This window comes from Macaca thibetana, chromosome 8, assembly GCF_024542745.1.
Source record: "Macaca thibetana thibetana isolate TM-01 chromosome 8, ASM2454274v1, whole genome shotgun sequence".
Lineage (NCBI taxonomy): Eukaryota > Metazoa > Chordata > Mammalia > Primates > Cercopithecidae > Macaca > Macaca thibetana.
Genome location: NC_065585.1, coordinates 44,470,249 through 44,592,144, shown reverse-complemented (window position 1 = coordinate 44,592,144; position 121,896 = coordinate 44,470,249). Strand labels below are relative to the sequence as shown.

The window sequence follows — 121,896 nt, the reverse complement described above, 5'->3', positions numbered from 1 at the left end:
ATATTCTATATTTCAAAAAGATTATTCATGGAATTTTAATCAACAAATTTTATATTCACTAGAATTATTTTGTATTTATTATATAATTAGGTGTACACCCCAGTTAGAACATTAGAATATTGCACTTTTTCTAATTACACTATACAGATTCCTCTGATCATCTCCTTTATTGTGGTCTTAATTCTATACATAATTACATTAATTACCATGAGAGAAATGAAGCTAGATAAGGAAAAACCTTGTGAGAAAGTATACATAGTTTTAAAGCTAAGAGACTTATAAGGTATCTGATATCAGGTGCAGGGCCTTACTGCTTTCCAAATTAAAACATTCCAAATAGCATGTTGATTATCGAACTGCTTTCAGTACTCTAAGGACAGAATACAATCATAACAATGGTCAAGCAGAGAACGGGGCAGCCTTTTACTTTGACTACATCCATATTGGTAGGCTCAGACTGCTGTGAGGAAACAAATCAGTATTTCATCACCTCCTTGCTCTAAATCTGTGTGGATAGATCAGAGAAACCCAGGTTTCTTTTTCAGTGATTCCACTTCTTAGAGCCATATTTTCCTCCATTGAAGAGTCACATCTTTAGAAATTGACCCAAAATACATTTATGATATTTTATGAGACTTTCATTTATGTAAATCCAGAACACCTAAAAGACTTCATGAAGCCACATAAACATGTATTTTAGAGAAAAAATAGAATGAGCTTCATATGAGTTTATTTGAATTTGCCACTTGTCATTTATGAGACATTAAAAACAAACTCTATACGGTCATGACGAAGTGCAAAAATAAAATAAAAACTAACTCTATAACATGGTTCCTTTTTTTCTAATCTTGAGATTTCCATAGAGTGCTGTGGTATAATATCTTGATAAATACAGTCTATCTTAATGCCAAAACAATGGGAAGAGGTCAAATTTCCTCCATTGATGGTAGGTAGCCCACCTGAATCCCCAAGTTCTTTCACTGTCTTAAGATAGCCTCCAAGGATTTTTAAAACATGAGAGTTTTCTTCAGAGGTCTTCTTCCTTTATGTTCCCAAAAACGCAGTCATCTTTAGCTATCTTAATCTTGCTTTTTCTTGATAGAAAACTAGAATAGTCTTTCTGCTGTGAAGTAAACAGAGAGGTCAGAAATGTAAATGAAAGGAAATCATTTCCATAACAATAACAAAATCACAGACGTTAAAATAGTACTGAAAGGGCAACAGAAAGATTATATTTGTATAAGCAATGGTTATTTTAAACAGTTTTATTCTGTAGAAGCTTTATTTTGGGGTGACTGTAAAAACACTCGTTAGGGCTGAGAAGAGCGCCGCCTACTGGTTTGATGTGTCCTGAGCATCTTTTGGGGCCCTGTGATGTCACCCAGGTAACATTTAACTCTACCTGTCTTGCCTCTTTCCCCCTTAAAGCCATGCAACTTTCCATTTTTAACTTTGCCCAAAATCTTTAGTGCACATTCCACACAAACACAAACTTTAAAAAAGAGGCTGGGCGGCCGAGCACAGTGGTTCACGCCTGTAATCCCAGCACTTTGGGAGGCGAAGGCAGGCGGCAGGCGGATCACGAGGTCAGGAGATCAAGACCATCTTGGCCAACATGGTGAAACCCCGTCTCTACTAAAATACAAAAAAATTAGCTAGGCGTGGTGGCTGGCGCCTGTGGTCCCAGCTACTCAGAAGGCTGAGGCAGGGGAATTGCTTGAACCCTGGAGGCAGAGGTTTCAGTGAGCCGAGATTGTGCCACTGCACTCCAGCCTGGTGACAGAGTGACACTCCGTCTCAAGAAAAAAAAAAAAAAAAAAAAAAGAGTCCTGGCACAGTGGCTCACTCCTGTAATCCCAGCACTTTGGGAGGCTGAGGCGGTGGATCACTTGAGGCCAGGAGTTCAAGGCTAGCCTAGCCAACATGGTAAAACCCTGTCTCTACCAAAACTACAAAAACTAGCCGGACATGGTGGTGTGCGCCTCTAATCCCACCTACTCAAGAGGCTGAGCTTGAACCTGGGAGGCAGAGGTTGCAGTGAGCCGAGATCACACCACCACACTCCAGCCTGGGCGAGAGAGTGAGACTGTCTCACTTAAAAATATATATATATATATTACACTTAACACGTTTTAGAGGTTAGGGTTACCGCAAATCTTTAATGAGTAATTTGCCTTCGGTACTTAAGAAATCTCAAAGACAGGGTTATGGAAAGCGGAAAGTGAAAAAAAGCTGCAGAGCCCCTCAATGGGCAGGTGGGCTACAATATTTTTTTCTACGAGGGATTTGTTTTGATAGAGGGCCCTCACTCCCGAGTGGTTAAAGCAACAAACTAATTTTATTTGTTAAACAATGAATAAAGACTGCGTGGGTTCAAATACTGGCTCTGATGTTAACTGACTGTGTGACCTTGAGCAAGTGACTTAACCTTTCTGTGTTTCAGTTCTCTATGTGGATAACAACAGTGCTTTGGTTGTTTACTGGGATTAAAAGAGTTATACATAAAAAGTAATTATAGCAGTTCATGGCTCGGGATAAGGTCTATATAAGGGTTTGCAAAATAAATTAAAACTCAATATAGTTGGACATTAGGTCTCTTTCTGACCTGCTGGTCCTAGTCACAGCATGAGGTAGTTGGCCTGTATTAGAGTTACCACTCATCTGAGAGGACAGCTGAACTGATCACACTTGTGCTGAGTGTTATCTGTTGTTCTAGGACAGTGGCTCTCAAACTTGAACATGCATCAGGTTTGTCTGGTGGGCGTGTTAAAGAGATTGCTGCGGTCTTCCCCCAGAGCTGCCGATCCAGTAGGTTTGGGGCCTGAGAATTTGAATTTCTAATAAGATCCACGTGATACAGATGCTGTTGGTCCAGGGACCACACACTGAGAACTGGTGTTCTAGGATAATGGTTCCAAGTCTGGTTGTATAATAGGACCACTTGGGGAGCTTTTAAAAATTCCATTGCCCAGGCCCCTCAGACCAATTAATTCCCGATTTCTGAGGGTGGGACTCAAGTATTGGTTTTTAGAGGTCCCCAGGTGATTCCAATGTGCAGCCAAAGTTGAGAACCACAGCTCCATGCTGTCGGCATGCTGCTAAAATGGGTGCATTAAAATGATGAAGTGATTACCATCTGCATCTTACAGATAAAGAAATGGAAGTGCGGTGCAGTTAGGTTTTGGATCTGCCTAACGACACATAGCCAGTAAGCAGTAGAGTTCCTATCTCCTCTCTCTATCCAACCAGCCAGAAATGCTGTGATTATGAAGGAGAATGCTTTGCGTTTATGCTAGTTTATTTTTCCCTGACTGTATTCATTCAAGAAAGGACTTTATATACTTACATATTTATAAATACTGTACATATACACTAAGGATGCTTACATACACACCAGTCTCTGTGAAGGTGCTGGAGCAATAAGAAATCCCATTCAAATGCTACTTAGAAGTCACTTTTCTTTCATTCATCTACACTAGGATTTGGACTTAGAAAGGAAGAGTTAGTAAGAGCACAGTTAGTTAAGGGCACAGTTCCAGGGTCAGACTGCCTGCTTCCTTCCATCATTGATGGCTGTGCAACCTTGGCAAGTCACATAACCTCTCTGTGCCCTAATTTCCTCAACTTATTTACAGGGCTGTGAGGAATGTGTTAATTCACATAAAAGTGCTTAGAATACTGCCTGGCAATAATGAGTGCTCAAAAATGCCATTGATTGTGATTTTTTTCTTTTATTATCTGCACAGCAGACCTAAATGCTCAAAAAAGTATTTTATAAACTTAAAAGTTACTTTATACAGAGTATACTGCAGAAAACCTATGAGGCCAAAATATACTAGATATGTAACATATACAAACTAGAAAGAGAGTTGCCTCCAAAAAAATGCATGGGGTATACAAAAAAAATCACCAAGGAAATTCTGTGTTTCTCTTGGAAATTTTCTATGTAAAAATTCTTGGTAGTGCTATGGGGTGCTACAATAAAAATACTATATTTTTGTGATGGCCTTCCAATTGGCCCAATCTACATAGAGGAGCTTCTGAGAAACAGAATTCTGACTTATTATTGAAAGTGGGATGACTTTGGTTAAAGAGGAAGAAAGATCAGATTTATCAAAATTATAATATATCAATTACATAATTTTACTCACAGACCTGGCTTTGTTGAATGTGGTATTTTTCACTTTTGCTTTGTTCCGGAACTTCAATCTGCTAAATAGATTAGTGAAATGTCAGTCAGCTCCGCCCAGAGAAGCAAGCACACAAACAATCTATTTAACTAGCACACTTTCCCTTCCACGATAATCCTCTTAACATTCCCAAAGGCTGCCAGTCAACAGGTACACCTGCTTGTCATCTGTGCATTCCTCTTTCGTTTGTCAGGGTCTAAATGTTATAGAAATAAGAGTCCCAAAAAGTTAAGTAAAACTTAATGTTTCACATTAGTGGTTGCCTATGGATTTTGTGATTGAAGAAAGCTTTTAAAAGAACATCACACAAAATGAAACGTCCTTCTAAATCCTGAAATAATTCTTGGGGTTGCAATCCATATGCTGACTCAAAGCCCAGCAGGGCTTTGGTTAATCAAAAGGCACCATTAATCAAACGAAGAATCAAAGCGAAGTTCAAGACACTTGAATATACCTCATGTACATAAGGTAAACTCAATATACCAGCAGGAAACAGATGGTGCAATCTTGGGGTAATTGAGGAGTATGTTAGGAAGGAACCGTTTAACTATTTAATGGAGGTGTGGGCAGGATTACATTGAATCCATGAAGGGATATTGGGGCCCCCAGGGGCTAGCAATGAGGGGGATTTCCAGAAGATTCCCACCACCTCTAGGCCTGAAGGGGCGAGGGAGCACAGTGGCTGGAACCAGAGAGTAGCTGTAGCTATAAAGAGGAGAGATTGCCTGACGGGAGCTGTAGCCCTCAGTAGAGGGACATTCCAACCACAGAGACCCAGCAGGTTCCAACGTGGAGAAATAAACACCCACTGTCACTTTTCTCCCAGCCTCCAATCTCCTGCTGGGTTTCCCAATGAGTTATCCAGGAATGTCCAATCTTTTGGCTTTCCTGGACCACACTGGAAGAAGAGAATTGTCTTGGTCCCCACGTAACATAGCTAATGAGCTTTTTAAAAATCACAAAAAAACCTCAGTGTTTTAAGAAAGTTTATGAATTTGCATTAGGTCACATTCAGACCTGTCCTGGGCTGCATGCAGCCCACAGGCTGTGAGTTGGACAAGCTTGAGTTATCCCACTGAGGGTAAGGTTGCAGTACACAGTCTCTCAGGGCACAGAGCAGAGTGGGAGTGAATCTGGAAAGGCAGAGTGCCTGGCACACCTAGTAAACACCACCTAGCCAGGTTTTTTGGGGAAAGAGTACTTAGATTCTTCTTAATGGGAAAGAAAAGAACTGCTATTAAACAACTGTGCATTAGGTATGTAACTCAAACAGGGCACAGTATTTATTCACTCTACAATTGTCAACATCTCTGTACTAATTGCCATTCTCCTCCAACATAGTAGCTCTTTGACCCTGGATTCTCAGGTTTAGCCATCATATGGTACACACAGGCATTCATAAATGACAGAATGAAAGAGTGAATTAATTGTTTATTATTGCTTACTTCTCATGAGAATGTAGACTGAGACATTTCAAAATAAGTAGGCTAAATAACATGACACTGCAAAAAAGCATTCTTTTACCTATGGTTAACTTTGTTGTAAAATCAATTGCTTTAAGGAGGTATGCATAAGACTTCCTTTAGGTTAGTATTCTTAACGGAAATGTTCACATATTCAAGCCTATTTCAATTATTTTATTTTATTTTGAGACAGAGTCTTGCCGTGTTGCCCATGCTAGAATACAGTGGCACAATCTTGGCTCACTGCAACCTCCACCTCCTGGATTCAAACGATTCTCTTGCCTCAGCTTCCCAAGTAGCTGGGACTACAGGTACGCACCACCATGCCCATCTAATTTTTGTATTTTTGGTAGAGATGGGGTTTCACCATGTTGGCCAGGCTGGTCTCAAACTCCTGACCTCAAGTTATCCACCTGCCTCAGCCTCCCAAAGTGCTGGGATTACAGGTGCAAGTCACTGTGCCCAGCCTCAATATTTTTTTAAAAACTAGTTATTAAGTCTTGGTAAATGAGAAATTAACACTCTGATGTTTTATGTGTTTTGCTACTATTATTATTATTTTACAATGTTACCTTAGAGTTTGTAAAGAGTCTTGCAGCCATGAAATACAGAACTTGGAGGAAAATTCTCAGAATTTTCTCTCTCCTAGTTTCCTTCCCCTCCTGACCCCTATGTCAAAGTAAATAAAATAGAACCACTACAAATGTTAAGCAATTCCTGATATAATCAGCTTCCTTGACTTGTTGCAGTAAGACCTTCAATACTTTATATACTAGGGGGAACTAAAGCTGGGGAAACAAGCAAATCTTTTCTCATAATGCAGTATTCCCACACTTTCTTTTTAACCAATAGAATAGTTTCTGTTAATAACACAATCACTCATTTCTGCACAGTAATTTCCCCCTGATTCTCTAAAACTGTGTCCTCCTGCTATGCTCATACCATTATCCTGACTGCCATGCACAGTTTTTCCATTTTCTATATTGGACTAGCTCTTCAAAAGGCTAACATTCCTCAGATATCAGAGGCCACTGCCCTTGGTGTTTCCCCTCCTCACCATATAATAGAAACATTTTTTAAATTGCCAGTTGCCTTTTAAATAGTTTCACCTTGCCTAAAAGGAAAGAAGAATGGAGGGAAAAATACATCTGGTGATGGTAGTTGAGGATGGAGTGAGAGGTGAAAGGTAATCAGAAATCAGAAAGCCGTCTTGTTCTTTGCCATTTTTGAGGGAAACTAATTTTGAGATCAGATCTACTTTTAAGAAAATCAAAGGGAAAAATATACAAACTAGGTATATATTATTAGAAATATAAATTGTTTCTTGCCAGGCATGGTAGCTCATACCTGTAATCCCAGCACTTCAGGAGGCCAAGACAGGCTGAGCTCAAGCTCAGGAGTTTGACGCTAGCTTGGGCAACATAGTGAGACCCCTGTCTCTACCAAAAATACAAAATTAGCCAGGCATGGTGGTGTGTGACTATAGTACCAGCTACTTAGGAGACTGAGGTGGGGAGGATGGCTTTAACTTGGGAGGCGGAGGTTGCAGTGAGCTGAGATTGCACCCCTGCACTCGAGCCTGGAGACAGAGCCTGTCAGAAAAAAAAAAAAAAAAAGTCTTTTTAAGTCAGAAAATTATTCACCAGCATACTCCTGATGTGCATCTCATATATCCAGATTATGGTTCAATATGTAAAATAATAATAATGCACTTTCAGAAATTCCTTAGGAACACATCTATTGCATAAAATACATCAACTTTCATTTCTTGGTGTCTTTTGGAATTCTCTAAACGGCAGAGATTGTTGGTAGTTTACTCCATTATCCATTCTGCCCTTCTTCCTTAGTAATTACACCCAGTTTTATTTGAACAGACAACACACCCTGCTAAAAGACTACATTTACCAGACTCCCTTGCAGCTAGGCGTGGGCCTGTGATGTGACTATCTTCTGGCCAATGGTTGTAGGGGACATTCTGTGTGAGACTTCTGGAACTCCTCCTTGAAGAGAAGAAGTAAGCCCTGCTTCATATTTTCCTCATACTTGCTGCCTAGAATGTGGATGTAATGATGAGTGTTCTGGCAGCCATTTTGAGCATGAGGTGAAGGCCACACACAGAAGATGGCACAACAGAAAGGTTTGTGTTGATATTATGGAGCCACCATCCAGCCCTAGACTGCCTACCTCTGAACTTCTTTTAGATGAGAGAGAAACAAACTTTTATTGTGTCTAAGACACTTGTTTTGTCTTTTATTTTCTATTATATGCAGCAAAACCTAACTCTCACTAATATACTTTATTTTTAAATAAAGCACTCCTTTATAATTCTGCTCTAATTAAGAGCAGCAAATATTAAGGAAATTGATTCAAGCTTTTGTACAGGAGCATAGCTTTAAGAAGAATGTTACACTTTTTTTTTTCCTCTGGTTTATGGTTAATATTGCCTTTAAGGGCCAGGTACAGTGGCTCTTGTCTGTAATCTCAGCACTTTGGGAAGCCGAGGTGGGATGAGCTCAGGAGCTCAAGACCAGCCTGGGAAACATAGAGAGACCTTATCTCTACAAAAAAATAAATAAATAAAAATTAAAAATTAGCTGGGTGTGGTGGCATATGCCAGTGGTCCCAGCTACTTGGGAGGCCGAAGTAAGAGAATCACCTCAGTCTGGGAAGTTGAGGCTGCAGTGAGCCATGATTGCACCACTGCACTCCAGCCCAGGTGACAGAGCGAGGCCCTGTCTTTAAAAAAATTGTATATATATGTGTGTGTGTATATATATACACACACACATATATATACACACACACATATATAATTTAAGAACTTAATATATTTTTGTTGTGGCTGTATGTTTATATTATTCTTCAGTGCATTTGCTGGACCAAAATTTTAATGATGTCTTCATAAACAGAGCACAAGTTTTATCTTTGAAACATTACCTAAAGCTAACTAAGCTAAGTTAACAATACATTTCTTTTTTCCCTCATTTCTTCTTACTAGGATAAAACTAGCACTATTTAATCTGCTTCTGGGGACCATCTGCCTTATTTATGGGGCTCATTTGATTACAGTTCTCTTCCCTGCTTCAGATTCTTTAAGATGATCAAAATCTTGAACTCAGAACCTGCCCTGAAAAATACAGACTCTGTGTCCTAGTCCATACAAGCCTTCTACAAGTGCTATGTGTCAGTTTTGACTTGGTGTGTTTCCCTGGAAAACAAGGGAATGTCACCATGGTACATTTATATGGTTTCCTTGAGCCACAGAATGACTTCAATCGACTGTACTTGTGAGGGCGCCCAGAACTCAGGAAGAGTTCAAACACCGAACTGTCTGTTCTCTCTACCTTCCAGGTTCCATTCTACCCAGAGCTTCGTAAATAAAATTCAAGATTAAAATGCAAACTATCTTTACAAAATCCTCTTGGAAACCCAATTTTCAAAATGAAAGGTCTGAACTTTTCATTCCAAGAGCCAAAATAAGTAAAAAAATAAAGAGTTTCCAGAAATAAAACGTGTTAAATATTTAGATAAAGCAATACAAGGGTACTGACTAATGTGCTGATTTTGCTAACCTCAGAGATAAATTAGGGATTTCAACTCATGTGCAAACTTAAGGAACATAGTGTGGTTGTTTTTCTTGAAAACTTTAAATGGATTACTACTTTCTCCATTTTACTGAGTTAACTCTAGCTACTCATTGTACAAGTATTTCCTGAATCAAGTAGCTTACATTTTATTCATCCACATTTGAGAGCACTTCTCCCTTTTAATGAAGCTACTTCAGTTAATTACTTTTTTCTTTCTTCTTTTTTATACCTACAATAATCTCAGCCTAAGAGGGTCCATCCTGCCTGAGAGGTTGGATTTTATTATACTACTGTTTTAAAAAGAGTTTCCTTGATTCTTTTATTGCTTTCATTTACTACTCTCTAGTACATTTTGAATTGTTCGATCAACAAGAGGCAGTGAATTTATTTTCCTTGGAAAAGGTACGTTCAGTTCTAAAAGAAAGAGAAATAATTACAAAACACAACTATTTTCTTAGAAAAAAGCTGGAAAGTAAAGATCAATGTTAACTAAAGATGTTATCCACCCTCTTAGACTAAATTTAAATGAAAACATTAGAAAAGTTTCCCAGCCAGACGCGGTGACTCATGCCTGTAGTCCCAGCACTTTGGGAGGCTGAGATGGGTGAATCACGAGGTCAGGAGATCGAGACCATCCTGGCTAACAAGGTGAAGCCCCGTCTCTACTAAAAAAAAAAAATACAAAAAATTAGCCAGGAGTGGTGGAGGGCGCCTGTAGTCCCAGCTACTCAGGAGGCTGAGGCAGGAGAATGGCGTGACCCCTGGAGGCAGAGCTTGCAGTGACCAGAGATTGTGCCACTGCACTCACTCCAGCCTGGGCGACAGAGACTCTGTCTCAAAAAAAAAAAAGAAAGAAAAAGAAAAAAAGAAAAATTTCCCAATATTTTCTATTATATTTTAAAAAATTAATGTAATATTCTACAAAAGAATTAAGTTTATGAATGTCAACCAGGCATTGGTATTTCTTTCTTTCTTTCTTTTTTATTTTTTTAAGATGGAGTCTCACTCTGTCGCCCAGGCTGGAATGTAATGGTGTCACCTTGGCTCACTGCAACCCCTGCCTTCTGGGATCAAGCAATTCTCTTGCCTCAGCCTCCCCAGTAGCTGGGACTACAGGTGCACACCACCAAGCCCAACTAATTTTGTATATTTAGTGGAGACAGGGGTTCACCATGTTGGCCAGGCTGGTCTCGAACTCCTGACCTCAAGTGATCCCCCCCACTTCGGCCTCCTGAAGTGCTGGGATTACAGGCATGAGCCACCATGCCTGGCCCCAGGCATTGGTATTTCTAATCATTTAAAAAAAAAATTGTACTGTCTTGTTTGGGACATACTTGTATCATGATGATGACTAGGCAATTAAAACAGTTTAAAATCTAATATTTACACAGCCTTCTCACCAACCTTTTTGATGAGTTACTAAGCCTTTAATAAATAAATGTACACTAGAACAATAAAGTTTAATTTTATATTGAGAATAAAAAAGTAGCCTTGAGAGTTTATTTTACTCCTCCCAACTGTTAAAGGCATTTTCATTTGGCACAATGGAATTATCAAGAAGCTATGGATTCTTTCCAGAGACAAACTTATAATAAGATCATCCCCATTGTGTTAAGGACCCCCTCAAGACCCCGACTTGAAGATGTAGCTTCTATAATAAATCTGAAAGCCTCCATGTCAGAGAAGGCTGAAATAAAACAATACAAAGTCGAGGGTTAGAATTCTCAGTAACCCAAAGATGACTTCTCATTGGAAAAATGACTTTAATTCTAAAGACAGGCTTCCTTCTGCCCTGCCATTCTGAGCACTGAGCTACCAGTGGGAAGAGGAGCTCACTTCTGTGGTTTGGAGTCCTCCCTTTAGGACCAGACCTGCTGGCCCAGAGAGCTCATAAGTGTAGACTGGTCTGCAACTGTTGGCTGATGATGGGAACGTAAAGTGAAAAATATACACAGATGAGAGCACTCACCATTTCTGGATTCTTAGCAGCTAGCTTTACCATCTTTTCTGAGATCATCTTTTTCAAGCAGCTACTCAGCAAAAAAGCCTAAGAAATGCAGGAATAAAGAACTCTTGTAACTGAAGAAATCTTCACTCTCTTCCTTCCCTCCTCACACCACAAGGCAGATTTTGAGCTCTGCCCTCCAATAACACACATTCAAGAATTTAGATTTCTTCGTTAACTTCCAGAAGTTTTCTTAAGATCCAGTTAGGAAGTAACTATAAATTTTCTCAATTATGTGGATATATTTACAGCAAATATTTTAAAGAAATGAAAAATGTCCAGGATCTCACTATTAATATTTTTCCTCTTAAAACTCACCCCCTTGCATCCCATGTTTTCTATTATTTTGTAAGTAGATCATGTTTTTTGAGCAACAAACAATAAAAATGAATTATTATTGTTATAATGAGATGAACTGATGATGGTCAATCCTATATTTAATTCTAGACATTGTATACATAATTATTGAGAGACCTCTACTGAGCATAAATAGTAACTGGTTTGTTTGAAAGAACATATTAGCAACTTATTGCTTTTACTAAACTGAAAATAAAGGTTAGCTGTTTTTCAGCCGGGCGCGGTGGCTCAAGCCTGTAATCCCAGCACTTTGGGAGGCCGAGACGGGCGGATCACAAGGTCAGGAGATCGAGACCATCCTGGCTAACACAGTGAAACCCCGTCTCTACTAAAAAATACAAAAAAAACTAGCCGGGCGAGGTGGCGGGCGCCTGTAGTCCCAGCTACTCGGGAGGCTGAGGCAGGAGAATGGCGTAGACCCGGGAGGCGGAGCTTGCAGTGAGCTGAGATCCGGCCACTGCACTCAAGCCTGGGCGACAGAGCGAGACTCCGTCTCCAAAAAAAAAAAAAAAAAAAAAAAAAAAAAAAAAAAAAAGGTTAGCTGTTTTTCTTCACTTCACTTTCTTCTTTTTCTTTTTCTTTCTTTCTTTTTTTTTTTTTTTTTCTGAGACAGAGTCTTGCTCTGTCACCCAGGCTGGAGTGCTGTGGCTGCGATCTCGGCTCACTGCAGCCCCCGACTCCTGGGTTCAAGCGATTCTCCCACCTCAGCCTGCCACCATGCCCAGCTAATTTTTTTGTATTTTTAGTAGAGACAGGGTTTCACCATGTTGGCCAGGCTGGTCTCGAATTCCTGACCTCAAGTGATCCACCCGCCTCGGCCTCCCAAAGTGCTGGGATTACAGGGGTGAGCCACTGCGTCCGGCCTACTTTCTTATTTTTCTAGTATCTTTAATCACTCATGTTCTAGACTGATGGTCACCTCCACTATCCTTCATGGCTTAATCATCATTGGTGCCAAGACACTCACAGTTGTACATCTTGCTACACAAAAGCTGGGCTTCCTTATTCCAGGCTTTGCACTACTATGAGAAAAATTGAAGGTTCCCTATGATTTTCCCATTTGCTCCTTTCCCACTAATCCTTTTTCTCTCTTGTCCTGCTCTTGATTCTTGGCTTGCTGTTTTCTCCGTTGGCCCTACTAAGGTTTGGGAAAACTGTCAATGAATGTTGAGGCTATAAGACCTTAGCACAGTGTTGTGTTCAGGGATGGTCACTGTGTTGGAGGGGAGGATGGAAAGGAGAAGGGAGGAGACAGTGAGAGAAAGCACAGTCTGGGGTGGTAGCCAAGTAGAAAGTTCTTAGAGGGGACAACACGGAAAGCAGAATTAGAGGGAAAATGGGCTACATACAGCTCTCAGTGTCTTGCAAGGGTGTAGAGCATGATAGGAATTAATTTTATTTAAAAGGGGAAAAGAGGGAAGAAGAAGAAAGGACTGACATCAATTTTTAAAAGAATTAACAGATGTGGCATTTGTGCAAACATTTTGACTTCCTAGTTTTGCTAATAACTAGCCCTGTTTATATGTTCATATATGTAACCTATGCAAAACCAGATAATAAAATAAACAACAAAACCCTGAGCAAATGCACCTAGGTAGGATGTTTAATAGTGTCAGACCAATTCCATATTCCTATACAATGTACACAAGTACGTAGGCCAGGACTCTGCTATAAACCGTCAGGTTTGTTAAATATGAAAAGATTGAAAATGAATAAAAAATTTTAAAAAGACAAAGTAATAGGATTGAGTTGTTGTGGTTTTTGGTTTTTGTTTTTGTTTTTTTTTTTTTTTTTTGAGACTCAGTCTTGCTCTGTCACCCAGGCTGGACAGGCTGGTGCACAGTGGTGTAATCTTGGCTCACTGCAACCTTCGCCTCCCAGGTTCATGGGATTCTCCTGCCTTAACCTCCCGAGTAGCTGGGATTACAGGTGCCTGCCACCATGCCCGGATAATTTTTGTTCTTTTAGTAGAGATGGTGTTTCACCATATTGACCAGGCTGGTCTCGAGCTCCTGACCTCAAGCAATCTGCCCGCCTTGGCCTCCCAAAGTGCTGGGATTACAGGATGAACCACCGCTTCTGGCCAAGGATTCAGATTTCATTTAAAAGGTCTCAAAAAGATTTGGGCCCAAGCCCTCATTTGTATTTGCAAAGCACACAAGTCACATTTCCAATTTTGCAAAACTAGCCCTTGAGTAAGTACAACTATTATATATCCATAAAAATTATAACTTCTTAAAAAGTAGCCCTTGGGTGTACATCAATAAAACTCACACTCCAGGGGAAATAAGACCTTACTAGGAATCCTTTGAAAGAATGTTTATTGCACCTCTTTATGGTGGTTTAAACTCATTTGCTACTGACTAGATTTAAAAATCATAGTAAAATTTAACCACACTTAGCATTCTGAGGTTGGGAGGTAGTTTTACTACCCAAATCTCTCTGTGTCTCTCCAAGTGACTGACAATCTTGCCTCAGCAAACCAGTCTACCATTTCCCCAAAGATGTTTCATATTTAAGGTGAACCTAAGGACCCACTGCTTTAACCTAGAATTTCGGTTTAGTACTTCATGTTTTCAGAGGACTTTGATATAATGACTCAACTATACTAGAAGTAAAGAGTCGAAAGGGTTTCTGAACCAGAATGTTCCATGGAACTTAGCCTGATCACCAGAGACTCAGGTTGAATATGACATTGATGCAAAGAGTACTTTACTATTTTGATTCCATTTCAGAACATCTACAATTTTGGTTCCGATTTGAAATGACTTAATTTAGTAAAAAGGACTTTTCAATTGGATTTGGTGTTTAGATGTTCTCTTTTTTAGCATTTCTACTCCAATTTTAGTTAAAAACCTATGGTAGACGTGGATAGTTGGCTACCCAACAGCCATTGCCCCTTCTTTCCTAAGAGATCCTGATTTTGTTTGGGACAATAACATGCTCAGCCCCTGGCAATGGTTCATGCTTACTCTAAGCCAATCATAAAGCCTGTTTCTCTTTGCTAGATGTTTGGTTCCCAGACTCCCTTGCAGCTAGGAGTGGTCATAGGATCCAGTTCTGGCCATTGAAACACAACAGGAAGTCTACTGGAGGTTTCTGGGGTAAAACTTTTGCTTTCCAGATAAGAGAGATATGGGTTGAGCATCCCTAATCCAAAAGTCCAAAATGTGAAACTTTTTATGCCACTTACATGATGCCACAAGTGGGAAATTCCATACCTGACCTCCTGTGACTAGTAACAGTCAAAATCCAGGTGTACAGCACAGATTCTGTTACTGTTGTTTCACAGGTTTCACAGCTGATACAGGTATTCTGGTGGTGCTATTGTGCTGATTAGCTACCCTGAACACATAATTCTTCACTGTATTAATGTATGTCATATTTTCTACTGTCGATTATTCACATGGGAATAAGTATAAGAAATGGATTGCTTATCAGTAGCATATAAATTCAGAGTCGGGAATGATGGTGATGCCCAACAACCACAGATGGTCCACATGGGTGGCTGAGGTAGTGACGCCTTTGCTTTCTGATGGTTCAATGTCCACAAACTTTGTTCCATGCACAAATTTATTTAAAATATCATATAAAATTACCTTCAGGCTGTGTGTTTAAGGTGTATATGAAATATAATTGAATCATGTTTAAACTTGGGTCCCATCCTCAAGATATCTCATTCTATACAGTTATACATCACTTAATGATGATGGGGGTAAGTTCTGAGAAATGCATCATTAGGCAAGTTTGTCATTGTGCAAACAACATAGAGTGTAGTTACATAAACCTAGATCGTAGAGCCTGCTATTATATACCTAAGCTAGATGATAGAGCCTCCCTAGGCTATAAACCTGTGCAGCGTGCTACTGTACTGAATAAATACTGAGGCAATTGTAACACAGTGATAAGTATGTGTATCACTTAAACATTGAAAAGGTACTGCAGGAAAAAGGTGAAACATTAAAAAAAAACATAAAAAAGGTACAGTAAAAATACTATATTATAATCTATGGGACCACTGCCATATATACACACTGTCATTGACCAAAATGTTATGTACTACATGAATGTATATGCAAATATTTCAAGATAAAAAAAAAAATCTGCAGTTGGAAACAATTCTGGTCCTAAGCATTTGGGATAAGGGCTACTCAACCGGTGGCTTTTTATCTGCTTGGAAAAGCTCAAAAGAATAATATCATCTACCTTCAGTATTCTTATTAACTGAGATCATAAAAATCTATATTGCCTAAGTCAGGAGTTGGCAAACAAGGCCAGATCACTATCTGTTTCTATAAATAAAGTTTTATTGGAACATAACCAGACCCACTTGTTTATCTACTGTCTATGGCTGCTTTTAACAGAGTTGAGCAGTTGCAACAGAGACTGTATGGATCTCAAATCCTAAAATATTTACTATCTGGTCCTTTAAGAAAAAGTCTATGGACTCCTGCTCTAAGCCACTGTTGGTTGAATCTTCTATTACTTGGTAACTAAATTCATTTCTAACTGACACAAAGGCCATGGTGACTAGTAAAATAAAACAAAACCTAAAACAAAATAAAAGGTATTACAGTCCAAACGAGAGTACATAGAATACTCTAGTGTCCTGCTCTAGTTGGGTTAGGGTCATGTGCTTCGTCCACCCCAGCAAGCAAGACAGCATTTCAGCACAGAGGGTGTTCAAGGTCTGCCCTGAGAACTCACCTGTTTGGTGTAAATAACAAACCACTGCCAGCAACTATCCTCACTGTATTGAAATCTGAGCTCTAAGTTCTGGTTGAAAGTTCTCTGGGGCCCATCCATATCCAGCAGAGTTCCCTACAAAGGAAAATATTTTATATTCAATGTAAATTTAAATACCCATTAATTGGTCAGATGTAGTGGCTAACACCTGTAATCCCAGCTGAGGCAGGCAGATTGCCTGAGGTCAGGAGTTCGAGACCAGCCTGGCCAACATGGTGAAACCCCATCTCTACTAAAAATACAAAAATTGGCCAGGCATGGTGGCAGGTGCCTGTAATCCCAGCTACTCGGGAGGCTGAGGCAGGAGAATCACTTGAACTAGGGAGGCGGAGTTTGCAGTGAGCCAAGATCACGCCATTGCATTCCAGCCTGGGTGAAAAAAAAAAAAAAGAAAAGCTCATTAATGTGTTGGGCAAAATATCAAAATGAGGGAGACTGTCCCTATTTCCAAGAAGGTATCAGTCTATGGAGGAGCCATGAAAGTAAATCACCACAGTTTGATATGTTAATAGTTAAGTGTTAGGAAGGAAACACAGGTCTATGGAAGTAAATAGGAGGGGCACCTAACCCAGGCTAGGAGGGCAAAGGAAGGCTCCCTGGAAGGGCCATCTGAGCAGAGGTAGAAACTACCCAAGTTTGTTGTGGTGGTTTTATTTTGGTGGTGTGTAGGGGAGGTGAGAAGTGATTTTTGAAAGAGGAAATACTATAGTGAGTGCAAATGTCCTGAGGCATATTGGAGACACTGAAAGGGACCATGCGTGTCGCTGCAGCACAGGCTCCAAGGCATGGAGGGTGATATGAGAAGAGGCTTAGGACTAGATCCTGAAAGCCTGGTAGGCAACATCTGTGATTTTTGCTTTGCTACATCCATCATTCTTTTTCCTAGTAATGGAGTCTCAAATACCCTTGGGAAAACCATCCCTCTTCCACTGTTGGCTATCTATGTAGGACTGTCAGGGAATGAAAAGTCAGAGGGCGGCATATGACCCAATTTCAGGCCAACTGGACAAGTAATTCTCTCTGCTTCTCATGTTATTTCAGTCAGAGAGACCCAAATCGTAGGTGCTGATAGAGTTCCTATTTCTTAGAAAGCTTGAGCTCCTTTGGTTCTTAACTTTCTAAAACCTCTGCATCAGTTTTTCCTTTGAATCTGTAGGTTACTCCATATCCTTCCAACACATCCCGTTTTCCACTAGAGTCCAATGTGTTGGTTTCTATTGCTTGCCACCAAAGAGCCTTAACTCTTACAGGTTTTATAAGCTAAGAATCCCTTCCTGCAGATCATATGCAGTACAGAAAAAAGAAATAGGGAAAGAAAAAAGATATTTTTCCCCCAGGGGGCAACAGACATTATCCCAAGGGCGACAGCTTTTCCTTAAGAGGTTTTAGCCAGGTATGGTAGCTCATGCCTGTAATCCCAGCACTTTGGGAGGCTGAGGCAAGAGAATCTCTTGAGCCAGGAGTTCAAAACCAGCCTGGGCACCATAGCAAGACCTTGTCTCCAAAAACAGGAATTATATTTATATTTTAGAAATATTGGTCTGGCAGCATCAGTTAAAACATGAATTGGAGGCTGGGTGCAGCGGTTCATGCCTGTAATTCCAACAATTTGGGAGGCTGAGGCAGGCAGATCACTTGAGGTCAGGAGTTTGAGACCAGCCTGGCCAACATGGTGACACCCCATCTCTACTAAAAACACACCAAAAATTAGCTGGGTGTGGTGGCTGGTGCCTGTAATCCCAGCTACTCAGGAGGCTGAGGCAGGATAATCGCTTGATCCTGGGAGGTGAAGGTTGCAGTGAGCTGAGATTGTACCACTGCACTCCAGCCTGGGCAACAGAGTAAGACTCCATCTCCAAAACAACAACAACAACAACAACAACAACAACAAAAACATGAATTGGAAAACAGCTGTTTTCAGACACTGAACAACAGATAATGCAGCACCGTTAACCCAGAGAGAAGGAAATCCAAATGAAGTGAGCCCATAAGTATCCCAGCTTACTACCTGAAGGGGTTTCCAGGATATAACACAAAGACAGGGAACCCAAACAGAGCCCAGGGGTCTCAGTGGGTGGAGGAGAAAGGGTAAAAGTTTCAAGAAGTTGAGATTGGAATTTGTGGTGCAGAATACCAAAGACTAGGGCTTTAAACACAGCGAGAGCTCTAGAGAGGTTTTGACAGATCTTTGGCTGAATAATGATCTGTGTGTGTATAGAGTAAACCTACACGAGGCTGGGGAAAGAACATCTGGAAAGCAGTAGGTTGGAAATTGCAGGAGCTCACAAACAAGGATGGAAAGAGTTCATGTTCCCATCAGCCAGAGCAGAGAGACAATAGACAAGATGTCAGGTAGAGTCTTAAGAATGGTAGCTAAGGCATAAAGGGCTAAATTAGCCCTAAAGACTGCTCTGCAACTTCATTAAGGCAGGTGGGCATCTGTAGTCCCAGCTACTCTGGAGGCTGAGGCAGGACAATGGCCTGAATCCGGGAGGCAGAGCTTGCAGTGAGCAGAGATCGCACCACTGCACTCCAGCCTGAGCGACAAGAGCGAGACTCCATCTCAAAAAATAAATAAATAAAAAATAAAAAAAGAAAACAAAGTTTAAAAGCAAGCATCAAAAAAGTAAAACTGGCCAGGCATGGGGGCTCATGCCTGTAATCCCAGCACTTTGGGAAGGTGAAGTAGATGACTGCTTGAGGCCAGGAGTTCAAGATCAGCGTGGGAAACATAGCAAGACCCTGTTTCTGCAAAAAATGAAAATTAGCGGGGCATAGGCACATGCTTGTAGTCCCAGCTACTTGGGAGGCTGAGGCAGGAGGATCTCTTGAGCCCACGGGGTTAAGGCTGCAGTAAGCCATAATTGTGCCACTGCACTCCAGCCTGGGTAAGAGAGTGAGACCCTATCTCTTTAAAAAAAAAAAAAAAAAAAAGTAAAACCAATCCTAAGTAATTTAACTGCACGCCAGAATAACATCTAATATTCTTTAAAGGAATTCAGTAAAATGCGACATTCAACAATGTAAAATTCACAATGTTTAGCATACCACAAAAAATTACCTGGCATGCATAGGAGGAGGAAGATATGATCTGCAAACAGTAGAAAAATCAATCAATGGTGCATACTCAGTGTCAGGTGATAAAAACAAACAAAAAGAAAAAAGAAAAAAGTATCGATCAGTAGAAGTAGATCCGGAAATGACAGAGATGATGGAAATAGTAGCAAAAATATTGAAACTGCTATTTAAAGTATGTTCCATACACTCAGGAATTTGGAGAAAAATAGAAGTATGATAAGGAGAGAAATGAAAGATGTAAAAAAGACCTAAACAGAACTTCTAGAGATGAAAAATACAACACTAGAAGTATAAATGCACTGGATGGGATAAATAGCAATGTTAGACATTACAGCAGAAAATAGCAATAATCTTAAAGCTATAGCAATAGAAACAACCCCAAATAAAGCAGAGAGAGAAAAAATACTAAGATAAATAAAATCACAATGGGATACCATGTCACATCTATCTACTAGGTTGGCTATAATAAAAAATTGATAACAAGTACTGGCAAGGATGGGGAGAAATCAAAACCCTCTACTGCTAGTGGGGATATAAAATGGTGCAGCCACTTTGGAAAGTAGGCTGGCAGTTCCTCAAAAAGTTAAACACAGAATATCATTTGACCCAATGATAATTCTACTCCTAGGTATATACCCAAGAGACATAAAAACATACGTCTACACAAAAGCTTGTGCACAAATGTTCATAGCAGCATAAACCATAACAGCCAAAATATAGAAGCAACCCAAAAGTCTATCAATGGACGAATGGGTAGAATATGCTATAACCATAAAGTGGACTATTATTTGGCCATAAAAAATAATAAAGTACTGATGATACATGCTACAAGAATGAACCGGGAAACATGCTAAGTAAAAAGCTAGTCACAAGCATCACATGTCATATGATTCCATTAATATAAAATATCCAGAATAGGCAAATCTGTTCTATAGAGACAGAAAGTAGATTAGTGGTTTTTTAGGGCTGGGGGGACAGGAAGGTGACAACTAAAGGGTATGGGGCTTCTTTTTCAGGTGATAAAGTGTTCTAAAATTGATTGTGGTGATGGCTGCACAACTCTGTGAATATACTAAATACCATACCATTGAATCGTATACTTTATATGGGTGAATTGTATGGTATGTGAATTATATCTCAATAAAGCTGTTACAAAGAAAGACATGTGTGATATTGGTGGGGGAATACACACATAGATCAGCCAAACAGAACAGAGAACCTAGAAACAGACCCATACAAACATGCCCGACTGATTTTTGACAAAGGTGTGAAAATAACTCAATTGAGGACAGACAGTCATTTCAACAAATGGTACTGGAGCAACTGGATCTCCAGAAGCAAGCAAACAAACAAACAAAAGGTTGGGGATGGGGGAATAACCATCTTATTTTTATTTTATTTTATTTTACTTTGAGACAGGGTCTTGCTCTGTCTCCCAGATTGGAGGGCAGTGGCGTAATCTCAGCTCACTGCAACCTCCCCCTCCCGGACTCAAGGGATTCTCCTACCTCAGCCTCCCAAGTAGCTGGGATTACAGGTGTACACCACCACAGCCCACTCATTTTTGTAGTTTTAGTAGAGACAGGGTTTCTCCATATTGGCCAGGCTGCTCTCAGACTCCTGACCTCAAGCAATCTGCCCGCCTTGGCCCTCCAAAGCACTGGAATTATAGGCATGAGCCACTGCGCCTGGTCTGATAACCTTATCCTAAGTCTCATCCTCCATACAAAAATTAACTAAAAATAGATTATGAACTTACATGTAAAACCCCTAACTGTAAAACTTTAAGGAAAAAAAATAGAAAAACTTCAGCATCTATAACAGGATTTATCAAAGAGTTCTTGGACTTGACAGTAAAAGCACAATCCAAAGAAGGAAAACTCATGAATCAGATTTAATCAAAATTAAAAATTTTTGCTCTGCAAAAGACCTTGTTTAAGAGGATGAAAAACTATAGAGTGGGCCAGGTGTGGTGGCTCACACCTGTAATCCCAGAACTTTGGGAGGCCGAGATGAGCAGATTGTTTGAGGTCAGGAGTTTGAGACCAGCCAAGACAACATGGTGAAACCCCAGCTCTACTAAAAATACAAAATATTAGCCGGGCCTGGTGGCGCATGCCTGTATTCCCAGCTACTCGGGAGGCTGAGGCAGGAGAATCCCTTGAACCTGGGAGGCAGAGGCTGCAGTGAGCTGAGATTGCACCACTGCACTCCAGCCTGGGTGACAGAGTGAGACTCTGTCTCAAAACAAAAACAAACAAACAAACAAACAAACAAAAAACCCCGAAACTATAGAGTAAGAGAAAATATTTGGAAACCAGATGGCCAACAAAGAACACATATCTAGAATCCATAAATAACTCTCAAAACTCAACAGAAAAAGCCAAACAATCCAATTCAAAAATGGGTAAAATATATGAGAAGACATTTTACCAAAGAAGATATACAGATGGCAGATAAACACATGAAGATATTCAGCATCGTAACCCATTGGGAAATGCAAACTTAAGTCACAATGAAATACCTTTACACATATATTAGAATGACTACAATAAAAAAAAATAGTGACAACACCAAATGCTGGTGAGAATGCAGAAAACTGGCTCACTTGCACATTCCTGGTGGGAATGTAAAATGATATAGCCACTCTCAAAAACAGTTTGGCAGTTTCTTTAAAAAGTAAACATGCAATTACTATATGACCCAGCAATTGTACTCCTGGGCATTTATTCCAGGAAAATGAAGACTCATGGTCAAACACACACCTGTATGTGAAGGTTTATAGCAGCTCTATTCATAATAGCTAAAAACTAGAAACAACCAGAGGTTCTTCAATGAGTAAATGGTGAAGCAAACTTTGGAACAACCAGACCATGGACTGCTGCTCAACAAGAAAAAGAGACAAACTACTGATACAGTCAGCAACTGGATGGACTTCCAACAAGTTATGCAGAGCAAAAACGAGCCAATCTCTAAGGCAATTGATATTTATAGAATGTTCTACCCAAAATGGAAGGCACATTCTTTTAAGATACATGTGAAACATTTACCAAGATAGATCAGAGCTGGGGCCACAACACATGTTTCTATATGTTTCAAAGGGCTAAGATCATACAAAATATTTTCTCTGACCTCCAGGAGGAAAGAGTGGTATAGGGAGAAGGGTTAGGAAACTGTTCAATCCATCCACACAGGGCATGTTGAGACCAAGCTGTGAGTGCGGAGATAGAGGGAAATTTTTTTTTGTCTTTTTATTTTTTTATTTTTATTTTTTTGAGACAGGGTTTTACTGTTGCCCAGGTTGGAGTGCAGTGGCATAATCTCAGCTCACTGCAGCCTCTACCTCCCGTGCTCAATGGATTCTCCCACCTCAGCCTCCCCAGTAGCTGGGACCACAGGTGCACACCACCATGCCTGGCTTATTTTTGTATTAGTTTGTAGAGATGGGATTTTGCCATGTTGCCCAGGCTGGTAAGGGAGACTTTTGAGGGACAGCAAAGTATAGAATGGATAGGCCTCCATTAGCACTTAAATGTGTAGGGTCAGAGAGAGAGAAAAGTCAGAGATAATTTCAAGATTTCTGGTTTGGCAGTTAGGGTGTGGTAGTGGAAATTCCCTTGACCAAGATAGGGAACACAGGCAGAAGAACCCCATGAAAGGCATAAGGAGGAAAGGACACGTCTGCTTTGGGTAAAGGCTGAGTTTGAGATGTCTGTGAGACACCTGGTTGAAGGCATCCGGAGGTAGGAAAAACTGGGCCTTTGAGAAGGATCTGGGCGATTGGTTTCATAGAATATGTAGAGGAATTATGCTAGAATGCAATGCCAGAAACACCAGCATTTCAGGAATGCTCAGAGGGAGAAGTGGCCCACAAAAGTAGTGGAGAAAGGAGATTTTTGAGAAGGAAGAAATGGTTGACAGTATCGAATGCCACAGAGAGGTCAAGTATGAGCCCAGCTGAAAAATTCCCAGGGATTCCATGGATTTAACAAGTGGGTGTCATGCTCTGATAACTTTTGTCCTCTATTAGTTAACCTCAGCTTCCTGTGTAAAGAGGATAACACCACTTAGCTCACTGGGGTCTTACGGGCTGAATTACATAATAGATGAGACAGTGCAGCACAGTCCCTGGTAAAAAGTGGGCACTCAATAAATCTGATAAGGGTTTCTCTTGCAAGGAGCTGGCAATGCAAGCATGATGCCAAGGTGTTGTAAGAAAAACTCTGCCAGTCGGTGCCAGTCTTGAAGGGTAGAGACCTTGTCAGCACCGAGCCCGTAGTAAGTGCTCAATAAATGATAGCTGTTATTGCCATCTGCTGTTATTACTACAGCCACCCTTCAAGCAGTAGGGAGGCCTGCTGTTGGAAGGTGGAAAGATCGATGTTTCTGATTCCCTGGGTGGGGAACCTGCATCAGACTACAGATAGGTTTTACCACTAGGTGATATTTAATGTGGCTTAGATGTCACTCCACTCAAGGTACAGATTCAAATGGTAAACCTGTCTCCCTAGTGTCAACGTTGTCATCAAGTGTACTAGGATTTTTAAGTCATGGGCAAAGCAAGGTGCCAAGATACTCACAAGGAAAGTGACCTGCCAGCACTTCACCCTGCTCATCTGGAAAATGACATCCTGGGTCTGGCTGTCAGGCAGGGTGATGCAGCAGCTGATCTCGTTATTGCCGACAGAAAGAACAGCTCCAGAGCCTGGTTCTGGGTAGTCACAGGTACAAGGATCCAGCTGCAGGTATCCATAGTGCTGTACCTCCCGGGCCAGCTCCAAAAACTGCTCCAAAGAGGGTGATGGGCAGGAGGAGAAGCAAGAAGAAGCAAAAGACCACTTGAAACAGATGAAAACCTCATGTCAGAAGCTACTGCCATTCTAGGAGAATACACGGAACTAAGTCACAGTGAAAGCACCTTTTCTTCTTGGTCATACAAATGGAGATAATGCCCTGGTGCTCACCAGAAGCCTGGGGGAAATTCCTGGAGTGTCCTTCCAGGGAAGGGACCATTCCTGCCTCTTTCACCATTGTGTCCCTGCCCCTGTTATGGTGCTTGGTACACAGTGGAAATGAAAATATTCCATTAGTAAATGAAGAATGAAGAAAAGAGTCCATAAAATGGATGAACAGATATGATTCTGTCTCAGCAGATTATAATAGCAAGTAAACAAAAAAGTGTACGTTGGCTTTAAAAAAAAACAAAAAACAAAAAAACGAAGTCTCACTCTATCACCCAGGCTGGAGTGCTGCGGTGCGATCTCAGCTCACTGCGACCTCCGACTCCCTGGTTCACACATTTCTCCTGCCTCAGCCTCCCAAGTAGCTGGGATTACAGGCAAGTGCCACTGTGCCCGGCTAATTTTTGTATTTTTAGCGGAGACAGGGTTTCACCATGTTGGCCAGGATGGTCTCGACCTCCTGATCTCGGCGTGATCCGCCTGCTTCGGATCCCAAAGTGCTGGGATTACAGACGTGAGCCACTGTGCCTGGCCTAAAATATTGGCTTTTAAAAAGTTAAGCTGAGATCTATGTAGGAAGAAAAGTAGTTCATTTCTACAGGCTGCTTTATATGATGATGTTATTAATTGCCAGAGAAAGAGATTTTAGAAATGGCAATGAGGGCACGAGCTGGTCTGCTTTCTAAATAGAATTCCAGAGAGTCCCCAGTTGCCAAAGGAACACTTTTATGTGACTTTTAAAATTTAACTTTTCCCTCTGTTTCTGAAGTGACATAAGAACTGAGGACAGTTGCAGTCACACCACTGATCAAGGCATCCTGTCTCATTAACATCTGTCCAGGGCTTTTCATTTTATTAATGATTGCATTTAAATAAGCTGGTATGGGTTTGGTGACTTCCACTCTGTTCTTCCAGCTTCCGCCATGGGCCTGGCCTAGTGGTATGTGAGATGTGCATGCAGAGAACAGTTCCCACTTTAGCACATGGCTAAATCAGAAAGAACACTACCCAGTGACAACTTGTGATCCTTTCCTGAAGCAAGGTAACTCACACTTCCTTTACAAAGACTCCAGTGGCATTCTCTGATACAGTGAAACAGGCCGAGACAGAAGCAGTAAGGGACAGCTGACTCCTGATCTCATGCCGGCAGGAGTATTCAAAGCCACTGTCCCATCCAGCCACATGTGCCAGCTCATTGTGCCACTGTCCAGGCTTCAGCTAGGGAGATGCAGTAAGGTGCTGGCCTTTGGTTGGGTCAGTGAGAAACTTCGGAAAGGACAGGCTGTGAGTACATGGTACTTGTGCAGTGACTGGGGACAGGAGCTGAGTCATCTTGCCACAGAGCAGACAGAGAGTAGTGTCATGCTTTTGCTACGACACTTTCTAACTGATATGGTATAAATCTATAATTGTTTATCTTATTGTTTGATAACACTTCTTTAAAATTGTAATAATCTCTTGGCTGCAATGAACTAAAAGAAATGAAAGTGTTTGAAAAGTGAAGCTCTATTTTGCAAAAAAGTTGGTGATCAGTAAGTAACTTATATAAAATACCTGTTGGCATTTGACATTCGATAAACAGGTGTTGTGATATTACTAACTATATGAACACCAGAAGACAGAAAGCTACAAGGATTATCTACTTGAAAATTAGTTAAGATTGTATCTAAAAAAGACAATTTGACATACACAGCTGCAGAAAATATGTTTATATTAATTTATTTTCATTTTGATCAGGTATTGGTAAACTTTTATGTAAAGAACCATCTAGTAAATATTTTCAGCTATACAGACATATGGTCCCTGTTGCAACTACTTACCTCTGCCACTGCAACACAAAAGCAACCTTAGACAATACATGAATGAATGATTGTAACTGTGTGCCAATAAAACTTTATTTACAAAAAACATGGCCCATGGACCACAGCCTTTCTCTGATTTAGATCAAATGAGTCTTCTTTAAGTTAATTTCACTCATTTTCAATTCCAAGTTTTCTTGTACATAAAATATAGTTGTTAATGTGTTTGCTCCATTAGCCGAAGAACTTCACAAACAAATAATGTTGGTTGCATATCAGTACATGCAGATGCTTTGAGAGAAAGTAAATTTCAATAATAATTAAATTTTTTTCATTCAATTTATGTAGTCAAAGCAAAGCTTTTTAAAAATAGCATTATTACAAATAGTATGGTAAATTCAGATCAAATGTTTATCATAGAAGATAAAATTTATTTTGTGGAAAAACTACAAATACACATTTTGGCAGAGCATGGTAAGAACAACATTCTTACCAAATTAAGAGGTTTATAGGGCAGATACGTACAAAGACTTGGTTGTGGTGTACACAGTTTGTAATTGCATCTAAAGTAACAGCAATATTCTATCTATCAAAATAGAAGCTGCACTTGTCAAAATTTCCAAACACAGAGAAAAACTGAGCTCCTTTTTTTGTGACAAAGCTGAGGTAGAACACCGGGCTGGCGGGTGGCAGGGGATACTAAATTGTGGCAATATGTGCCTTTCCTTTTTCTTTTTTGCAGTTCATCAATAAAAATCTCAATGAGCCTTTGAAGAATTATTTTCTGTTACGTATAAATGAGTCCTCTAAATTTTGGTTGTATTTCATTCAAAAATCAATGTTGCAGTTGTGAACACTGGCAAAGTCAAAAGAATTTTTAAAAAGACAACACAACGAAACAGAGGCCGTTTCTTCTCTTAAAATGCATCTTGTCTGTCAGACTCACATTCGCTGCTTAGGGGCAGGAGGTATGTGAGTTGGTAACATCTTTACGGAAACTTTAAAAATGAATGTTTAGAAATATATCCTAAGCAATAATAGAACACATACGCATAGAAAGAGGATGTTGGCCGCAGTATTCAGGGACTTCAGCCAGGAACTGTACCAGGTGCTGTGAATACGCAGAGTATGTATAAATTAGACATAGCCCTGGGCCTCATGGCTCTTGCTGCCAAAGTGATTTATAGCAGCAAGAGCTGGAAACAACCCGACTTCCAATAACAGAAAAGTGGTTAGCCAAACGATAATATAACCATAAAATGGAATACTCTGTAGTCACTAAAAATAATGCGGAGGATCTATATTAATTAACTTAGCAGAGGACTCACAATATACCATCTGTATTTTTTTAGAATCTTTAAACAATAAACTTTTACTAATTCCGTACTCAGAACAATCAATGAAGGTATTCACATTTTTTTAAAAAGAGCCCCACTTTTAGTGCTTGGTAGGTTTATAAATTACAGAAACAGTTCAATTCTAATATGTTTCTTTAACTCCCTTCCAAGGGATTTCTCTTGGAGCAATATTTGATTCACCTTTGTTTGATTGTCTTCTTTCTGGAAAGCTTCTAATTTCTGCCTCTGCGCCTGTGTGGGTTTGGCCCACTCTTTTTCAATGTCCTGTATTGCCTTAAAATAACAGAAGTTGTAAAATAAGCAGTCTTAGCAGAAATTAATCAATCTGACAAAAACATACTCTTGTATGAAGGGATATAAAAACAAACCCAAGTGGATATATATTTAGGGATTTAGCATGTTATAAGCCTTATTTTTTAAATTAGTAAGAAAGGATTGTTCAATAGCTTGGGGACAATTGGCAACACTTGGCAAAAAAGAAAATAAAATCAGCTCTTTCCCCACACCACCCAATCAAATAAATTCCAGACAAAGATTTAAATGTATAAGACCATAAAACAATTAGAAAAAAAAAAAAAAGGTAAATATTTTTATCTGACCTTGAGGTAGGTAATATCTTTTTTAAGATATAAAAACAAAATGTCATAATGAAGAAATAGTCATATATAATTATGTGAAAACATAAAACTTCTGTACATGAAAACCACCAAAAACAAAACTAAGAATCAAATGGAAAACCAAGGAGAACGATTGCATCATATATACCAAACAGTTAATATTTATATAAAGCAATAGGAAAAATGTAAGCATCACCAGCAGGAAAATGGACAACAGCTATGTATTGGCAATTGACAAAAAGGAATTCCAAATAATAAGTATATTTGAATCATAAACATAGATATTGGAAAAAAATATATCGATAAGTCAATTACTGCTATTGTTTATAACAATGAAACATTTTCAACTTGATAGTGGCAAACACATGTATAGTGCTTACAGTGTGTCAGACAATGTTCTAATTGCTTCAGAACAAAAGTCAATCCTTACCGCCATCCTATGACGTAAGTACTGTTATGAAATGCCCCAAAAGAGGTAATTGAGTTTGGGTATAACTAAATAATAGGCTATGCTATCATTAAAAATTACACAGAATATTTAACAACATAGGAAATGTGTGTAATGTACATGAAAAATATCATATTACCAAGTAAGAGTCTAGTAGTAGACCCTAATTTTTATAAAACAACAAAAAATAAATGTAAAACAACAAGAATTCCTCATATGGATACTTACGAGTCAAGGAAATGGATGTGCAAATACATGAAATGTATATGAAATAAATATGCCCAAAGAGTTAATTAATAGTTTATATGTCTGGTTGATTTAAGATTTGGGGTGACATCTACTTTCATTTTTGAACTCTTCCACACTTGCAAACTTTTTATAAGATAAAAACTAATTTTACATTAAAAAAATTAAAGTTGAATATATTATTGGGTCCTGTCTGGTCAGCCTAGGGTAACCACCACCAGCAAATGTTCCCAAACTCTAAATCCCTAATGGGGTTCTCGGTTGCTTCCTAATCCACTGTAGACTTCAGCAGAACGACACTGGGCTCAAAGGCAGAAATCTCCTGGAAGGCAACAGCCCCCTGTGGAAGCCCGTCAGGATTGTGGTGAAGCAACATGAAACATGGAAGTAACAAAGCCTATTGTCTCAGCCTACCCTCCCTGAGCTAGGCACCTTTTCCTGTGCTCCTTCCCTCTCCTCTCGGCACCCAGCTCCCTTCCCCTTTTAGCCAGTCTGGCCCCGGGGAAGCCATGGAATCAGCTGTCCACCTCCTCAGCTGCACACACTCGGCCTGTGCTGCTCTGACTTGTCATGACAGAGCAGAACTGGCCATTGTCCCTCAGTTAGGCTGTCAACCCCTAAGGGAAGACACTCCGCCCGTCATCTCAGCGTGCCTTGCCCAGTGTCCTACATACGGCAATGCCCAGCAATTCTTTGCCAATTATCAGGCACTTATTTTCACCTTAGTCTGAACATAAGCCTATCTGTTACATCCCTCAGTGATATTGGCAGGTTATGCTTTATCTCTCAGAGAATAATGAAAAGCTGAATATGCCTTAAATATTGCTTTAGGCTGGGAAAAGGACATGGGTTTAGAGAGGAGAAGAAAAATAACTAATATTTGTTGAAAACTTGCTTTAGATCGATTTTGTTATTGACTTTTTCCCAACTACAGTGGTCCCCCTTATCCTTGGGGGATACTATCCAAGACTCCCAGACAGGATGGACTGGTACTATCATGGATAATATCTAACTCTATATATACTATGTTTTCTCCTGCATATACACACCTATGATAGAGTTTAATTTATAAATTAGGCACAGTAAGAGATGAACAACAATAACTAATAAGAAAATAGAACAAGTATAACAATATGCCAGCATCACTACTCTTGCACTTTAGGGCCATTATTAAGTAAAACTGGGGCCTTGAACACAAGTGTTGGGATACCAGGACAGTGATAAATGAGATCACTACTGAGTGACTGATGGGTGGATGATGCAGACAAGATGAGTAAACTGGACAAAGAGATGATTCATGTTCCGGGCCAGGAAGACATTTCATCACACTACTTAGAATGGCGTGCAATTTAAAACTTATGAATTGTTTATTTCTGAAATTTTTCCACTTAATATTTTCAGACCATGCTTGACCACAGGTAACTGAAACCACAGAAAGCCAGACCAAGGATAAGGTGGGCCTACTCTATTCTGTGGGGAGGAACAATACCACCATTTTACAGATGAGTAAATTGAGGTTCAGAGAGGTTATGATGTTCAAGATGACCCAGCGAGTAAGTGGCAGGAGTTAGAGCAAACCCAGGTCTGGGCACTACAGCAGGCCCTTCTACCCTTGCCCAAGCCACTGAATTCTTAGCAGGTAGGTAGCTACCTACCCCAAGGCTTTCTCCTTGTCGCCAGTTCTTCTTCAAACCAAATCTACAGACCATACGAGAAAGCATGGGTGTAAAGAACTAAACACTGCCTTCTTTCCTGAATTGTACTTGATGGTAGAATCCGGTAAAGGCTGTTAGCACAGGGGAACAATATTGAAAAGAAGGGATGGCTGTGTAAAGATAAACAGGAGTCACAGCAGTAAGTACTAACCTAAGACATGTCATTCACCATCAGAGTAACTGGATCCTCAGACACAGAGATGCAGATGTCCTATAGCAAAGGTAACGTAACTGTTTTGTTTCATTCCTTTTATTATTTTTTTTTTTTTTGAGACAGTTTCACTCCTGTTGCCCAGGCTGGAGTACAATGGTGTAATCTCGGCTCACTGCAACCTCTGCCTCCTGAGTTCAAGTGATTCTCCTGTTTCAGCCTCCCAAGTAGCTGGGATTACAGGCGTGTGCCACCATGCTCAGTTAATTTTTTGTCTTTTTAGTACAGATGGAGTTTCACCATGTTGGTCAGGCTGGTCTGGAACTCCTGACCTCAGATACCTCAGATGATTGGCCTGCCTTGGCCTCCCAAAGTTCTGGGATTACACGCATGAACCACCACACCTGGCCCTTTTTTTTTTTTTTTTTTTTTTTTTTTTAAGACAGTCTTACTCTGTTGCCCAGGCTGGAGTGCAGTGATGTGATCTCAGCTCACTGCAATCTCTGCCTCCTGGGCTCAAGCCATACTCTCGCCCCAGCCTCCCGGTAGCTGGGAGCTGGGACTACAGGCGTGTGCCACCACACCTGGCTAATTTTTGTATTTTTAGTAGAGACAGGGTTTCACCACATTGGCCAGGCTTGTCTCAAACTCCTTATCTCAGGTGATCTGCCCACCTCTGCCTCCCAAAGTGCTGGGATTACAGGTGTGAGCCACTGTGCCCAGCCTTATATCATTACCTTTGAAAAGAGTTGACCCTGATTATGGGTTCACAAGTCATCACTCAAATGCGATATTATACGGTGCCTCACTCTGAGTAGGTCCAGACAATGAGAGTCGAGTCTAGACAAGTCTACTCAGTTACATGGTTCCCTGAACACTGGCTGAGAGGGGTTTATGCAGAACTGAACTTAAAAAAATCAAGCATCCTAAAGGTGCTGCAGATAGAAAAAAAGAAAAAATAATAAAATTTAAAAATTAAAAACTCAAGCAAAATCACATAAGCCATGGTCTTCCTGAGCTTCGATCACACATGCTCTAGCATCCTCTGCAGAGGGCACAGTAGCGAGAAATGGAGGTCACATGCCTCTCAAAGGCAGGCACTTGCCACTTGGTTCTGGCTAATGCGTGGTAAAGAAGGGCGAGGGACGCATTTGCCTGGACAAGGTCACCAGGGCATGGGGGAGTCAGGAAGCCAAAGGTCAGCCCTCCTCCACTCACCAAGCCATGGGCCCCGACACAGGGCTAGCCCCACCTGGAGGATGGGGTACCTTTTTCTAATTTGTATTACTGTCCAGGCCAGCAATGGCCCTGCTGAAATGCAGGCCCAGAATTGACTGAGCCTTCAAAATTTATACCTACTTACAGTTTTAAATGTAATCTCTCATTTTTAAACTCAGGTTAAAAGAGGAGGAGAAGAAAGGAAACAGGCTGTGGGAATTCAGTTGACTCATTGGCTATCAATGGGCACATCTGCTTTAGAAAATCAAAGCTGTGCGCCTTAATAGTTAATTATGATGGCTCCATTATTTATCAGAACTCAAGAGCTTTTCATGTTAACTTTTTTAAAGGATAACTGCTTCTTAGTCTTTTTTTTTCTTTTTTGACAGAGTCTCATGCTGTCGCCCAAGCAGGAGTACGGTGACATATTCTTGGCTCACTGCAACCTCTGCTTCCTGGGTTCAAGTGATTCTCCTGCCTCAGCCTCCCGAGTAACTGAGACTACAGGCGTGCGCCACCATGCCCAGCTAATTTTTGTATTTTCAGTAGAGACGGGGTTTCACCATGTTGACCAGGCTATTCTTGAACTCCTGACCTCAAAATACCTGCCTTGGCCTCTCAAAGTGCTGGGATTACAAGTGTGAGCCACCACGCCTGGCCACTTCTTAGTCTTTCACATATTCCAGGCACCCAGGACACAGAAGGAATGAGACAGTCTCTGCCCTTTGCCATTCAGAGTCTGGTTGGGAGAAGTTGGAGGAAGGCAGGCATTTTCTTCTGGGGAAAGCCAAGACAGGCCTCCCAAATGAGGTAGTGATTATGATCCTGACTCTCCTACTGAACTTGGACCCACCTTTGACTTCTTAGCTCCTCTACCCAGATTCAGGGAACAATGATGATGATGATGATGATGATGACGATGATGATGATAACAGTGATGATAAAGATTATTATGACATCAACGACAATTTTTTGGAGACTTTGCCAGGCAATAAGCTAAGGTTAGAATGACAGTCTATTAAAGTTTGCAGAAAACTTAGAGATGATGTTAGTTCCACCTCCTCTCAACAGGGAGATGTCATGGTTCAGAAGGATGCAGTGGCTGGCCCAGAGTCACCCAGAGAGAGGACCAGTGGCAGAACAAGGGACAGAATTCATTTCTTAAATTGCAATTCAGTGTGCCTCCCATGAAGCCCCCTTCTTTTTTAGCTTTGAGCAGAGGAAGTACCATCATACGTTTCCCTCTGGTTATAACTCTTTAATGAAGACAAATTTAAAAAGTCACATTATGATGCTCAAAGCTCTGACCTCTCATCATAATGAGAAGCAAAAGACATGCCATAAAGATGACATTTCCCACAGGAACAATATTAGAATTATGTGATGCAATCTCAACCAAGGACGTGGTATCAAACCAGACACAGCTAATAATGTATCATAATAGCAAGGATACAGTAGCAAGGATGGGCCTCAATAAACATTTAGAGTGGAAAATTATGCTCTAACTCATATAACACAAGTACACTGAACGTGATTTTTTTTTTTTTGAGACAGGTTCTTTGTATGTTGCCCAGACTGGAGTGTAATGGTGTGATCACATCTCAAGTGACCTCCGCCTTCTGGGCTCAAGCCATCCTCCTACCTCAGCCTCCTGAGTAGCTGGAACCACAGGCACACACCATCACACCTGGCTGACTTTTATATTTTTAGTAGAGATGGGATTTTGCCATAGTGCCCAGGCTGGTCTTGAACTTCTGAGCTCAAGTAATCCACCTGCTTCAGCCTCTCAAAGTGCTGGGATTACAGGTGTGTGCCCCCGTGCCCAGGCTGAACCAGAACATAATTATACATTAATGTATAATATGGAATAAACGCAAAGCTATATTCTAGCCATAAAAATACAATAGTGAACATTAAACATCTAATAAGTGATATTTTGATTTACCCTCTTAGAATTTAGAAGAGCTTTTGGGGTCTTGATCTCTAAAAGTCACTTAAGGAGGCATGGGTTAAGTTTCTTTCCCTCTTCTACGCCCTCTGGTAAGCCAGGGTATCAAAATCCACCATTGACCTTTTTCTATACACAAAGTACTACAGAAGGTTTTATTAACGTTCCACTTGAAAAGCTCATTAAAAATAAGAACTTACCCACCATCTCTCTCTCTCTCCTGAGTTTATAAAAGCTATCGAGTGTAGCAGCTTAGAATCACGCTAAATAAAAGCCACCTGCAAATAAGTGTTGTTAAATTTCTTCATCTACATCTTCTATTAATCCAAACCCACTACTCAATCTTTTGTCAGCAAACCTAATGTTTTTCTTCCTGAAAATGTGGATGGTACCAACTGCCTTACAGAGTTGTTATGAAGCTCCAATGACATAATGCACTTAATTAATACGATGCCAGGCCCACCACAGGGCTTAATGCCGACATCATGCCAGGAACAGTTCCAGTTTCTGGGGACGCAGCAGTGAACAAATAAATAGCCACTTTCATGGAGAAATCATTCCAGTAGGGAGAGAGTAAACAAATATACACAACACACACACATACTTACATTGGCAGATGGTAGAAATGCTGCGGAGGAAACAGAACAAGGACATTGGGATTTGGGGTTTAGCCTGAGTGAGACGGAAAGTCTGGGAGGGGTTGGAGCAGGGCAGGGCTGTGACCCACCACCCTGCCTGCTGCCTAAGAATAGACTGTGAGATATTCTCAGGGAACTCACTGAAAGAAGTTTCTGAGCTTTCTTCCCAGAATTGTGGAAGCCAAGCCTGGAAAAGATCAGGTCTCTGAAGATGGCGGTGTGGTGAGTGTGAACACCTGGGGCAGCTGGTGACCTGGGTGTGTATGTTGGGGGCAGCACGGGCTGACCATTCCACGACTTGGCAGAAGCTTCACCACACGAGGCAGGAGAAGAGAACTGAAGCCAAGCTCAAAATTCACTTTATTAGAGGCTGGGGGTAGGAGTAGGTAGGGCCAACTACATAATTTTTAGGGTCTACCCAGTGCAAAATGAAAATGCTGTTCAAAAATTAAAAATTTTGGTTAATGGGCACAACAAAATAGAATGAATAAGACCTAGTATTTGCTAACACAACAGGATGACTACAGTAAAAAAAAAAATTAATTGTACATTTAAAAATAACTAAAAGAGTATAATTGGAGTATTTGTAACATAAAGGATAAATGCTTGAGGAAATAGATACCTTATTTACCCTGATGGGATTATTACACACTGCATGCCTGCATCAAAATATCTCATGTAACCCATAAACATTATATATACACCTACTATGTACCAATGAAAATTTAATTTTTTTAATAAAAAATAAAAATAAAATGAAGAATTTCAAGATGATAACAGCGATCATTACAGAAGCATGGGTTCTGTGAGCCCGGAGCCCAGCGCAACCGCGCGGGCCACATGCCCTCCCAGGCTGCTTGTTGGCTCAGGGGCGAGAAGGCTATGCTAGACTGAGATTTAGGGATCACGTGTGACTTTAAGTTATCAGGGATAGCCTTTGACTTTAAGTTATCAGGGATAGCCTTTCTAGGCTCATGATGACGGTGCGTCAGCTGCAAATTCAGAGAGGGATTGTTAAAACAGAGATAGAGTTCCTTTTCTCTCTCTAAACTCCTCTACTTTTTACATTTTATTGTTATCGTGGTAAAATATATACAACATAACTTGTCATTTTAACTGTTCACAAAATTCAGAGTCATTATATACATTCACAATGTTGGATAATCGTCACCACTATTTAGAGCTAAAACTTTTTGTCATCCCCCAAAAAAACTTGCACCCATCAAACAACTTCTCCTTCCTCACTCCCCGCAGCCCCTGGTAACCTCTGTTCTACTTTCTGTCTCTATGAATTTGCCTATTTTAGGTATGGAGGTAGAATTATTAACTACCATAGATTTTTTTTCAGTGATTCCAAGCCAACATGGCCTTTGATCTACGGTGCTGTCAGAGCTCTTGGTGACCCTCACCTGCATGTAGAGCAAATCTAAGGCCGCCCTGCAGTCCATCAGCGTGGAGTCAAGGGATGGATCCATATACCTGCAAAATTCAGGAGCGCGAAATTCATTCCTGTGACATGGCTCATGGACACACCTGGCAAGTGCTTTGGAAAGTGGTGGCCCTCTACCCTATGAACCGGGGCCCCCTTTTCTAACAAAACCACACCTCCACTCGCCCAGCTTTCACTCTGCCCCTCCACCTCTTGTTTCCTAATTTCTTTACACTGTAAGCTCTTACCTGGAGGGCTCTGAGAGTAAAGAGGCACAAAAAATAAAGCTTTAGGGGAATGGTCTGCATCCCTGTTCATACTCAGCCTCACTCTTGGCCACCAAGCCCTGGAATCCCTTTCTCCACCGCACAATACCTGGCATAGTCGTCTGCCCCATACGGACCCACCCCCATATTCAGCACCCTGCAGCAGGGCCACCCTCATCGGTTGCCTGAGCTGCTCTGGGAGCCTCCTTCCCAGGCTTTCTGTGTCAGCCATGTGCCCTTAACCTCATGCTCCACATTCTAACCAGAGTGGTCTTTCCTGTGAAACTTTTCAGACTCTCATGGTTTCCAGAGTTAGATATTTATTCTGCTTGCTTTCAAGGCTCCTCCCGGGACCACCCCCACTTTCATTTCCAGTTCCATCTCTCACCAACCCCACCACCAATGCTACATTCCAACCATGTTTTCTCTCCTGTCCCCCTGCCTGGAAGACCAAGCCCTCACCAATCTCCTCCCCTGACTGATTGGCCTTTCTTTGCAAGCCTCAAGCAATGCCCCCTCCTCTGGTCCCTACTTCCCAAGGCTGTATTAGCCTGCCCATCCACTGTGCTTCCTCTGCACCCTGAGTTTATTCCAATCGCCGCCCTGATTAAGTTTTCTTGACACCATCTGTGAAGAACCCCAAGGCCAGGGGCCTATCCAGAGTTGCCCCTCTGGATCTTGGTAGAGTGATTTGCAAATCGCAGGGGCTCCGTGTCTGCCTATCAGATCCAGAATCACGAGGAACTGAAATTAATGACTGTAGAAGCACAGTAGTATGTTAAGAAAGGACTGAAACTGTCAGGAAAGGGTACCTATGGCTGATCTCTACCAACCAGAAGGCAGAGGTAAGCAGAGTTGCTACGCTCAGAAGAATAGGGTGATTAGACCAATGGGGTTGGCTTAGACCACGAAAGGGATAAATATGGTGCTTGAAGGTCAACTTCCTTTTGGGGTGGGGAGAAGTAACTGAAGCATCCCTACTTACATTCCAGGTAACTATGTACCCACACATCCCAGAGGCGCCTGTGTGCAGAGAAAAGACCCATCCCAGACTGGGGCTCCCACAGGCCAGCACAGGCACCCTCTGGCCTGGAGGAAGCCATATCATCAACACTGGAGAGATGCACCCAGGCATCTCTCCTTAAGGACAGAAGAGTTCTTAAGATGCCACTCAGGCCTCACTGAGGCTTCACCTGCTGGGAATCACTCGGCTTTTGGAGTTAGCCTTCCAGCTCCCACCCAACAAGACTTCCCTCAGGAAAGAGGGCAAGGCACCTGCAGGAGCCTATGCCAGAATCTCCCCTCCAGAGACCTGATCCTTAGCTGTAACAACAGAAGTGGGACCTCCTTTCTTCCCAGTTCCCATCAACAGAGGCAATCTGCCTGAATCTGAGCTGCTGGCTTATAATTTGGGGTAGATGTTTTCTCTTGCATGTATCACCTAGAGTTTACCTGTTTAATAAAGACATAGGCAGTGCCTAATTTCTAATTCAAGCTTCAAGATAAGAAACAGAATTGTCATCTCTCCTTTGATCTCAAGTTTTCAGGAGAGCACATGAGTGAAAATCTAAGCCCCAGGGATTTTTTTTTGTTTTTTACTTCCTATAATCACCATATCATCAATATAACAGTCACAAACATGACCAAACTTACTGAGTATATGGGACTATTCTACATAACCCTTACAATAATCCTATGATGTAGACACTATTTTTATTATTCCCATTTTACAGATAAAGAAACTGAGGCTTAGAGAGCTTGAACAAACTTGGCTAGGTTTATGCAGCTAAGACCTGAGCAAGCCACGACTTAGATTCACATACTGTAATTCTAGGAACAACTGTGCTCAGCCACTCACTACAGTAAGCAGCTTCCAGAAGAGCTGTTCTCTAAACCATTGAATGGAACCAAGTCCTTCTCCCCTTCTCAGGGTTTCACACCTCAAGAGCTGGACCATTCCTCAAGATACTTCTGAACAGCAGTATACAAATTGCCTCGCTGGGAATATCCTTCCATAATTCAAAGCCACAAACTGGAGCTCTAGAGCAAGGCATCACAAGGTCAAGGGAATTCTTAGATTTCAAAATACTTTTCTTTAAAACCTCTGTACTCAGATAGCAGAATAAATGGACTGGGAGAGAGCGAGCCTAAGGAGCAATCCCCTGTGGCCAGAGTAATAAACGCTGGGAGCTGCAGGTTATAGGACTGGGGATGCATAAGGTCCTGCTGCTTGGTGCTATTTTCTATAATATTTTGTTCTCCACAGGCCCCTGTGTTAGTAGAGGAAATGACAGTATTTTCTGCTGAGGGACATTTGTGTCCTATCTATCTAGGAATACAGATGGCCGTGGTACACATCCTTTAGGCCTGTGTAAGCCCAGTACTTAGAGTTCAAATTCACTGCAAACTGGCTGATTCCACCCTTCACCTTCAGGGAATGCCACACTTCTACGGATGAATCGGATCTGATTGTAATCACCAACAAAGTCCCTCCATTAATACAGTCAGTGATGCACTGCAAAGCAAACCCAAGGCCAGCCGTTTCTCACCATTACCTGCTTTGATCCACATCCCCTGGCCCCGCCCCTGGTTTTCAAGTCTTACTTTCTTGTTCGCCTATCAGTAGAGATACAGAAAGATGACTACCCTCCTCATTTTCATACCCCACCCAGCCCCGAGTATTTACCTGAGACTACTGAAAGTCATCCTCAACATCCTATTCTTTAGGACAAATATTCAGAAACTAGTTTATTTCACCCTCTCTCATTTTCATGGCTTTTCTTTTCTTTTTGAGACAGGGTCTTGCACTGCTGCCCAGGTTGGAGTGCAGTGGTGTAATCTTGGTTCACTGCAGCCTCAATCTTCTGGGCTCAAGTGATTCTCCTGCCTCAGCCTCCTGAATAGTTGGGACCATAGAGGCACAACACCACAGCTGGCTATTTTTTTTTATTATTTTTAGTGGAGATGAGGTCTTGCTGTGTTGCCCAGGCTGATCTTGAACTCCTGGGCTCCAGCAATCCTCTTGCCTTGGTCTCCCAAAGTACTGGGATTATAGGCATAAGACACAGCACCTGGCCTTCATTGCTTTTCTTACAACCTTCTCTAAGTTCTTGGTCTCCAGCTGTCAGGCTGTGAGCAGGATGTGATGGAACTCTGATAAGTCTTGATGGGCAATGGCGAAATGTCCTCAAGCGCCTCTGTCATTTTCGGTACCTACTTACCACTTTCGGAGTCCAACCTTACAGTGTTCCACTTCAGAACTTCCAAGACTAGCATAAGGGAGTTCAAAGTCGGCCAATTTTTTCACAACTAGAGAAAGGGGAAAGCCGGTCTTACTGGCTGAAATAGCACAGACAGCTTATATATAGCAGCTTTCAAATGAGAAAATAAAACCTTATTATTGGAAATAATAAAATCACAGTAAGAATATCCTCTGTATTTATATGTAATTTTAACTTTCTGAAGTTCATTCAAAAAATAAATATCATTTGATCCTCAAAAATATCAGCCCCTTGAGTGGGGGATGTTTTACACTGTGATACAGATGAAAAAACAGATCCAGAGACATCCAGCGCCTTTGCAGCTCACCATCAGACATGCAGCGCATTTGCAGGGCCTAGCAGCCAATCCTCTACACAAGCCCCTTATCTTCCAACTCAAAATCACCTCCCCTGGCTTCTTGAGGACATTTACAAACTACTTTGATATAACTGACACCATTTCACACAAAAACCTTGTAATATCTTAAAACATACTATAGAGAAAACAAAAGATATGAGAATCAGATTGTCTTCTTACACTACCTCATTACGCTTTAAAAAAGGTATCTAATAACTCATTGATATCATCCACAAATATTCCTTAACAAGGAAAAGTGATGTTGTGGTGGGGCGTCCTGACCCCCAGAGTCTAGCACTCCATTCACAGGAAAGGGTGCAGGCAGGTGGTCAGTGGTCAGGCCCAGTCTGCAGTAAAGGGGAGGGGCATCAGAATTAGGGCTGGGGGTGCACAAGTGCAGTTACTGGACCACCCAAGGTATGAGTGGTTTGCCTCCACTCTCCCCTAACAAGGACGCAACCTCCTGTTCCCCAAACCCTTAACCCAGTGACTGAGAACAGCAGTAGGGATCATAGCCCGGTGGGTGGCCAGTCCCTCAGCTGTGAGTCCTGCATCAAGCCCCTGCTCACACCTGTCCACCCCATCTCCTAGCTGATTCATTTGTTCCTTCCTTCTTACCAGAGAGCTTGCCCTCCTTGCCAAACCGAATGAGAAAGAGGCCAAAGTAGCCCAAGAGCTCCCGACACAGTCCAATTTTGTGTGATGCCACCTTTAACCAAAAACAAGCAGAAGGGGGAAAAGTTAGGTGTGCCCACCATGCATCCTGTGACATGCAGACTTGGAAATGGCCGGTACACAGCAATAAAAAGTGCTGTCATGGGTTAGTGAACACTCAAAGAAAGCTTTTTGGAATCCAAAAACAGTATCCATTTTAGAAAATTTTAAAACACAAAAAATTAGAATAAAGAAAATAAAAATCAGTCCCACCACAGTGGACAGAGGCTGGCCCCAGTTGAGGTTGGTCATCCCATCTCAGATGTGGACAGGATCCCCGATCGTCTTGGTCTTTATTTTCCCCTGGAGGGCAGCAGCCATGCTCCATGAACATCTGTCCTTCTGTGATGTCTGTCCCTGGAGCCTGCACACTAATTTACCTTCCTGTGGGCTGCATTACCAGCTATTTGGAAAAGGATCACTCCCCGCCGCTCGGCTGGCATACAAACATGCACGCACTACTGCCCGCCTTTGACACGCCAGGCCTGCTTCACCTTGATGTTTCCTGCGATGGTCAACTGTCATTTACTATGATGTTTGCAAAAAACCTCAGATCCCAGGCACAGGTTGCCTTCCTTCACATTCCTCTTTGACTTTTGTATCAAACAGCTTTCATTTCAACACCAGTGGCTTCATTTTTGCCATCAGCCTATCACGTGTCACCTCACTGCATTGGACATCTACTCATGCTCCCTTAGCAGAAACTTCTACATGACCACAGGCTACCTCCCTCTTTAACACTGGGCTCTCGAGTAATTTCTTTATACTCCTGGTCTTAATTCACTAAATCACCTCTGTAACACTCAAGGAGTCGCCTCCAGGCACTGCCTTCAAGAGCTGCTTTACCCACGGCTCCCAGTTCTCTAGGTGGCAGTTGTACAAATACCAGGCTCACAGGGGGCCTTCTCTTGTCAGAGATACATAAATTACCCCCAGGAAGCAGTCTGATTAGGTGGCTGGTATGAGTGGGTGTTCTCAGCATAGCTTGGAAAATAAAGAGCAGCTCAGGAATAGTTTCACCACTTTCAAAGCAATTCCCTTTCCCCTTCTTTCTGTCTCTCTCTTTCCCCCATGCTTTGGGTTGCAAAACGCCCAAAAGCCAAACGCAGTGGGTGAGTGTGTGGTAGGTAACAGCATAGCAAAGACCTCTTTCCCAGAGTAAACCTGACCCAGGTCCACTCAAATTAGATTTCCTTCTTTTCTGTCTAATTTAGGGAAAACAACAAGCTTACATGCCAAGGCAGACAGAGGAAAGGTGTGGAGACAAAAGGAGAATGAAGAAGCCTTTCACATTCATAAAGACATAAATATAAATGCCTTCTTTTGAGAAGAGTGAGCATCAGCAAAAAAATACATAATAATATTTTTCCTCTTAGCAAATGTTAATGATGATTCAAAACACGAACACTATCACTAGCACCACAGTAGTCCTAGATTTTAGCTTGCTGCTGGCCCTTAAAGAGCCCACTGAGGCCCAGCACAGTGGCTCATGCCTGTAATCCCAGCACTTTGGAAGGCCAAGGTGGGTGGATCACCTAAGGTCAGGAGTTGGAAACCAGCCCGGCCAACATGGTAAAACCCGTCTTTACAAAAAAAAAAATTAGCTGGGCCTGGTGGCACGTGCTTATAATCCCAGCTACTGGGGAGCTGAGCAAGGAGAATCGCTTGAACCTGGGAGGTGGAGGTTGCAGTGAGCCAAGTTCGCGCCACTGCACTCCAGCCTAGGTGACAAGAGTGAAACTCCATTTCAAAAAAACAAAAAAAAAGAGACCATTGAAAAGTAAAAAGCAGGCTGTGGGTAAGGCAAACCTGGGGAAGCAAAGTGAGAATGGCAGCAAGTGTGCTGGAGAAGATGCAGAAGGTGATTTTTAATTACAAAACTTGAATTGGTTTTATGCAAGCTAGAGAATTTCCCAGCTCTTGGAAGGAAATTCACACCTGTCGCTGGCCAAGTGATCACTTCACCTGTTACAGAAACTACCACTTCTAGGGTAGAACCTCCAGTTAAACTTATCTGGTCTGATGATGTCAGTGTCTTGGGTCTGAATTTCTCACAAGCCAACATGATTGGAAGAGAGGAAGCACATTTTTCTGATTGCGAATATACCTCATCAAATGTATGCTATTAGTTTCCAGGGAAACGGACAAAATAGATAGTACCACAGAACCCTATTCAGCACTCCCTCCAATATCAATATCAATACCAATACCAATACCAATAATGATCAATAAACACAACTGCCATTGTCTCAGGAACGTGAACTATTTCTATAATTATTTACTTAGACATTGTCTGTAAAGTAACTTACCCAAATTCACACAGTCCTTACACAGCAGCACTGTACAGTTGTGTGTTGCTTAATGACAGGAATACAGTCTGAGAAATGCATCGTTAGGCGATTTTGTTGTTGTGTGAACACCACGAAGTGAACTTACACAAATCTAAATGGCATTGCCTACTATATGCCTAGGCTAGATGGTATGGCCCACTGTTCCTGGGCTACAAGCCTGTTAGCCCAGGTTTATAGTAGTATAGTAGGCATGTTACTGTACTAAATACTGTAGGCAACTGTAATATTGGTGTATCTAAACATATCTATTGTTATTATTATTATTATTGGAGTTGGAGTCTTGCTCTGTGGCCCAGGCTGGAATGCAGTGGCATGATTTCCGCTCACTGCAAGCTCCACCTCCCGGGTTCATGCCATTCTCCTGCCTCAGCCTCCTGAGTAGCTGGGACTACAGGCGCCCACCACCATGCCTGTCTAAATTTTTTTGTATTTTTTAGTAGAGACAGGGTTTCACCATGTTAGCCAGGATGGTCCCGATCTCCTGATCTCATGATCCGCCCGCCTCGGCCTCCCAAAGTGCTGGGATTGCAGGCATGAGCCACCGTGCCCGGCCAAAACATATCTAGACATAGAGAAAGTACAGTAAAATATTGTATCATAAACTTATGGGACCATCATTGTATATGCAGTCCAATGTTGACAGAAACATCATTATTATGTGGCACATGACTGTAATTTGAATCCAGGACTCATTCTAAACCCAGAAGATAGAAGACCCCAAACTACCACCACCACCACCTTCAGCTGCAGGCATGTCTAGTTTGGTCAGCAAGCCCAGTGTGTGAAAAAAGAAGTCAATGATGATGTCTTTGGGCAAGGGAGGTGCTCTCTCCTGTTCTGAACAATTCCATCCATTTCCAAATTATCTCTGATCCTGCAGCTGCCCCAGACCTACCTGCCTGGCCCTAGACACATGCAGTCTGTGGCTCCGACTCTATCACTGCCTTCCTACTCCTCCTTCATTTATGAGTCGGTCTCCCACTTCTAGATCCTGGGCAATTGAGGTTTTTGTGTTTGGGATACAAACTCCCTCAAGCATCAAGGACCTTTGATACTTTTTAGAAAGACAATGCTGGAAATTGATACAGAAGATTAGCAAGACTGGAAGCAGGGAGATTAGTTTAGGGGCAGCAGTAGAGGTTTAGCTGCGAAACGATAAAGGCTGGAACTAAGGTCGGGATGTAGGATGCAGAGGAGGAAACGGAGAGGCAATGAATATGAGAGAAGCTGGAGATACAGGAATAGGTTAAGTCAAGGCAGGCCGGAAGAGCTAGCAGCCAAAATGGGAGGGCTTCCATTTCTCAGCTCAGAAAGGGTCAGACACCATAACCCAAAAACAAGAACTTTCTGTCCTTTGAAAGGTCCTAGAAACTTTCTGACTCTTCTTCATGTTTATAACTTTATATTTTCTCTTGTGTGTTTCTCTGGAGGATTAGAGCTAAAACCTTCCAGATGAAAAGGGCCTGGGAGCTGACCCCGGGGTGCAGGATGTGGGTGTGAGAAGACGGCCCTCCCTCTGCAGCCCCGCTTAGCAGATGGAAAAGGGGTCTGGGAGGCAGAGCTGCTGAAGAAGGATGAAGCCTTCTGGGTCTTGTCCTGTTAGTCCTCGGAGAGTGGACTGCAACTCACGTCTGGGCCCTCTGCACCCAGAATTAGCCCTGACGGAGCAGTGGTTTCAAGAATTTTCCCTATGGGAGAATAGGAACCTTCAAGAACTCCCCTGTCACCCTCTGCCAGGAAGCGTCACCCGCACACCTAGGTATCACCTGTTTCAGACTCTGCCAAGCCCCACTTTCCTTCCTGCTCCCAACGATGGGACATCCAATAATAAAGCATTTTACATATTTCCAGGCCACATCCCTGGCTAAGTTCCAAGGAAGTGCCAGCAGCCTTCCAAGAGATCTCTGGAAAATTGGTGCCCCCAGGGAGGGTGAAATCAAAGAGGCCCTGGAGGATTGGCTGTGTCTCAGGTTCCTTGGTTGTTCTCCCAGGAAATGCCAGTACCTCTGCAGATAATCATCCACAGAGTAACACAACAGGCCAGAAGCTCCTGGAAGGCAGCCGTATCCACTCTCCGCTTTCCAAACAGAACTATCCCTAGATTCAGTTCAGGAGCTGGAGTCTAAACAAAGCTTACCTCTAGGACTCTTTCAGCAGTGTCTGATGTTATAATTTCGATTTTAATACTCTCTTCATTGGGCAGAAATATGTCCAGATAAGCTTTCTTGGGGGTGATGTCAAATGTATTCTATAAGCAAAAGAAAAGCAAAATAAATTTCCACACCATTTTTTTTTTTTTTTTTTGGAGGTGGAGTCTCACGCCATTGCCCAGGCTGGAGTGCAGTGGCGTGATCTCAGCTCACTGCAACCTCTGCCTCCTGGGTTCAAGCAATTGTCCTGCATCAGCCTCCTGAGTAGCTGGGATTACGGGCACCCACCACCACATCCAGCTAATTTTTTATATTTTTAGTAGAGATGGGGTTTTACTGTGTTGGACTAGGCTGGTCTCAAACTCCTGACCTCAGCGCAATTCTCACTCCCTTGGAAGGAGGAAGGAAGGGCAGGGTCCTTGCCTTCAGCTGAGGCTGCTAATCTTGAAGCAAATGGAGGGAAGCTCTGTGAGAATAAAGTCAACGTAGAGAAGAGCAGGGTTTGGGGTAGGGGTGAGAAGTGGGAGCCAGCCAACTTTCCATGATCTTTTAGTTAAATAAACAAATTTCCCTTTTGTGATTTTGGCCTTGACAATGAAAATCACCTGACTAATTGGAAGTAGTTGAGTTCTACCTTCTCCACTGTAAATGCTTATTTGTAGAATGTTCTTGGCTTTTTTTTTTTTTACGCTTAATTAGTTTAAAGCCAGGTTAGATGGCTACCTAGAAGGTAAGCTCCTTCAGATTAGGATTATGTGGTGAGTTTATCTTGAAGAGTGCCCTGTACAAATAGACACTTAATAATCTTGGTTCCATATTTCTCAAAATAATCCCAGTGAGAAGAGAAAAATTACTAGCATAGTAGTGTCCAAAATGGGGCATTTGCCAGGCGCCATGGCTCACACCTGTAATCCCAGCACTTTGGGAGGCTGAAGTGGGTAGGTCATTTGAGGTCAGGAGTTCGAGACCAGCCTGGCCAACATGGTGAAATCCTGTCTCTACTAAAATACAGAAATTAGCTGGGCGTGGTGACACACACCTCTAATCTCAGCTACTTGGGAAGCTGAGGCAGGAGAATTGCTTGAACCCAGGAGGGGGAGGTTGCAGTGAGCTGAGATTGCACCCCTGCACTCCAGCCTGGGCAACAGAGCAAGACTCCCTCTTAAAATAAAAAATAAAAAAAAATACATATATATATATATCTCTCTACACACACACACATATACATATACACACATACACACATACATATAATAAATTAAATGGGGGCATTTAAAAATAGAGTGTTGATACATGAACTTCCCTCTCTAGCCCACGACTGCATACTTATCCTACAGATATGTAAGAAGAGAATATTAAGGTTAAAGCCTCCAATGTTCTGTTTTGATGTCACAGCACTGGCTTTGGCTGATGTAATCTCCTCTCAGTAGAGAACCTGCACATCAAGGGAGGCAAGAGGTTAAAGAGCCACCCGACCCGCAGCCATTGGCCAGGATGGACAAATCAGTTGGCAACTGCCCTCACTTTCCTTCCTCCTTCTGTCACACCCTACTGGTTTGTATTACTCTGTTCTCACCTTGCTATAAAGAAATACCTGAGATGCGGTAATTTTTATATAGAAAAGAGGTTTAATTGGCTCACTGTTCTGCAGGCTGTACAGGAAGCGTGATGCTGGCAGCTACTCAGCTTCTGGGAAGGCCTCAGGAAGCTTACAATCATGGTGGAATGCGAAGCGCAAGCAGGCATGAGCAGGAGCAAGGGTGGGTGGAGGTGCCACACACTTTTAAACAACCAGATCTCATGAGAACTCACTCACTGTCACAAGAACAGCAACAAGGGAATGGTGCTAAACCATTCATGAGAAACCACCCATGATCCAATCACCTCCTGCCAGGCTCCACCTCCAACACTGGGCACTACAATTCAACATGGGATTTGGGGGAGAACAGAAAACCAAACAGTTGCCCCACCCAGTGGAATTCTGACTCACATTCATCATCAACCTCATCCACTTTCCCCAGGACTCCAGCCACACTCTCCTCCTCCCTCATTCCCACCAGCTAACCTCACTTCCTATTAGTCACAGAGAAAACAGCAAGATGGGAACTTACTCGACTTCCACTCACCGTCCAGCCTTGGACCCTGCCTGTAGCCTTGCTCTATCTTTCTTTGTCCTACACTCAATTTAAAAGGTGCCCTTCCTCCACCTGATCCCAGACCTTGTGCAGTTCTCCTTCCAGAAGGACTTGGAGCCACTGATTATCAAGGTCCCTCCTGCATACTGCCATCTTCCACTTCTCCTTCTCTACCGGCTCCTACTCACCAGCAAACAACAGAAAGTCAGAGACTTTGGGTAGATCATCTCCAAGGGAAAGAACCTGATGTGCTTGACTATGGGGAAAATTCTGTCTTCAGCACTGCTATATAACGGAAGGAGTTAGTCATATGTTTTGAGACAACTAAGCATATTTTTTTTTCTTTTAAGTGATTCAGTTTTAACTCCAGCTGGTGGGGGTGCTGGGGGATGCGGCGGGGGCAAGGGGAAGGTGTTGACTAAGGACTTAATTTTTTAAAATTAAAGTTGGGAAGAAGGGAAGAATAGAAGAAGTGACATAAGAAAGCTGAAATCCTCACCTCCCTTACAGTCAGTGGATAGGGTCTAAAAATTGAAGAATAATAGCTGGGTGCTATGGCATATACCTATAATCCCAGCTCCTGGGGAAGCTGAGGAGCAAGGATCACTTGAGCCCAGGAGATGGAGTCCTGGGCAACATAGTGAGATCCTGTATCTAGAAAAAATAAAATGAAGAATAAGATATATATATATATATATATATATATAATTAACCTCCATATTTTTAAATATCTGAAGAAAAGGCTGTACGATTTGAAAGTCATTGCCTCTGGAGGACAGGGGAGTGTTATAATCCTTTTTAGCACTATTTCACTTTTATTTTTAGATTTTAAACTTTTATTCCATCCATGATATCTATTTCATTTTCCTAACTATAAGCACATTTTGCTTTGGTAAGTAAACAAACATTTCAGAGCAATATAATAAAGAGGAGAATTGATGGCATTAAAAGATCTTTGTGTGATAAGATCAAAGCAACCACAAAACAGATCAAACAAGTTTAGAGTGGAAATCAAAGAACAATTTGGCTCTATTTGTGATATTTGAATTTTACTAGAATGTTTTAATGTATTACTTACAAAATTAATGAAATGTAAAAGCAATACAAAAACCAATTGTGGGGAAAAGTCAACCTGGTAGAACTGGCTTGTATAAAAAACAAAACATTAAATAAGCTGCTATCTTTTTTTGTTTGTTTTAAGTCAGGGTCTTGCTGTATTGCCCAGGCTCAAGTACAGTGGGATGATCATAGCCCACTGTGGCCTCAAAGCTCTGAGCTCAAGCAATCTTCCTGCCTCTGCCTCCAGAGTAGCTGGGGTTATAGACACGTGCCACTACCCCCATCTAAATATCTCTTATTATTTTTTTTTTTTTGTAGAGACAGAGTCTCACTATGTTGCCCAGGCTGGTCTTCAACTCCTGGCCTCAAGTAATTCTCCCCCAAAGTTCTGGGATTACAGGTGTGAGCCATTTGCCATGCGCTTGGCCCAGCTGCTGTACTGATCTATGATGCAGTAGAAATGAAAAAACACAATTCATGCTAGAAAACTAACAAAAACACATTCATTTTAAAGAAACCTCAAAATCTGCCAATACATGGGCTGCCTTAACACGTTTTAAAATATGCGCTTTGTTGCTATTCTGCTCTGAGGCAGAGGAACATTCTTAAGAATGTTTCCCATTTCCCTTGTAGAGAGATGACAGTGGCCCATCATTGCATGTGATGAGGTTTCAGCCCGGTGAATCTGCATATGGATTTTCCTGGATGGGCACCATGGCTGTTAGACATTCCTCTGCCTCAGAGCAGAATAGCAACAAAGCGCACTGATCTCCTTGAAAAATTAAAAGATTTCTCCAGTTGTTAAATTCAACCCAATTGAACTCAAAAAGAGCACATATTTTAAAACGTGTTAAGGCTCTGGGAAGTAACTGTTACCTCTGTCCTGACCTCTCTTTAGAGGCAGACAGAAAACAATGAAAAGGAAAGCATCCTTGAAGAAACTTACAAATAGCCTGAGGTTTTCAGAAGGGCTGCCAAGGGCAGTGAAAATTGAACCTGGTCAGGAAGGAGGGAATTAGAAGTCTCAAAGTGCTGCAGAACTCAAGCAATGCATAAGCTGCCTGAAAGCAGTTAATCACGTGGTGCTCAGCCTGTCTGGGAGCGCTACTCCGGGCCCCATTGGACACCACCTAGTGGCAGGGATGCTGAAGAGACATACAGACACTCCATCTTTGCAAAAGGCAATCTCTCAGCATGGCTGGGGAAAGAAAAGGGACTGGCATTAAGATTTTGCTTTTTAAAACCTATGTCTTGGCCGGGCGTGGTGGCTCACGCCTATAATCCCAGCACTTTAGAAGGCCAAGATGAGTAGATCACCTGAGGTCAGAAGTTCAAGACCAGCCTGACCAACATGGAGAAACCCCATCTCTACTAAAAATACGAAAATTAGCTGGGCGTGGTGGCACGCGCCTGTAGTCCCAGCAACTCGGGAGGCTGAGACAGGGAATCGCTTGAACCCGGGAGGCAGAAGGAGTGACTACCTCACATCTATTAACATTGTGCCAGATGATATGTTTTTAGGGCATCAGTTAATTTAATCCTCAAAGCAACCCCAAGAGACAGGAGCTCTTCTCCCCATTTTACAGATGGGGAAACTGTGGCACAAAAAGCCTAAGTAAATTGACCCAAGTCATATAAATCAAAAGTAGGGTAGCCAAAATTTGAATCGAGGCCATCTCACTACTTAGCCTGAACTCTTAACCCCTAAACCAGGTCAGGGGATGCTGATCTTAGTCAATCAAAATATTAGAAGGCTAGATCATGGTATGAGGAGCTGTGGTTTAAAGCTTTGCTGCTAGACAGTCTACTCAGGCCTTAGGGTAGAGTGTTCATAAGAAAGTGCTCAGAAACAAGAAACAAGAACTGGAAATACAACAGATTCAATGAATTCAACTCAGGACCCCTCCCCAATACTGTGTCAGCAAACAGCTAGCTCACAACAGCAGCCCCTTTCAAAGTTGATTGATGACCTCAAGATAACTGGCAAGAGACCTATGTAAAAATCCTGCAAGAAAGGAGGAAAGAAACGTGACCAATGAAAGGCAAAAAACATATACCAAAAAAATTGCATCATTAAGCAGATGAAAATGATGGATGGGTTAATAAAAAGAAGGTGTTTCTGAATGAAGACCTCAAAGAATAGATAAAAGCCTCAAGAAATAAGATAACAAAAAGATATAAAAGTGAGCTGGCAAAGTTCATGGAATAAATGGAAGAGGAAAATAAAGCCATTACAAAAGTGAAAATTGTGTTAGAAAAAGTAAAAAGAGGCACTGAAAAACACAGCTAGAGGTATAAGGCTCTTGTATGAAGTCACAAAGGCAAAATATTGAAGAACTAAAAGCAGGTATAAAACCTTTCAAATTATCAGGAAAATAAGATATACAAAACTGGCTGGGCAGGGTGGCTCATGCCTGTAATCCCAGCCCTTTGGGAGGCTGAGGCAGGAAGATCACAAGGTCAGGAGTTCAAGACCAGCCTGACCAACATGGTAAAAATCCTGTCTCTACTAAAAATACAAAAATTAGCTGGGCGTGGTGGCTCATGCCTTTAATCCCAGCTACTTGGGAGGCTGAGGCAATAGAATCACTTGAACCCGGAAGGTGGAGGTTGCGGTGAGCCAAGATTATGCCACTGCACCCTAGCCTGGGCAACAAGAGTGAAACTCCGTCTGAAAAACAAACAAACAAGGATATATAAGACAAAGCTCAGAAACACTGAATGATCCCATGAATGACGGAAAGCAAAACCCATAATGCACCCCCAAAAGATGACTGCACTAAAGTCAATGTACCATCATATGTGCAGATATAGAACGATCTGCAAGACATAGGTTTTAAACAGCAAGGTCAATTTAAAAAAAATTTTTTTTTCGGGACAGAGTCTTGCTCTGTCACCCAGGCTGGATTGCAGTGGCACGAACTCAGCTTACTGTAACCTCCACCTCCCGGGTTCAAGCAATTCTGTCTCAGCCTCCCAAGTAGCTGGGATTGTAGGCGTGAGCCACCACAACCGGCTGAATTTTTATTTTTGTAGAGACAGGGGTTCACCACATTGGCCAGACTGGTCTCGAACTCCTGACCTCAGCTGATCTGCCCACCTCAGTCTCCCAAAGTGCTGGGATCACAGACGTGAGCCACAGCACCCAGTCGTTAAAAAGCAAGTTCAAAAAGTGTGTTGAGTGTGCGCTTGTTTATAAAATAAAATGTGTGTGTGTGTGTGTGTGTGTGTGTGTGTGTGTGTATAGTCATGCACTCCTTAATGACATTTTGATGAACAGCAAACTGCACATATGACAGTGGTCCCATAAGATGATAGTACCATATTTTTACCATGCCTTTTCTATGTCTAGATACAGAAATACCATGGTGTTACAATTGTCTACAGTATGAAGTACTGTAACGTAGTATACAGGTTTGTAGCCTAGGGGCAGTAGGCTCTACTGTCTAGGTCTGTGTAAGTACACTCTATGGTGTTCACACAACAACAAAATTGCCTAATGATGCATTTGTCAGAAGGAATCCATATTGTTAAGTGACACATGGTTGTGTGTGTGCATGTATGTATATATATGTGCATGTATGTGTATATATGCATGCTTATATATGTGCATGTATGTATAGCAAAAGAGCACTATAAACTATTAGACTATAAACAACAGTTGTCACTGAGGAGGGGAATCATAAGGGAAGAAAAGTTACTTTTCATTGTATACACTTGTGCTATTTGAATTTTACTATCATCACCACTTCCACAACAAACTTTTCAAAGAATAACAAAGTATGTGTATATACAAACCATCAAGCAAATGTGAAAATATGAACCACTACAGAACAGAAGGCTCTAGGGCCATTTCTCAGGTTGAGTGGGCCAGTAAATATCCCAACACATTTGAACCCCTGTCTACATGAGACTTTTTCTGAGAACCCAATAGGATTTTATTTTATAAATGAGTAAATAAATGAATGAAATGTGTTCCAGTTTTTGCAAATCCGATCCTTCCTCCCTCCCCTGGCTAAGGATCCAGTTAACTAGTATCATATTACTGCAGAACGTCAATTCTTTCAGAGCTTTTCCAGCCAAGCTCATACATACAGGCATAACAATGTTTCTTTATGTGCCGTTAGAATGAGTGTTGTTCTGAACAAATGTACTTAACAGTTTCAGCCTAGGGAGCAAGTGACCCATGATTCTTTAGATCAACAAAGGAAAGGGAGTTGCTGTATGTCATTCTGTTTATGTTGAATTTTCTCCATGATTCATTTACAATAAAGGTAGAAGTAGAGAATACACAAGGAATAGCCGGCATGGCCTGCTTTCCTGATGTCTTCACTGTGGCCCACTTGGAAATCTCAGCTACAGAAGCAGGGTCAGAGACATGTTACGGGAACCCTTAATGATAAAGGCTGTAGTTCTTGTACTATACTCAAAGGTCCTCTTCTTCATGTCCTGTTTTGAGATGTATGATTCTTAGGCTACAGAAAAAGGGATCTACTTAATAAAATGAGCCAAAGGTCAAGTGACACACTTCACTTTCCATCTAAAGTCTAAACCTCCAAAAGAACAAAATAGGAACCATCCCCCAATTGACTTGAAATGAATATATTTTGCCCAAGTCCAGGCTCTGTGGGGCTGTGGCCAGTGCACACATGTGTGTGTACCTGCACACATGGTTCATGAAGAGTGTCCTGAAGAGGAATGATGGCCCCATTAAATAAGAGCAAGCTTACCAGCTGTGCCAGTTTTAAAAACTCAACGAAGACATCACTTCTCAACACGTTTGGGTCCATGGTTACTGAAAAATATGGACGGTGAGCCAGGTTAGCATGAGCTGGGCTGGGCCTTGCCTATTAATTGCTGTGTCCTCTAGAGATCGCTCATGCCTTGCCAGTGCTCTGTCTCCTCCCTGAAGTGATGAATGTTGAAACCTTTCAAATACAGGAAAACCCCCAAAGGTTGCCTCCTACAGGCAGCCTTAACAACAGGAACTCATGACACCCATCCAGGGTGACAGTGTTCCCAGGCATCTCACTTTATTTATACACACCCATACTACTCAACATCTATTTTGTTGCCTTACCAGGATGATAATGAAGTTTATATGAAGAATCAGAAAGATCTTAAAACCTACATCTAGACTCCCAGACTAACAAGACACAGGGTAATTTGAAAATGTAATTCAACCAAGAAACATCGATTGAGAGCACCTCTTTGGAGTCTCACCCAGTCGCCCAGGCTGGAGTGTAGTGATGTGATCTTGGCTCACTGCAATGTCTGCCTCCTGGGTTAAGGTGATTCTCTTGCCTCAACCTCCAAAGTAGCTGGGGTTACAGGCAACCGCCACCACGCCTGGCTAATTTTTGTGTTTTTAGTAGAGATGGGGTTTCATCATGTTGGCCAGGCTAGTCTCAAATGCCCAAACTCAGGTGATCTGCCTGACTCAGTCTCCCAAAATTCTGGGATTATAGGTGTGAGCCACAGCGCCCAGCCAAGAGCACCCCTTTGAATGATAGGAGTTCTCAAGATGTTACCAAAAAAAAAAAAAAAAAAAAAAAAAAAAAAAAAAAAAAAAAAAAAAACCAATGACAAGGCAGTCAGAGAGATTTAAAATATTTCATTCTTCTATACTTAACAAAAATATTTTCACCCTTAGTTTTAAAGCTCCTGACACAAATAGCCAGGAGATATGGGCAGAGCAGATGGGGCAGACACACCCCCATGAGAACTGCAAACCCACAAAGTATGGCCCAGCCTGGTTCCTCCTGGTTCACCCCCCTTGCCACAGATCCTCTCCTATATCCTGTGTTACATACTTACTAAATGCTGCCAAATTTCTTTCTTCCTTCTGTTTTCATTACTGTTTTCTTTTTTTTTTTTTTTTTTTTTTTTGAGACGGAGTCTTGCTCTGTCACCCAGGCTGGAGTGCAATGGCGTGATCTCAGCTCACTGCAACCTCCGCCTCCCAGGTTCAAGCAATTTCCTGCCTCATTCTCTCAAGTTGCCGGGATTACAGGCATGTGCCACCATGCCCGGCCTGTTTTACTAATTTCATTAAACATCCTCTACCAGCATTTTTTATCACTGACTTCATTGCAGGCTGTGCCTTTCCCAAAAGACATCATGTTTTTCAAAATAAACGAAGAGAGAAAGTCCCTGCAACACGAGAAACTATTTATAAAAATCATTCTGTCTTTTCTGAGGGGTAATGCCCAGGGTGGAGGAGGGGAAGCCCTTGCATTATTTTCCGCAATGGGGCATATAGTCAAACTATGAATAGCTATATTCATCAGCATAAGTTATTGGGAATGAGGAAAGCTGCTGAAAAAGGTATTCACCCAACTGGTATTTACTGCATGACTATTAAGTACCAGTACTAGGCTAAAAACTTTGTATATTTTAGCTTATCTAATCTTCATGACAAACTCTGAGGTAAATTATTTCTATTTCATGGACCAAAAAAAACGGAGGCTCAGAGAAAGTAGGTATCTTGCCCAAGGTCACACAGCTGGTAAGGAACTAAAGTGGAATTTGACACTGGGTCTGATTCTAGAACCTGTGCTCTGAGTCATGAGGCGAAGCCGTACTGTCTTCTTACTTGACCTTGTCAAAGAGGGTACACAAGTCATTCTGATAAGAATAAAGACCAGTCCTGGAAAAGCAAAACCTTAAGCAGTGTGAGAACTTGTAAAAAGGCCAGGTATTAACGGAGCATTTTGCTGAGACATGAGAAAACAAACCAAGGGAGAATGAAAATTCAAAAGATATTACATTTTGAACTTGAACTTTGAAAGAGCTCATTCAGTAGGTCTAAAAAGAAGTATGGTCCCATGACAAAAAAACAAAACAAAACAAAAAGTTAATGGGAAATAGGTGGCTTCTAGAATTTTTACGTACTATGTTTAAGAAAAAGATGCAGCCATGAAAAATAATGAGATAAATCTATGACTGCTGATGTAGAATGACCTCTAAGATATATATTTTAAGAGAAAAAAGTCAACATACAGGAGAAAATCTTTTTTCTTGAGCTACGAAGGACATTAGTATAATAGATGGTGATGCTTTATTTATTTATTTTTAGAGACAGGGTCTCCATCTGTCACCCAAGCTGGAGTGCAGTTGCTCAAATCATAGCTCAGGAGGTCGAGACTGCAGTGAGCTGTGACTGCACCACCGCACTCCAGCCTGGGTTACACAGCAAGACAATGACTCTAAAATAAAAATAAAAAGAGACGAGATCTATGTTGCCCAAGTTGGTCTCAAATTCCTGGGCTCAAGTGATCCTCCTGCCTCAGCTTCCCAGAGTGTTGGGATTATAGGTGTGAGCCACCACTCCCAGCCTAAATGTCTCAGCAGTTTTATGTTTGCTGACTTTATTTTTTGAGACAGGGTCTTTCTCTGTTGCCCAGGAGGCACTGCAGTGGCAAGATAAGAGTTTACTGCAGCCTGAAACTCCTGGGCTCAAGCAATCCTCCCACCTCAGCCTTCCAAGTAGGTGCAGGCACGTGCCACTACACCCAGCTAATTTTTGTTTATTTTTTATTTTTTGGTACAGACAGGGTCTTGTTATATTGCCCAAGCTGGCCTTGAACTCCTGGGCTTAAGGGATCCTCCTGCCTTAACCTCCCAAAGTGCTGGAATTGTAGGCATGAGCTACCATGCCTAGCCTAATTGTTGAAGTTTGCATAAGGTCTCTAGATAAATTACTGTATCAATATTGTTTCCTGGTTTTGATACATTGAACATCATTGTATCAATGTTGTTTCCTGATTTTGATACATTGAACATTATTATATCAATACATAAAGTAGGCCAGGCATGGTGGCTCACCCCTGTAATCCCAGTACTTTGGGAAGCTGAAGTGGGCGGATCATTTGAGGTCAGGAGCTGGAGACCAGCCTGGCCAACATGGTGAAACCCCATCTCTACTAAAAAAATACAAAAATTAGCTGAGCATGGTGGCAAGCACCTGTAATCCCAGCTACTTGAGAGGCTGAGGCAGGAGAATCACTTGAACCTGGTAGGCAGAGGTTGCAGTCAGCCAAGATCATACCACTGCACTCCAGCCTGGGCGACAGAGCGAGACTCTGTCATAAATAAATAAATAAATAAATAAATAAATAAATAAATACTACCTGGGTGCAGTGGCTCATATCTGTAATTCCAGCACTTTGGGAGGCTGACATGGGAGGATTGCTTAAGGCCAGGAGTTTGAGACCAGCCTGGGCTATAGTGAGACTCCATCTCTATAAAAAAAAATTTTTTTTAATTGGCCAGGCATGGTGTGTTGCATATATAGTCCCAGATTCTTGGGAAGCTGTGGTGGGAGGATTGCTTGACCCCAGGACATCGAGGCTATAGTGAGCCATGATTGTGCCACTGCACTCCAGCCTGGGCAACAGGGAAAGATCCTGTCTCAAAAAATAAAATAAAATCAGCAAGTATATAACTGCTGAGACATTTAAGTTGGGTGTGGTGGCTCACACCTGTAATCCTAACACTTTAGGAAGCTGAGGCAGGAGGATCACTTGAGCCCAGGAATTTGATATCAGCCTGAGCAACATAGTGAGACCTCATCTATTTTTTTGTTGTTGTTGTTTTTGATCTTTTTTAGAGTCACTGTCTTGCTGTGTCACTCAGGCTGGAGTGCAGTGGAGCAATCATGGCTCACTGCAGCCTCAGCCTCCTGTGCTCAAGCAATCCTCCCACCTCAGCTTCCTGAGTAGCTGGGATTATAGGCACGCACCACCATACCTGACTAATTTTTAAAATTTTGTTTAGAGACAGGTTCTCTCTATGTTGCTCAGGCTGATCTTGAACTCTTGGCCTCAAGTGATCCTCCTGCCTCAGCCTCCCAAAGTGCTGAGATTACAGGTGTGAGAAACCATGCCCAGCCAGACCTCATCTCTTTAAAAAAAAAAAAAAAAAGTATTTTTAAAGCCAAATACAAAGAACACATATTATATGATCCCTTATATATGAAATGTCTAGAATAGGCAAATCTTTAGAGATAAAAATTACAGTAGTAGTTGCCAGGGCCTGGTGGGGGAGGGAAAGAGGATGTGATTGCCAATGGGTATGAGGTTTCTTTCGGGGGTGATGACAATATTCTAAAATTAGATTATGGTAATGGTCACACAATTAATTACATAAATATATTGTAAAAGAATTGACTTGTGCACTTTAGCAGGTGAATTTTGTGGCATATAACTTACATTGCAATAAATCTGTTTTTTAAAAAACCCTGCAAATACATACCATTTTGCAAATATTGTTCCAGTTGGTTCCTCCTCTCATCAGCCATAGCTGTGGTCATTGCCAAATAGTACTTTGGTGGGAAGGGTGGCAGGCAATTTCCAAAGACCCGCCTTAGCTGAAAGATCCAGGAAACACAGTTAGGCAGGTGACCTACCAGTTCAGGGTTGATGAGATTACTAAAGCCTCCTCTAGGGCAAGTCCCATCCCAGCACTTTATTTCAAGTTAAGCCTTCCTGGTGGCTCAAAGCGGGAAAAGAGGACAATTTGATTTTCTTAAGGAGGAATTTATTTCAGTATATATTCTGGAGATATTACTAGACATATCACAGACCGGCAGCTCCAGTCTAAGTTTCGTAGAGCTGAGATGTATGTTTATCTTTCATTTGTTTTACAAGACTAGCCACTGCTCACATCATACTATATTATCTTGATTCATTCCACAATAGTGTCTGTGATATCAATGACAATGGGAATTAAATTCCTCAACCCTACCTCCACCAAATCTGAACTTGACATATGCTTACAGCTGTGTTACCTAATGCGGTAGCCACCAGCCACCTGTGGTGAATCAGCACCTGAACGTGGCTAGTTTGGATTGAGATGTGTTGTAGGCATAACATGCATTCCAAATTTCAAAGAAGAGAGAATGTAAAATATCTCACTGATAATTTTTATATTGATTACATGTTGAAATGATAATATTTTGGATACATTGAATTAAATAAAATATATTATTAAAATTAATTCCATCTGTTTCCTTTTACTCTTTTTAACGTGCCTATCAGAAAATTTTAAATTACATAAGTGACTCTTCTTCCTTCTTTTTCTTTCTTTCTTTCTTTCTTTCTTTCTCTCTCTTTCTTGTCTTTCTTTCTTTCTTTCTTTCTTTTCTTTTCTTTTCTTTCTTTTTTTTTTTGAGATGGAGTTTTACTCTTGTTGCCCAGGTTGGAGTGCAATGGCTCGATCTTGGCTTACTGCAACCTCCGCCTCCCGGATTCGAGCAATTCTCCTGCCTCAGCCTCCTGAGTAGCTGGGATTACAGGCATGTGCCACCAGGCCAGGCTAATTTTGTATTTTTAGTAGATACAGTGTTTCTGCATGTTGGCCAGGCTAATCTTGAACTCTCGACCTTAGGTGATCCGCCCGCCTCTGCCTCCCAAAGTGCTGAGATTACAGGCGTGAGCCCGCCGCACCCAGCCGAGAGACACACGTTATGTTTCTATTGGACCAGTGCTGGTTACAGAATTCCAATAATGCTGACATATGATCCCAAGTAGAAACCAGCCAGGCCCTTCTCTCCCACTTACTCATCTATGACCCATGACCATGGTAGTAATTATTTTTATGGAACCTAAAAAGTGGATGCATAAAAAATTATTTTAAAATTAAGAACGAAAAGTGTGCATCTTTATTCCAGCCCTACACTTGTAGTGGCAGCTTGAAGGTAAGGCACAGAATCATTCTCCTGAAAGTAAGACAAAGGAAACCACTCAGAAATCCAATCAGGTTTTAACATGGTACCTCTAGAGCAGGAGGGCTGAAATCTTACTATTACCATACTCAGTGGCTTAAAGAAAATGAAAGATGGAATAAGAAAAATGAGGCTGCAAACAGTAAGAATTTTTAATTCCATGGCCTTTGTCACAAATACAGTAAGTATTTGGCAAATATTTACCTTGCATAGATAGGCCTTAACTTCAAAAAAGTCAAGAATCTGATGACTTCTCTCCATGCCCACTACCATCACCCTGGTCCAAGCCACTGTCATCTCTTTTCTAGATTATTGCAGTAGACTTCCAACAAGTCTCTCTGCTCCTACCCATGACTCCTTCAGTCTATTCCTAACATAGCATCTAAAGTGATACTTTATTTTAATTTTATTTTATTTTATTGAGACAAATTCATGCTCTACTGCCCAGGCTGGAGTGCAGTGGCATGATCTTGGCTCACTGCAACCTCCACCTCCTGGGTTCAAGCGATTCTCCTGCCTCAGTCTCCCAAGTAGTTGGGACTACAGGTGTGCACCACCACGCCTGGCTAATTCTTGTATTTTTAGTAGAGATGGGGTTTTGCCATGTTGGCCAGGTTGGTCTCAAACTCCTGACCTCAGGTGATCTGGCTGCCTCGGCCTCCCAAAGTGCTGGGATTACAGGTGTGAGCCACTGCACCCAGCCTAAAGTGATACTTTTAAAATGTAAGTCAGCCAGGTGCAGTAATGCGCACCTGTAGTCCCAGCTACTTGGGAGGCTGAGGCAGGAGGGTTGCTTGAGCCCAGGAGGTCAAGGCTGCGATGCACTATGATAGCCACTGCCCTCCAGCCTGGGCAACAGAGCAAGACTCTATCATCTCTTAAAATAAGAAAAGTCAGTCAGATCATTCCACTGTCTTGCTCAAAATCCTCCTCAACTTCTCATCTCAATCAAGGAAACCCAAAATTCTTACAATGACTCAGAACTGTGCCATCTAATATGATAGGCATTAGCCACCTGTGAGTAAATTTGAACCTAATTAAAATAATATAAAATTTTTAAATTCAATCTTCAGTCTTGCTAGCTACATCTCAAATGCTTAATAGCCACTTGAAATATTGTAATTTGCTATTCAGTTGGGCAAAGCAGATATATAGCATTTCCATCAGCACAAAAGTTGTATTGAAAAACATTGGTCTAACATCTGGAGCGGTTATTAACTGCCTGCCTGTGGGCAAAACATGCTTTTTTTTTTTTTTTTTTTTTTTTTTTTTTGAGACCAAGTCTCGCTCTGTCACCCAGGCTGGAGTGCAGTGGCGCAGTCTCAGCTCACTACGTTCTCCCGCCTCAGCCTCCCAAGTAACTAGGACTACAGGCACCCACCACCACACCTGGCTAATTTTTTTTTGTATTTTCAGTAGAGACGGGGTTTCACCATGTTAGCCAGGATGGTCTCGAGCTCCTGACCTCGTGATCCATCTGCCTTGGCCTCCCAAAATGCTGGGATTACAGGCGTGAGCCACCACACCTGGTCCCCTCGTTCATTTTTTTGGTGGTTGGTTGTTTGATTTTTAGATAACTGGAATTTGGTAACAGCAGTTATTTGTGTGATTTAAAATTTTTAAAATGTGTATCTTGAAGAGAATACAGAATATTACAACCACTTTGAAAGACAGTTTGGCAATTTCTTACAAAGCTAAACATAGTCTTACTCTATAATCCAGCAATAAATACCCAACTGATTTGAAAACTGTCCATACAAAATGTTTACGGCAACTTTATTCATAACCCCCAAATGTTTATGGCAACTTTATTCATAATCCCCAAAACTTAAACAACAAAGATGTCCTTCAATCTGTGAATGGATAAGCAAATTGTGATATATCCACACAATGAAATGTTATTCAGAAATAAAATGAAATAAGCTATCAAAACACAAAAGACATGAATGAAACGTAAATAAATATTGCTAAGTGACAGAAGTCAGTCTGGAAAAGCTATATACTATATGATTTCATTTATATGACATTCTGGAAAAGGCAAAAGTACAGAGACTTTATAAAAAGATCAACAGCCACCAAGTTTTGGGGCAGGGAGGTACTGAATAGCTGAAACACATGAAGTTTTTTAGGGCAATAAAATTAGTCTATATGAAACTAGAATTGTGGATGCATGACACTATGCATTAGTCAAAAGTACAACAGAACTTCATGTTTTCTGAAGTTTACAACAGAAGCTTCATGTTTGCAAATATTTTTAGAAATAATTTAGGAGGTTGGGGGAATCTGAGGATGGAATGTAGAATGTGATAAAACTACGTTACAAATGTATGAAACCGGTTCACTGAACGTGGTGAGAAACAAAGTGCTGACCTAAGTCGCTTTAACTGAGTGGAGTCTGTAAACTAAAGGCAAAGAAGCTAACTGTACACAGGCATTGGACTCTGGCTGATAAAGCTGTTTCCCACAGGAGTATAGGTTAACAGCGCTATACTCCTACATGTGTATACAGAATCAAACAAGTAAATGAATGGCAGATAGTGGGAGTCAGGTTTCCAACTGTTGTAGTAGGAGTTTACACATAAGGGAAAAGGGCTAGAATGATCCATGTGGTAATGCAGTAGAGTTGAATATATTAGTATGACCACATGTTTAGTTTAATATAGATACAGATGATTACATATAGAAATATTTGTTCATATGTCCATATACATGGGTTAGTATACACACATATATTTCCTTGCTCTGTCAGCTGAGAGGACATAGATGCAACAACACTCCAGTAGCAATGAACATATCTAGTGCCCAGATCTTAATTTCCAATACCATTCTACAATAAATGCAACCAAGGATCTATGGAGAAATGGCTGATTTCTAGGACTGAGGCAGGAAATATACAAGATGGGCCTGGAGTATCTTGTAGCTCCAGAAAGTAAGGAAATATTCAAAACAAATGAAAAAAACAAGTCACAAATGGGAGTACCTCAGAGACAAAGGAGCAAAATGAAAGGCTTCCATGGGCCAAGATGGAATCATTTGACCAACCAAGTAGTAGTGAAATATAGCCCAAAGTATAAAGTGAATATCCATGAGTCCTTATAGACTTGTTATTAAATAAATAGGAGCAACTAGACAAATCTCTTGTGCAGAAGAACATCAGATAATTTCTTTTTCTTTCTTTTTTTTGGAGATGGAGTCTTGCTCTTGTTGCCCAGGCCACAGTGCAATGGTGCGACCTCCGCCTCCTGGGTTCAAGCGATTCTCCTGCCTTAGCCTCCCAAGTAGCTGGTATTAAAGGCATGCACCACCACGCCTGGCTAATTTTGTATTTTTAGTAGAGATGGGATTTCTCCATGTTGGTCAGGCTGGTCTTGAACTCCTGACCTCAAGTGATCTGCCCACCTCGGCCTCCTAAAGTGTTGGGATTACAGGCCTGAGCCACCACGCTGGGCCATATCAGATAATTTCTATAGATACTCCTCAAGGAGGGGGAGCATAAATCCCCACTCTCAGTGTGGGCTGCACATAGTGACTTCCTTCCAAAGAGGACGCTATGGAAAGAGAAGACAAAGAGGAACTTTACAGTGGAGAAACCTGACAAATACTACCTCACCCAGGTGAAGAAGATCAACATCAAGAGTGTAAGTCAGATGATAGCAGGTACCCTTGATACGATGTGATTAGAGTGGTACTTTATCTCTGGGGTCTTCATCCCCCCAACCCGTAACCCCCATCTAATCATGTGAAAAATGTAAGACAAATTCCAAGAAGGATATTCTACAAAATATATGACAAGTACTCCTTAAAATTATCAAGGTCATTAAACATAAGGAAAATCTAAGAAACTGTCACAGTCAAGAGGAACTTAAGGAGACCTAACAACTCAATGTAACATGGAACCCTGGCCGGGGTCTTGGAAGAGAAACAGGACATTGGGTAAACACTAAGGACGTCTGAAAAGTTATAGATTGTAGTTAATAAGAACGTATCAATACTGATTTGTTAATTGTAATGAATGTACCATATTAATATAAAACCTTAATAATAGAGGAAACTGTGGATTATATGGAAACCCTCTGTCCTATCTTCTCTGTTAACTAAAACTGTTTCAAAAAATAAAGTTTATTAAAAAAAAAAAACTGATGTTCTGGCTTCTCTTGAAAACTGAGATCTGCAATCAATGGGTTCACACTCAGGCAACTGTCTGGTGAGGGGACCTAAGCCATTCCCACCACTCTCCACTGTTGTTCACTTGATCCTCATCTCTCATTTAAAGTACTTGCCAGTTGGCTGCGGTGGCTCATGTCTGTAATCCCAGCACTTTGGGAGGCCTAGGCAGGCAGATTGCTTGAGCCCATGAGTTTAAGACCAGCCTAGGTAACATGGCAAGATGTTGTCTCTACTAAAAATACAAAAAATTAAGCCCGGTGTGGTAGCATGTGCCTGTAGTCCCAGCTACTCAGGAGGTTGAGATGGGACAATAACCTTAGCTGGAGACGTCAATGCTAAGGCTACAGTGAGCTGAGATCACACCACTGCACTCCGGCCTGGGCCACAGGAGTGACACTTTGTCTCAAGAAAACAAAACAAAACAAAACAAAAATTATATATTATATATTATATATATGTATATATATAAAAACTTGCCTGTAGCCATTTAGGTTTGCAATCTCTCATCTAAACCTAGAATAATTTTTTTTTTTTGAGACTCCTGTGGCCCAGGCTAGAGTATGATTAAACCTAGTATAAAATATTGTAGTGACAATTCTGTTTCTTTTAAACTCAAGGAAATTTTTCTGCCCTTCCAGAAACTGCCAAAAGGCATCCCAGTTGGAGCGTTATCCCAGGCAGTGCTGCTGAAACAACCTGGGATTGATGCACCCATCTCTGCTAATTCCATTAAATAGAAGCAAAAATTTGACTTCTTGTGTACAATTATTTCTTGGCTAACTGATGAAGTGATCTTGAAAAGGCAATTGTCTTCATTGGCATGTGTTTGTTAATGTCGCAGATGCTCCCGAATCAGTTCTAATCACAGCAGCCTTGAATGAACAGGGCTGCCTGAGTTATCTATCTACAAGGCAGTATCTTGGGGAAGCTCTGAGGCCAAGATCTGGGGAAAAATCAACAAGGATTAAGGTTCTAATACCTATCACAGAGCAGAAACCCTCCCAGCAGGTTTTTACAACCTGAGCTGACTTGTCAAGGAATCTTTCCCCTCCCTTCTCTGATACCGATCTAAGGGGGACAATGAACATAAAAGAAACTGAGTACTTAAATGTGCCAAAAGTTAACAATCAAATCCAAATTCAACGCCACCAAAAGATGACCTATTCTATGGGTCTCGGTGCACAGTTGAGCTATCAAAACCACCAGCGTACTGAGAATTATCTGGTACTACAGTTCAGCCCTATCTGTCTTTCAAAAACCTATTTAAAGAGATCAAAAGGAAAACATACCTCTTCTGCTCTTTTATTATGTGGTGTTTTTGTTTGTTTGGGGTATTGTGGGGTTTTTTTAAGACTGTCATCTGACAAATATTTTCATAAACCCCAGAACAGGCCGGGCGTTGGCTCATGCCTGTAATCCCAGCACTTTGGGAGGCTGAGGCGGGCAGATCACCTGAGGTCAGGAGTTCAAGACCAGCCTGGCCAACATGGCAAAACCCCGTCTCTACTAAAAATACAAAAATTAGCCAGGTGTGGTGGTGGGCACCTGTAATCCCAGGTACCCGGGAGGCTGAGGCAGGAGAATCACTTGAACCTGGCAGGGGTGGAGGTTGCAGTGAGCGGAGATCGCACCACTTCACTGCAGCCTAGGTGAAAGAGCAAGACTCCATCTCAAAACAAAACAAAAAACAAAAACAAAAAAAATCCCAGAACAATCTCCTGTACCAACTTCCTCTTCGTACAGCTCTCCCTGTTAACATGAAGAGGACTTTACAGGTCAGTTGAAAATGTCAACTACTTCCCCCACCTTACTGCATCCACACCCCCCCCATACCTATGCCAAAATGGTGATGGCCAGGGACAAGTAGAATTACAGACACAAACGGTGTCTGTTTCTAAGTCAACTCATTCATCCCACCTCTCCAAGTCCCCTTGTAGTTAAAAACCCAAATTCACTAGATAATGGGCCACAGCTCAGAGTCTGGGTGGTGGCATCTAGCCCCTAAGAGCATGGCCTAGAGCTTGCATATTATCCCATTTGTTCCTCAAAACAGTACTACGAGGTAGATAGATCCTCAGCACCACGAACACTGTCAAATTCCACCTTGAGCAGGAGCAACCCCAGACTCAAGGAGATGAAGTGACTTAAAACTAGGACATCCAAGCTAATGACTGGCAGAAGATGGAGTCAGTCTTCTCACTGCTGTCATCACCACCACCATCACCTTTTCCGCCAAATCTCTGCTGAGCAACTACCAAGGCAGAATTCCAGGCTGGGTGTTCCATACCCACAAGCCTTCATTCTGTCCCTTCATTCAAATATTTGCGTTTTGCTTGTAAATAATCAGGGAAGACACAATATACACACAAAAAGAGGAAGGAACATGACAAGGTTGAAACATGAGGTGGCACAGCAATCAGAGAAAGGCATCTCATGCAGTCAAGGGGGACTTCCTAGAGGAGATGGGACTGAGGTGGGCTTTGAGAAACGATTGCTCCCTTGACAGGTAGACTAAAACCAGGAGTCATCCCCAGTAGAGGAAGTGAGGCAGTCAGAGACAAAGAGTGAGCCAGCCTGATAGGAACAGGAGGTATGGGTAGGGAAAGAGGAGATCAGGTTAGGTCAGAGGGGAAGCAGCCAGGTTGGGTCAGCACTTGGCAGGGAGGACAACTGAACCAGTGCATACAGGCTGCACAGCCCTCCCCTCCTGCTGACGGGTCCTTTGCAAGCTTTCCCAACTTGTCCCCATTGCCATGTCTGATGCTGGCAGAGTACAAAGAAATGGAGTCCCATATCACTGTTCACAGAGCCCCATATCACTTTCACAAGATGGCCTCATCTGTAACTTGGTCGAAATGAGCTGATTTAATGCTTCCCTCACAGATTTCTTTAAATCTATTTGGGCAGGGTGGTGCCGGCAAGAGCAGTAGCATAAATCAAACTGGTTTTGTTTATCTAAAGGCACAGGAAAAGCTGGGGCCAGCCAGTTCACACAGCAGGAAGACGGGCAGCACTGAGCACACAGGGTCAAGCTGCCAGAGCCTGAGGGAGCCTCACTGCAGACAGGGCTGCAGGTGAAGATGACAGGGGGTGCAGGTCACAGCAGAGCCCATGGAAACACACCCACCTCTTCCCAAGGTCCAGTTTTTCCTTTTTGTTTTTGTTTTTGTTTTGAGACGGAGTCTCCCTCTGTTGCCCAGCCTCGAATGCAGTGGTGGTGAGATCTCAGCTCACCGCAATCTGTGCCTCCTGGGTTCAAGCAATTCTCATCCTCCCAAGTAGCTCCCAAGTAGCTGGGATTATAGGCACATGCCACCACACCTGGCTTAATTTTTTGTATTTTAGTAGAGACAGGCTTTTACCATGTTGCCCAGGCTGGTCTCAAACTCTTGAGCTGAAGTGATCCACCCACCTTGGCTTCCCAAAATGCTGGGATTCCAGGTGTGAGCCACTGCTCCTGGCCAACACAGGTCCAGTTTTTATGCATTAGCTCTCCACATACCCTGGCTGAGATGGAGTAGAGGCCACTTCACCTGTGCCAGGTACTGCCCCTCAATCTCGTTATCCAACATGCAAAATATAAGCCCAATTCTTAAAGCCGAAGATCACACATGCTACAGCAATAGTCGTAATTTAACAGAATGCATGGCATATAATAGAAACTTGGTAAATATTTCTTAAGCAAATAATCGGTTAATTCTATAGATGAAAACTATCCTATCAGGATGCAGAACGTCCCAGAAAATAAACTGGAAATAAACTCATATTCCCCAAACACACGCACAGATGGGACTTTCTACTATTTCGTTTTTGACAGTGCTCTGTGTTAAATCAGATTAAGAATTCTGAGCTGTTTCACATCCTCCACTGAATAGGAGAAATAAAAACTAGCTGAGAAGTATCTGGGAGAGGTCACCCAACCCTTCAGTCTCAGACTTCGGGTAGTCAGATAAAATACAGGATGCTCAATTAAATATGTATCAAGTGGTGCATGGGACATACTAAAAAAAATTGTTTGTTGTTGACTTGTAATTTAAATTTAACTGGAGGACTTTGTATTTGAATTTGCTAAATCTAGCGACCCTACTGAGACTCTTCCTGTTTTTTTTTTGTTTGTTTGTTTGAAACAGGGTCTCACTCTGTCACCCAGGTTGGAGTGCAGTGGCACAATCTGGGCTCACTGCAACCTCCACCTCCCAGGCTCAAGCAATCCTCCCACTCTAGGCTCCTGAATAGCTGGGATTACAGGAGCACCACCTTGCCTAGCTAATTTTTTGTATTTTTGGTAGAGACAGGGTTTTGCCATGTTTCCCAGGCTGGTCTTGAACTCCCGAGCTCAGGCAGTCCACCCACCTTAACCTCCCAAAGTGCTGGGATTGCAGGTGTGAAACACCATACCCAGCCTCAGACTCTTTACCTATAAAATGAGAGTGATGATGATGATTGAACTGCTGACCTCACTGGGGACTTGCTGGAACAAAATCCTGTGTCTGGAGCTCTCATGACAGAGAGTGGATGTTGGAGGCCTGCTGTCAGGGCTGAGTGAAGGGGATTGAGAGCAAAAAGAATATTGGGGCCAAGGGCAAACTTCCCCTTCATCCTCTGAAGCTTCACTGAAAAATCAACTGACAAAAGGCAGATTCATAGGAGAAAAGGCATACAAATTCACTAACATGCGCGGGAGTCTTCCAAAATATAAGAACTCAAAGAAATGACCAGATGGTTGATGGTTTTATACCATCTTGAGATTACAGAAAAAAGCAGGGCTTAGAGCATGGCCAAAAACAGGCTATGGTGGCAAATCAGGTTATGGTGGCAAGACAGGTCATGGTAAGAAGAGGAGAGACCTGGCTGGCAAAGGTGGTCTAGTATACAGAGGAAACCCACAGGCAGCAGCTCTCAGAGAGAATAGTTGGTAAACATTTCTTTCAGACGTTTAAAGGTGTCAGACTCTCCGTGATTATTTCCTGAATCTGAACAAGAGAGGACTTCAGAGAAAGCCTGGCTGCATCAATACAAATTCTCTCTACGGGTGCAAATCTCCCCCACAAAAGGCAGCTTTTCAGCTATTCTGATATTTCCAGCTCTCTACACAGCCATCTTGAAATATGTCATAATAGTACATTTTGGGATAAAATATTTTGGTTTCCTTCAAGGACAAGGGACTTTTAGAGTGAGGCAAAAAAAATTTTTAACCTGGATCATGGTGGTGGTAATTGTATACATTTACCAAAATTCATTACACTGAACTCATAAAGTTGGGGAATTTTATTTCATTACACGATTCCAAAATATAGTAAAAGTATGTTAGTTTAGGACTTAGTCATTTGACTCATTGTTTTACTAATACGATTTATTTTATCAACTTTAGAAAGAAACCACATTAATGTAATAGGTCAGAGCAGGTTCTGGAAATCAAATCCTGCCTCCAACAGTAACAATATGACTTTGGGAAAATTGTGCCTCAGTTTCTTCATCTGTTAAATTGGACTAATTCTAATGCTAGCCTATAATAAGGCTATTGTAAAAATTAAGCTATTACAGGTAAAGTGTTTGGTACCAAACTCAGCACACAGTAACTACTTGTTATTGTTTCATATTGATTATAAATACCACCAGCCATCTAAGATCTAAATAGTTTCTTTAAAAATGTAGTAGTTTGTATAGAAAGGGGGAAAATGATAAATATTGATATAAGATATATGGAAGTTGGAAACTAGACAAAGAAATTTCCATTTTAGGATTTTGAGAAATCTGGGACAAATAGGAAATATTTATTAAAATCTATTTTATTAAAATCTATTGTATACCCTATTGAGGGCACTAAGCCATGGTAATTCAATATTTATTTAAAGGCCCCCATAGTAAATAACAGACAATTTCTACTTCATATCTTACCAAATAGAAGATCAAGAATAAAAGTTACTCACTCTATGCCTCTGCCTCTGGACCTGCCAGGATTTGGTTCATCTGAGTTTTCCTGAAAATAAGCATTTTCCCAAGTCTGTTGGGTAAGGAGGGCCGGATTCAGGAATGCTTGAAGCCTCTGAGTCCACAAATGTTTGCTGAGCATACATTATGTACCAGGCTCTACGAACAGCTGGCCCCTAATCTTCACAAGCAAACCGTGAGGCTGACACCCATAAGGACCTATTTGCTTATTATTTCTGATGAGAAAATTGAAGGCCAGAGGAGAGGTGAGGCGATCAGCCAGGATGCAGTTGATCAGTCACAGGCTGTCTTGCTGCCTCCTGCTCTGCTCCCTTCCCTTCCCCACCTCAAGCTGCAGGAAGACGGAGGAGGGTAGGAGAGGATACCCTGCCTCCCCCTGCCAATGCCTAAGACACCCATTATTTCTCTTCCTCTGAGATCCCTGCCTCTGCGGTCCTCACAATTCCCCATGTGTTTCAGTCACAAGTAGCTTCTTATCTTCTGGAGATCTGAATCTATGCCATTCTTCATTCAATCATTTGACAATCGTTCCAAAGGACCTACTGGGTCACAGCACTAGTAACACAAAGAAGACCACTCAAATTAACTAGTAACCACATTACAACTGCTCTTGGTTGACTTCAAAGATACTTAATCTCACCTTGAAAATGGACTTTCCAATGCACTATGATGTGTGAGCAAGAAGGCTTGCTACAGTGACAATTTCAATAGCAGAAAAAACAAACTAAGCTGTCGGTCAACAGAAGATGGTTAAATGAAACATGGCGTATCTAACTCACTAGAAACCCAGAGACTGTCTGAAAAAACTCTCTCTCTCAAAAAAAAAATTAATAGTTGTTGCCTCTGGGCAAGTTTTTTCTGTTTTCTCTATTTTTTTTTTTTTTTTTTTTTTTTTTAATAAAGACAAGGTCTCGGCTATGTTGCCCAGGCTAGTCTCAAACTCTGGGACTCAAGTAATCCTCCTGCCTCAGTCTCCCGAAGTATTAGTATTTAAGCATGAGTCAAAGTGCCTGGGCTATACTTTTGTTTTTAATGTTAGGTATGTGCTCTTTATAATCTAAAATCTAAAACAAACAAACAAAAAAAGCACTATTCATGGGAGAGTGGAGGAGGAGGGTAAAGCTTATGTCTAAACTTTCATTTACTTCTCTAATCCATTTTGAAGACTTATAACACCTCCTTATAAGAACAATGAAACCCATTAGAGCAGACTAATAAATCAGTCTGCCTCCCAGAGAAAATACTGTGGAGACAGCAGGGTGAGAAACAATCCTAGCTAGCTTGGTAACTCATGTTCCCTGGTTCCCAGCCTGCCAGTACTTGAAGCCTCATGGCCATTCGAAAACAAAACTAGTGACACACCTTTTTAAAGGGGGCAAACTTAAGAAACTCTTGAGACAAAGGAGATTAAATACCCATGTACAAGACTCCAAAGACTCTAGGCCTTGATCTAGACCCAGTTTGTTCATTTTGGAGGGAGACATTGTCCTGGGGAACAGCGGGCACTGAAATGGGGCTCAGCATAGCCCCAGCGCCCTGCCAGGCCGGGCTAGCGGAGATCACCGGGCTGCGAGGGGCTTGGGAGAATCACCTACGCCCCGTTCCCTCATCTCACACCTGTAGGCCACCAGGAGCCGCAGCGTGCATTCATCCAACTGTATGCCAAGCAATTCAGTTCATCTTTACCACGACCCTGTTTCACAATAGAAAGCCCGATAGGAAGCCCGAGGCCCTGAAAGGCCCAGTGTCTTGCCAGAGTCAGAGGAACAGAGCGCTTGGGGGACAACTTTCTCCACCTGTCTCAGTGGATGGGCTCGTACCCGCCTCCAACCTGCTCACCTGTTCGTTCCAATCGTGCAGCTGGCTGTAGCGCACCCTGCAGAAGAGGAACCCGTCCAGGTACACGGAGTACAGCTGCAAACACAGACACCCCGTCCCGGGTAAGCCGAGGGATAGGTGAGCATTGTCACCGGCCCCCTCCCTGCCCAGCCTGACCCCGGCCCTGGGCGCACCACGTAGCGGCCCCCCAGCGCGTCGGACCGCTGCTGGGACACCGGGATACAGAAATGCATCTTCATGGCTGGGCGGTGGCCTGGGAGCAGCGCTGGAAACCCGACCCGCGGCGGCGGCGCGGTGCGCAGCTCTGAGCTCGGCAGCAGCGGACGCAGCTGGGTCTGTTACGCGACTCAGGGCGAACCCCGGCGCCCGCTCTCCCGGCCCGGGGCATCCACAGGTGGGGCCGGGGCCGGGCCGCGCCGCCTCCCAGTGCCCGCCCCATCCAGCCCCGCCGCTCGGTCCCGGAATAGGTGGCGACCGGGGCTGGGGCGCATCCATGGCCACCCCCACCCCGGACATCGGCCACTGTTGGCATTTTCTCCAAGCAGGCCCGCGAGGGGCTTGAAAACAGTTTGAGTTCCATTACCTGCCAACACTGCCTGCAGTGCACTAATTAAGATTTCTGGAATTACATAGATCTGGTAACTGCCTTATGATTAGCAGGGTTATGTTTGGTCAGTTTTTTGTATTGGCATTTGTTAAATGTAACACAAGACATTCAGCAATATATGCAACCCTGCTTTAGCGTTATTCTTTCAATCTTGCTTTTTCCCCTTAAATACCAGAAGCCCCCCAAAATGGAAATGGCTTGGGTCTCTCTTGATCCTTGAGAAGCCCTCATTTTTAGACAGGTGCATTCACGTGAACACTTGGTTCTCTGGACTACCCAGTGCAAGTTCTTTAAACAGTCTCTCATTTTTAGTTGCTGTGGAAAATAATCTTCCTAATTCTCTTATTTTAGTTAAATGAGACTAGAAATCCTCCCACCTCGCCGTGATCAATGAGCACAGAGATGTTGCAGGCCTCGCCAACCTGTTCTGTAGCAAGCCCTGGGCTAACTCTATTCTTCCCTCTCTCCCTTAATCCACCCATAACTCTTCCAGGTAAACAGAGGACATCCTACCATGGACAAAACAGGCCCAGGGGGAGGAGGAACTTGTCCAAGCTCACAGGGCATTTTTTTCATGGGTCTGAGTCATTTACTGCAGGACTTCATCAGGATCATTGAAAGTTCTTTCAAATGCCAGTCATCTCTGGGTAAGAGCTGCATGTCTGGGAAGGGGAAGTGACGCCTGACAAACACCTGTGCCTCCTGTGTGCTTGCTGTGTGCCAGGACCTGACATACGCTATGTCATTTAATTTTCACAATCACCTTGGGCTAGGAGCGATTGACAGTTCTGGTCTTATAGAAAAGGGAATCGAGACATAGGGCCATTAAGTGAGGGAGGCAATATCATATAGGAGTTAAGAGAATGGCAACAGGAATTCGTGTCCCGGCTTAGTGGCTTCTAGCTGAGAGGTCTTGGGCAAATTAGTGGTCTCTTTTTTTTTTTTTTTTTTTTTTTTTTTTGAGACAGAGTTTTGCTCTTGTTGCCCAGGCTGGAGTGCAATGGTGCAATCTCAGCTCACCACAACCTCTCCCTCCCGGGTTCAAGTGATTATCCTGCCTCAGCCTCCTGAGTAGCTGGGATTACAGGCATATGCCACCACACCTGGCTAATTTTGTATTTTTTAATAGAGACAGGGTTTCTCCATGTTGATTAGGCTGGACTCGAACTCCTGACCTCAGGTGATCCACCCACCTCAGCCTCCCAAAGTGCTGAGATTACAGGTGTGAAATTAGTGCACTCTTTAAGCTGCAGTTCCTTCTTATGAAATCATGTTAATAACTCTACTCACTTCAAGGGAATTTTCACTCCATGATAGATGGGCCTCAGGGTATTTCCCCTGCCCATAGGCCATCTCTGATCTGGAAGGCCTCCCTGTACGAAGGCCAGGGGCATTCCTGAGTGCCTCTTGGGGCAAAGGCTGATCAGGGCAGCTCCGGAATCTGGTCTGATCTTCAGGGCAAAGCAGAGCATTTTGGTTAGACCCAGAAGTGGCCCCAGCCTTCCTGGAACTTTCTTGCTCCAGTGAATGGCCTGGACTCTGGCTTCACCCCATGGCGATGTCCACACAGGGCCGTTCCCTTCCTTTCACTAAGTGCCCCCCGGGAGTTGAACTGGAACAGGACAGGCCTCTGTGTAAGTCACTGTCCTCTTGCACACCTGACGTCTGCTGTAGCCATTCAGTCATTCAGTCAGTGAACATTATTGAGCTCCTTCTGTGGACTCCACACTACAAGACAATCTTCATTCAGTCAGTGAACATTATTGAGCTCCTTCTGTGGACTCCACACTACAAGACAATCTTCATACATAACCAAGAGATAAGTATAATAATGGTAGCTTACGCGATTGGAGGCGCTGCTCTGAACACTTTACATGAATGAAGTCATTTAATTCTCACAATTGCCTGAAGTAAGTACTGATGTTATTCTCATTTCACAGATGGGGAAACTGAAGCATAGAGCAATGAAGAAACTTGTTCTGAATTGCAGAATTTGTGAGTGGTAGAGTGGGGATGTGAAGTAAGTGGTCTGCCTCTAGAGCCTGTGCTCTGTGAAGCTGCTTTTCAGGGGTGTCTGGGGAAATCTGTACCATGACTTGACAAGTGCACCCTTCAGAAGTTTTTAATTTTTTTTTTTTTTTTTTTTTTTTTTGAGATGGTGTCTTGCTCAGTCACCTACGCTGGCGTGCAGTGGCGCAATCTTGGCTCACTGCAAGCTCTGCCTCCCAGGTTCACGCCATTCTCCTGCCTCAGCCTCCCAAGTAGCTAGAACTACAGGCATCCGCCACCATGCCTGGCTAATTTTTTGTATTTTTAGTAGAGATGGGGTTTCTCCGTGTTAGCCAGGATAGTCTCGATCTCCTGACCTCCTGATCCGCCGTCCGCCTTGGCCTCCTAAAGTGTTGGGATTACAGGCGTGAGCCACCGCGCCCAGCCCACAAGTTTTTAATTCCTAATGGAGTTTGAAATAAACGTTTATGGTGTTCAATTTCTGAATCAATTCTATATTGTTTCCAAGGGGTATTTTAATTTACTCTGTGCCTGGCTCAGATTCAGCACTCAATCAAAGCTTAATATTTCTTCATTCAGGGAGTATTCATTGAGTGCTTCTTATGGGCCAGGTGCTGCAGTGAGACTGTTAGACATGGCAGCCTCAGTCCCCTAACCTCATGGAGCCTAAGCTTATTTAAAAAGAGGCAATTTCTATAGTGTGGTCCATAGTGTTATAGAACAAGTACAGTATTTCCTACTTTTAAAGCTTTAGGCATTATTTGCATGTTGCCTCTCATCTACTTGGTGTGTAATCTTTTTGGCTCTTTGATATCTGGTACCCACACTGTTTTGGAGGTATGGATAATGAGGTATGGCTCTGTCTTGTTGTGCAACTTTCCACCTCTCCTGAGTCCTTCACACCCTTGGGCCTCTGGGATGGGGAGGGCAGTAGGGTCCACAAGGGAACCAACAAGGTGGATCCTAATGGCTGGTGCTCTACACCTCAGCCAATGTGCATTATGGGTTCCTTTGCTGAATCTTTTCTTATAGCCCAGGTGTTGGGCACATCATCCCAACAGTCAAAACTGTCGCCATATGAAAAAAACGGTCTTGAGCAAACATGGAAGAGATTCCTGGTTGGTGGACACCTATACTGAGCAAACACAGAAAGGGAGAGGAGCTGGAAGGTGGGGTATGCAGAGTTAAGGCTTCACATCCTGTGTATCTTTCTTCATCTGCCCACCTCCTCCTCACTCTCTTGGGGTTCAGACCAGTGAGTCAGAAAGGTAAGGCTGGATGGCTTGGGATGTGTGTCTTTCTCTGTCTTTACCTGTATTGGTCTGTGTTGAGTGTTCTAGGGTCTTTTGGAATTTGAGGAAATATACAAAATTATATGATACATAGAAGAACTACAAAATCACACTAGTGGTTCTAAAATGTCCATGGTTCCTGGAGGATTTTCTGGCCCAGAACATCTAAACTCAGAGACTCACTGTAGTTGGTTGAATAGTGTCCTGATTTAGAAATACGGTCTTGTCAGACATCATCAAGGTAAGGCTCAAGATGAGATCCTACTGGATTAGGGCAGCTCTATATCCAATTAGCGTGTCCTTATAAGGCACAGAAAAGGAAATACAGAGACACAGAGGTGAAGGCCATGTGAACATGGAGGCAGAGCTGGAGTTCTGCTTCCAGAAGCCAAGGAGCGCCTCAGGCCACCAGAAGCTCAGGAGAACAAGGAAGGAGTCAGCCTAGAGCCTTCAGAGGGAGCATGGCTCTGCCGACACTTTGATTTCAGACTTCCAACCTCCAGAACTACGAGAGAACTCATTTCTGTGGTTGTAAGCCATCCGTTTGAGGCACTTTGTTATGCAGCCATGAGAAAAACCTACACTGATGCTGTGGCCACAGTCAGCCTCATGCCAGAGAACAGAGGGCTGAGCCCCTGGCCATGTGTGCATCTGGGAGGAGAATGGAACAGAGAAAGAGCAGCTCAGAGGAAAGGAGACCTGCAATCTGAGGAACAGTGTCCTGAATGTAGTAACAAGACTGGCTAACCCTACACAGCACTCACTCTGGGCCAGATGTAACTCTGTGTAACATGCACAAACTCATTTAATGCTTACAACAACCATCTGAACTTGGTTGGTTTTGTTTTTGTTTTTGTTTTTGAGTCAGGGTCTTGCTCTGTTGCCCAGGCTGGAGTGGAGTGGCATGATCATGGCTCACTGCAGCCTTGACCTCCCTAGGCTCAGGTAATCCTCCCACCTCAGCCTCCCAAGTAGCTGGGACTACAGGGGTGCACCATCACACCCGGCTAATTTTTTTATTTTTTTGGTAGAGATGGGGTTTTGCCCATGTCACTCAGGCCAGTCTCTAATCCCTTGGTCTCAAGTGCTCCTCCCACCTCAGCCTCCCAAAGTGCTGGGATTACAGATGTGAGCCACTGCCATGGTCTTTGGTGTGATTGTTATCCCTATTTTATAGGAGATGAAACTGAGGTGGAGGGAAATCAATAACTCACCCGAAGTCACACAGTTTGTAAGAGAAGAGTCAAGGTTCAAATCCAGGCTGCCTGGAAAGTCTCCAAAGCCCTCGCTCCTAATCACTCATCCAAACAAAAGTAACTTTTCAGTCTGTACTTACTCATGTGAGGAACTCTGGAAAATCCAGAGTCTCCAGATTTGAGGGGTGACATCAGGAAAATACCATTCTATGGAAATGAAACTGCTGGGAATCGAGCTATGGCAGAAGTGACCCCCACCCCAGGGCACCTGGGAATGTGCTGCTGAGAAGCACCCATCCCTTCCAGGGCCTCTGTGCAGGCACCACATTCAATGTGGGAATTGAAAGATGAAAATGGAAAAAGTACAGATGGGGCCGGGTGTGGTGGCTCATGCCTGTAATCCCAGCACTTTGGGAGGCCAAGGCATGGGGATCACTTGAGGTCAGGAGTTCGAGACCAGCCTGGCCAACATGGTGAAACCCTGTCTCTACTAAAAATACAAAAATTAGCCAAGCGTGGTAGTACACATCTGTAAGCCCAGCTGTCAGGGAGGCTGAGGCAGGAAAATCACTTGAACCCAGGAGGTGGAGGTTGCATGAGCTGAGATTGTGCCATTGCACTTCGGCCTGAGCGACAGAGTGAGAATCTGTCTCCAAAAAAAAAAAAATGAAACAGCAAGTGGGGCCAGCTGCCAGAGTATTGTCTGCCTCACTGCCTAGTAAGAGGAGGCAGACAATACTCAAAAACTGCTAAATACCAGCACCTTGGGGATGGGGCACAGTGACGTCCAGTCAGCCACAACAGCACACAGGAGGGACATTGACCCAGCAGGCACAAAGGAGGAGCGGGGAAGGAAAGGCTTTCTGGAGAAGGTGATGTTTGAGAGAGATTATTCAGGAAGAGTTAACTGGTAAGAGCATTTTAGGAAGGCAACACAGCAAAGACCTGGGGTAATTAAAAGAAACAAAAACAAAAAGCCAGGAGATATGGTTTGGCTGTGTCCCCACCCAAATCTCATCTTGAATTGCAGCTCCCGTAATTCTCACATGTTGTGGGAGGGATCCTGTGGGAGATAACTGAATCATGGGGGTTTACCTCATACTGTTCTCATGGTAGTGAATACCTCTCACGAGATCAGATAGTTTTATAAGGGGAATCCCCTTTTTGCTTGGCTCATTCTCTCTTGTCTGCCACCATGTAAGAAGTGCCTTTCACCTTCTGCCTTCCGCCATGATTGTGAGGCCTCCCCAGCCACGTGGAACTGTAAGTCCATTAAACCTCTTTTTCTTTATAAATTACCTAGTCTTGAGTATGTCTTTATCAGCAGGAGTTTGTTGTTATGGAGAAGTATAGGTGAGGCCTAAGAAGTGGACAGTGAGGCTGGGGAGGGAGGCAGCCTGATCTTTTGAAGGTTGCAGCTGCTGGGCCAAGAAGCTTGGAGTTTGCCTGTAGATGAAGAAGAGCTACCTATGGAAGAAGGTGTGGACAGCATGTGTTCTAGATGGAGATCACTGTGGCCAGTGTGCAGGGAATGAGGGGGCTGTCGCATAACTAGAGGCAGTCAGACCAGCAAGGAAGTTTTTTGACAGAAAAGATTGTAGAATATGAGTTTTGTAAAGTGCTCCTCAAAAACTGGGTGGGAGGCCTGGGTGGCATCATCTGTGATAACCCCACTTGGATGTTCACAAAGTGCTTTAGTGTATGGAGGGCTCTGAGATGTCTGCAGCAAGGAAACCTGGGACTCTGTTTTACATTGTACCTGTTCACATCGCAGGGGCTAATGTCTCAGGAATGTCTGTCAACAGAAGACAGAGGCCTAGGCTAGGGCGGTGTCCAAAAGGATGGATTTTAAAATATTTAAGAAGCATGCTTGGTCTCTCAAGTCACCCGCTTGTCCCTCTTCCAAGTGTACTTTCCTTCCTTTTTTTCTTTCCTTACTGTTCTTTTCCTTTCCTTACTGTTCTAAAGCTTTTTAAGAAACTTCCACTTCTGCTCTGAAAAATAAATTAAAAAGAAACAGCCAGACACGGTGGCTTACATCTGTAATCCCAGCACTTTGGGAGGCCAAGGCAGGCAGATCACCTGAGGTCAGGAGTTTGAGACCAGCCTAGTCCAACATGGTGAAACCCTGTCTCTACTAAAAATACAAAAATTATCCAGGCGTGGTGGTGGGTGCCTGTAATCCCAGCTACTCGGGAGACCGAGGCAAGAGAATCTCTTGAACCTGGGAGGCAGAGGTTGCAGTGAGCCGAGATAACGCCACTGCACTCCAGCTTGGGCGACAGAGTGAGACTCTGTCTCAAAAACAAACAAACAAACAAACAAATAAAAAATTTAAGATCAAAGCACAAACTGTGTAATTAGCTAGAAATGGCTCCCGTCCTCAAAAAGCCAAAAGATAACCATTTAGGCTTTAATGATTTGTTGACCCTAAACCACTTTGGGATCCTTTCACAATGCATTGCAAAGTTTGGCTACTTGTACTTGATCCACTTTCTGGTGGTTTTCATTTCCTTTCTCTTAGATCCTCTCTTCATGTGTAATAGTTGCTGCCGACAATGATTTCCAGATGTGAGCCTGCTCTGTCCCAGTCCGGCAGTGAGAAGTATGGAAAAACTGAACCAGGCATTGAATTCTGAAGAAGTACAGGTGCAAGAGCAAGCATTTGACAGTCATTCACTATACTAATGAAGCTTACACAGAAAGATGGTATGCCTTACAGTAAATTAATATTTTGTTAAAATGTATTGTAAAAAAAAAAAAATGAGGAGGGAAAGTGACACAAGACTTGGATTAATCAGGCATGGCAAGTAAAGAAAAGGGGGAGAGGCTGGGCACGGTGGCTCACACCTGTAATCCCAGCACTTTGGGAGGCCAAAGCAGGCGGATCACCTGAGGTCGAGAGTTCAAGACCAGCCTGACCAAGATGGAGAAATCCCGTCTCTACTAAAAATACAAAACTAGCAGAGTGTGGTGGTGCATGCCTGTAATCCCAGCTACTCAGGAGGCTGAGGCAGGAGAAGTGCTTGAACCCAGGAGGCAGGGGTTGAGATGAGCCAAGATCGCACCATTGCACTCCAGCCTGAGCAACGAGAGCAAAACTCCAACTCAAAAAAAAAAAAAAAAAAAAAAGGAAAAGGAAAGAAAGAAAAGGGAGGGAAGGGAGCCCCGAGGCTGCCTCTGGGTTTGGGTGGAACAGGCTTGCTGGCCAAGGGGACCTCATTTGGGGAGGCAGCAGGTGTAGCTGTGGAGTCCAGACTGTGCTTGGATGTGTGGGAAGGAGGTCCAGCTGGAGGGCTTGGGAGCCAATCTGAAGTGGAGGGACAAGACGGGGATTGGGAATACGGGTCAAGATCAGGGTCACGGGAGAGGGTGCAGTCACCTGGCGAAGGCCCAGAGGTGAGGAATGAAGTGGACTCATGGTCTTGAGTCTTAGTCAAAGCCTGCCAGGTATGGCCAAGGCAACCGGAAGACTTCTTTGGGAGCCAAGTGCAATTAGACCCATACTCTAACCAATGCCATTATCCTGTGAGTGTCTGGAAAAGGATGTGAAATATTCAGGGTCCTGAGGAGTAGGTGGACTGCCTAGGAAAAGGCTCCCAATAAGCCAAGGCTGCTCCACGGTCCGTTCACAGGAGGAGGAGGTGCATCTTGTAGATGGGGATTCTAATCCCCAGTATGGGTGCAGGAAAAGTTCAGCAAGCTCTGTACAGCCAGGGTAAAATTTCATTCAAGACCATCCAGTTTTCTCTGCTTCGAACCGATGCTCACCAAACAGCCTCTGATTAGTCATTCGGGTTCCTGAGAATACCAGGAAGGGGGTGGTGCTCTGCAGAGCCCAGACAGGAATATTGTCTCACAGAAAGATGCCCATCCCCGTGGCACCTTAATGAGCAGAGGCTGGCTGGCACACTGGTCTCCTGGGAGCCTGGTCCATATGTCCTTTCTGAGCCTGACCTATCCCCACAGGGGGCTGGGAGCAAGCGCCCACTTTGGCAACTGCCCCAAAGGGCAGCACAGCCTTTTTTGTGTGTGTGGAAAGATGAGTGGTTTTAATGAGAATGATACAAGACAGATGACTTTCTCCAAGAAGTGAGATAAAAGTGAACACACGCTATTGCTGTCACGTGGATGTCAATCATGATGATAACATAAATACAAATCTTGACCATCAGAGTTCTAAGGACCACTCAAAGCATTACCCAAAAGCTATAATGGAAAAGAGTTTTCTGCCTCTCAAAGGTGATGAGAATGTTATTGAGGAAAATTTCAGCCAAGGTGTAGAAAAGTCTAAATCATCATCGCTCCTTTCCATAGTATTAGTAAGTACAGCTAACCCTTGGAAGATTTTCTCAGGGCCAAGCACTACCCACTTTTCATATTCTGTACTAACTCACAGTGACCTTGAAAGAGGCGCTATTATACCTATTTTATATTTGAAGAAACAGAAGCACGGTGAGCAGAAGGAGCTTCCCCAGGGACATTCCCCTACTAGACCCTCCCTAGTGGCCTCCCCTGAGCCAGCCCCCAGCTCCTCTGGGACTCTCCGCAGCTCCCCCGCTCCAGGATTCCAGGCCTGGCTTCCTGTCGGGAAGCCTTCAGCACCGCTGGAGGCCAGTTATTTACCTTCTGTCTATCAGCTCTCCTCAGTGAGACCCCAGAAGACCGGAGAGAGCAGGGCCACTTCAGAGATGTGAGGCTCACCCAGCTTGGTCTTCTCTTTGGACTCCGGGGGGATTCTATGGAGAGCAAGGTGGATGTCTGCAGATGGAAGGTGCCGTTCCCATAAAGCTCTGTAAAATACCAGGACACAAGCACTACTACCAGGAACCCCTCAAAACCAAGCGTCTTTCACACAGGCAAGAGAATAAATACCTTACGGCTTTGGTGTCTTGAGGGTCTCATACCTGAGCTTTTTCTGCCCTTCATTCTTGTCAGTTTACGAAATTAACATCTGCTGATGGTTTTCAGTAGTAACACTGGTCACCATCGCTGGGCGCAGTGGCTCACGCCTGTAATCCCAGCATTTTGGGAGGCCGGGGCAGGTGGATCACCTGAGGTCAGGCGTTCAAGACCAGCCTGGCCAACATGGTGAAACCCTGTCTCTACTAAAAATACAAAAAAATTAGCCAGGCATGTTGGCAGGCACCTGTAGTCCTAGCTACTTGGGAGGCTGAGGCAGGAGAATCCCTTGAACCTGGGAGTCAGAGGTTGCAGTAAGCTAAGATCGCCCCACTGCATTCCAGCCCGGGTGACAAAGGTAGACTCCATCTCAAAAAAATAAAAATAAAAATAACAACAACAACAAAGACAACCCTAAAAAAATGGTCCCCACCTGTGATTTATTACCACTGTGAAATATTACAAATACTTTGCATTTTGTTTAGACCTCGGCAGGTCAGCTCAGCCCAGCCTAGACTGACCATGGGAATCATCTGGGAAGCTTTAAAAAAATGCTGATGTCTGGGTCCCAACTTCAGGGATCCTGATTTAATTGGTTTTTGGAGGATAGCCTGGGCATCGGGATGGTAATGCTTCCCAAGTGTGAAAACTACTGGAGAGTGAGCAAAACCCACCATGGTCAGAGTCCCTCACAGCTCTGAAGATTCTGAAGGCTGCAATTTTGGCTCCAGCATGCTGTCTAGGAGATGGAGGCTACTGTTGGAGAAATGCCTCCCTGGGAAGCTGCGTTAGAATCTCATCCAAGCAGCTTGCAGGGACAAAACTGCAGTCTGTGAAACATTGCCTGGGATTTTATTCAAAGTCTTTTTCATTCATTCGTAGAATGGAAGTTTGTTTCTTGTGCTGCTAGGAACCTGTTGAGCGACAGAGAGTGGATGCTCAAATGCTGCTGCAGAGGCATTAGCCAGTATTAAAGAGCACAGTAAACATGCAGTGGGTACGTCCCATGTGTCAGACACTATTCAGGCACTTTACAATATTACTTCACTTGATCTGCACAACAACCCTATGAAATAGGTACTACTGTATGCACTTTACTGACAAGGAAACTGAGATCAGAGAGGTTAAGTATCTTGCCCAAAGTTGCACAGCTGGTAAGTCCCACAGCCAGAATTTGAAACTCAAGTGCCCAGGCTCTTCAGTGACCTGTGAGACACTAGGACCACAGTGGGGCATGGCCAATGTGGACTTTGTGTAAGAACACACGAGATGTTTCCAGGATCACCATACTTTTCAAGAGCTTCTTTGAGATGAGTCAAGGTCTAGGTTAGGGGTGAACCAATGACTGCTGTTTGATCACTCCTGGTGGGACCTACTCTGTGCCCACTGGCTGCTAGGCTTGGGGGAATTCAAATTTTAATACAGCTGCTTCCAACTGCATTGTAAAGGCGGGAAATATGTTGATTTAAGAAGAACTTAGATTCATGTGGGATTCACATATGGATTACAAAGCAGGATCAAGAATTAAGTAAGGGACATAAGAAGGCATGGGGGCTGGCTGGGCACAGTGGCTCATGCCTGTAATCCCAGCACTTTGGGAGGCCGAGGTGGGTGGATCACCTGAGGTCAGGAGTTCAAGACCAAACTGGCCAACATGGTGAAACCCCATCTCTACTAAAAATATAAAAATTAGCCGGGCCTGGTGGTGGGCACCTGTAATCCTAGCTACTTGGGAGGCTGAGGCAGGAGAATCACTTGAACCCGGAAGGCAGAGGTTGCAGGAGCCAAGATAGCTCCACTGCACTCCAGACTCTCCACTCTCCAGCCTGGGCGACAGAACAAGACTCCATCTCAAAAAAAAAGAAAAAAAAAAAGGCATTGGGGAACATCACTGTTCTTTTCATTCAGGGTCAAGGAGCACAGCAGGAGATGCCTGAGGCTGTCCCATGTACAGGTCTCAGAGACAGATATCTAAGATATTCGGTTTGAGGCATTTTAATTATTTTTGCTTGCTTACAGATGGCTATCTTTATTGGTTACAAGTAACGAGAATGTTTCCTGCTTTTCTGAACAAAGGTAGCAACTCCGTAGATATCAGAACTATTTTTTAAGTGTTCTTTTTGTAGAAGCAATATCCATTCATTGTATAAAATTTAGAAAACATAGATAAACCAAAAGAAGAGAGTAAAAAGCTTCCTCAACCCCAAGACAAAGAGTAATTACTATTTGTGTTTTGGTTTGGATCTTTTGGCAAACATTTGGTACAATTTTAGTTTATATCTTTCAGTCTTTTAAACTCTGGCTTTATAAGTTACCCCCCACCCTCAAAATGAGGTCTTTCAAGACATACGGCTTTAGAGCTTTTTTTTTTTCACTTAATAATCCTTTTCCTTTTTCTCCTTATTCTGCTTTCATAGGTAAAATGAGACAAACTCTTTGATCTACTGACAACTCTGCTGTATCATTTCTCCCATATAATGAAAAAGATGACAATAGAAGGATTAACAACAGATAGAAAAATGATTTAGGAACTACAGGAGGAAAAAAGAATGAAAATATAATTGAGATCACTCTTCGGCTGAAAGTAAATTACGACAGTGGAAATGATTTTGCTTAAATTATATATCAGTTATTATGATTATTACTTACCTTTCTTTGAGCACTTAGCATCTTCCAGAGAACCATTTTACCTAAACTACTTTGTTCAATCTTCACACCTACCCACAGATTAGCTAATGGTATTAGCTGTAATAGTAATAGTAGAATGCCGATTTTCAGATTAAAAAACTAAAGCAGAAAGAGGTCAGCTTGTCTCAGTCACACTGTTTAAAAGTGGCAGGGCCAGAAAGAAATTGAATCCAGGCTCTCTAAGCCTAAACTCTTTGCAGCAATTTTTATTATTTATTTTAAACTTACTTCATTTGAGTTATTAGCCACTAACATATGCTGTTTCCTGTAAACACAATGTTTTACCCATGCCTGCTCTTCAGAGTGATACTAAATAATCGTGTTTTACACAAGAGGTCAAACCAGGTCCTGCAATGTCACTCAGCACTGGGCTCTAACTCAAGTGGCAGGGGTCCCTGACCCAATGGAAGAAGGTTCTGTAGGGATCAAACCTGATGCCCAGAAAGTTCCTCTCTTCAGCCTTCCCCACTAACACTGGCCTGGCCTCTCCTAGCAGCCTGGCCTGGCCTCTCCTAGCAACCTGGCCTGGGCCTGTCAAACTCCAGTGTCCTTGCTCTGAATCCCTCCTCTCCACAGACCCCAATGATTAGCCATAGAATGAGATCACAAAGGCATTTACTCTAAAATCATAAATCTGAATAATATTTGTAAATGGGCTGCTTTGAGAGGTTCTACTCAGTATCGGGTTCTGTTGGCAGACCAAGCCCTGGCAAACACACACTCGCACTAATGCAGCATGGATCACCCCTTTATATTTTCCTCATATCATACAGTTTTTAGGAGCATTTTGATGAACATTCAATCTTCACAACAATCCTACCTACCAGAAAAGCAGGTAGATATTATAAGTTCCATATTACTGACAAAAAACACTAAGGCCCAGAGAGGTTCAGAGGATTAGAAAGTTATATAATCATAAATTCTCATAAATGCAAGAGGATCAAAAAAGTCCATCAAAACCAGGGATAACCGATAAGGCTAGAACTGAGTGTTGACTCTGATTCAGGTAGTGAACACCTGAGGCCCTTTGTTAAAAAGAATAAGGTTAGTGGGAAATAATGATAGCTAATGTCGTTTTTTGGGTTTTTGTTTTGTTTTGTTTTGTTTTAATCTAGATAGGGTCTCACTCTGTCACCCAGGCAGGATTATGGTTCACTGCAGCCTCGACCCCCTGGGCTCATGTCATCCTCTCACCTCGGCCTCCCAAGGAGCTGGGACTATAATATGCACCACCACACACGGCCAATTTTTTAAAAATTTTGTAGAAACAAGGTCTAACTATTTTGCTCAGGCTGGTCTCAAACTCCTGGGCTCTAGAGATCCTCTTGCCTCAGCCTCCCAAAGTGCTGGGGTTACAGGTGTGAGCCACTGCATCCAGCCCCTATTTTGTTTTTGTTTTTGTTTGAGACAGAATCTTGCTCTCTTGCCCAGGCTGGAGTGCAGTGGCATGATCTTGGCTCACTGCAACCTCTGCCTTCCAGGTTCAAGCAATTCTTGTGCCTTAGCCTCCAGAGTAGCTGGGATTACAGACATGCACCACTATGTCCAGCTAATTTTTGTATTTTTAGTAGAGACAGGGTTTTGCCATGTTGGCTGGTCTTGAACTCCTGGCCTCAAGTGATCCACCTGCCTTGGCCTCCAAGAGTGCTAGGATTACAGGCATGAGCCACCGTGCGTGGCCATATTAAATCATTTAACCTCATGACATGTAGTAGGTACTCTTCTGCTCCTCCCTTTATTGATGAGCTAACTGAAGAACTGCATGATTGAGAAAACTGCCCAAGGTTACGCAGCTGTTAAATGACAGAACCAGGATATGAACCCAGACAGTGTGATTCTAGAGCTGGTATTCTCAACTGTCGTGCTAAACTGCTATGATCACTTAGCAACACCTGTCAGGGGCAGGGGGAGAGATGGCACTTGTACCATTGTGGGCAAAAGAGTACCTAGGTGCCAAGGCAAAGGACTAAAGGCACAAACTGTTTCAGTATAATAAAGAAAATAGTTAGAATAAGAATAGTCATAATACAAATTAGATATAGAGATGATGATGAACAATTATCAATCATTAGTATAAACATTATTAATCATTAGTTTTTAATATTACTCGTCATTGTATTACTAATATAACCAAGGAATAACTGGCGGGTAGAGGGTCAGGTGCTGAAGGGACATTGTGAGAAGTGACCTAGAAGGCAAGAGGTGAGCCCTCTGTCACACCAGCATAAGGGCCGCTTGAGGGCTCCTTGGTCAAGTGGTAACACCAGTGCCTGGGAAGGCACTCGTTACTTAGCAGACCGCGAAAGGGAGTCTCCTTTCCTTGAAGGTGTCAGGGTACACTCTGTTCCACCAGCTTCTTGTGGGAGGCTGGATATTATCCAGGCCTGCCCGCAGTCATCCGGAGACCTAAACCCCTCCCTGTGATGTTGTGCTTCAGTGGTCACGCTCCTTGTCCACTTTCATGTTCCTCCCGTACTCCTGGTTCCTCTTTGAAGTTCGTGGTAGATAGCGGTAGAAGAAATAGTGAAAGTCTTAAAGTCCTTGATCTTTCTTATAAGTGCAGAGAAGAAAACGCTGACTTATGCTGCCTTCTCTCTCTGCTTCGGCTACCTAAAAGGGAAGGGCCCCCTATCCTGTAATCACGTGACTTGCTTCACCCTAGAAGAGTATTCACCTTCTAAGAGATTGCACTTAGAAGATTCATCCTCCTTACCCTGCCCGCTTGTCTTGTATGCAATAAATATCAGCGAGCCCAGCCGTTCGGGGCCACTACCGGTCTCCACATCTTGATGGTAGTGGTCCCCCGGGCCCAGCTGCTTTCTCTTTATATCTTTGTTTTGTGTCTTCATTTATTACAATCTCTTGTCTCCGCACACAGGGAGAACACCCGCCAAGCCCCATAGGGCTGGACCCTATATACCATGTATTTGCAGCACCCAAGCTCTTAATAACTGCCATGCTGGGTCGGGCATGGTGGCTCACGCCTGTAATCCCAGCATATTGGGAGATGGAGGCAGGCAGATTACTTGAGGTCAGGAGTTCAAGACCAGATTGGCCAACATGGTGAAACCCCACCTCTACTAAAATACAAAAATTAGCCAGGCGTGGTGGCAGGTGCCTGTAATCCCAGCTACTCAGGAGGCTGAGGCAGGAGAATCACTTGAACCTAGGAGGCAGAGGTTGCAGTGAGCCGAGATTGCACCATTGCACTCCAGCCTAGGCCACAGAATGAGACTCCGTCTCAAAAAAATAAAATAAAAATAAATAACTGCCATCCTTTCTCATCTAAACTGTCCCACCAGATGTTTAAGTCCCCTCTACAATATCTGTTTCAGCTGTTGCTTGAATGGAAATATTTTGAAGTAGGAATTTGCTCAGTGTTAGAAATTTTTGTTCCCAAAAATAGAGTATCATAACACACTTGGCCTAATTTAAAAATACATATTTTTGACTTTTGAAAAAATATCAATGCTCTTCTATTAAAAAAAAGAACAAAATAATGCTCTTTGCAGCAACATGGATGTAGCTGGAAGCCATTATCCTAAGCGAATTAATGCAGGAACGGAAAACAAAATACTGCATGTTCTCACTTGTAGATGAGAGGTAAACACTGGGTCCACACAGACGCGAAGGTGGAAACAACAAACACTGGGGCTCCAAAAGGAACGGGGGTTGAAAAACTACCTGTTGGATGCCATGTTTGCTACTTGAGCGACAGGATCATTAGAAGCCCAGACCTCAGCATCATGCAGTGTATTGGCTGCACAGGTACCCCCCAAATCCAAAATAAAAATGAAAAAAGAAATAAACAAAAATCAGGAATCTTTGATTGCCACTGAGCAGTATCTTTGTATTTGAGAGTTAAAAGACAGAGATAGCTCTTTTCTCGACAGTACAACTGGAAATTACCCAACCAAGGCTTTTTTGAATACACAGGGCTTTTGAGGAATGCTTTTTCAGAGTTGTTTTGTTTCTGCTTTTGATTCTTTTTGGCTCCTCTTCCTCAGTTGCGAGGATACCATGTGAATTAAGACGGCGATGTCCCCCAGCTCTGAAGCAGTCAGAGTGGGGCCCTCTGGAAACCCTATCGAGGAAAAGGTCATATAAAGAAGATTTTGTTTCTTCAGCAGAAATGAGAACCACAGCTCCATGGCTGGAGAATAAAGGAAAGGCATTTTCAGCCATGCCAGGGTGCACTATAAATAAAAATGTGCTTGGGTATGTCCAGCCTGCTGAGCTTGTCTTACTATTCAACTATCGGACTTTGATTTCGGTTAAGTAAACATGAACTTGGGGACAACCAGCTTTTCTGCATCTCTAGTCAGGGAGTTGTAGGCGCAAGGTTGAGCTGGCGGCTCTGGCAGTGAGCTGGCCAAGCGAGGTGGCCTGGTATTCAGCCAAGAAAGGAGAGAATGAATATATAGTGGATACCTACGGTGGGTCTGGCACTGTGGATGGGCTGTGGGTCCCACAGTAGATGTCTCTGTGCTCGTACAGTCTTACGGGGAAGCCAGACATTCAGAAAGAAAGAACACAAGTGGATTAGATTCCAAGCGTGATCCACTCTAGGAAGGGCAAGCACAGAGCAGTGACTGTGCACAGCAGGTGCAGCTCCGGGGAAGTCAGCCCTGAGTCTGGGCACAGGAAGGCTTACTGGACCAGGGACATTTAATCAATGTCTGAAGCATGAGTTGAGATTAGCTAGATGAAGAGGTCTCGTAGAAGGTGAGAGTGAAGGTGAAACCAGCCCAATTTTCCGACAACCTGAATGCCCATAGAACTGAAGCTTGAGAAACTTGAACATTCACCCAGTGAGATGCACCTGCTGCCTGTTGACCCACTCCCCTTCCTTACCATCCCCCCAACTCCTGTTTTCCTACACATGGTTACAGTGAGACTCTAGAACCCTCATTCAACTACCTGCTGCCTGCTGGCCAATGCCACTTCCTTGCCTGGCTTTAACTGGAAATGCGGGATGTATTTGAGGCTTAGCTCCTATCTCTTTGGCTGATGCTACCTGTAATATAATAAAGCCTTATTTTCTGGCAATACTGCTGTCCCACTGATTGGTTTTCTGTGCAGCGAGCAACAGGACCTAGACCAAATCCCTTTTGTTCAGTAACAAAGGGAGTTTAGTCAGAAAAAAACAGCAAATGTAAGAAAGCTTCAGGCCAGGCGCAGTGGTTCACACCTGCAATCCCAGCACTTTGGGAGGCCAAGGCAGGCGGATCACCTGAGGCCAGGAGTTTGAGACCAGCCTGGCCAACCTGGTGAAACCCCGTCTCTACTAAAAATAAAAAATTAGCTGGGTGTGGTGGCAGGCACCTATAGTCTGAGCTACTTGGGAGGCTGAGGCAGGAGAATCACTGGAACCCAGGAGGCAGAGGTTAGTTAGCCGAGATGGCACCAGTGCACTCCAGCCTGGGCTACAATAGCAAAACTCCATCTCAAAAAGAAAGAAAGAAAGAAAGAAAGAAAGAAAGAAAGAAAGAAAGAAAGAAAGAAAGAAAGAAAGAAAGAAAGAAAGAAAGAAAGAAAGAAAGAAAGAAAGAAAGCAAGCAAGCAAGCTTCAAGTTCTCTTGGAGACACAGTGACCTGGAGGGAAAGTGCAGGAGGCATGGGGGGTTGCTGAGTGCAAGGGCTCCCACAGGCCACACCAAGGATTCAGTTTTGCTTTACAAATCCTACCTCATATAATCTTACAAACAACACCATGAGGTTGGTATTATCTGCTCAACGGTACTAAAGAGAAAAATCAGGTTCTGAGAAGTGAAGTAACATGCCCAAGTTTCTGTAGCTGGAACTCCCAATCATCACTCATCCTTGTACAACATTTAACCATGTCATCTCACTTTATTTCTATAAGTCCTTTAAAATGTGCCCAATTTAAAGAAGCAGAGGCCAGGTGCGGTGGCTACCACCTGTAATCCCAGCACTTTGGGAGGTCTAGGTGGGTGGATCACTTAAGGCCAGGAGCTGAAGAGGAGCCTGGCCAACATGGTGTACCCCATTTTTACTAAAAATACAAAAATTAGCTGGGTGTGGTGGCACACGCCTGTAGTCCCCATTACTTGGGAGGCTGAGGCACGAGAATCACTTGAAACTGGGAGGCAGAGGAGGTTGCAGTGAGCTGAGATCGCGCCACTATACTCCAGTCTGGGTGACAGAGTGAGACCCTGTCTCAAAAAAACAAAATAAAGAAGGAGAAACTGAGGCTTAGAAAAGTTTTGCTCAAGATAACATAGCCAGAAAGCATCAGAGCTGAGATTTAAATCCTGCAGTATTGCCTCCAAAGCTTTCTCTCTCTCTCTGCCTTAGGAGTAGCTTTCAAACTTGAGTGTGAAAAAAATACTAAGGAGCTTTTAAAAAGTGCAGGGTCTCTGGCCTTATTCCATTATCTGCTTCAGTATGACCTTGGACAAATCACCCGGCTCTAACCATATCCGCTTTCTGATCTGCAAAACGAGGAGGCAGATCTTCATTCTCCACAGTGGGAGATCAGTGGCTGGTGCCTACTCCAGAAAAGAAGTGACATCACAAGCATGACGTCTGGTGGCATAGAGGGTGATCAGCTAGATGCAGAAAAACGTTGCCTCTTGAGAGGGAGACAATGGGGTGAGCTCATCTACATAAATCTTATAGAACTAGTTGATTCTTTAACCTGTATACAACTACAGTCTTGATAAAAAATTTAAAAATGAAAAATAAAATCAAGTGAGGGGGTGGGACTAGATAACCTCTGTACTTTATCAGAATTTCTAAGATAATCTTAGATCTGAAATTCTAAGATACTGCCTGTTGTGCTAATGCTTTGGGAAGAACTGGTTAACAGCTAAACAACCTGAAAATACTGGAGTTCACCTCCCCCTCCCCACCTTTTTTTTTTTTTTTTTTGAGACAGAGTCTCACTTTGTCACCCAGGCTGGAGTGTAGTGGCGCGATCTCAGCTCACTGCAACCTCTGCCTCCTCCTGGGTTCAAGCGATTCTCCTGCCTCAGCCTCCTGTGTTGCTGGGATTAGAGATGCGCGCCATGATGCCCAACTAATTTTTGTGTTTTTAGTAGATCCTGGTTTTCACTATGTTGACCAGGCTGGTCTTGAACTCCTGACCTCAAGTGATCCACCCTCCTCAGCCTCACCAAAGTGCTGGGATTACAGGCATGAGCCACCACACCTGGCCCATTTTTCCTTTTCTTGAAATGTGGTAAGGAGGAAAGGGGAAGACATAGGAGAAACAATGTTTGGGCCCTGACTTAGGCCCAGGTGCTGTGCTAAGCACATTTGTTACCATCTCAGTTAGCTGTTGTGGTTATTATTGTCCCAAGTTTAAAGATCAAGAGAGTCTGAAGTAATTTACCTAAAGAAACACAGCTGATGAGAGTCCGAGCCTGAATTTGAACCACAACTCCAGTTGTTTCTTATGTTGACATTTGATTAAACCCAAAGGCAACACATTACCTCCCCATCCCCGAGCCGAACCCCTTGAAGGCAATTTTGCAGGAGCTGATCCTGCTATGCGGTGTGGCGTTATGATGTAATCTGATCTAATTCTATCTAATTTGATGTGAGGAGAAAACTTAGAAGCTATAGAAGTGAGATGTGAGCTTAGAACTCTTTAGACACTTGTCATAGAAACTCACTAGAAATATCCTTTTTTTTTTTTTGTAAAGACAGGGTTTTGCCATGTTGCCCAGGCTGGTCTCGAACTCTTGGACTCAAGTGATCCGCCCAACTCAGCCTCCCACAGTGCTGGGATTACAGGCATGAGCCACCGTGCATGGCTGAGACATCCTGAATAAAAGGGGGAAATGCATTTAGTGCACAGGGATTCTTTTAAGAACTGTAGGACAGGATATATATAGTTGCGTCTTGAGAAGGGATGGATCTTGAAACTGGAAAGTTTCTGAAACTCTCTGTATCTCTTTTCTCTGCACATCTGCTAATCCATTTTCCCTTCCTCCCAAAATAACCTGGAAGAATATAGTCACTGTATAACTCTTGCCCTTCTCCATCCTCGTTTTCATGTTACCTGTAACAGTTCCAGCCTTAGAGAGTGACTCAGTCTGCTAGCGCCCTGGTTTGACGTTCCTGGGAAAGAGAATTTGATTTGTCCATGCCTGGTCTAATCAGCAGAGAACGTGGCCATCCTACATGAATATGCCTGTGTGCGTGTGTGCGTGTGTGTGTGTGCGTGTGTGTGTGCCTGTGTGTGTGCGTGTGTGTGCACGCGCGCGTGTGTGTGTGCCTGTGTGTGTGTGTGCGCGCGCGCGCGCGTGTGGTGTGTGTGTGTGCGCGTGTGTGTGTGTGTGCGCGTGTGTGTGTGTGCGTGTGTGTGCCTGTGTGTGTGTGTGCGCGCACGCGTGTGGTGTGTGTGTAGCAGTTCCATGAGAAAAAGAAAAGGTAGGGCCCTGTGCTCACAGGCTTTACTAAGTCTGACCTGCTAGGACACAGCACTCTGGAGTTCACTTCCTCTTTCTATTCCTACTTTACAGGACTAAAAAATAAATTTGTGATAATAAAAAAATATCATTAAAGAAGCAAAACAAAAAGGTTAAATTATATGTACAGCGGCCTTTTGAAATAAGTATTAGTCTGATTTAATTTTTGGTTGCATATGTCAGAAACTACACTCAATGTAACTCAAGCAAAAAGAAAATTGAACATTCATGAGAACTGGGAAATACAGATGTGATCTGACATTATGCATACATGAATCTGGGAGCTCAAATAATACCTTCGGGGCTCTGCCTCTCTCTTATCACTTCTCATTTCTGCCTTCCTCTCCATGTTGGTTTCATCTGCTGCTTCTATAGATGGCTGCTTCCATGAAGCTGGGAAAGATGACTACTAGTAGCTCTGGTTTGCCGGCAGTTACAGCCACTCATCCCGGAACAGTGCTTCTCCATGTGTGGAAGGGGAGGTCAGTAGCACCCCCTGAAGAGCATTTTGGGGATTTGTGGGGATGGTTTGGTTGTCACAATGAAGTGGAAAGCTACTGCTTACATTTTATGCTAGACTTGCTGTGAAACGTGGAATAGTCCTACACAAAGAATTATCCTGTGTCCCACACAAATTTATAATGTCCAACTGGACATCTATGTGGGTGGAAAGCCTATTTGTAATTAATTGAGCCTAGACTTAACCCCATTTTATGTATAAAGTATTTCTTGCACAGTTTTAATATATATTGTGTTGTCCATACATACTACCTTGTGTAAAACAAGGGAAAGTTGTATTTTCTTTTGTTTGAAATTTTGCCAAGGGCTGTTCATGATTTCACTGTTTCAGAAACCACATCGCCGATGGCAATGCCACTTATGGTGTTGAAGGTGTCACACAGCACACCTGCATATGGCTTCATCTGCGGCTGTCACACTCACGGTGATTCTACATGTTTGAGCAAGCATCCGACTCCCTCATTGTGTCTTCTGGTGTGGGCATAACCATGCATTTACATATTGATGCATTATTATTCTATTACATGCTATTTTAAAAATGATTTTATTTTATTATAAGCTATTATAATTTCTCTTTTGTACTACAGTTAGAGCATCATATTGATTTTTATTTATTTACTTATTTTTTTTTTTTTGTATAGACAGGGTCTTTTTTGGTTGCCCAGGCTGGTCTTGAACTCCTGGCTTCAAGCCATTCTCCCACCCACAAAGTGCTGGGATTACAGGTGTGAGCCACTGCACCCTGCCTGAAGTTTTAAATAACATGTACATTATCTATGAATTACCTTTCAGTATATTAAAAGGATAATAAAGTACTTGTTTATAAAAAGGAAGTGTTAGATTTTAGAACCACGGTCTTAGAGGAAGAGGACTGTGTATTCCCTCCTAATGAGCATCACCTTGCCAACTTGTAAGGATGAGCCAGATGGTCTAGTGTGGGTCATAGTCCACTCCTGAACCCAAGGGGTGACCAGGAAAGAAAGTGCTCCTGCCTAGCTTGGCTAGTGGGGCACCCTTTGGAAAGGGGTAAGGAGGGAGACAGAATAGGCAGGACCCCAAGATACATAGCCCCTCAAGGTGACATGGAGTAGGGAGGGGCTCCCGAAAGGGAAAATGGGGTGCCGTTATTACATGAAGGCAGAAGGGAAGCTGGACAGGCTAAAGCAACAATTATGCACAAAACAAAACAAAAAAACATAGAAAAAGACTTAGAAACCTAAGAAATGGTAAACTGTTGACAAAACATTCCCTACTATAGCCTGCAGGGCTTACAGAACAAGTCCACAACAAACCAAATTGCTAAGGATGAAGAGAAACAGAAAATGATCATTGAAATGCAAGAAAACTGCAAGAGAGAGCCATGATCCCCTCTAAACAACATCGATGATGCAACAATAACAAAGCTTCCTGCCTAAGATTGGCAGGAATTCCAGCTACGCTGTGCACAGTGGGAGATGGCCATGCCAGAGAGCTGGGCTTGGCAGCCAAGCTCCTCTGTTGAATGTTGAATCAGTCCCCAGGAAATACTAGTGGAGGGCTAATTTTGGTAACCCCTGACTGCATATAAGCAGTTGTACATAATAATGGCACTCCAGGGAATTGAATCCACTCACTTGGAAGAACCAAGCAAAGGATTTGCATTGTTCTCATCAACTGATTGCCCATCTGGACATCCTCCTTGTGGGCTGAACTCTATATTTTTTAATAAAAACAAAGCCTTAGGAGAGCTCCATAAATATCACTTCTTTCAGCTGGGTTGTGCCTGGAACTAGGGAGTGAACAATTGAGCCTAGAATATTGATATTCTAATTTGCTGATGGAGGGGTTGTACGGGTTAATCATTATTTTTTCTTTATTCAATAAACATTTGTACAGCATATTCCATGGCCTGGTACAGGACCGAGTGATACAAAGACTTGAGACTCATAGCTAGTGTGAGATCATCATCCACAAGCAGAAGTGCTGGATGACACCATGGGTTCATTCCCCATTCACTCCACGCCATGCATTACTGCCCTCTTCTTCTTGGGCCCATCAAGCTGACTTCTGCCTCAGGCCCTTATTTTTGGCTGTTTTCTCATCCCTAGATAGTTTATGAGTCCATTCCTCTCTTCCTTCAGGTCTCTGCATAACTGCCACCTCCACAAAGAGGCCTTCCCTTCCCTAAACACCCAGCTAAAAGAACCCCTCTCACTTCCCCTCCCAGCCCTTATTCTCTTATTCCTGCCTGTTTTATCCCCTAACCTAGTTTGATTTTTCATCAAAATAGTCTCATTAATAAAACTGGAGAAGAAAATATTATCAGTATCTTATGTTAAAATAACGGTTACTTCCTATTAAATATTTTCTATTTAGGCCGGGTGCAGTGGCTCATACCTGTAATCCCAGCATTTCGGGAGGCCGAGGCAGGTGGATCACCTGAGGTCAGGAGTTCGAGACCAGCCTGGCCAACATGGTGAAACCCCGTCTCTACTGAAAATATAAAATCAGGCGGGTGGTACACACCTGTAATCCTAGCTACTCAGGAGGGTGAGGCATGAAAATCACTTGAACCCAGGAGGCAAAGGTTGCAGTGAGCCAAGATCGCACCATAGCACTTCAACCTAGGCGACAAGAGCAAAACTCCGTCTCAAAATACATATGTGTGTGTGTGTGTGTGTGTGTGTGTGTGTGCATGTATTTATCTGAAATTGCTGTGTTTTAAGTACATTAACTTTTTTTTTCTTTTTTGAGACAGGATCTCACTCTGTCACCCAGGCTGGAATAGAGAGGCACTATCATAACTCATAGATGCCTGGAACTCCTGAGCTCAAGTGGTACTCTGGCCTCCACTTCCCAAGTAGCTGGGACTGCAGGCGCATGCCACCATACGCAGCTAATTAAGGGCATTAACACTGATTCTCTCCCAATAACTTTATGAATTGGTACTGAGCTTGTTCTTATCATCTTTTTTGAAAAAAATGATAAGCTGGGTGTGGTGGCTCATGCCTATAATCCCAGCACTTTGGGAGGCCAAGTTGGGAGGATTGCTTGAGGCCAGGAGTTTGAGACCAGTCTGGTCAATATAGTGAGATAAAACAGGTGGGAATAGAGTGGGAAAACAAATAAATAAATTCAAAAATTAATAAACTTTACTTTTTAGATCAGTTTCAGGTTCACAACAAAATTGAATGTAAAGTGCAGAGAATTTCCATCCATACACTCCTTGCTGCCCACCCCACAGTCTCCCCTACCAGAGTGGTACTTTCGCTATAATTGATGAGTCTACACTGACACATTATTATCATCCAGAGTCCATCGTTTATATTAGAGCTGACTCTTTTTTTTGAGATGGAGCTTCGCTCTTGTTGTCCAGGCTGGAGTGCTCACTCTTAATGCTGTATATTCATCATCTTCTTTTTACAGATGAGGAGGCCAGGTACGGTAATTCATGCCTGTAATCCCAGCACTTTGGGAGGCCGAGGCAGGTGAATCACAAGGTCAGGAGTTCGAGACCAGCCTGGACAACATGGTGAAACCCCATCTCTACTAAAAATACAAAAAATTAGCTGGGCTCGGTGGCAGGCACCTGTAATTCCAGCTACTCGGGAGGCTGAGGCAGGAGAATCACTTGAACCTGGGAGGCAGAGGTTGCAGTGAGCCAAGATCATGCCACTGTACTCTAGCTCAGGGGATAGTGCGAGACTCCATCTCAAACAAAACAAAACAAAACAAAAAAACAAACAAATGAGGAAACTGAGGCAAAAGGGGTTAAGTAACTTGCCCAAGGTCACACACAGCCAGGGTTTGGACTCCAGCCAGGTTGAGTCCAGGCTCTGAACCACTAGGCTCTATAGCTGCTCTCTACATTGTCACTTATCTATTGACTTCACTTGACTGCCAACCACCTCCCCTCTAGAATACAGTCTCCAACAGGACAGAGATTTGTCTACTCCACTGCTGTACCTCCAGTATCTTGGGGAGTGGCTGGCACAGAGTTAGCACTCAACAAACCCTAGAGGAATGAATGGATAGAAGCAGGAGGCAGAGAAATCCTAGGCAGACAGGGACGGGTTCCCAGTGGAACCCCACCTTCAAGCTGAGGACAGTTTAAAGCCTAGCCATAAGTCCCAGATAAATTCATGGACTGGATCGAGAACCTTTCTTCCTATTTGGCACACTTACCTCTGATTGATCCCCACTCTTTACCTATTTTACTTACATATAACTGCCCTTCCCTAATTGGTTTATTACACTGTCATGCCCACTTTTGAGTGGCACTTTTGTTTTAGCCTTTTTTGCAGACCTCACAAGCCAATCAGCATGCACTCCCCAATTCTTAGCCCGTAAAAGCCCTGGACCCAGCCACACTGAGAGAGAGACCACCTGACTTCAGGTGGGGGACCACCCTCACGTCCTCTCTCCACTGAGAGCTGTTTTGTCACTCAGTAAAACTCTTCTCTGCCCGCCCTCCTCACCATCCAGTTGTCAGTGTAATCTCATTCTTCTTGGATGTGGGACAAGAGCTTAAGACCCACCAAACACAAATATGAAGAAGTCTGTAACACTATAACCCTTCTGGCCTCTGCTGGCAGAGGGTAGCTGCCCCACATGGCAGGAAGCAGTGGTAGGGCTGGGCTAGTTCCAGAGCCTAGGGCCAGAGTGGAGCAACAGGACTGACAGAGCTGTTAATATGCCCCCATTCATTGGTCCGTGGATGGCAGGAGAAAAGAGCTATTAGCATGCTGTAACGCCCCCCTAGGGCTTCAGGGTCATGGGCATCCCTGTTCGGGTGCCACTGCATTCCCCTTGTCTAGACGTTGGAGTCCACCGCAACATGCCTGGTCGAGTCTCAAGACCTGCACAGAGCCCACGACTGTGCCAGTGCTTGGAGCAGCCGGCTGGACCACACGCTCACTCACTCACATGTTCCCTCCTGCTGCAGGCTGCGTGTGCAGTTGCAAAGGCTGCAGGATCCACCCCAGAGCGCAAGCCAGGTGTGGTCCAGCAGGCCAAGTGAGTGGGAACATTGCCAACTGTGGCGGTCTCCAGCTGGCAAAGCAGCATTAAAAAATATCCTGCATCATTTCAACATTGGTAAATATTCCTGCCCTGGCCCCTGAGGTACTCCAAGACCCTAAAGAGTTCCCTGAATTGCCACATGATCAGGACTTGGGAAGCTGTGGCCTCACACTTAACAAGAGTAGCACTTTCCACCAATAGATCTCAAAGCTGGCTGCACACTGGCATCACCTGAAAGCTGTTAAAATGCCAATGCCTTGACCTCACCCTAGATCAATCAAATCAGTGTCTCTGGGTGGGACACCAGCCTCAATTTTACAGAGCTCTGTTGTTGATTCCACTGTGCAGCCAAGTTTAAGAACCATGTTCATAGTTGAATCCCATCAAGTGGTAAAGCAACCTGAGTGGAGTTATAAAATATTGCCTCCTCAAATCTGGGGATAAAGTCAACAAAAATTACAAAAGAATTAAGCAGTGAGTATTTGAGCAATTTAAATTTGGGGACTGTTAAACCCCAACCCACCATAACCTTCTGGGAAAGCAAGAAATCCTTTCCTGTAGGCTCAACGTGCTCCTTCTTGTCATTAAAAAAATCGAACCAAAACAAAAACACCCAAAACTCTGCTTAGATCTCTGTATCTTCAGAACTTGCGTCCTGGTCAAAACTATCTGATTGGTCAGTAATCTTAGCCTAGTCAATAGAAGGTACCCCCTAGTTTGCCTGGAATGTTTCCTTCCCAGGTATGTGACTTTACCCCAGGAAACTCTTAGACTTAATATTAGAGATAATAAAGTTAAATCCACTGTATCAATGTTTTTGTGTTACATTTAATTAAGTGGTCTATGTAATATTTATCAATAGGCACCTGCAATGATACAATGTTTGTGATGTTTAAGAGGACTTGGCATGGTAGGGTATGCAACACATTAGCCTTGGGAGTCCAGTGTAAAATGTGTAATTGAGTATTCAATTGTAGACTTTAGATTTTAAGTTGAAAAATAAAATAGCATTTTTTCAAGTTTATTAACAATATTGTAATGTTTGAGATAACTGGCAAATCACTGTTGTTACTCATTTAATTCATTAGCTTTCCTATGGTGGCTTAAGTATTTGGGGAAGGTTTAGCTTCTTAGTCTAGCATTCGAGGAGCTTAAAGTTAAATATGTTTAATGTGTAAATATAGCTTAACATATTAACATTTACAGGAGTTGAACTGTGTTGTAGAAGGGGGCTACTGTTTGCTTTGGAGACACCCTGGACTCTCTCTCTCTCCCTCACACACTCCATAACTCATCCATTGACAAAGCCTGTTGGCTTTCCTTTAAAATATATCCAGAATTCCACCCCCTTTCACCTTCTCCTACACCCACCCTGGTGTAACTACCATTTTCTCTCACCTGGAGTAATAACATAGACTCCAACTGGTCCCTCTGCTTCTATCCTTTTCCCCTCCTATAAGCCAGGCCATATCACTCCTACCCAGCTTCCAGCAGTTCACATGGGGTAGTAACTCACCCTGCTCCCATCCTTTTCTGACCTCATCTCTTCCTGCTCTCCCTTCCTTGGGGGAAGTCACTCTGGACTCATGGCTGAAGCAAGCACATCCCCACTCTAGGGCCTCTGCACTGGCTGTTCTCTCTGCCTGATGTTCTTTCCCCTGATGGCCACCTGGCTCATCCCTCACTTTCTTCAGGTCTCTGTTAAAATGTCACCTCCTCTGAGATGCCTTTTCTGAACATCCTATGCAAACCCCTCCATGCCCTCCTCCCACCCCTTCACTCCTGCCCCATTTACCCCTGTTATTGTTCTATAGAGCACTTATTGCCATCCAACAGATCATATACTGAACATCAGAGCCATCCAAAAAAGTCACACTGACATGACAATGGGAAATTATATTACATTTAGAATGATGTCAGCATTGTTATATATACATAAAACATACGATCTACATATCATATATATCATATATGTTATATATAATATATATGTGATATATTGTATATGTGATATATAATATATATGTGATATATAATATATATGTGATATATATGTATAATATATGTGATATATATCACACAATCCTCCTACCTAGGCCTCCCGAAGTGCTAGGATTATAGGCATGAGCCACCATGTCCAGCTGTTTTATATTTTAACATTTATTATTCATATGTTTTTAAAAATAGAGAGCAGCACCATGTAAATAAAAACTAACAAAGCTCTTCCAGTTGGTAGGTATCATTCTAAGTACTTGAATCACTTAATTCTCACAACCATGTTAGTTGGTTATTACTACTAGTTCTATTTTTCAGATAAGGAAGTTGAAGCACAAAAAGAAGTGTGTTGCCCAAGCTCACACAACCACAGGTGGCACAACAGGGATGCCAGGCCAGGCCATCTGGCTCCAAGGCCCTTGCTCTTAACCACTAACCATATTCTATTGAAGGCCCCTTCCCTGTGAGAGATAGAGAACAAGTCTAGGCTAGTCTCTGCCACCTGTCAACAGGGTGACCTTGGACAAACTAATTGCTTAACCTCCATCTTATCCGCACAGTGACTCCCTTTCAGCTCTGAGTCTTGATTAATTGACATCAGATAACAATTATCTGAGTTGCTGCAGAAAACTCAGGATAAGAGAAAATTGATTTAGAAGACATGAAGGATCTGGCTCACATGCCTACTTATAATAAAGACCCACTCTCCAGGAAAACTTACATGTGCCTACAATTTTGTAAACTATTTCAGGTGGTTTATAAATTCCCTACTGCCCCAAGTCCTGGGTTAAGAATCCTTATTATAAACAATAAATTTCAGACCCTGGAAAGAGTTCTAAGGAATATGGGTTCTCAGTCGGGCGCAGTGGATCACGCCTATAATCCCAGCACTTTGGGAGGTGAAGGCAGGTAGATCACGAGGTCAGGAGTTCAAGACCAGACTGGCCAAGATGGTGAAACCCTGTCTCTACTAAAAATACAAAAATTAGCTGGGCGCAGTGGCAGTCACCTGTAATCCCAACTACTGGGGAGGCTGAGGCAGGAGAATCACTTCAACTTGGGGGGCGGAGATTGCAGTGAGCCAAGATCATGCCACTGCACTCCAGCCTGGGCAGCAAAGTGAGACTCTGTCTCAAAAAAAAAAAAAAAAAAAAAAAAAAAAAAAGGTGGGGAGAATCCCTCTTTCTCTGGAAGACTTTTTAAAAATAAAGCTGGCCTTCCTTCCTTCCTTCCTTCCTTCCTTCCTTCCTTCCTTTCTTCCTTCCTTCTTTCCTTCCTTCCTTTCTTCCTTCCTTCCTTCCTTCCTTCCTTGAGAGACAGGGTCATTCTCTGTCACCCAGGATGGAGTGCAGTGGTGTGATCACAGCTCACTGCAGCCTCAACCTCCTGGGCTTAAGCAATCCTCCTGCCTCAGCCTCCTGAGTAGCTGGGATTACAAGCATTCACCACCACACCTGGCTAATTTTCTTGATTTTTTTTTTTTGTAGAGATGGGGTCTCACTATGTTGCCTAGGCTGGTCTCTAACTCCTGGGCTTAAACAATTCTCCCCCTTGGCCTCCCAAAGCTGGGATTACAGGCATGAACCACCGCACTGAGCCAAGGCCGGAGGTTTGAAAGGTTCGAAGTTGTCTAGATGTGGTTCAGTTGGAAGAAGGGAGAATAAGGACCCTCAGGGCTTCCCAGACTCCTAGCTGTGCACCTGAGTCACCTGGGGCAGAGATTCTCAACCCCGGCACTATAGACATTTCACAGGATGACTGCTGTGGAGGCTGCCCTGTGCACTGTAGGATGTTTAGCAGCATCCATGGCTGCTATCTGTTTGCTGCCAGGACCACCCCTCCTCCAGGTGTGACAACCAAAAATATCTCCATACATTGCCTAATGTCCTCTGGGGGTAAAAAAATCAAGACTGGCTGACAGCCACTGACCTAGGGGAGCACTTTATTTTATTTTTATTTTTTGAGACAGGGTCTCACACTGTCGCCCACACTGGAGTGTAGTGGTATGAACACAGCCCACTGCAGCCTCAGTCTCCTGCGCTCAAGAGATCTTCCTGCCTCAGCTTCCTAGGGTAGCACTTTATTTTATTTTATTTTATTTTATTTTATTTTATTTTATTTTATTTATTTTGAGACAGAGTCTTGCTCTGTCGCCCATCCTGGAGTGCAGTGGCACCATCTCGGCTCACTGCAACCTCTGCCTCCCAGGTTCAAGCAATTATCTTGCCTCAGCCTCCCAAGTAGCTGGAACTACAGGCATGTGCCACCATGACCAGCTAAGTTTTGTATTTTTAGTAGAGACAGTTTTCACCATGTTAACCAGGCTAGTCTTGAACTCCTGACCTCAGGCGATCTGCTCTCCTCAGCCTCCCAAAGTGCTGGGATTACAGGTGTGAGCCACCGTGCCCAACCAGGGAGCACTTTAAAAATAAGCCTTGTTCACACAAAAACTTGTACATGAATAACCATACCAGCATTATTAACAATAGCCAAAAAGTGGAAAGAGCCCAAATGTCCATCAAAAATGTGGATATCCATACAATGGAATATTATTCATCCACAAAAACAATGGAATATTGATACATACTACAACATGAATGAACCTGGAAACATTGTGGAAAGTGAAAGCCTGTCACAAAAGATCACAAAATATTAATATATGACTCAATTTATATGAAATATGCAGGATAGATAAATCTATAGAGACAGGAAGTAGATGAGCTAGGGGCAGTGGTTTACGCCTATCATTCCAGCACTTTGGGAGACTGAGGTAGGCGGATCACCTGAGGTCAGGAGTTTGAGACCAGCTGGCCAACATGGTGAAACTCTATCTCTACTAAAAATACACCATTCTGCTGCCTCAGCCTCCCCAGCAGCTGGGACTACAGGCGTCCGCCTCCACGCCCGGCTAATTTTTTAGAGATCGCACCATTGCACTCCAGCCTGGGTGACAAGAGTGAAACTCTGTTTCAAAAAAGAAGAAAGAAAGAAAGAAAGAAAGAAAGAAAGAAAGAAAGAAAGAAAGAAAGAAAGAAAGAAAGAAAGAAAGAAAGAAAGAAAGAAAGAAAGAAAGAAAGAAAAAGAAAGAAAGAAAGAAAGAAAGAAAGAAAGAAAAAAGAAAGAAAGAAAGAAAGAAAGAAAGAAAGAAAAGAAAGAAGAAAGAAAGAAAAAAAAGAAAGAAAGAAAGAAAGAAAGAAAGAAAGAAAGAAAGAAAGAAAGAAAAGGAAGGAAGGAAGGGAGAGAGAGAGAGAGGAAGGAAGGAAAGAAGGAAGGAAGGAAGGAAGGAAGGAAGGAAGGAAGGAAGGAAGGAAGGAAGGAAGGAAGGAAGGAGGAAAAGAAAGAATGAATGAACGAAAGAAAAAGAAAGAAGAAACAAAGAAAGAGAGAGAGAAAGAAAAAAAGAAAGAAGAAAGAAAGAGAGAGAGAGAAAGAAAGAAAGAAAAAGAAAGAAAAAGAAAGAAAGAAAGAAAGAAAGAGAGAGAGGAAGGAAGGAAGGAAGGAGAAGGAAAAGAAAGAATGAATGAACGAAAGAAAAAGAAAGAAGAAACAAAGAAAGAGAGAGAGAAAGAAGAAAGAAAGAGAGAGAGAAAGAAAGAAAGAAAAAGAAAGAAAGAAAGAAAAAGAAAGAAAGAAAGAAAAAGAAAGAAAGAAAGAAAAAGAAAGAAAGAAAGAAAGAAAGAAAGAAAGAGAGAGAGAGAGGAAGGAAGGAAGGAAGGAAGGAAGGAAGGAAGGAAGGAAGGAGAAAGAAAAGAAAGAATGAATGAATGAAAGAAAAAGAAAGAAGAAACAAAGAAAGAGAGAGAGAAAGAAAAAAAGAAAGAAGAAAGAAAGAGAGAGAGAGAGAAAGAAAGAAAGAAAAAGAAAGAAAAAGAAAGAAAGAAAGAAAGAAAGAAAAAGAAAGAAAGAAAAAGAAAAAGAAAGAAAGAAAGAAAGAAAGAAAGAAAGAAAGAAAGAAAGAAAGAAAGAAAGAAAGAAAGAAAGAAAGAAAGAAAGAAAGAAAGAAAGAAAGAAAGGTGAGTGGGTGCCTAGGAGTGGGGAGACTGGGGAGACAGGGTGATTGGGGACTGACAGCTAATAGTCACAGGATTTCTTTTCGGGGTTGGTTAAAATGTTTTAAAATTGATTGTGGTGCTGTTTGGCATAACTTTGTGGGTATACTAAAACCCATTTAATTGTACACTTTAGAAGGGTGAATTGTATGGTATGTGAATTGTATCCCAATAAAGCTGTTTACAAAAAAAAAAAAAAGGCCGGGCGCGGTGGCTCACGCCTGTAATCCCAGCACTTTGGGAGGCTGAGGCGGGCGGATCACGAGGTCAGGAGATCGGGACCATCCTGGCTAACATGGTGAAACCCCATCTCTACTAAAACTACGAAAAAATTAGCCAGGTGTGGCGGCGGACGCCTGTAGTCCCAGCTGCTGGGGAGGCTGAGGCAGCAGAACGGCGTGAACCCAGGAGGCGGAGCTTGCAGTGAGCCGAGATTGCACCACTGCACTCCAGCCTGGGTGACAGAGCAAGATTCCGTCACCAAAAAAAAAAAAAGTCTCTACCATGCCCCCAACCTCCTACCTCAGGCCTATTAAATCAGGTTCTCCAAGGGACAGGCCCTGGGAATCGAGCACATGTCAAAGCTCCTGGATGTCCCTGATGCAGCTGGGGAGCCTCCTCTAACTGTGGGAGTGACTCAGGCTGAGTGACTATAATTTTTTTTCATTAACCCTTTGCTTGCTAGTCAGAAGAGGAAAGAGGAGCATGAATTAATGAAGACCAGCAAGTTTCCCCATTGAGACAATAATGGAGTTGTCATTTGTCTATGTCCAGGAGTTGTTTTTCATCTTCTGGTGTCTAGCAATGGAATGGAAAATTCCACAAATTATGAACTGGCATGCAATGCCCCCCTGTGGACTGTTGCAATAAGAAGTCCCAGTGTTTACGTTGCTTTTAGATCTTTTAACCAAGTATCTTTCCTGCCTGCATCATTTTATCTTCAGTTCATTTGTCTTAGAATCCAGATAGAGACCACATCTTAGGTCTTGGAAAGTATAAGAGGAGAGAAAGCACTTTGAAATGTGACATTCTCAGAACTGGTGAAAGTTCAGGAACAGATTTCTTGAAGGTAAGTGAGGTCTGGTCACATCGTTTTCTTTCAGGTTACTACTGTAAAAGGCTCCAGCTGCATCTGTGGCCTTTTCAGTCGGTGAAGCAGTACAACCTGGTCGTGTTAGCACAGCATCCTTACCTGCTCCTGGCGGAGGGTATCTTAGCACCCTCTCTTCTCCTTTATTTATTTATTTATTTATTTATTTATTTATTTATTTTTCTGAGATGGAGTTTTGCTCTGTCACCCAGGCTGGAGTGCAGTGGTGCGATCTCGGCTCACTGCAACCTCCGCCTCCCGGGTTCAAGAGATTCTCCTACCTCAGCCTCCGGAGTAACTGGGATTACAAGCATGTGCCACCATGCCCGGTTAATTTTTGTATTGTTAGTAGAGATGGAGTTTCACCATGTTGGCCAGGCTGGTCTCGAACTCCTGACCTCATGATCCGCCCACCTCAGCCTCCCAAAGTGCTGAGATTACAGGTGTGAGCCACCGTGCTCAGTCTTCTCCTCTTTTGTTGTCTGTTCCCTCACCAAATGGACCTTGGCTTCAAGCGCTTCCTAGCCACTCAGACACGTGGGCTCCAATGCTGGCTTGCTAAAGCACGGTGGCAAGTGCTTTTGATTAATTATCAAAACAATCCTATGAGACAGGTGCTCTTTTTTTTTTTTTTTTTTTTTTTTTTTTAAGACAGGGTCTCACTCTGCCACCCAGGCAGGAGTGCAGTGGCACTATCTGGGCTCACTGCAGCCTTGACCTCCAGGCTCAAGCGATCCTCCTATCTCAGCCTCCTGAGTAGCTGGGACCACAGGTGCATGCCACCATACCTGACTAAATGTCCTTAGGGTCTTCAGTTGTGGAAATTGGGCCACCAAGAGCTTAGGTCAATTTGATGTGAGAAGCACAATCCACGGTGCATAGTATGCAGCAGGGCTCCATTATCATTTCCCTCCTTCTCCAAGTCCTATTCTGCTCTTTGCTGATCAATGTAACTGACCCTTGATAAGTGTCTATGTCTTCCAATGACTAATTAAAAAGTACAAATAAAAGTATTCGCACTTTTAGGCCAGGCACAGTGGTGGCTCACGCCTGTAATCCCAACACTTTGGGAAGCCGAGGTGGGTGGATCACCTGAGATCAGGAGTTCAAGCCCAGCCTGACCAACATGGTGAAACCCAGTCTCTACTAAAAATACAAAATTAGCCGGGCATGGTGGCGCATGCCTGTAATCACAGCTACTTGGGAGGCTGAGGCAGGAGAATCACTTGAACCTGGGAAGCAGAGGTTGCAGTGAGCCAAGATCACGCCATTGTACTCCAGCCTGGGCAACAAGAGCGAAACTCCGTATCCAAAAAAAAAAAAAAGTATTAGCGCTTTTAAATAGTGTGTATACATTTTAACAGGGGTCGTCCAGCAATCAAACCATAAACCCCAAACTGAATCCCTAATGCTGGGATTTCAAGAGCTATGTCTTTCATGGGGGTGAAACCGTATGATCTGGGCCTGGGACTGTCTAGGTGGGTTGCAAAGTATCACCTGGGCATAAGGTAACACTTACTTCAATTTGCCAAATGCTCCTCTGCTGAGGAGCTTATGTATTTTATCTCTGTCAATCCTCCTGATTACCCACAAGGGCATGATTATCCCCATTTTACAGCAGAGGAAACAATGTAAGCTCGAGTGGCGGTGAGCAGCAGAGCCGACATTCACACCCAGGTCTTCCTGGCTCCGAAGTTTGTGCTCCTGGGCATGCTGCCTGGCCCCTCATGCAAGGAAATGATGCTTGCACTAAGACAAAAAGGATGAGTTACCTAGGTGGAGGGTTAGGGAAAGGGCGTTTTGGATGGAAGAACCGCTATGTACAAAGCAGCATGTTAGTTATTACCAGCCTTTCAGGAGTGAGCTCCATCAGAGGTCTGGGCACTTTCTGTCTTTCTATTTATGTCTGTGCCACACTCCCTAACAAACTATGCTATAAACCTCTTCAGGGGACTGAAGCTTATTCACTGTTTCCTGTAGCATCTGTGTTGCTCATAGGTGCACAATGCATGTGTGAAGCATCACCGGATGGCTGCTTAGACATGTGGCTGCTTGTTCGTTGCAGACGTGTACTCACCATTCAAATGAAATATCTCAGCCATGCCACAAATGCTTGCCAGCAGGTTATGAACACCTTTTCTATGGCAGATAGCAATGGGCATCTGTGCAGTCTAATTGTAGTAGGCAAAGTTGGCCTATCAGATACAAGTTTTACCTCATCTTTAGGCCAGTTTTTTCCCTAATGTCCTAACCTAACGTCTCTCCAGTCCTGGATCTCTAGACCCAGGCCACTGGGTTAACTTGCCTTAGCCAGAGATCTTTATTTTGTGAGTGGCAAAACCCCAACTCAAACAAGCCTGCCTAAACTGGAGAGCTGTTGGCTTTCACAACTGGGAATGACTTGGGAGGCTTGGAGAACTGAAGGAAAAGTTCCTGAGCCCAGAGACCTGGGGATGGAATGAGGGACCCTACCTGGCAGGACCTTCTCTCCTCTCTACTTGCCAGGTTTTATTTTGTAGACAGGTGAGCACATAAGGCAGGAAAGATAGTCATCTGCAACCCAGAACCTGCCTCCTTGTATCTTATGATCCCAGAGGAAAGGAGAGCAACTCTCCTCCCACTTTGATTTGGGAAATTTGGGGGAAAGGCTCCAGTTGGCCTGATTTATGTTGGATGCCCTCCTTTTGGACCAATTCAATTACTGCCAATCATTCAACAAATATGAGCAAAAAATGGTACTAGGCCTAGCCCCATGGAGTTCATAATCACTGGGGAGACAAACATAAATCAATTAGCCAGCAAGTGTGAAGCTGCACTGTGGCAAGTGCTTTGCAAAGGAGATAGGTGGTACTTTAAGAGTATACATGGAGGATTTGACCCTGGAGGTTGGGAAAAGCTTCCCTAAGGAAATGATGCTTGCACTAAGACAAAAAGGATGAATTACCTAGGTGGAGGGTTAGGGAAAGGGCATTTTGGATGGAAGAACCGCTATGTACAAAGGAGCATGTTAGTTAATACCAGAAACTGGGGCTGCAAGGATGTCTAGTAGCTAAAACAGAGAGAGCAGGACAAGGTGGGACAGGAGAGGCGCGGGGAGTAATCCATGGGGCTTATGGGCCACATTAAGGAATTTTGCATTTATCCTAAGGCCGTAGGAAGCCGAGACCAAAATTGGGAGTGGGTAAGGTGTCACAATCATATTTGTCCTTTGAAAGAATGACTCTATGGCAAGGCATGGTGACTCACACCTGTAATCCCAACACTTTGGGAGGCCAAGTCAGGCGGATCACCTGAGGTCAGGGGTTCGAGACCAGCCTGACCAATATGATGAAACCCCGCCTCTACTAAAGATACAAAAATTAGCTGGGCATGGTGGCGAGCGCCTGTAATCCCAGCTACTCAGGAGGCTGAGACAGGAAAATCGCTTGAACCCGGGAGGTGGAGGTGGCAGTGAGCCAAGATTGCGCCATTGCACTCCAGCCTGGGCAACAAGAGCAGAACTCCGTCTCAAAAAAAAAAAAAAAAAAAAAAGACTCCAGCTGCAGTAGGCTGCATGGAGGTGGCCAGAGCAAATGTGAGAGCATCAGCTAGGAGGACACTAACTGAGAAGTTAGATAATAACAGCTGGGACTTGAGTGATTGAGGAGATGGAAAGGAAAGAGATCCAGGAGGCAAAATTGGCAGATCTGGGAGCTTGGATATGGCAGGTAAGGGAGAGGATGTTGTCGAGGATGACATCCAGCTTTCTAGCTTACTCAACAATGTCCAAAGGGATGCAGGACTAAGTTTGGCCTGGCTGGATCCCATTCTCACCCCTATGGACAGGATCAGGTACTGCGGCTGATCAAACTCACTGGATTCACGTAGAGTTTGGGAGAGATTTTCTGAAGAGAAGTGGTACTGTTACCAGGAAAAGAAGGATGGAAAAAATGGCTGAACAGATCCCAGCTGTAGCTACCACAGCCACTGCAGGGAAAACATAGAGTGGCCAGTCTCTGGCTGCCCTGAGATACTTAGTAGTAACTGCTACATTTATATTTGCCGTTAAACATGAGTTTGCATATGCTATAGGGCAAGACACCAAAGGTCACGTTCCAGCTGCTTCAGGAGCCCCCTGGGGGAGGTTTCCTACTGTCAAATTCACTGTCATAAGCACTCGCCAGGAGGGGCACTGTTACTCTTCTCAGCCACTTCCCTGGCCCCTGAGGTGGCATCTTGGCCCCAGCTTGAGTTGGAGGTTAAAAGGACAGAGATTAGTTCCAATAGTTTCAGCCAGCCTTGGAAGTGGCAGAATGAGCTACAGTCATACTGTACAGGAACATTTAGTCCTAGTTTTGCATAAAGACCCACAAAGACACACACTCGTGCACTCTTTGGCATTCTTTAAATCTTTCCCCATTGTCATGTGGAGACATGGATCTTAAGAAGAAAAAATGGTCTTTGTTTATCTTAGGTATTTCTTTCAGTGGTACCTAGAGGCCATTGGCAAATATGTTCGAATTATACACCAAAATGATAAGCCACGGAGGAAGTTAAAATAATAAGAACTGGTCTTTCAAGGTTCCCTCAGGTACTCAGCCAAACCGGTTGTATTAACGACAAAGTAAAAGAAGCCAAACTGCCAGGATGTTTGTCTAAGAAAATGATGGTGCCACTTTTCACGTATCGAGTGACGGATGCAGACTTGCGAGGGTTTGCTAAGTTCTTGTAAAGGGGCAGGGGTGGCGGCAGGTTTTGTCTTGCAGAGGATGTGTGCAAAGTCAAATGCTCTATCTAGCAGGTCAATTTGTTTCCCTGCTTTTTTCCAAAATATTGTTTTTTAAAAAAAAATCTGTTGGAAATACTTCCAGCAGTCAAGAAAAAAAAAGCAAACTCGGGGAAAGAAAAGACGCTGTCTACGCAGTAATAAAACAGGAAAGTCCTGGGTGCCTGTCACAGAGGTGTAGAATGGCAAATGGAGCTGGCTTCAATCTTCTCCAAAATGGTGGAAACACTGGGCTTTTTACTGAATGCTTTAGTACTAAGTAAATCGATGGCACCTCCAAGTTCGTGGTTTCTGTACTTTCTGTGGAACGGGTCTCTGGGCCTGAGCCCACCGTCAGGCTTGGCAGCCACCTCCAGGGCGGTGCTATCTTTGCTATGGTGTCTCTGCTTAGTAATAAGAACTAAGGTGTATGGGAGCTCACTGTGGGCTAGGTGCTCCACGAGCTTTGCATAATAGTTATTTCCATCAAATCTTCACCACAACCTGTGAGGTAGCCCTACACCCATTCCACTTTTTTTGTTTGTTTGTTTGTTTTTAAGACGAAGTCTCACTTTGTCACCAGGCTGGGGTGCAGTGGCGCAATCTCGATTCACTACAACCTCCGCCTCCCGGGTTCAAGTGATTCTCCTGCCTCCTGAGTAGCTGGGACTGCAGGCGCACACCACCACGCCCAGCTAATTTTTGTCTTTTTAGTAGAGACGGGGTTTCACCATTTTGGCCAGGATGGTCTCAGCCTCTTGACCTTGTGATCCACTGGGTTCAGCCTCCCAAAGTGCTTAGATTACCGGCATGAGCCACTGTGCCTGGGTTTTTTTTGTTTGTTTGTTTTTTTTACTTTTTAAAAATTTTGTTTAAGTACAGATGAGATCTCCTTATGTTGCCCAGGCTGGTCTCAAACTCCTGAGCTCAAGCCATCACCTACCTCTTGGTCTCCCAAAGCACTGGGATTATAGGCATGAGCCACTGAACGCAGCCTCATCCCCATTTTAATACAAGTACACTGAGCCCTAGCAAAGAGCTATCACTTACTGAAAACCCCATAGCTGATAAGTGGTGGCACTGGTATTTGAACCTGAGCAATCTGTTTTCAGAGTCTGCCAGCTGAGCTACTGTGTGAAACAGTGCCTTCCAAACATTCTTTTCTACCTTATTGCTCCTTGAATTCTGGCCCTGGTTCCAGTTTGGGGCCGGGCAGATAGGATTGGTGGGCATGATAGTAACAGGGTCTATATCAAAGTGAGGGTTTGGGGCTGGGCACAGGGGCTCACATCTGTAATCTCAGCATTTTTGGGAGGCTGAGGTGAAAGGATCACTTGAGGCCAGAAGTTCAAGACCAGACTGGGCAACACAACAAGATGCCATCTTTAAAAAATAAAAAAAGAGGCCAGGCATGGTGGTGTGTACCTGTAGTCTCAGCTACTTGGGAGGCTGAGGTGGAAGGATCTCTGGAGCCTGGGAGTTCAAGTGTGGTGTAAGCCATGATTGCACCAGTGCACTCATGGAAAGAAGAAAAGAGAGAACGAGAGAAAGAGGACAGGTGCGGTGGCTCATGCCTATAATCCCAGCACTGTGGGAGGCTGAGGGGGATGGATCACATGAGGTCAGAAGTTCGAGACCAGCCTGGCCAATTTGGTGAAACCCCATCTTTACTAAAATACAAATTAGCTGGGCTTGGTGCCACATGCCTGTAGTCCCAGCTTCTTGTGATGCATGAGTCCCAGCTTCTTGAGGCACGAGAATTGCTTGAACCCGGGAGGTGGAGGTTGCAGTGAGCAGAGATTGCGCTGCTCAGAGAGTGCACTGCACTTCAGCCTGGGTGACACAGCAAGACTCTGTCTCAAGAAAAAAAAAAAAAGAAAAAAGAAAGAAAGAGTGCTCGCTTTGGCAGCATATGTACTAAAATTGGAATGATACAGAGATTAGCATGGCTCCTGTGCAAGGATGACACCAATTCCAAAGCATTCCATATAAGAAATAAAGAAAGGGAAGGGAAGAAAGAAAGGGAAGAAAGGGAAGAAAGAAAGAAAGAAAGAAAGAAAGAAAGAAAGAAAGAAAGAAAGAAAGAAAGAAAGAAAGAAAGAAAGAAAGAAAGAAAGAAAGGAAGGAAGGAAGGAAGGAAGGAAGGAAGGAAGGAAGGAAGGAAGGAAGGAAGGAGAAAAGAGAGAGAGAAAGAAAGAAAGAAAGAAAGAAAAAGAAAGAAAGAAAGAGAAAGAAAGAAAGAAAGAAAGAAAGAAAGGAGGGAGGGAGGGAGGGAGGGAAGGAAGGAAGGAAGGAAGGGAAAGAAAAGAAAAGAAAGAGAAAGGAAGGAAGGAAGGAAAGAAAGAAGAGAAAGAAAGAAAGAAAGAAAGAAAGAAAGAAAGAAAGAAAGAAAGAAAAGAAAGAAAGAAAGAAAGAAAGAAAGAAAGAAAAAAAGAAAGAAAGAAAGAAAGAAAGAAAGAAAGAAAGAAAGAAAGAAAGAAAGAAAGAAAGAAAGAAAGAAAGAAAGAAAGAAGGAAAGAAAGAGAAAGAGAGTTGAGGTAGGGGTTTTACATTTGTCCTTCAACTGTGAGCTGACCATAGTGACTTCCCTGCTGTCCACATAAGGGTGATTGGTTGTTGTGCCCGGTGTTGGCTGCTGCTACCAACAATTTCCCTGTATGCTGAGAGGACACACAGGCTGCTACTAAGAGAGACCAGAGGTGTAGAGACTCTTATAACCCACCCAATAGCTAGCATCTCTTTTTTTCCTTAGAAACAGAACATTAAGGCAAGGAGCGGTGGCTCATGCCTGTAATCCCAGAACTTTGGGAAGCCGAGGTGGGTGGATCACCTGAGATCAGGAGTTCGAGATCAGCCTGACCAACATGGTGAAACCCCATCTCTACTAAAAATACAAAATTATCAGGGTGTGGTGGTGAATGCCTGGTAATCCCAGCTACTTGGGAGGCTGAGGCAGGAGAATTGCTTGAACCCAGGAGGTGGAGGTTGCAGTGAGCCGAGATCGTGCCACTGCACCCCAGCCTGGGCGACAAGAGCAAAACTCCATCTCAAAAAAAAAAAAAAAAAAAAAAAAAAAAAAAAGAACATTAATTTTATTTAGCTGGGCAATGGCCCCCAACTAAAACACTAGATTTCCCTGTCTCCTTTGCGTGTAGGCATGTGACTAAGTTCTAAATAATGAGACATTAGCAGAAGTGTTCTGAGAGACTTCTGGGATTCAAGGGACCTAACTCAACAGGAAGTGAATTCTTTTGTTCCACTCCTCCTTCCTGATAGCTGAAATGAAACGTGATGGCTAATGTGCAACACGATGGCTGACACTCAAATAGCTAGCTTGGAGAGCAGAGTCTACTCTGTAGATGAGCAGTGCTTCCAAAGCTTTAAAGTGCATGCGAATCACCTAGGGATCTTGTTAACACTGCAGACTGATTCAGTAGGTGTTGGATGTGTTTCCTATATTCCCTAGTTCTGTTCATAAAGGGAGCGTAGGTGCAGTGACCACCCTGATGTATAGGAGCACACCTGACACCCAGATCTTGGCTTCCAAATGCCATATTGCACTAAAAGAAACCAGGGCTTCTTGCAAAAATGGGTAACCGCAGGGCAGGGGCAGGGAGGGTATTAGACAAGACTGGCACATCTTGTGCCATAAAGCCAGGAAGTAGGCTGGGCACGGTGGCTCACACCTGTAATCCCAACACATTGGGAGGCTGAGGCAGGCTGATCACAAGGTCAGGAGTTCGAGACCAGCATGGCCAACAAGGTGAGGCCGAGGCAGGAGAATCGCTTGAACCTGGGAGGCAGAAGTTGCAGTGAGCTAAGATCACGCCACTGCACTCCAGCCTGGGTGACAGCGTGAGACTCCATTTCGAAAAATAAATAAATAAATACAATAAAATGAATAATAGGGACATGTCAAAAGGCCAAAGAAGCCAACTTGAAGGATCTGCCACGAGTCACATCAGGGACAATCTAAGCACTAAAATTAATAATGATAGTCATCGTTTCCTGCTGGGGAACCAAAGAAAACAGAAAAAAAATTTTAAATAATGATAGTCATAGATTATAACTCATTGACTAAAATAGGAAACCATAAACTCATACAGATACAAATAAATCACTGAACAAGTGGAATGTTTGATGGCAAGCAAACATTTACATAGCTTCAAAATACCTCCCTACAACATAGTAATTATAAAGAGAAAAATAGCAACTTTACAGTGGCAGATAACAACTTAATCAAATGCTCAAAACGAACGCCATTGGTAATGAGATAAAATAGAATCACGGGCCACCAGACAGGATGTCATGAGGAGAGTGCAATGTCAATTCTGTGATATTTCCACCAAAAATATGTTTTTGGTGGAATATCAGATTTCAGTTTAATAATAGAGAGGTATCTGACAACTCCAGATTGAAAGATATTCTAGAGAATAACTGGTCTATAATGTTCAAAAGTGTCAAGGTCATGAAAATCAAGGATAGACTGAAGAACTGCTCCAAAGCAAATGAGCAATTCTTATGTTTTAGGCGTGACAATGAAATGTAGCTCCCGATTTTGAACTAGATCCTTTTGCTATGGAGGACATTATTGAAGTAATCAAGGAACTTGAGTGGGGCGTGAGAATTCGATGGTGCTGATCGTTTCCATGGCGGTCTCATGGTTATGGAGGAGAACGTCCTTGTTTCTAGGAAATAAATATGTGTTTGGGGTATGATGCATTAGGTTAGCAACTCTCAAATGGTTTAGAAAATAAATTTTTGTACTGTGTTTCCACCTTTTCCATAGCCTTTGTCATTGTTTCAAATTTAAAAAATTAAATTCCATTTATTTTAAAAAGCTTAGCACAAAAGCAAGACATTTTGATTCTGCTACTCTGTTGTAGGGGATTTGGAGGCTTGGACGTGGATATGATTGTTTTGATTTGTTTAAAAATGTAAAATCTTTCTTTAGGTGCAATGGACTTAAGTTTCACTTCAGACCTAACTCGCCATCTTACCCCCCACCCCCCTCAATTATGAAGGACTTTTACTTTCTGCTGAATTCTGAGTTAGTTTTTAAGAGGAGTTATTAGTTTTAAAATAAGAGCAAGAACAAAACAATGAAGACACCTTTAAAAAATATGCTGTAACTGGGTTAGCCTCTAAGGTTGTGCTGTTTGGTGCCTCTTCATACCTCACCTCCAAACAATTAAAAATATTATTTTAAATTGTTAAAATTTAAAATATTAATATACTTAATATAATGAATTATAGTATAATTAAGTATAATATATAATTAAGTATAGTATATAAATATAGTAAAATTAAGCATAATAAAATATACTTAAAATATTCAGTATAACATGACCGGGGGCAGTGGCTCATGCCTGTAATCCCAGCATTTTGGGAAGCTGGGGTGGGTGGATCACTGGAGGCCAGGAGTTTGAGACCAGCCTGACCAATATGGTGAAACCCCCTCTCTGCTAAAAATATAAAAATTAGCTAGACGCGGTGGTCTGCGCCTGTAATCCCAGCTACAGAGGAGGCTGAAGCAGGAGAATCACTTGAACCCGGGAGGTGGAGGTTGCAGTGAGCCAAGATCGTGCCACTGCACTTCAGTCTGGGCAACGGAGTGAGACTTCGTCTCAAAAAAAAAAAAAAAAAAAATACACTGGACTTTATCCAAATTAAAATCTTCTGCTCATCAAAAGATGCCGTGAAGAGAATGAATAGATAAGTTGTCTATTAGACATATAGAATGGGAGACTATATTCAAGACAGATGTACATGACAAAGGACTTGTATCCAGAACATATAAAGAAATTCTACATCTCAGCAATGAGGAGACAAAAACCCAATTAAAAATAATTGGGCAAAAGTCTTGAACAGACACTTCATAAGAGATATGAATGGCCAGTATGCAAGAAAAAAAGTGCCCAGAATCCCTAGTCATCAGTAACAGGAACCTTTAAATTAAAAGAAGCTTAAGAGATATGTTGACCAACACAAATAACTAGAACTTATTTAAACTTTAATTCAGACAAACAACATGTAAAAAAATTATAAAACAACTGGAGATGTCTGAACACTCACTGGATATTTTATATTAAGGTATTCTTGACCGGGTACGGTGGCTCACGCCTGTAATTCCAGCCCTTTGGGATGCTGAGGCAGGTGGATCACTTGAGGTCAGGAGTTTGAGACCAGCATGGCCAACATGGTGAAACCCTGTCTCTACTAAAAATACAAAAATTAGCTGGCCATGGAGGCACACGCCTGTAGTCTCAGCTAATCAGGAGGCAGAGGCAGGAGAATCACTTGAACCCAGGAGGTAGAGGTTGCAGTGAGCTGAGATCCTGCCACTGCACTCCAGCCTGGGCAATAGAGTGAGACTCTGTCTCAGAAAAAAAGGAGAAAGAGAGAGAAAAAGGAATTCTTATTCATTTATTTTAACTGGGATAATGGTATTGTGGCAGTAATTTTGAAGTCTTTATCTTTTATATATACTTTTAAATAGTTACAGATAAAATGATATGAGGTTTGAAATTTGCTTCAGAATAATCTAGGGACATGTGAATTGGGGAAATGTAAATGAAAGAAAATGAACCAAATGTTGAGAGTTGTTGAAAGCGGGTGATAGGAACACTGGCCTTATTACTTTATATACTTTTGTACACATTTGCAAGTTTCCAAAATAAAAAGAGAAAAGGGCAAAACAAACAAACAAACAAACAAAAATTGAGAGGAGAAGGGAGAGAGGAGAGAGAAGGGAAAGTAGAATAAGATCATTGAGTGTTAGATTGTAAGTTGATACCATTAAAAAAAATTGACAGACCAGATAATAAAAGGTTTAGTTAAAAAAAAAAAAAAAAAAAAAAAAGGGGGACCAGGCACTGTGGCTCATGCCTATAATCCCAGCACTTTGGGAGGCCGCGGCAGGGGGATCACGAGGTCACAAGTTCAAGACCAGCCTGGCCAACATGGTGAAACCCCATCTGTACTAAAAATCTGTACAAAAATTAGCCAGGCGTGGTGGCACATGCCTGTAATCCCAGCTACTTGGGAGGTTGAGGCAAAAGAATTGCTTAAACCCGGGAGGCGGAGGCTGCAGTGAGCAGAGATCATGCCATTGCACTCTAGCCTGGATGACAGAGCAAGATTCCGTCTCGGAAACAAACAAACAAACAAAAACAGGTGGGCTGGGCTCGGTAGTTCACGCTTGCAATCCTGGCACTTTGGGAGATTGAGGCAGGAGAGTCGCCTGAGCCCCAAAGCTCAAGACCCAATCTGGGCACCATAGTGAGACTTCATCTCTTCAAAAAATAAAAAATAAATTAGTCAAGCATAGTGATAAGTGGTTGTCTCAGCTACTTTGGAGGCTGAAGTGGGAGGATCACTTGAGCCTGGGAATTTGAGACTGAAGCGAGCAGTAATCACACCACTGTACTCCAACCCAGGCAACAGAGTGAGACCCCATCTCAAAAAAAAAAAGTAATATAATTAGAACAAAAATGAAAACGTTCCTAAATACCAAAAGGAAAAATAGTAAAGATGTACTACATAAAGAAAAACATAACATTATATATCTAGCAATAAGGTATTAAATGTGTCAAAGGACATGTTTAATATTAAAAGACACAATTCATAATGGATATGCATACATGAACATACATACACATATATTTTACTTTATTCAAAATATATACATCAGTACATATATTTATATGCACGTATCTCCTATATAAATTACATGTGTGTGTAGGTATATGGAGATATATATCTCCATCCTAAAGCTGGCATCTTACATAACAGTGAAATACTAAAGACTTTTCGACTAAGGTCAGAAACAAGACAAAGATTCCTACTGTCTCCACTACTTTATTTATTTATTTATTTATTTATTTTTTGAGACAGAGTCTGGCTCTGTTGCCCAACCTGAGCGCAGTGACGGGATCTCGGCTCACTGCAACCTCCACCTCCCGGGTTCAAGCAATTCTCCCACCTCAGCCTCCAAAGTAGCTGAGATTACAGGTACCTGCTACCACTCGTGGCTAATTTTTGTATTTTTAGTAGAGACGGGGTTTCACCATGGTGGTCAAGCTGGTCTCAAACTCCTGACCTCAGGTGATCTGCACATCTAGGCCTCTCAAAGTGCTGAGATTACAGGTGTGAGCCACCACACCCGGCCCACTAGTATTCACACAACAGGTATTTGACCAATACAATTGCAAAGGCATAAAAAAGCAAGACAAAGCAAAGGCATAAAAATTAGAAGAAAAGAAAAAGTGAAAGTATCTCTATTTGTACATGACATGACAGCACACCTGAGACCCTGGGAAAAAATGATAAAATAAACTCAATTTAAAAAAGAAAATCAATGTAGCAGTATATAAAAATAACATACAAAAATCAGCACAAGTAATATTTTTTCATATACACAAGTAATAACCAGTTGGGATATATAATGGTGGAAGAAAAAACCCCATTTACAAAAGCAACAAAAAGCTAAAATAGAAATAAAACTTAACAAGAAATGTTCAAAACCTGTATGAATGAAACTATGAAACACTCTTGAAAGACCTGAAAGTGAACTTAAACAAAAAGAAAGACTTCTGTTCTTGCCTAGGATATCTCAGCTTCATTAAGATTTCAATTCTAGGTAGGGTGTGGTGGCTCATGCCTGTAATCCCAGCACTTTGAGAGGGAGGACAAGGTGGGAGGATCACTTGAGATCAGGAATTCAAGACCAGCCTGGCTAACCTGGTGAAACTCTGTCTCTACTAAAAATACAAAACTTAGTTGGACATGGTGGCCCACACGCCTGTAGTCCCAGCTACTTGGGAGAATGAGGCATGAGAATCGCTTGAACCTGGGAGGCAGAGGGCTGCAGTGAGCTGAGATCACACCACTGCACTCCAGCCTGGGTGATGGAGCGAGGCTCAGACTCAAAAAGAAAAAAAAAGATTTCAATTCTAAGTCAATATATAAATTTAATGTGATCCGAATATAATTCTCAAAAGGTTTTTTGTTTTTTTTTCTGGAGATAGACAAATTGAAATGATCATATAGAAAAATAAATATGTGAGGATAGCTAGGAAAACTAAGAAGGAAGGGCTCTGAGGAGATACCAGTCCTGTAAGACATTAAACCACATTACAAAGCTGGTATGATAGAGTATCATTGTGGAGCATGAATAGATAGACTAATGAAACAGAATAGGAAGCCCAGAAATAGACACAATTACAAATAGAAATTTAGTGTATGATAAAGGTGGTACCAGAAGTTACCAGGGAAAAGGTGGGCTTTTAAATAAATGATATTCAAACAACCAAACATGCCAAATCTGTCTGGCTTAGGGAGAAAAAGAGAAAGAAAAACAAAATACTGGAGAGCCATTTGGGAAAAGGTAAAATTAGATCCATTCTTCACACGATCTTTTCACACAAGCATAAACTCCAAATAGATCAAAGATCTAAATGTAAAAAACGAAACTAAAAATAGTGGAAGAAAACGTGGGCAAATTTCTCCATAAAATGGGTGTAGGAAAAGTCTTTCTCATTATGACTCAAAATCTAAATGAAATGAAAGATTGATAAATTTGACTACATAAAAAAACTTTTGCATGACAAAAAAAAATCACTGTAAATAAAGTTAAAAGACAAAATACAAATTGGGAGGAAGTATTCCCGACGTACATCACAGACAAATGGTTACTATCCCTGATACAGCACATAAAACTGTCTTTAAAATTGAGCAGGACAAAAAGTCCAAAAACCCAATAGCAAAATGGCCAAAAGGCATGAACAGACAATTCAAAAAGATATAAAAGTGGTCTACATATATATATGTGTGGGTCACACCTGTGGTCTCAGCTACTTGGGAGGCTGAGGTGGGAGAATGGCTTGAACCCAGGATGTTAATGTTGAGGCTGCAGTGAGCCGTGTTTGCCCCACTGCACTCCAGCCTGCATGACACATATATACGCTCATATATATGTGTATATATATGCTCATATATATATACACACACACACACATAAATGTTTAGCTTCACTCATAGTAAGAGAAATGCAGATTAAAATTACACTGGGCCAAGCACAGTGGCTCACGCCTGTAATCCTAGCACTTGGGAGGCCAAGGTAGGTGGATTGTTTAAGCCCAGGAGTTTGAGACCAGCATGTGCAACATGGTGAGACTCCCATCTCAACAAAAAATTTTAAAAAATTAGCCAGGCATGGTGGCATACACCTGTGGTCCCAGCTACTCCAGAGGCTGAGGTGGGAGGATGGCTTAAACCCAGGAGGTTGAGGCTGCAGTGAGCTGTAATCACACTACTGCACTCCAGCCTGAGTGACTGAGACACTGTCTTAAATAAATAAATAAATAAATAAATAAATAAATAAATAAATAATAAAATTAGGCCGGGCACAGTGGCTCATACCTGGAATCCCAGCATTTTGGGAGGCTGAGGCAGGAGGATCCCTTGAGCCCAGTAATTTGAGACCACTCTGAGCAACATGGGGAAACCCTGTCTCCACAAAAAAAAAAAAAAAAAAAATTAAAAATTAGCCAGGCATGGTGGCACACACCTGTAGTGTCAGTTACTTGGGAGGCTGAGGTGGGAGAATTGCTTGAGCCCAGGAGACAGAGGCTGCAGTGAGCTTAGATTGCACCATTGCACTCCAGCCTGGGTGAGAGAGCGAGACTCCATCTCAAAAAAAAAAAAAAAAAAAAAAAAAAAAAAAAAAAAAAAATCGGAGGTTGGATTGAGATTGAGACTTATCAGTATGGACTTTTATAACTCTTAAATTTCCTAACTCTGAAAGGGCTTAGAAACAATGTCAAATCAGTTGCAATGAGCACACCTAAAGCCTTATCTTGGTTTTTACTCCTTAGAGGAATGTCTGGTCCCAGGGCTGGGGTAAGGGAAGTACAAAATAAATCTCGAACATCTTGTTAAGCCAAGAAGTGAGAAAGTGTTCAAAACATGATGGGAGATTGTTAAATGCACACAGGACCCAATTTGAACGGGCTACCACTGGCCAATTGTGAGAAAATGTGAGCATCAAACTAAGAATATAATGGATTATAACTCTGGTTATAAAACAGGAATTCTTTAGGTCATACTGATAATCAATCAATAAGAATGGGATGTGCCCTTCCTTATACCAACTGATAACATGTAAAGAGAGTTATGAAATTGGAAAATCACCATTCTCAACCAACCTTATGAAATTGGAAAATCACCATTCTCAACCATCCTCGTAAAGGTTGGTCCAAGCAAGAATAATTAATGAATGCTAAATCTAGGGGGAAAGTTTGGTGAGGAACAGAATATTTAAATAGTTTCAAAGTGTCTCTCCACTTTGTAACTGCTAATTAGTTACAAAAGGTAAAACAGTAACTCTACAGTAGAGAAAACAGACAACATCTTAATCAAAATGATCATCAATGAGGAAGAGAGGAACAAAATGTGCCTCAGGATGTGATACACTGGAAAAAATACATTATTTGGGTTGGGAATAAGTTAGCTGAAATCTAATCTTAAGGAAATGTATAACAAACTCAAATTGAAGAACATTTGTAAAATAAGGATTGATTTAATGAAAGCTACTAAAAGCCTGAGGAACAGTTGCAGACTAAAGAAAACAAAACAAACAAAAAACAACAAAATGCAAAACATCATCCTGGACTGGAGGGAGAAAAATTTCATGAACATTATCAGAGCAATTGAAAAAGCTGAGGTAAGAAGACTTACGATTTCTTCAATGTTAAACTCCTGAATGTAATAATCGATGTATAGCTATATAAGAGAACACCTTTGTTCTCAGGAAATACACAAATAAGAAGAGGGGGGCCAGGCGCAGTGGCTCATGCCTGTAATCCCAACACTTTGGGAGGCCAAGGTGGGAGAACTGCTTGAGCCCAGGAGTTCAAGACCAGCCTGGACAACATAGCAAGACCCCATCTATAAATTATATATATAAAGAATTTTTTAAAGTAATAAGAGGTAAAGGGAAATGATATATGCAACCTATTCTAAAATGGTTCAGAAAATATATATATATACACACATATGCAGGGAATGAAAAAAAGAATATGTGGCAAAATGTTAAACACTGGTAAATCTGGGTAAAGGATATATGAAAATTCTGAATATTATTCTTGCAATTTTAAGTTTGAATTATTTCATTGAAAAGAAGTATGCCACGTCTCAAGTAATCATTTTCTAATTTTAGAAATTCATAACCTGAAGAAAAATGGCATCTCATGTTTGAACCATTCATTCAAGTATTTACTGAATTCATTCAACAAGTATTTACTGAATGTGCCAGGCAGTAAAGCGAGAGAGAATACCCCAGTCATGCCCCTACTCTTAAGTGCTCTTACAGAGATAGGCCTGGCTCTATGTGCTTTTTCCATTTTGCTAGAGTCACCCCATCTAGGATTCAA

General features: G+C 42.7%; 1 protein-coding gene and 1 non-coding gene across 2 annotated transcripts; one reads left to right on the top strand and one right to left on the bottom strand.

Annotated features, from left to right (window-relative positions):
- Positions 1 to 407: 407 nt before the first annotated feature.
- SNX31 (sorting nexin 31) lies at positions 408 to 71,201 on the bottom strand. Its single transcript, XM_050800781.1, has 14 exons — positions 71,105 to 71,201; positions 70,932 to 71,006; positions 57,503 to 57,617; positions 52,978 to 53,042; positions 45,041 to 45,151; positions 40,457 to 40,547; positions 39,442 to 39,529; positions 35,935 to 36,004; positions 27,725 to 27,817; positions 24,007 to 24,210; positions 16,310 to 16,423; positions 11,210 to 11,287; positions 4,156 to 4,212; positions 408 to 1,123 (listed from the first exon to the last, which is right to left on the bottom strand). Exons 1-14 carry the CDS (start codon positions 71,168 to 71,170, stop codon positions 1,028 to 1,030), a joined length of 1,323 nt encoding a protein of 440 aa, XP_050656738.1. The 5' UTR covers positions 71,171 to 71,201; the 3' UTR covers positions 408 to 1,027.
- Positions 71,202 to 111,355: 40,154 nt separating this feature from the next.
- On the top strand, positions 111,356 to 111,459 carry LOC126961886 (U6 spliceosomal RNA). Its single transcript, XR_007728471.1, has one exon. It is a non-coding gene; the product is annotated as a U6 spliceosomal RNA (small nuclear RNA).
- Positions 111,460 to 121,896: the final 10,437 nt, after the last annotated feature.

What these genes read in the sequence shown, in the direction of transcription:
- SNX31 (XM_050800781.1), bottom strand. Translation starts at nt 71,170, where the DNA reads ATGAAGATGCATTTCTGTATCCCGGTGTCCCAGCAGCGGTCCGACGCG. An exon ending in GGAACAATATTTGCAAAATG is followed by an intron (nt 53,043 to 57,502) that starts GTATGTATTTGC and finishes CATATTTTTCAG; the next exon opens with TAACCATGGACCCAAACGTG. An exon ending in GCTGGCAGGTCACTTTCCTT is followed by an intron (nt 16,424 to 24,006) that starts GTGAGTATCTTG and finishes TTTCCTTTGTAG; the next exon opens with GGAACTCTGCTGGATATGGA.